Here is a 144,179-nt window from a genome sequence, read left to right on the forward strand (position 1 = left end):
ACTAAAGAGCTTTTAAAAATAATCTCAAATAATTCTAGGTTTTTGCTTGAGACTCTTATTCCATTTTCATTAATGAAAAATCGAACAATTGAGGTTCCAATTCATATAATTCATAATTATGAAAGACAATAATTCTTTTGCTGGCATCATTGTTTTGACAATAACATGGCCTTAGTTATCAGACCAGCAGATAATGGTGGAGGCATCGTATTAATGATTAAGAAATACTATGACAAAGCAATGTATGAATTGTTGCAAGATGCTGATACTTATGTTCCTAATTGATGATTCACATTTCATGGATATTCTTAGACAGGTTCCTGATACCTTATATAATCTTTTGATGTGTAGACAGATAAACTATGGTTTGTATTGTTATCTGCAGATAGAACATCCCCTCATTCCATGCATCAAAGGCTTACCAAATGTGCATAAGTCTATACACCCACCCCCTATGAGACCTATTGTTGCGGGTGATGGGTGGGTAACTGAAACCATGTCTATTTATATAGTACAGAAAATGGGACCAATAGTGAAGCTAATACCAATGATTCTGAAGGATACCACTCAGTTTTTGAATGACTTAGATTTACATACTAAAGAATCCTTTTCCCCTGAATGTATAATGGTTACATTAGACATAAAAAGTCTATTTACTTCTACGCCAAATGAATATGGCTTGGATGACATTACGGAAGTTTTGAACAATATGCATTTGATGGAAAATAATGAGATGATATTAATCTGTACACTGCTGGATATGGTTCTCTCCAATAATGTATTTATATTTGACAACAAAATGTATTTACAGCAATGGGATGTCGCTATGGGCACCCCATGTGCAAAGTCTGTCCACTATTGGGAGAATATGTACCTATTCAACAGTGTCTACTACTCACAGGTCCAACGATATAGACGATTTGTGGATGATATTTTTTTGTTGTGGAATGGTGAGCTTTCTTGCTTACATGATTTTGTTAATTATTTAGAGTCAACGACTGATTTTTTGAGGTTCACTATGACATCATCTATGCATAAAGTTGATTTCTTAGATATCACTTTATATAGGGATGACTCTGGGACCCTTAGTACTGACTTATTTTGTAAGCCTTGTTGGAGAAACAATCTGCTAGAATTTAGCTGTATGCATCCTAGGTTTATGTTCCCAAATATAGTGAAGGGACAGTACCATAGAATGAGGAGGATATGCAAAAAGCAAACTGATTTGAATGTTGAAATTAATACCTTAGAACAGCTGTTTGCAGATAGGGGCTATAAAAGAATGGTGTTGGACAGGGCTACGAATATTGTTTTTAATGATATGACACCCATAGAAGCTGGTTCTGAACATTGATTGACTCAACCCAGGAATACTAAATAACACAAAGGCAGGAAAGTTAGTTTTATAACTATATATGCCAATGATAATGAAGTTATGTCAGAAATCATCAGACGTAATTGGCATGTCCTAACCATTGATCCAACTACAGCCAATATAATAGGACAAGCACTGAGCTTTACATATAAGAATAATCTGAATTTAAAACAGTTATTGTGAAAGACAAAGTCCAGTGTATTAAGCATGATAAGAATTTGAGATTTGGTACTTTTCCTTGCAAGTGATGTAATATGTGTAGAGCTATAGCTGTAACTCAGCCATATTATCATTCTACTCTGAATCTTAAATTTTTGCCTAGATTCCATGCTACCTGCGATGGTAGTAATTTAGTATACCTTGCTAAGTGCAACTGTTGTGAATGTTTTTATGTTGGCAAAACTTCTAGAAGGCTGAAAGATAGGATTTATAACCATTTATATGACATTAGGAATCTTAATATAGAGAATGCCTTGGCCAAACATATCACTGAGTTTAATACACGTAGTTTCAGTTTCAAGGTGCTACAGTTGGTATTTGAGAATCCAAGGGGAGGTAATGATAATAACTACCTGGAATCTGTTGAACTTAAATGGTTATGTGCACATATTTATCCAGGTCTCAATAGCTATGTGAGCATTAAGCCTGTATTATAGGCCCTTTAAATGAGTCTCTTGCAACAACATTGTAATTGTTTAATGATGTGTTTATGAGTTTTAATTGGTATTAATTGGTTTTAATTAGTATTTCGTGATGCTATTCAAAATGAGTGCTTCACTTTGTACTTGAGATCTGATGAAGCGTGGTTACTCCACGTGAAAGCGCTTATCCTTCTGTTTTTACCATTGGAATAAACTGGATTTTAGAGCTTCGGTCCTTGTTCTTTTTGTTTCATGTTTTGACTGTTTAAAAATTAAATCATTTGAATCTCTATGTATAAAATTTAATATAGATATTAGAAATGCATCTCATTTACAAAAGTATTACCATAATTCACAATAATTTTTCAGATATCTCAAATTATATGAGTAAAAGATTCCCATAAGTGTTAAAAATGTTTAATGATATTATTTATAATGATCAAGAAATTGATAATTTGATTTCCACATTACACTTAATATTAGCAGTTGATTATAGCAATTTGATTAATACATTTTGAAACTTTATCAAGCTACTTTTAATTATCTAAATGAAAAACAAATTATTTCTATTTCAAAAACCTCCTGGTCTCTATATTGGAGATTATTTATTTCGAAATTGATTCATAAAACTTTTTGATTCCTGATAGGGTAACAACATTTAATGAAAATTCTGTCGTCGAATGTTGGAGATGTAAAAAACATATCATGCCAACTCTTTACACATATTGTTGATTGTTCTACGTTATCTGAATTTTTGGGAAGAAATCGAAATTTTTTTAAAGCTTTATGGACAGATTCATTTATACTTGCAAAAGACTTAATTCTATTCAATGTTATAAAAATTAAAAATATGAAAAAAGCCTTTTTCTATTTAATTTGGACAATTCTTGCAGTGACTAGAAAGACCATCACAAGGAACTGGAAGAAATCTTCACCACCTCAAGTTGAAGAATTTATTTTATTTCTAAAAGGCACTGCTAATAAAGAAACAGCAACCAAAAAGAGTAGAATCTTTCCTAACAAATTTAAGGATAACCCTTGGCTAAACATTTTTGCCCTCATTGAAACTTTTCTTCATAAAACCATTTATTTTATTAGATATCTAAATGCTTATTGTGTGTATTTTGCAAAATGTATTTACTTATACTGTTACATTCTGTTATTTCAATTTAAATGAAGCAAATAAAAGTCTGAAAAAACAAAGGCCTCAAGGGAGGACTACCAGTGTTATTTTTATATTTGTTAGACCTGAATGTGTAGTTATCAAGTTATCAGACTGTGTAGACTAATATTGTCTAAAAGGTACAATGTGGTGATGAATATCCTAGCTACTAAAAAGAAGCACTTGGGAGAGAGATGTAGGCTAACCATGGTGAAACAGGTGGGACTATCTTCCATCTTAATCCAGGCTGACACACATTAGCCCCCCTCAAAATGACATCAGTAGCCAAGCCAATTATTTAAGGCAGTCATATTTTACTTGTATTGTTGCGTCATTCTCAGAGATGGTAGTTTCTTTCCAATGTTTAAGACGTGAGCTCCATTATGATCTTTGCCATATAGTCTAATTGGATACATTACAAGTCACTCACCCTCTTGAACAAAGACCATGTCATATCTATACTTGGAAGAAGGGACTTGACTGCCCTGGTGATGTGATGGATTCTAACACATGAGCGCCAGCTGATAATTGCCCTGCCTTTGCTCAACTTTGCAAATGGGGCATTGGAGTGCTATTCATGGTGTTTTCTATAGGAAATACATTACAATGGCAGGTGAACTGCTCTTGCAGCCTGAAGGCCTTGACCATTCCACTGTAGTGACTCATGGCTGTCATGGAGGTGGAACAAGCCATATGTGGTATGGAATAGTTGTTAGTTTGTTGATGAGGTTTGACTTCCCCTGCAAGTTAAGAGTGACAAATTAACATAGTTATTGGTGATATGATGGGTAGCCATATGTTTACTCCAGGACTGATCTGCTTTTTCCCTTTTGAGGAAGTGGTTTCTGCATTTGGTTAGGTATTGGTAAAGTGTAAATGGTCTTGTGATTCAATTGTTTTGCATTTCCTATGATTGTAGTGCATGTCTGCAGTGCCACACCAAGGAGGCCTTTGTGGTTTTAGAAGTGATATTTGGAGCATGTCAGTATGGAATAGCTTTGTTTGTTTTGCAGGGTGTATGTGTGGTATTATTATGGGTACTAACAACCATTTTTGGAAGTGTTTTTTTTTTTCCAATTGTAATAAGTATTTGTACATCATACATATGGTCTCATTCTGCTGTGATAGAAAATGGCTGCCAACAAGCATGCAGATATGTACACACTGACTCAGTGGACCTAGTGTTAGAAGACTGGCAAAAGACAGAGCAGAGACACACTGAGGATGCATGGTTGATCTAGAAATGCCAGGTGGCATATGTTATGCAATGTTATGGAATTTGATGACCATTTGTCTGTCTACAAGGAAGGCTGTATTTCATGATGTGCAAAGGGACAGCGAAGTATAGAAACAGTGCACTATTTAATACAATATATACTATAATATAACACAATAAAGTAACTCAGGAGACAATGAAAACAGTTACAAAAGATTCAAGCCCTGGATAATATGACGCAGTACAATATGTTCATGCACTATACAGTAAGACTGAATGCAGCTCAGCAAAATACAGCACAGTGCAGTACAGTATTAAAGATCTACAGAACAGCAGGTGTGGATATTGCAGCATAATAAATCAATAGATGTTCAATAAGCTAATAGTATAAGAATCTATGAGCAGGATGCATAAATATTACACTGCAATGATCAGTGCAGTAACAATTCATTAGTGTATGACTGAGCAGCAGACATGAATAGGTGATCATGGCCAGAGCTGCATTTAGCAGTTTTGATGCTCTCTCTTGTACTTGAGGACCACAAAAAAGGGATCTTCAGAAAATTGTATTGCAGAACCAAAAAACTCTCTCCATTTACTACAAATAACAAATAACTTCCTACAGTTTATACCACACACACACACACACACACACACACACACACACACACACACACACACACACACACACACTCACACACACACACACACACACACACACACACACACACACACACCATGTTGGAGTACTTCAGCCTAGAGTCAAAATGCAGTTCTGAATGCCAGTAATGCAATAAACACCCACTGACATCTGTCAATCATTCCTCCTAACACTTTGCACTGAGGACTGTTGCCCCCTTCTCTCTACCTAGCAATACCTCTAATCAATGCAGTATAATAAGCATAGATGCCCCACATTACTCAAGGCAGCAACAATAGGCTTGGATGCTGCAATAAGTACTGTGAAGAAAGTAGGAGTAATATAGCAAGAAGTGTGATACTATCAGAGCAGTAAACAAAGCAGGTATAGCAAAGATTCAATGTTGCAGGGTAGTAAACTATCAGACATCTAACAATGCTGAATCTACCCATGCTCACTGACAGAATGTGTAACAAACTGCTGCCACAGTGAACCAGGCACAGGCAAGCACTAGTGTGGACAACTCTAGTGAACAGACGATGGGTAAGGTAGGACAGGTAAGAAGCAGAGTATCTGTTGCTGTCATATGCACTTCATTACTGTGTTGTATATTCTGAAAAAATGCTGCATTAACAGCAGCACTTCCCTGATGTTTTCCTCAGATGTTGTGAAACTGTTTATCAAGGCAAGTTTGTTGTGTTATAACCTAGTAGAACAGAGTGACAGCATCCACAAAGGCAGATTATAGGAGCACACAGACAAATAAAGTTAACATAAAAAAAAAAAAAAAACTAATGAATCCAATAGAACCAATAGCAAAAGTATTTATTCTCCTGGCTCCTTGGCCTTTCACCTTCCCTTGATGGAGAAAGGACAGAGTACCAGGAGAATAAATACTTTTCCTATTGGTTCTATTTACTTAATTAATTTTGTTTTTTCTTTTATGTTTATTACTTTTTTACGGTGCTGTTAAATAAAATTAAGACTATTACGCAACCAAGCCAGAAAAAATAGCAGTGGCTCCGTTTATCTCTGAGGATCAAACATCTAGGCCTGATTGAAATTAAAAGTGACCACAACACAAAATAGAGCTTTTAATCACCATTAGCACACACTAATCTATAAAATATCTGATAAGGTTATTTCTCAATTGTTTATGGGAGTGCTTTCCAAGTCAAGCGTGGTAGGAGAGCTCAAGACAAGTTTTCATATCATAGTCCAGCATAACAGAGTGTGATGGTATACACAAATACAAGTTTAATGCTGTCCACTGGAGTAAACAAGTCAAAGTTAAGGCATGATCAATAGTAATTCAATCCGGAAACAACAGTAGTCCTTTCTCTCAGCCAGGGAGGGCGAGGGTCATCTACAACAGTTTCAGATGCAAAATGATCACAGCAGAAAACAGGATTTTAAAATCAGCACTAACACATTCTATTGTACAAATAAAAAAGATCACTTCTGAATGTTGCTATATTATTTTTAAGTCAAACCTACTAGCAGAGTTCAAGACAATTCAGCTGCATTACATGTTCTTTCACTGGCAGGCATTTGGTATCCAGTATAGGTTTTGCATAAGACTTCAGTTTCAGCATCAATGACCAGTTACTACATGAGACTTTGGGTAAGCAATTTCAATTTTCTCTTTTTCCAGATGGTCTTCATGTATGCATCACTCTGCGGCATAACTTCAAAACAACTGGTATCAGAGATCCGCACAGTAAGATTTCTTCAAAAACAGACAATTGATGTTATCCAGTATCAAAATCGGGGGACAGTAAGTTATCACTTATTTTGCCTTCTTTCTACAGTTTGGTCAGACACATTTGACATAACAAGACTTCGAATGGGATACAAGTAAATCTAATCCACAGCTGAGAGTAGATGGCATATCTACTGTTCCTCTCCAGACGAATAACGCAACTGTTGCAGTTTTTTTAGAAAAAAACTGTTTTATTTAGTCAGCTAATTTGAATATGTCAAAATGGTGGTGTATTTTGATTGGCAGAGGAAAACACCTCATTTGAATATGACCAAATGTCTACCAATGGGGTGGGGTATCCACATTGTCTAATCCTCCCCTATCAATATCAGTTAAACATATTCAAGATTAAGTCCAACAGCGACTCAGCCAGTTCAAGGGAGATAATTATTTTTTCCTTGTTTAAACAGAATCATTTTCTTACTTGAAATACAAAGGATTCCTTAACATTTTAACACTTTAAAATGCTTTTGCCATATAGCTTTTTCAGACCCATCCGAGAAGTCAATATAGCAGTGTAAGTGCTTAGGTTTCCACCTTTTTTATCAGACGTTTTGTAGATTTCTAGACCAATTAATTTTGTTTTCAATAAAACAGACTGATTTAGCTTTTTTAGTATTAAAACTCTTTTAGCAGTAGTGCAAGTACTGAGTGCAGGTGGTTTGCAAGCATTTAGTTTGATAACCCAGTGGAGCACCATCCCTAGTTTATCCAGTACAGAAAAACTGAATCTTTCATGTCCAAGGTTTTTGAGGTGATGCTCACCTGTGGATTTTTTAGCCCTTTAAGACTAATTTCTGATAAGCGATGATCCATTGTGACCTTTAATAGTACTGCCCACATAGAAACATCTGCAAGAGCCATGTATATGGCAAACTGACCACTACAAACACCTCTTGTGACTCCAGTAACTCTTGCTGGAGTTGGGGTAATAGAAATGGTCAAGGTTACTCAGATATTCACAAAAGGTACAGTAGTATGGCCCACATTTTAAGGTCCCAGCGTTTTCATTGATGGTTTTGTCACACATACACAAACACTCAGTATCTCACATTACTTGCTCTTCTAAACACAAAAGAGGGCCTGAGTTCAAGTATTTATTTTCCAGCTGTTTAATCTTGGAAATGATGATCCAGTTGTCTGTAATTATGTTTTATGTATTTTTTTGCTGTCAGTAGTTAACGTTAAGGTCATGCTCCTTTCTCTCTTTTCATCAGTTTAGCCAGTATATCTATGTAAAAACTCCCTTGTAGTCCTACCTGGGGCTCATTTAAGCTTGGGTCACTTAGTTGCTTTACAGTTTTAATTGGTTCCAGGATGTTGTGAAGCATTTTTTCCCTGCAGCCCTTGACAAGAATTGCCCTTTGTAAGTAAGATTGGCGGAAAAATCTTTAAATTCTTTCAAAACTCTTGCAATCCTCATTCCCTGGTATTTCACAACATTCTTTTTTTGTGATTTGAAGGTGCATGTTGTTATAGTGTAGCAGCATGTTCATTCAAATGGATTTCCTAAAGAGATTGTTAGTTAGAGGACCCTTCTCCAGATCTCTAGTTAGGGTTAACTGCTGTTTTGCTGGAATCACACAATAATTTTAGGAAGATAGTGGAATGATTAAAGAAGTCACAAAAAGTCTTTCACGGTGGAGTCATCTCCTTCCCATATGATAAAAATGGGCTCTATAAAATTGACAGCATTTGATAGAATCCATGTACCTGGTTTGTAAAACTGCCTCCTCCTTCCATTTCCCAAGTGCTACATTAGCCTTGTTTGTAAAAATGTGATCAGCTGCTTGGTAGAGGGCTGATTTAATGTTGTAAGGTGAGTATAAATCATGTTGCAAGCTATGTATGAGGTAACAGTTACTACTAAATCGTAATGCTTGTAAAACAATTTTAAGAATGTAATCTGTTTAGGGCTAATACAGATAATAACTAAGTGTGGTGGGGGTTCCATCTGCTGGGAGTGAAATGATTCAGGCTGTTTTTCAACTAACAAGATTTGGACAAGTTAAAGATAAGTTAGAAGCCATGGCTTTTCTGACAAGTATAAAAGGATGCATGAAGATAAAGGCCAGTGGTTTCAGACTGCCTTTTTTAAGAAATGTTGGGATATCGCATTGCGACTGTGATGTCCATCCTCTGGGGCAGTAATCAAGGAGCCTCAGTCCTCACCATTGACACCGGTGGGGAACATTCACTTAGAACAAAAGTGGATACACACAGTATATTTAGATGTAGCTCACTGCACCAAGCATGGCTTCCCTTAATAGCACACAGGGAGCACAGGGAGCAGACTCCAGTTCTGGGGCTGGGTTTTTCTGTCCAAGCCCCAAATAAGACTCCATCTTTCCCTCTATAGAAATCAGTGTTCTCTGTCCCTCTTCAAAGTAGCTGACACACACACTGTTTGAGATTTGATTTTCACACACACACATACACACATACACACACACCTGGGAAAGGCTGGCACAGATTTATCAGCTATGCCACCTCCAGCCACATACACCCAGATTATAAGTTAGATTCACTGTCACCAGCCAGCTACCTTATTTTGTTTTTTTGTCATTTCCAATAACAGAGTGCCGAGTGACACTTTCACATCTCTTACTAGTATCTAAATACAATTTCAGTGCTGGGTACAAAATGACATCACATCTGGTCACCTGACTCTGTGGTTCTCACATTACCCCATCACTAGAAACTTAAGCTAGAATATGGTGAAAATGTGTCACAATTCACAGCTAGAGCTTTGCTAAGGTTCATCTGGAGACTGTAAAACAATTCCAACCCTTTCAACCTTCTGCAGAGACTAGCCAGGCATTCTCTGGCATCCCATTGTAGTAATTAGTTCACCACTATAGACAATAAGAGCAGGACACCAGCCCAGGATTTGCATCTCTGGCTGCATTCAGGTATGTGAGATATCTTTATGACCTAAGCCAAGTTATTTAATGTCAGGCTATTTTTCTAAAGTTGGCTGAGCCTAAGCCCATCCCTTCCAGCATCCTCTGTTAACACATATACATTTCATCAGTTACAATACAGTCTGACATACATGTGTATTTCTTTTCTGTCCAGTAGGACCCACTCTTGATACATTTTTAACACAAGCAAGTTTACAAATTCATTTTTAACACAAGTATGTGTAAACAGCAGTTTGATATTCGGATGACATAAAATTCTTTACAAAAATCCAGCTAGTTATGCTAGCATATGTTACACATGCACTGCCATACTCTCTCTGGCATAGCTGGCACTACCTCACATCATCACACTGACTATATCAGCCAGTAACATTTTATAAGCTGTCATTGTTAAAACTGGAAATGAAACAGTTGCAAATCAGAAATATGATCACATTTATTAATTTCCAAGTCAGGAAAGGAAGACAAGTGAAAGGGGGCAAAGGGCCTTTAAAATGGTGTCTAGCGACTTGAAAGCATGGGTGAGGAGCTGCAAGAAGCAAATGAAAGAGTGGGATTAACTGAATGTAGTGGGCCTGTGTTATGGCAGGTAAATTACTTTTTAACTAATCAACAGCTAGAGTCAGTCACTTTCATCCATCCACAGACTGCCTCAAAACCCAGTCAGTATAATCACTTTATTAAAAGTATACACCAGAGATGTTTTATTCCAGTCAAATGAAAAGTACTGCTAGTAATTGTCACAGTAATGCACTTAAGCTTGTTTTATTAAAGCACACATAAGGACTGCCAATACAGCTCAATGACTATTTAACTGTGATTATAGCAGGGGTCAGTTAATTTTGTCCACATATTGCCTCCGTGCTCAACAATCACAACCAATTAATTGACCTTGTATACTTTGTATGTCTGACTGACAAAATGAATGAATAAATACAATAATAATGGCCAAAATATTGTGTTTCAGCTTGTGGCTGTCAGACTCACTTAATGCAGCTCACTGGAGCCCCTCAAACACACACATGCACAGAGACAGTGAGAGAGAGAGATTCAACCACCAATTATTTACTCTATTGATTGTACACACCATAGAGCCCAACATTTGATAAAATGAATGAAAAAATACATAAGTAGCCAAAACAAATATAGTTCATGCAATCCTTTACAACACCTTGCAAATGTATGCATTACTTCATACACAGTGCTCACCAATTAGTCAGTTTGACTGTATATAGCAGATGTCTGAGTTTGATCAAATTAAAATAAATAGCTACAGTAAAAATATTCCAGTGTATTGCTGGATATATATAACCCATTATAATTCTTCCACGCATGCACAAACAAACATACGAACAGAGAAATTAGCCTGCCATTTGCAGCCACTTTGGCTGTACTCCTCAGAGGGTTGAATAAATGAATAAATAAACAAACAGCATAGTAATATATTTAAGCTCATTTCTGTCAGAGACACACAGTGTACTCCTTTACACTACCCACCACACAGATGTCCCTACCATTTACAGCTACATTGACTATAGACAGCTCATATGTCTGACTGATCAAATGATTAAACAAATGTATAAACAGTAATATATTTCATCTTATTGCTGTTAGACATGTACAATGCAACCCATATCACTCCCCACACATACATATGTTTTCACACAAAAACACACAAATATAGCCATACTGGCTGTATACATGTCAGAAGTCTGACTGTGATCAAATGAAGAAATAAAAGATCTATTAAGAGAAGCCCTTGAATGAACAAACAGCCACAGTAATCTACATCAGCTCATTACTGTCAAATGCATACAACAGATTACTGTACCCCACTTATGTGCCCAAAGACAGATATACTGGCAAATGATGTCTTTCATAGATTCATAGGTTCAGAGGTGTGTACTAGGCTAATGGCCCTGGAGCCTTTACAAGCCTAGCCCATAGGATTATCCTGGCATCATGCCACCCAACCTTAGTTCCCAGTGCCTCTGTCGAGTAGAGTCACTGGAGTGATCCCTGGGGTGAATTTTCTATTTCCCATCCACTCATCAAGATTTTTCTTGAAGAGGGCCAGTGAGGTGCTCTGTTTGGCATGAATGGAAAATCTATTCCATAGCATGGGCAATCTCTGGTTATGAATCTGTCCCTTCAGCATGTTCTCTTGATTGTGGTAATGAGGTTGAGGTCTCTGGAGCATGTGGTGTGGAGGGGTTGGGATTTCTTTCGATGTAGAATTTCTAACAGAGCTGGGTCAGACATGGCTTTGTAAGTCAAGCAGAGATCGCCTCTAAGTAGGCGATATGAGACAGAGAATAGTTGGAGGTCCATACAGGACAAGTGTTTAAGGCCTAGGATCATTTTTGTGAGGTATTTTTGTGGCTTCTCCAGTTGTTGCAGGTGTCTAGTGAGGTACATGCCAAATTTGGCATTGTACTCAATGATTAACCTAATGAGGGAAGAGCAGAGGGAGACAATGACCTCTTTCTTCGTGGATGCAAAACCCTTAGTAATGAGATGTGCCACATAGAAGGACTTTCTAACCACAGTGGCAATGTGGTGGTCAAAGGAAAAGTTGCTATCAACCTGTGTTCCCAGATCTGTTATAATGCCTTATGTTTTCAGTGGACTAGCATCAATGTGGTAATTCATGGGAACTGGGTTTTTCCCAAATGGGATGATGACACATTTTTGGCATTGAGCTTAAAGCCATGGTTCTGACACCAGTCATTGGTCTCAGGGAGGCCTTTATGTAGGATGTCAACATCACTTGGAACTTTGTCAGCCAGAGTCCCCTCGTGTTGGACTGAACATCTGAGAAGTAGATACCAAACAGGAGAGGACCCAAGACTGATCCCTGTGGGACTCCACTCATGACTGGTCAGCAGTCTGACTTGGAGTCAACTACTTTCACACTGTGGGTTCTATCTGTGAGCCAGTTTGCAATCCACCTAGTGATATAGGGATTGATGCCTAGCTTAGTGAGTTTTCTATGATTCCTGAGTGGAGAATGGTATCAAAGGCCTTGGCCAGATCAAGGTAGGCTGTATTAACCACCTTGCCTTCATCCACAGCTCTGGTGACTGACTCAAAGAAGTCGACCAAGTTGAGCAGGCATGATCTACCCTTCACAAAACCAAACTGCATGGGATCCAGAGTTTGGAGATTCCTTGTATCCTTGTTTATTAGGTCCATGGTGATGCATTCCATAGCTTTGCATATCAGACTTGTCAGGCTAATGGGGCGATAGATCCCAGGGTCTGTAGTCACTCCTACTTTGTGGAGAGGGATAACTGTAGCAGTGCACCATTCAGTAGGGACAAAGCCTGAGGTGAGGCTGTGACTGAACCAGGCACACAGGTGAGGTGCCAGTTCACTCTGTAGTTCATGTAGAACACAGCCAGGGATATTGTCAGGACCCATAGAAGCTGTATTCTTGGCCTTGGACAGTGCTGTTTTAACCTGTGCAGCAGTAATAATGGGTGCCAGGCAATCTACTGGTATTGTGATTGGTCCTTTTGGGGGGCAGAGTGGTAAAATTGGCACTGAATCTGTTGGCCAGTATATTGGCTATATCTGCTGGCTTGGTATAGGAGGTACCATTGTGCAGAAGCTCAGAGCAAATCTGGGCATTGCCGTGGAGATTCTTTACATAACTATAGAAGGCCTTGTGGTTGTCTTTACTATCTGCTGCAATTATGTTTTCATAGCTAGCTTTAGAGAATTTGATGAGAGATCTCAACTTTTTGTTGAGGTTAATAAGGGTGCTTTTCCAGTCTTGGGACTTCACCTTATTCCACATCAGTTTCCTTCTTCTGTTGTAGAGTTTGTTTATGGCAGGGGATCACCAGATTGTCTTCCTTTTTTTGGAGGAGCGCGTCTTGGTTCTATTGGGTATGGCCAGATCCATGCATTTGTATACGTGTTCGTACAGTGCACTGGTGTACGATTCAGCGGTCATGCAACTATTCTCCATTTGCATGGGTGCCGTGAAGTTAGCCACCCCTGTTTTTAGGAGCCCAAAGTTAGCTTTGGAGAAGTTTTTCATGGTGGTTACCTTTGCGGGAGAAGTGTGGATTTCCAAGGTGATTAGTTTGTGGTCGGATCTAACCAGGGAGGAGTTGACTATTGGTGTAGAGCAATGGTCACTAATGTTAGTAATGACCAGGTCAAGGATGTTGCTACCTCTAGTAGGGGTAAAAATTAGCTGGTCCAGGGCATTAGATTTAATGAATTTCAGGAAACGTCGGGCAAGTGTATTGGTACATGAGTAGTTTTCCCAGTTAATGGAGGGGTAGTTGAAGTCACCCAGTATGAGAATGTTAGGTTGGACCCTAATATTCTCCAGGGTGCTTAGAAACATGGAGTATGAGTCTTGAGACATGGTTGGGGACCTATAGTAGGCTCCGACCTGAATCGCTGTCTTACCCAATGTTAGCTGCACCTGAAGTATCTCTGATGCATTATGTTGGGCTACCAGTCTGGAGGTGTGCACATCCTTTATGAATATGGAAACACCACCACCTTTGGAGCTTCGGTCCAAGTTCTGGGGCCGAATGGTGTGGAATGAGCTATAGCCTGGTAGTGCAGGGGTACTTTTGCTGCATTGAACCAGGTCTTTGTTACAGCACAAATGTCGATGTTCTCCATTTTAAGGAGTGCTTCCAGTGAGTGCATTTTGAGATTTAGACTTCTAGCATTGAGCTGCATGACCCTCAGATTGCATTTATTTGTAGCTGTTATTGTGGTAATTTGGTCTTTGGAACATCGAGGTCTGTCAATCATGTCATCCCAGGCAGACAGATACTTGATCTCTTAAGAATGACACCAGAAACGTAGCCAATTGTTGAAATCATCATTTTCTGCATATACTATAGTATAATTCTGGGTGATGGTAGGATGCTGCTCATGGCTAGGGTCATACCCACCTGGGCTGCATAATCCAAGAGCTCCTCTATGTCTCCTTTCATATAGTCCAAGGAGGTATGTCTCAGGTCATTCACACCCATATGTATATTGACAGAATCATATTTGTACCTGTTGTTGAGGGACCTGAGTGGTGCATTATGTGGTGGATCCTGGCACCTGACAGTTAGCTGACTGCTCCTTTCTCCTTATTCAACCTATTGAGTGGGACATCAGTGTGCCTCACTATCGAGTCACCTGTGACTAGTGTGCTGGGCATGCTGTTTTGCCTTATGGGCTTTGGTTGAGTAGCATACTGTTTAGGAGAGTTATGTGTCTCGTGATTAGTGTTGTATTGTGGTGGTCGAATGCATTTCTGCCTTTCCACACCTCATCTCTGATTGTGATTAAATAAGTGAATATAAACACAGATTCTACTTTAGCTAATTTCTGCTAGACACATGATGTAACACATTGCAATCTCAGTTTAATTTCTGAAAACTATTTTGGGTTTCTAATACCATGACAAGGATGTACCCCATTCCTAAATCAAATTATGATTAAAGTTTGTGAAATTAATATTGTTTCAATGTTTGATGCTAGCTAAAAGTGCTCTTCGCAGCACCCACAATGTGCCCAGAATTTACTTCTTCTGTCATTCATACTGAATTACATGCATCAACAGCATATCTAAATATGACTGTAGATTATTTATAAGACCCATTGCTCTTACTACTATTGGAACTGTCTGGGTATCCTTCTTCCACATTGCCCTCATTTCTGCCTGCAAATTATGGTATTTTGTGACTGTGCATTACTGTATGTACCACACTGTAATCACTGGGTGCAGTAATTTCAGCGATCAATGCTACTTTTGTCTCCTTTTCATGGACTACTATATTTGGATTTCTAGCATCAATTGTTTGAACTATTGGTAATGGGTGATCCCATATAATATGAACTTCATTCTCTGTAGTGTTTTGTGGCTCATTTCCAATGCTTCTCAGCTACTTCAACATTGTAATGTTTGTACAATCCCCAATGCAACAGTCTTGCCATATTATTATGCCTTTCAGTATACAGGCCCTCAGCCATTAGTGTATCACACCCAGCAGCAAAATGTGCAACTGTTTCCAGTTCTGTTTTACAGAACCAGTATTTGGCGGTCTCTCCCACATGTTCAATGGACTTTGTAAACCAATGTGTACATTGTCCACTATCCTGGGCTGCCAATATTAACCTTTTATCTTTGGGTTTAATTCATCTCTTCTTAACCATTCCTGTGTCAGGTCTTGATTGACATGACATTGTGTCAGGAGTTTTCTGTACTCACAACTATATTTATGCCTTTTCCACATTACTTGCCTTCTCATCTGATCCTTCTCCTTATATTGTTTTTGGTTTTTGGCACATTCACTAGCTGCCTGATTTTTGTCTACTTCTGGTTTGATTTCCATTCCTGCTTGACACCAATATGCTTCTGATAAACTATGCAGGGAAGTCATCTTAGACTTGTTCTCATGTTTTAAAACTTTTACTATGTTTGGTTCTGGTGAGGTCAGAAGATTTGTATGCAGTTCTATGATTGCAGATCTATACATGTAATCAATTTGAGGAAGCCAGTACCTCCTTCAGAACAAGAAATCTGTAAACTTGGTATGCACTGATTTTTATAGGTTCATAGGTTGGTACTAGGCTATCGGCTCTAGGGCCTATGCAAGCCTAGCCATAACAATTCCCTGGATATTTCTTCCCACAATATTTACTTCCCTGGACCCCTGTCTAGTAGGGTGACTGACATGATTCCCAGGGTGAATTTCCTATCTCCCATCCAATTGTCAAGGTCCCTTTTGAAGAGGGCCAAGGAGGCGCTCTGCATGACATGTATGGGCAGTCTATTCCAGAGTATGGGGGGTCTCTGGGTCAGAAACCTATCCCTCCAGCATGTTTTGTTCATTGTGATGACAAGGTTTAGATTCCTGGAGCGTGTGGCTCTGAGGGATTGGGATTTCTTTAAGTGGAGCATGTCCAACAGCTCAGGGTTTGACATGGCCTTGTATGTTAAGCAGAGATCACCTCTGAGTAAACGATATGCCATAGAGTATAGCTGGAGTTTTTTTAAACAGTCAGCATATGGCAACTGCTTTAGGCCTGATTATTATAATTATATATTATTGATAAGCATGAAACATTTTTCACTGATCCAATACCTTTTGGGGACAGTCAGTCACCCCAAAACTGTAAGTTAGAACAGGAAGAGCAGATTGGTTTATAGCTTGGACTTTGTTCCCAGATGTCAGGGCTGTTTTCAGTATTAATTTTAGTCTTCTAAAATATTCAATACGAAGTTTTGTTCACATTTGTTAATTTTTAATTATCATTCCTTCATTAATTCCTAAATATTTATACAATCCCTCCTGCTCAAGTTTCTTTATATCACATTCCTCTCCCAGACTAATGTTTTCTTGGTGCTGCAGTCTTCCTGCTTTAAAAATAACGTTTGCACATTTACCAAGACCAAATGACATTTTTATATCATCTGAGAAATTTTTGACAACTTTTAGTTGTGCTTTCAGCTCCTCATTTGATGAGCTATACAGTTTTGAATCATCCACAAAAAAATCTGTTAAGTAGGCAAGTAATGAGTTAAGGGTAAGACAAAAGAGCAGATGTGCCAGAGTCACTCTGGAATATCCCCCTTTGAATTTTCTTCCCTGGGATAATAATTTGTCCTCTTTCATGGGTTAGCTGCAAAGTGTTTAGTGACTGTTTCATGGTCACTTTAATATAATTTGTCAATGTGGGTGCATCATATACATTTGTGAGCACTCATATTCATTGGCTTTCTCCATTAGACAATTATATCTATGGCTTACAAAAACTCTTGGACACCTTGAAAAAGTCAAACCTTTGTTCTGTAAATAATTTATAAAAGTGTGAAATATTTGTAACAGTGTGCTGTATTTCTTGATGTAAAGTTTCTGTTAAAATTTGTTTTTGAATTTGGAAATTTTATAATCAACGTGGATTAATCCTTTATCCATGAATTTGGGATGCAATCAAATGCTTTTTTGTAATCTGTCCATTTCATACTTAGATTCTTCCCCCTTTTACAATTCATTATGACTTTATTTAATAACAAATGATCCTTTGTTCCATATGACTTTCTTTTGCTGCTCTTCTGTTCTATTGCCATGATTGAGTTTTCCTCTAAATGACTATATTCACTGTCGGCATCAGTTCCAGTATATAGTTTATACATCGTTGGAAGGCAAGTTATTTTTCCGTAGTTTTTACAAGATCACTCTTAAGCAGGAATATCGCTTTTCCTGTTGTTAACCAGGATGGTGTCTGTTCAGGGTGCACATATAAGTAGTTCTTACTCAGGGCTAAATCTTTGTGTAAAGATGTTAATATTTTTAGCCAGAAGTTCAGTACTACATCTTAGCCTGGGTTTATAAACTTTTCTTAATTTTGTTTCAATTACTTCATTTCATTCCATATCTTGCACATTTGAATTTCTAAGGAATTTGATGGCATCAAGTTTACAGTCACCTGTTAACCTGGTTAGCCATAAACCCTTAACATTTGCATTGACCTCTGAGAAGAACATATCAAAGAGGAGTGTTGAAGGTCTAAACCCTAAACCCTTGGGTACGCAACTAATGGCAGGTCTTTTGGAGGAGGTAGAGGCACACATCTTTATGTCCTGGTTTATATTTGTGAGCCAATTTGCTATCCAATGGGTTAGACAGGGAAAAAAGTCCTGTTGAGTTATTTCTCCCTTACTATGCACTTAAGGGAGGGACATCACAACAGAAATTTTTACCAAGGAACAATTTAATTTCAGACTAAAAATATTTTTACCTAGAAAAGCTTTTGTATATGCCTATGGCGCTGATTTGACATTTTGTAACCATTTTATCTATGCTTCTAATATAAAATAACATTGTAGGTACATAAAAGTCAATCAATACTAGATACAACTGACATACAAATATGACTTGGACTAGAATTTTCCATTGCCAATACCTTTAATATGATCAGGTAAAATACAGAAGAATAATCCCACGGTTACTGCACATTGAACATAAAATAAATGAAGAGAGTCAGGGATCCAGGGCATAGAGAGGTGAAGCCCTTACTATGACCCAGACAACTCATGTTTAAGTAGCCACACAGGCAACATTGGGGTGCATAATAGGGGAGAAGAGTGGGAGTGAGTGGTCATGTTGGCTCATCCATCCTGATGCAGGAAGAAAATCTAGGCTCGCTGAAATATAGCCGAACCATGAACCTAGCAAACAGTGTTTCACAATCAGGTGTACCACTAAGTCAGAGGTTGCAGATCTGCAGAAGTGTGCATGCATGTACAAATGCAGCAGCATACAGAGCTTGCAGGGTTGCTGAGGGGAGGAGATTAGGACACACCCTGGCAACAGGTATAATGCTGCGCCAGTGTCCTCAAGCTCACTAGCTCTAGATGTAGATCAGGTTGAGTCCAGGAGATGATAAGGCGAACTTAGCAGACACAGTGAAACAGAAGAGGAGTTGGTGGCAGCTGAATGTCAACTGTTGAGTGGGGGGGGGGAACAATAATTATTTGCCAAGTGTGTAAGCCTACCACACTCTTCAGTTAACTAACCTCCTAGTCATCAGAATTTGAAGTGACAACCAGAGAGCTAAACAGCTGCACAACCAAACAGCACAAGAAGCTACTTTAAAATTAGGAATTGAACATCAGGTAACTTAGATTTATATCAAAGGTTGTAGCTATAAAGCAGGAACAGGAACTCAGCTTTCAGACTCCAGATAACAGTGTAAGTCAGGGGTGCATGTGGCAGATGTTTTAAGAATTTAGTCCACAAATTACCCCATTTTATGTTTCTGCTGTAAAGCACCTTAAAAAAGTCCGTATGTGCTATTAGAATGCAATCAAATTAACTCTTGTAACAGTGAAATGAGAAACTTGCACATCTTCTTGCTTGTCTTTGCAAATTAAACCACCCAGAATTAGCACCTGTCAGTTTCTTTCCTGACAGGAATTTAGAGTCTCTTTCAGGACATCTGGTTAGAGTACATGTGAGGTATTTTGAGTCCTTCTAAGTTCCCATGCATTTGTACATTCTCCCAAAACAGTACATCGATTCACTTGGATTTCCTTGTCGCATTTAAACTGTTGAATTGTCTTTTGATTGTTTTATCTCTGACAATCTGGGTCTGAGTGGTATGAAATGTGACCATTAGAAGACAGTCAGTCTAATAAAACTAATCCTAATAATCTCACCTTGCATTCCAACAGAAGTACATAAAGCCAAATAACTCCAGTTAATCATTGTTTTTGTAATAAAACAATAGGTCTTTCTTCCAGTTGTACTTTAATCAAAAATAAACAATTAGGCAAAATGTATCCACTTTTGGATTCCTGTACAATAGTCTTGATATGAATAAGAAATGTATTCAATAAAATTACAAGGTATGCAAAACAATAAACATATAATATTTTTCTTTTTTCTGTCATCATCTCAGTACGAGTTTTAGACTTTTATGTTTATCTGGTACAATAGTTTCAGCAAATACCCAAACTACAACAGAAATCCTATATATGCAGTACGTATTTTATTTATTTATTTTACATTTGTTGTCTGACTGGGCTTAGTGGCCCATTTTCAGTGGAGAGCCGGAGAGAAAAGCTCCACAGTGAGATACAATTTATGAGCAGAGGAAGTTAGATCATTATTATTCGCTACATACATGCAGTGTGAGTATTATTTTACATTAATAGTTGCTTAAGAGGTTGTGCAAGGGGTAAGACATTTTAAACAATACAGACAGAAATACAGAAAGTGATATAGATAGAATATAACAAATTAATAGTTTGTAGACCATATGGATTATCTGGTTACAATATGGGAAGAAATAAAGGACTGCTGAAACCACAGTTGAATAGTCTCTTTAATAACAGGCAAGAATATCCTTCACCAAAAAGGCTCCCTCGGGCATCACATACAAAAAGACTACAAACTGTTTAAATAATCAAACTAATCACATGATAGCATTCAATAAAATACTTTTAACCAGTAAGAAAGTTTATTTAAAACAAGAAATAAATATTCAATAAAATACTAATTAACAATTAAAGTAAAAGCATCTGCTTGAAAAAACTTTTGCTTAAAAAATATTTTATATAAAAATTTAAGCAGCTGTATGTCTACAAAATTTATTAAAACATTAAATTTGTGCATGTATTTTTTTTCAGTAATGGCCTTAAATAAAATGTACCATTTAGATGTGGGGGTGAATAAGCTTTTAGCCTAATTATCCATTTCACCTCCTCATATTCTGTGGACAGTTTTAAATTTCCTCCACGCAGAGGAAAATACATAACCTTCAAAATGGCAAATTTAAAGGCATGAGCTTCACCCTTTTCATCTACGTGTCTAAATAGGGCATTTGTATAATTTGTACACCTAATATCAGAGAGGTGGTTACCTATACATTCTTTAAACTTATGGTTTGTCATGCCTACATAGTAACAGTTACATGAATTACACAATGCTATATAGATTACATTCTGAGTGTTACAATTACCATAGGCATTCAAAATAAATTCAGACTCCAAATAAGGGTGCTTGAATGTTTTTACAATAAATATAATTAGAATAAATACATTCATTGCACTTATATGTACCCATTTGCACACTCTGAAATGTAAAATAATTCTTTGGCTGCTCCTTATAACACAAAATTTGCTTTAGTGAATTACTTTGCTCGTACCCAAACTTTGGCTGTGTGCATGTAATATTTCTGAGTTCTGGTATGTCAGTAACAGGCTGAACTTGTGCATGAGATAAAGTAAAGACATTAGGAGGATTTGTGATGTAATATGAGGGAACTGGGGGATTTTACACAGATGATGCCCTTAAGGAATCTGTAGGTGAAGAACCAAACTTTATTTTTAAGAGGAATAGGAATCTGAAACATTTTATGTGATAAAAATAGGGTAAATGAACAGCATACAGGCAGAACAGGTACTTATCCCTGTCAGCACTGTAAAGTGTGTCAGTATATATCTAGGACACAAGAATTTGTTCATCCCATTGATAACAGGGTATATAAACCAAAACTATTAGCCAGCTCCAACTCAGTGAATATTGTGTATCTGGTTAGGTGCTCATGTTATACAGCATTTTATGTAGGGAAGACCAATTGTAAACTCAAAGATAGGATTCTGAAACATTTATCAGCTATACGCTTGGACAACATACATAATGCCCTCTTTCAACACATTAAAAAACATCCTAGATGTTATTTTACTTTTATGGTCTTGCAACTGGTTAAGGTCAACCCTAGAGGGGGTGATATTACTAGCCAGACTGAGTATTGCGTAGTACAATGTATAATAAGGCTTGGTGCTGACAGAAGCCCAGGACTTAATGGAGTGGTACCTTTTAAACCTGTTCTTAAGAGGCATAAACCTCTTATTTAGTTATTTAATCATTCTGGTTCTCCATTGGTTCATTGAGATTTTAAATATTTCTAAATGTTTAGCTTGTATTATTCTGCATACGTCTGATGAAGGGTGTATCCTGAAAGCGCTAACATTTTGCATTAAAAGATTTTTTACATTTCATAACAGACTGGTTGACCTTGGAGATCTTTTCACTGCTCTTTTCAAGGTTTTGCTTACGTGTATCTTTAGCATCTTTACTTCTTGTTTTTTGCCTTTAGAAAACATAAATTTAGGGAACTGTGCAACCCTCAAACGAATATTACAATGGAAAGGCAAATATTTTGCACAAGAGATCAAAAGCCTGGTGAAATTTTTGCAGAGTATATAACTGACTTAAGAAACAAGGCAAAAGCATGCAGATTTGTTTGGTAATCTGAGAGATGAGTTGATAAAAGACAGGTTTGTGTGTGGAGTTAATAATGATGCAGTGAGAAAGATTTTGCTTTGAGACAGTGATTTAACGTTAAGCAAAGCCATAGAGATTTGTCAAATATATAAACTCAAAGAAAAGCACACAAACATGCTTTTGAACGAGAAAAATGTGCTTGCAGTATCTAGCAGTGCGAATGTTGATAGTGTGCATGAAACTAAGATGAAACAAATATAAATTGAAAAGATTTGTGGCTGCTTCCAACTCTAATACCAACTATAAACCAACAACGTTAGCTGCAGTACCAGACTTTATTGCTAATTGCCGTATTTGTGATGGAAACCACAAACCCAAATGACAGAAGTGTTTAGCTTTTGGTCAGCAGTGCCACAGATGTAAAAAGTGGAATCATTTCAGAAAGCTTTGCAAATCTTAAGAGGCACATTCTTTTATAAAGAGAAAGCATTCAAAGTAGCAAGTTGATTAAACAGAAAGCGGCGACCCTACTTGTTATGTTGATGGTGTGTCTGTGCTTGAGGGGAAGGTTAATGCAGTAGACTTGCTGGCATAGAGAGAAGTATTTTGTACTCTTCTGATTAATGGGAGACCCATAGAGCTCAAAGTTCATACTGGTTCAAAGTGCAATGTTATGTCAGCAGAAATGTTTGCTAAAGTAAAAGCTGGTAAGAAACTTGATTTGGCAAAGTGTACAAAGCTTCTTGCTTATGGCGATGAAGAGATTCAAACTGAAGGCTCAGTAGTGCTTTCATGCCATTCTGCTGGGGACAGCCATGACTTGTAGTTTTACATAGTCAAAATACATGTGCAGTCATTGTTAGGCCTCAAAGACATTTTGAAAATGGGACTGGTTTCATTTCATAAGAAAGTCCACCATGTAAGCACGAGTTACAATGAATGTTTCACACAGAATATTTTTTCTGAATATGCTGATATTTTCAAAGATGAGCTTGGCAAACTCCCATTTGTGTACTCCATGAAGTTAGACCATGGGGTAAGCCCCCATTGTCAGACCAGCATGAAAAGTTCAAGTAGCAATGCAGGACAAAGTGAAAGCAGAGCTGGACAGAATAGTGTATTTAGTAGCAATTTGTCCAGTAGAAGAACCAACTGAATGGGTATCCTCCATGGTAGAAGCTCATAAGAAAAGCTCAGATGACATTTGAATATGATTTGATCCAATAGATTTGAAAAAAGTACTCAAATTACCTAATCATCTGATGCGTGCAGTTGAAGAAGTTGCTGCTCTCATGCCAAATGCCACTATTTTTTTCTGTCTTAGATGCAAAATGTTCATTTTTGGCAAATTTTGCTTGATCGAAAATCTTCTTTGCTAACCACTTTCTGTACACGATTTAGAAGGTACAGATTTTTTGAGAATGCTAATTCTGCCACTGAAGTCTTCCAATGTGTGATGGAGCTAAATTTTCTCCAGCTACCCCTGTGCTGTTATAGTACATGATATTCTTATCGGAGGCAATGGTGGAATCGAACATGATAGAAACCTCAGGAAAGTTCTAGATCGTGCTCGTGAAGTGACTCCAAACTGATTCCTCAGAGATGTAAGTTCAGGCTGAATGAAGTTACTTATGTAGGTCATTTGTTTAACATTTCAGGCTTACAAACAGATCTGTCCAAGCAAAATGCATTTTCTTGAGATGCCCGCTCCAGACAATGCCACATCCTTACAATGTTTCCTTAGCATGGTCAACTATTTAGGCAAGTTCAATCCTGATTTAAGTGATCTATCAGCACTGCTATGAGAGCTGACACACAAAATGGAACTTGGTCCTGGTTGGAACAACACCAATGATGCTTCAAAATATGGTCTTGGTTCTTCAAGAGAGCAGACCAGTAGTCTATGCATCTAGAACCCTAACTCAAACTGAGATGCAGTATGCACAAATCAAAAAAAGAGATTTTGGCAATAGTGTTTCCATGTTCAAAGGTCCATTATTATATTTATGGTTGACCTATCCAAGTAGAGACTGACCACCAACCTCTAGTTACTATTTTGAGAAAACCAATGCACACAGCTCCTGCTAGATTGCAATGCATGATGTTAACATTTCAAAAGTATAATTTCAATATGGTTTACAGAAAAGGCAAACTTCTTTACCTTCCTGATACTTTATACCTATTGCCCAGACAGACCACTGACAGACATGACAAAGAGAAAGCTGATTTTGAAGTCATGGAAGTCAGAAATTTGTCTTCCACACATCTTGATGAGCATAGAAATCACACAACTTCAGATCCAACTCTCCAGAACTGAACCATTTTATCATTCAAGGATGGCCAGCAAAACAATTTTGTTTACCACTAGACATGCAGCAGTATTTTCCTTATAGAGACAAGATTTTGATGGAAGATGGTCTCATCATGAAAGGTCCAAAACTGGTAATTCCAAAATCCTTGCAACAAGAATACATTAAAATCTTGCATCGAGGTCACCTGGGAACTGATGCTACCAAAAGAAGGGTGAGAGCAATAGTATTTTAGCCTCCTATGTCAAAAGATATTGAGAAGGAAATCTCAGCTTGCTCAATTTGTAATAGTACTAAACCACATCAACAAAAAGAACCACTTCCACTAAACCAGATTCCTGAACTACCTTGGTCGACAGTAGCCGCAGATATTTTCAAATGTAATGGTCAACATTATTTGGTATTAGTAGACTCTTATTCAAATTGGTTTGAGATTGACCAACTTCCTAACCTAACTTCCAATACTGTCATTATAAAGTTGAAGAGATTTTTCTGTCCATGGTAGTCCACACAAAGTAATTTCTGACAATGATGCACAGTTTACAAGTCATAGTTCAAGAGATTTGCTGAGACATGGGACTTTGTTCATGTTACTAGTAGTCCTGAGTATCCAAAGTCTAACAGCTTAGCTGAATGTGCATTTCAAAGTGCGAAGTAGTTGTTGGAGAAATCCAAAAGAGACAATAGTGATATTTTTCTCAATTTGCTTAATCTCAGAAACATTCCTCGAGACAATCATCTTGTTTCACCTGCTCGGAGACTTATACCAAGACAAACCAGAACTAGACTACCAATCAGTAAGAATTTGTGGATTCCAAGTGCTAAAAACAACAAAGCAGTAAAATACCAACTCATGAAAAAGTGTTTGTCACAGAAACTCCATTATGACAAAACCAAGAGACCTCTTAAACCATTGAAAGAAGGAGAGAGAGTGAGGATGCAGGTAGCAAAAGGTTTTGATAGAGTAGGACTTGTGAAACATCTATGTGAGAAACTGAGATCCTACATCACTGAGTCACAAGGCGTGGAATTTAGACAAAATTGGAAACATTTATTGCCAGTGTCCAAGCCAGTGTTATAGCATCTTGTCTGTAATGAAGACTTTACTTCTCAGAGTATGCTATTGAATGTTCATGTTCCGGAGAACAATTCATCTTTTATTCCTGTTCCTGAAAATATCCCTGAAGTTCCTAATAAGAGCATTCCCTAATAACTATATCTGTTGCTAAACCCAGTACTGATTATTATATAATGAGGTCAGGTCGTATCTCAAGACCTAGTCCTAGATTCACAGTAACCTGGACATGATTGTTGTTGTTTATATGTGTTTATATAATTTGTATGCATTTTTCATGTGCATGACAAATTTATCAAAGAGGCAGGATGTAGATCATAGTGTGTGTGTTGTACATTTAAAGCCACAGTAATTTGTGGGCACATGCATGTAAATACTGAGCACGTGCAAGCAGAGTGCCATTTTGTGTAAGCAGTCAGAGTGAAAGCATGTATGTGTGTAGCAGTCATTCAGTTAGCTAGTTCATTTAAGTTTTATCTTCCAGTCATGCATCCTGATGTGTTTGTGTGTAATAAACATCTTAAACAAACACTCAAGCCTCACCGTCTTATTTGAGTACACAAGACAAGCAATATCCTCCCCATGAAAGGGCACCAGTAGGTGCTTTATATACAACTTAAATAATACAATCAGCCTCAACTGCTGTTTTGTAATAGTCACTTTCTTCTCCTGGCAAATGTTTTCTAAACCCCCCTTTTCTTCACCATGCCACAAATAATGTGTTCTTGTGCTGCTAATAAATTCCAAAGCAGAGGAGAAATCCACAAAAAGAGACCAAAGATTTCCACTCCTTATTCTTGCATACTTAATCCACTGAGGATCCAAAATGTTTATGGATTAATAACTGAAGCACCAGGACAGAACCAAACTGCAATGGAGCTAGAATGCTCATTTCTTCTTCCAAATCAGCCTACGAGTCCTCCTCTATTAGGAGTTGTCTAATTGGACTATAGACTTGTAACTGGCTGATGTGAGCTTGTCTCCTTTCTTGTATATAAGCATTAACCGCAACCCCAACACACACACACACACACACACACACACACACACACACACACACACACACACACACACACGAAGAGTGTGGAATTCTCAGAACTTACCATCAAAAGTATTAATACAGGACTGGAAAATACCATGCCAAAGTATGCAACCATATTAAAAATCTGTCCTGAGAAACCGAACTGTGGAGTTTTTCTTTGGTTTCAAAATGGTGACTGCATCTTTTTCTTGTCTGTAAACGCCATTCTAGCCAAGAAAAGAAAAATCACTAAACTGCCATCCCCAGCTTCTTTAAGAATATTCACTTCCTTATACAATTTAAGATAAGCCAGCCATTCATCTAGCTTGATATCACTGTTCTCTTAGGATGCAAGTAGCTGACCATGAATAAGGTTTTGAAGTCACCTCTCGAGTGATCAGTTTGTTCCAAACATAACTTAACGGCATCTCTATCTTTGAGTACTTCTCTATACTCACTTCATTTTGGTTTACATTCCAAATCCACCCTCGAGGGAGATTTTTATCTTCTCAAAGCAATCATTCCTCACTCCAAAAGTATTGTCATACTATCTCACATGCTCATGTGATAGCAAGATGGTGCTTAAAATGACAGTCTGTTCAACAATGTGACTTTTAATTGTTTCAAAGCCCTCTGAGATTTGTCTCTAGATGCCCATCTGGAATACCTGTCCCATAGGTAAGTCAGGACGATGGCATTAAATTTCCTTGCTTTGTCAATGGTCTAAAATATATTACTTAATGAAGGTGAGTGCGTATGCAGAATAAGTGATCACATTTTAATTGCTTGTGAGGCTGCACTAGAAAACACTGCAGACAGAAATGACAGCAATGTGGAAGAAGGATATGCAGACAGTTCCAATGGTAGTAGGAGCAATGGGTCTCAGAAAAAAAGAGTTTGCAGCCACATTTAGACATGCAACCAATGCATGCAACACCATATGAATTAGCAGTCAATTCTGAGCACATTGTGGGTGCTGCGGGTGCTGTGAAGAGCACTTTTGGCTAACATCTAAGATTAAAACAATACTAATTTCATGATCTTTAATCATGCCCTGACTTAGGAAGGGGTCCATTCCAGTCATGGTATTAAAAACCCAAAAAGACATGGAGAAATTAAACTAAGACATTGAGCACTGTGACATGACCAAAATCCTGGAAATCCAGGATATACCCTTTACAGTTACAGTTCAGAACTATATCTCATCTGGGTGAGTCTGGATTGACCCAGTGCAATACCATTTAGTCACCTGCCATTTGTATGAGATACAAACATTATTAATGGCTCTGTCTTCGGCAGCAGTGCATTAGTAAAACTCATAGGCCCTAATAAGTTGTATTTTTTTATGCTATTCAGGAGGCATTGTGAATGTTATCAGGACCACTAAGGCCATGTTCTTTTGCTTTAGTGAGTGCACCCAGAAAATGCTTCCAAGTTAGAGTTTGTGGGGTTATCGAGGGATGGTTAGAGTGAGAGGGGGTAAACTTGGAACTGAATTTGTCCACTAACAGGTTCGTTATAATCACCAGCCTCTGTGAATGTGGCACCATTAATCACCACTTCAACACAATGCTGTGTCCTGCCCTTGAGGTTTCTGATATAGCTGTAGAAGGCCTTATGGTTATCCTTCACCTGGGAGGATGTCTTAACCTCAAGGTTGGCTTTGCTTGACCTAATTAGACCTCTTAGTTGTCTATTTACTTTGATGAGAAAGTTTTTATCCATGGGAATTACCCTTCCTGAGTTTTGCCATATTTTTATTCTTTTTGCTGTATATCCTGTTGAATTTGGGATGCCAGCAGGATGGTTTGTTTCTAAAGTTAGCTCTGGGTTTACTTCTCTTAGGTACAGCAGCCTTAGTGCAGCCAATGACATAGTTGTACAGAGTTTGAGAGAAAGTCAGCACAGAATGGTGTGTTCTCAGGGGATTGGAGGGGCATTGAATTTTGACAAACCATCACTTAACAGGTAGTTTGTTTATGAATAGTTCCTGTTACTGGTTTTACTGAGATTATGGAGTTGATTTTGAAGGAGACAGCCTTATGCTCAGACCTTATCAGGGAGGACAAGATATTGGGGGAGGGCAGCGTTCTCCCATATTTGTAAGCACAAGGTCCAGTATGTTGAAGCCTCTAGTGGGTGTATTCACTATTTGGTTAAGAGTGTTTGTATTTACGAAGTCCAGGAACCTCTGTGCCTGTAGAGCTGAGGCTGTGGGATTCCCAATCTATAGAAGGGTAATTATATTCTCCCATGAGTAGGGTGTTAGGTTATATAATAAGTGTCTCCAGTAGGTCTGAGTATGTATTGTGAGCTTCTCGGGACCTGGTGGGTGACTTATAGCTGGATAGGATATGATATGGGATTTTGTTTATGGCAATCTGCATGTGGAGGAACTCCAGCATGACAACCTGCCTGACAACCCTAGAGGTATGCTTGGTATTAATGTATATTGAGACACTTCCACCTTTAGGCCTTGTCTGTACAGCTACTGGTCTAAAACTGTGGAAGGGACTGAAATGTTCCACTGTCGTGGCACTCTCTGCTGCTTTAGATCATGTCTCAGTAACAGCACAGATGTCTATATTCACATATGTGAGGAGGGCTTGGAAGAACACATTCTTTTTTTTAGGTTCCTGGCATTGAGTAGTAACAGCATGAGGTTCTGTTGAGTTGATTTTGCTATGTCAATAGGTTGTTAATTTACCATTGCCTAAAAAAGCACTGTGGGGGCAGACAAAGCCTTAGCCAGTATTCAAAAGCCTAGACAGGAAAAGTGCAAACCTTCCTTGACAAACCAATGCAGTCTGCTGACCATGTCCTCCCACGCTGACAAATATTGGATCCCCTAAGAAGTACATCAGAAAGACAGCCAGTTGTTGAAATCAGTCATCTTTTGCTCATATTGTGGCATCATCCTCACTGATAGTAGTATGCTGCTCAGTGCACTGTGACATCATCCTTAGTGATACATTGTATCATTGCATCATCCTCAGTGATAGTAATATGCTGCTCAGTGCTAGGCTTATACCAAGCTGAGACACAGTCTGAAAACTCCATAATGTCTCTCTTCATATAGTCCAGGTCATTTACACCTACACAGATGAAGAAGGAACCACACTGGTACCTGTGGCATAATGACTTGTTTGTGTGTGTGTGTGTGTGTGTGTGTGTGTGTGTGTGTGTGTGTGTGTGTGTGTGTGTGTGTGTGTGTGTGTGTGTGTGTGTGTGTGTGTGTGATTTGGCAGATCCTGGCTCCAGGTAAGCAACTAAGTTATTTTCCTATTCAGCCTGGTTAGTAGGGCATCAGTATATCTTACAATTTGCTTGACTTATGGACTTAGTGTTTGGGGCTCTACTGACAGTGACAGTATGTGTGGTGTTAGGGTTTTTTGCTGAGTACCTTTGGACTTGCTGAGGCATAGCTTGGACACATGGCACCAGCGAACGCTATGGTTGCTGGGGGCCCCCAACCACAGCAAGATATGTTATCCTGATATTTTGTAACATGTCTATCAAACCAACAAAATCTAGTACATTATCTTGTATACTTAAGAAACCATGTGGATAATAACTCTTATTTGTGTCTCCTTTAAAATTCAACAATATCTCTGATTGTAGTAGCAGTATTTTATCAGGTAACAGGCTTCACAATTCCATTAAATATTTTACCACTGATGTAGTGCCACAAACCCTACTGGTGGACATTATTTCCACTAAAACTAACAACATAGCCAGCATTAGGTACCTGCAATACCCGTGGCTGCAGGGGGTCCTTTAGTCATCCTTGACTGTGTTGGGGCCCCACAAAAGCTGCTGCTTGTTGGGGAAAACTAAGGATTAAAAAATGTATTAATTTTGCGATTATGGTCTTTAACCTAAACATGGCTGTGATATGACCCTTTTAGGATAAAGCTGATAAAGGACACGAGCAAGACAAGCACTAGAGAGATCAATAGCCCAGAGTGACCATTCTCACTGCATTCCTTCCTCAGGGATGGTTTTCTCTTTCAAGGAGTTTTATAAATGCTGGCAGAAAATCCGATACTATAACTCTCAACTTCTTTGCTGAAGAATCCATCTCTGTGCCACAAATAATAGCAGAATAAAGTCTCAAAATCAAGAACACACTTTAAATATTACTCTAATTCAATTAAAATGTTAATAGAATAACAGCTATTGCATCAACATGCATTTTTTGAACAATAAGTATAAAACTCTGATGTCTGGATTTATTGACCGACTGTAATTTTGAATGATTTACCAGCAAATCAAACTTTTTACAAAAGCAAAGTTATGAGCAAAATCAGTGAAAGTCTGTGAAATCAGGGACAGTGACATACATGCATTGCTCCTCGACTTACCCCCGCTGCTGTTTGATGACTGCTAAACAGCAGTCACTGATATGGTGTAGCATTATCAGTGTTGCATAAAATACAGCTAACAAGTAATTATATTTCAAAAATAAGGCATAAAATATATTATAAAATATTCAGACACTTAGATCTAGGATTCTGGTGGCCCATACTCTCTAGACTGTATAAATGGATACAGGACGCTCTCAGTCATCCTTGACTGTGTGGGGGGCCTCACAAAAGCTGTTTCTGGTTGGGGAAAAATGAGGAGAAAAACATATTAATTTTATGATTATGTTCTTTAACCTGAACAGGGCTGTGGTATGATGACCCTGTTAGGATAAAGCTGATAATGGCCACTACTGCTCTCAACTACACCCATTCTAAAACCAGCCATGCTTAGATGTGTGTGTACAGAAAACTACTTTAGCTTACATGTGGGGGAGGGGGGTGCTGGGGATTGTGTGGTTATTACTTCTTTAATTTTCATCACTGTAAAACCTTAGAGGTGTGCTCAGGAGATCAGCATAGCTTATGTTTGGCCTAAGGATGGTGTGGTTAATGTTTGTTTTACTTTTCTGACAGACCTCACAGGTATACAAAAAAGGTTACTACAACTTCTGTAGAGGCAGTGTGCTGTCTAAGAGCAAGGAAGTAGAATATATTGCTATAATCATTATTTTTTTTCACTTTCTTTACAATCATACATCAAGGAATGTATACTGTTGGCTGTCTTTGGTGGCTATGGGTGAGGAGGCATGATATGTATATTTATATGTATGTCAGCAGTTTCTTGAAATACACGACTGTGGCAATTTGTACTTCTGATTTCATCCCAGTCTAGCACCAGTGGGATCCATAGGCAGTGACTGTCTTTTTCTGGGGGAGGTTGGGGATGCAGGCAGTATTCTGGGATAGACCTGTGTATCTTCACAGCAATTGGCTTGTCAGCTTATTATGAGCTACTATTTTGTCATCTTTGACCATTTAGCCTTGGGCAGAACTTAATACCTTCCTTGAAAGACAAAAAATAAAACTAAGACTGAACCATTGGATTAAAAGGTTGGGAAAATGCTTTAAAGTGCATCCCAGAGCATCTATAACCCTATGACTTTGTGGATCCTGTCTTTTTTGTGCTGTTTCCTAAATGATTACTACTGCGCTGTGTTGGTTAGGAAAGGTGTGTTGAAAGGATGCCAGGAAAACTAAAGCTGAAAAGAAACACTGAATTTCTACTTTTGATCATAATCTTTGTTTATGCCATCGCTGGATGAAAAGGTTGGGAAAAAAGGAAAAAAACAATGTACGTCTTAGCATATAGGAAGTTATGGTGTTTTGAAAAAGCTGAAGAATAAGGCAAACTGTGAGAAAAGGAAACAAAAAAGTTATGTGCATCGTATGGGGAGCTCAACATGGGGGAAACAGATGGGAGGACTGGAGGGTATGTGTGTGTGGGGGAGGGTCTGAAACAGTAGGCCCAGGGTGCCATTTCACCCAAGTCCAGACAGTTACATAGAGTTGTTGTGATGTATCATTGTTGCAAATAAATGCCAGTAACTGTGAATGTCCCTTTGTGAGATGGGCCAACATAGTGTGGTACACTGACCTGTTGTAATACAAGAGCATTGTAGCTACAGGTTAGACTGTGTGCACTACTCCTAAAAGCTTGCAGCATAAACTAAAAGGTTGCTTAGGAGGGGTGGCAGTGGCAGAGTGATTTTTACACTGGAAGTGCCTAGGGGGGCCCCAACTTGAAATTTGCTGAGGGCCTCCAAAATGCTAAGATCGCCCCTGCTTGTACAGCCAGTGGTCTAGGTCATCTATGTTAAGGGTGCTTTCTTGGTGCAGACTAATAAGGTTACTTTATTGGGGCAGACTAAGCTAAACAGTACTAAATTCTACAAACTTTAATGTTTACACAGTACTGAACTCTACTAAATCTGTATGTATTGCCACTCAAGTCCCAACTAGCTGCTCTAAGCTAGTCATCACACAAGGTACTTGCATTATATTGCTGCTTAACAGGTTACAGTTTTATGGACTGTTCAACACAAAAAAAAAATGTTTTCTAGATGTTCACTGCTAACCCACACAAACATGCAGCATTTTTAGCAGCACAGAAAACTCAATAATGAGACCTCTGGCCAATAAAATTACTACAACGAGTCCTTTGGTGTATTTCCCAATTCCGGTACATCAGGAAAACACCGCCTGCCATAAGATAAATAAACCCAATCCTCTTGATGTAAAAACAAGTGCAATGCTAACATAAACCACTTAGACCAACTAGCTGGAAATGACTTGCTGAAGATAATTTTCAAGAGAATACCAGTGAGAGGAAGAGCAAATGCGCACATGAAAGCAGAAAATAATAGCAATCACTCAAAATAATGCGCGACTTAGCAAAGCTGCTTAACTTTGCTTGGATGGCACTGGATACAAGAGAAACACTTCTGGAATGCAGGCTAGAACTGCAAGCTTTGCTGAGCTTTAAGAAAATGAGCAGGAGGCAGTATTTCTGGTGGGCACTTAATAGGGTCTATAGAAAACAATGGGTGGGAAGAGTACTTAAATAGCTTATACAACCCAGTTCGGGTTTGAAAAAGGCCGATCATGTCTCCTAAACCTGATAGACTTCTTTGAAGTGGTCACCAAAGCCGTAGATGAGGGTAAGGTGGTTCACACAGCCTATCTGGATATCGCCAAGGCTTTCAACACCATCCCCCACTCTGGAATTATAGATAAACTCACTAAACTAGGTATAAATCCCTATGTCACAAGATGGCTTGCCAACTGGCTCACTGACAGAACCCACACTGTGAAAGTGGCAGACTCCAAATCCAGCTTCAGACCAGTGACAAGTGGAGTACCACAGGGTTCAGTCCTGGCTCCTCTCCTGTTTGGTATCTACTTCTCTGAAGTACAGGCTAACACAGAAGGTCTTTGGCTAATGAATTTCACAGATGACTGCAAACTAGGAGCCATAATCAAAACTCCAAAAGATGTGGACATCCTACAAAAGGGCCTCACTGAGACAGATGTCTGGTGTCAAAGCCATGGCCTCAAGCTCAATGCCAAAAAATGCATTGTCAACCCTTTTGGTAAAAACTCTGCACCCATGAACTACCACATAGACAGTAGTCTACTTAACACTGAAAGTGTGGTAAGAGGCCTTGGGACACAGGTGGACAGTAGTCTCTCCTTTGATAATCACATTGCCATAGTAGTCAGGAAATCCTTCTACGTGGCACACCTCATCACAAAAGGTTTCTCATCCAGAAAAAAAGAGGTCATTGTTCCCCTCTACTTGTCACTCATTAGACCCATTATAGAGTACAACTCCCCTTTTGGTATGTACCTCACAAGACATCTACAACAACTGGAAAGGCATCAGAAATACCTCACAAAGAGGATTACCAGCCTCAAACAGATGCCCTATGCAGACCGTCTCTAAAAAACTGCAGCTTTACTCTGTCGCATATCGCCTACTCAGAGGCAATCTCTGCCTAACATACAAAGCTATGTCAAACCCAGAGCTTTTAGACATGCTCCACTTAAAAGAAATCCCAATCCCTCTGAGCTACACGCTCTAGGGATCTAAACCTTGTCACCACAATAAACAGAACATGCTGGAGGGATAGATTCCTGTCCCAGAGACTTCCCATACTCTGGAACAAACTACCTATCTACATCAAACAAAGCACCTCATTAGCACTCTTCAAGAAAAATCTTGATGATTGGATGAGAGATAGGAAATTCATCCCGGGGATCACTTATGTGGCTCTGCTTGACAGGGGCACAGGAAAATTATTTTCTTGGGTGGCGAAAGCCAGGGTATCTTTTGGCTAGGCTTATATAGGCCCTAGCACCAATAGACTAGTACCTACCTATGAACTTACGAACAACAGCCAATAACAATCCAAGAGGGGAGGGAAGGACTTTGGAAATGAGATTATCATAAGGGGCGGAGGCCAGAGACAAGGCCTTGTAAAAACAGCAGCAGAATGGTTGGAACATTTTCAAGTAACAAGCAGGTTAGCAATCATATAAAGCCAATATTGGCGCTTAATGTGTTAGTGAGATATGGGACAGACAGAATGCAAGCAAGCAAATGATAAGCAGAATATAAAAGTAATGAAGCACAAACTGGAACAGAGACAACTCTCTCACTATTGAACTTCTACTTCAGTTTAAGGCACCAGAATATTCAGAAATTTACCAGTAACACTGTTTATGTAAAATGTAGTAAAAATGATTAAGACACAAATCTTGTAGCAGTACACAAGTCTGCCACAACAGTGAATTAAACTACAAGACTTTGGTCCAGCAGGGTTTAAAGTACAGATAGCTTTTCAAGTGATTCTACTTGTGGAAACAGAAGTGCAGAATAAGGCAAACAAAATTTTCCAACAACTGCAAAGTAATATCACCACATAGGTGACACCTGTTTTCCATCACACCTCAAACATTTGGCATCTACCTGAGGACAAATTCTTTGTAGTCTGCTTAGGGTATAAAAATACCTATGCTAACATTTCCAAGCAAAAATCCTAAACCTTCTAGTCTTTCTTGTGTATTTGGGAGCCATACATATGCCCTACCATTGTTTCCTTGTGAATTGCTTGTCCAGTCTCTTCTGATCTCTTCTGATTGGTTCCTATAGTTATACCGCAATATTTCATATGCCTTAGTAATTATCCTTTTTTAACCAGCAGTTTTTGTTCTAGATTCAGCTAAAGACTATGCCAGAGCAGGTCTTTCACTTAGGATTCCCATATCTCTTTCTGTTCTCCTATACTCTTGGTATCAATCCCTGATAGGGAAGGCAGTCTCTACCATACCTCTCAACCGTACCAAATTCCTCAGTAAATACCAGTTTTGAAGGTCAAATATTGGGGTGCCACAAATTCTAGGGTGGTCCCTTTAATTTCCTGTTTTTTTTTGTTTTTTTTTTTCACTCCTGATGTTATCATGTACAGGGCATGCGTGATGATGTCAGCTTCTGCAGACCGGTCCATGTGTGCACACAGCACAACCTTCTTCCCCCACTCGGCTCCTGTCCCCCCCAGGCGTCCGGCTCTACGTAAAAAATATATGCAGCAAGACATTACTTATGTTATAGGCAGCTTTACTTACTTTACTTATTTAAGAAACAGCTGTTGAAAACGTAAGTCCTTTCTTTTTAGTTTATTTTAACGGATAAGTGAGGAGAAACTGTATATTTTTTACTTTAACGAACAGCAGGCAAGGCAAATATTATGTTTGTTTATGCGCACTATGTGTGTGTGCAGCAGGAGAAGCTGTGTTGTACTTGTAAGAAACGGCTGCACTTTAATTAACTAATGGCTGAGTGAGTACTGAGGAGAAAATGTTTACTTTCTTTTTACTTTAAAAACAGCTGCAGAAACTGTGATGGCAGGCAAGGAAACCGTACAGAGTTCAGATATACTTTCATTTTATTTAATGGCTGCATTTTACTTTACGTATTTAGTGTGTGTGAACTGTTCAGGTATACTTTCATTTAATGGCTGCATTTTACTGTGCAGATATACTTTCATTTTACGTGTGTGTGTGTGTGTGTGTGTGTGTGTGTGTGTGTGTGTGTGTAAATGTTCCATTTAGTTCTAACTGCTGGTTAGAACTCCTCAGACTCAAACCCTGTACCTTAGGTACCAGGGAGCATACCTCTCAACTGTACAGATTTTCACAGAATGTCCAGATATTTGCTTTATATGTTTGGTCTATTCCTAATAAAATTTGTGGTTTTCTGGCAAATCACTAGGATAGGTCTTTGGCTTAAAGTCACTAAATAATAACATACATTTGAGCTTCAGACTTCAAATCTTTCAGAAAATGTATGTTAAAACAAACCCTGTTATTCTAGCAACTTTCTAAGTTTATAAGAGCAATATTTAAAATCTGTCCCTATTTTTGGTCCTTTGTCCCCCCACTTTGTTAGGCTTTGTCCAGATTTCTTGCACTAAGAGGTTGAGAGATATGCCAGGGAGCAAGAGCCTAAATTCTCTACCCATACCACCACCACTTGTGATTTAAGGAGATAATCAAAGTTCTCAAAGTCTAAAGTTTTATGGAATGTTTGGCTCATACTTTTGGTTTGTTCCTCTTAAAATTTGTGGTTTTCTAACAAATCAGTGAGAAGTTGAACTGAATTTGCTAAATAATGATAGCCATTTAAGTTTCGGTCTTCCTATCATTCAGGAAATGCATGGTAACACAAAACATTTTATTCTAGCAACTTTTCTAAGATTATACAAGCAATGTTTAAAATGTGTCCTGGTTATTAGGCTTTTGTTACCCCCCCCCAATAAATTTTGGCTTTTCCAGATTTCTTGTGCTGCATAGTTATTCATGGGCAGAGAAGTTTAGTGGTGGTTATGCCAAATCCATTTGTGTTGTAAGTAGCACAACAGGTAGAATACTTGCTTTTGATGCAGAAGGCTGTGGGTTCTAGTCTCACAGTATATAGATGGATTGCTGATACTGTTTGTACTTTTAAAGGGGGTAGATGCTGCAGTCCTGAGAATGTCCTATTTGGCAGAGATACCTAGTAACTATGAACCTGTTATCAGTTTGCCATCCATTCCCTATTGCAATATTACTAGCTTATCATTTTTTTAATGTAACAAGAGCAATTTGTTCCTCAAAGGCAACAGGCATTTTATTTGTAGATGAAACTATGAATAAGTTGTTTGCTACCAGCAACCTCTTCAATAGTGACAGATCTTACAGCTGTCTTTAATGTGAAATTATTTAGATGACTTTTACTTCTGCTGAGATTGTGCATATTTACTGATACTGGTGGATTGTAGAAGCTGAGTAGACTTTTATGATGGAAATGTTCTGAATTGGGCAGTTTTGTCATTATTGGTACATGCATTTTGTTTCATTGCTTACTGGAAAAAAATTCATAACAATAAATTTAAAACATGCTCTAGCAAGTGTGCTGTATTATACAAGAAATGTAAGTTAATGCAACCAGGAAGGCGTATCAAAAACACATGTATGTTTTGCGTGCAAGGGGCCTATGATTTGAAAACAGCCCAAAGGTGATCTTTATCCATCACTGGCCAGATGCATTTTCTTTGAATGTGGGTTTCAATGCTGTTTTAATGAATGTAACTTTCAAAGGCAGAGAAGTTTTAATGCTAAGTCTATTTTCATTGTGAGATGTGAGACTGTTGCTTTGTTTAGCAATTGTCTGTTAGCATTTGTGCTATAAAATGTAAAAGTTTAAATGAAATCCAAATAATCATCATAGAAGTAAAGTAGTACGCATATTATTGTTTATGGTAAATGGGGAGAAACAGCCAAGTAATGGGACATTGGAATGGCTGTGGGGGGAGGGCTGTGTATGGGAGCCCTATTCGACCATGATTTTGTGAGGGGGGGATGGGTGGCAAACTCAAAGACTGCCCCAGGCAGCACAAACTCAAGGTACGGCACTGATCAGTAGGCCATGGAGAATGATTTTTGGAGGCCCTAGAAAACTATAATATTCTTTTGCTAAGATTAGAATATTGCCTACCATTAAATGACCTACTTTTGGGTGGCCGCTGTGGTGCAGCAGCTAGCATTGCCACCACACAGCAAGAGGTTCTCCAGTTCAATTCTTGGCTGGGGTGCTTTCTGTACGGAGATTGCATGTCCTCCCTGTGGTCACGTGGGTTTCCTCCGGGTGTTCCGGTTTCCTCCCACATCCCAAAGACATGCTGTAGGTGAATTGGACACTCTAAATTGGCCCTAGGCATGAGTGTGTGTGTGTGTGTGTGTGTGTGTGTGTGTGTGTGTGTGTGTGTGTGTGTGTGTGTGTGTGTGTGTGTGTGTGTGTGTGTGTGTGTGTGTGTGTGTGTTTGTGTGTGTGTGCCTTCTGTGGAAGGTTGGGCGCTGGGCTAGCAACTCGATACTGTAAAAATCTACTGCCAATCATGAGCGGACAGGTGATCTGCTGTGGCGACCCCTAACCGGGAAAAGCCAAAAGAACAAGAAGAATTAAATGCCCTACTTTTACCACAAAACCCACATACTGCAAGTCACGAAAAACAAAATCCTAAGGTTCATCATCTTCTCCCTTCCCAGTGAACATCATTGCTATACATTTAAAAAAATGATTACCCTTTATTACAGGGTCTGGGTTAGGGCCATATTTTGGTTGCCTGTTCTTCAGTTTGCATTTGAAAGTTGGTATCCCACAATTCCATTGAAGTGGGTGGGGGTTAAATAATTATGTATGCAAATTTTGTGTTAACCAGCGTACAGATTTGTACCTATTTTTCATGGGCCTTTGTCCAGATTTTTGATGTTTCCAGGCTGAGAGATATGGTCTCTAACCTGAAGTCTAAATGCCTTCTTGTCTCTTCCCTTTCTATTACCTTTCTCTCTCTCTCTCTCTCTCTCTCTCTCTCTAGTTATTTCCTTCATATACCTTGTTTTCTTTTTTAACCAGTTCTCCAGTAATTTCCAGACCCCTTCTTGCTTATTCTGTACCTCTAATTGCAGTCATCTATATCAGGAAATTCTCCTTCATCCATTCTCAGATTGGGATAGTTCTTAAATCATTTTGCAGCTTTATGACCATAATATTCTTTATGGCTGTTATTCTCCTTAAGGATTTAGAGCCAAAATCTCACTCTCATTTCTTGAACCCCCTGCCCCCCCACTTCATCATCTCCCCTTTCCACTTTGAGTTATAGCTTTCAGCTTGTGTTATGTATATCAGCCTTACTGTGTAGTTGTAAAGTATCCCTTCAGATCAGGTAACCCTAACTACTTCAGTGGATTGAATGATCAGACTATCCTACTTTACCATTCAATTCTTCCCCTCCTAGATAAATTCTTTCACCTGTTTATTATTGTCCAGAGCTTCTCTGGCTGATAAAAATATGCCTGACCTTACATAAAACTAAAGGGACTAAAAACATTTTCACTACTTGCATATTGAAATCCACTTCTAGTTTCTCAGTTTTTGTATTATCTTTTGTTTCTTTCCCACATATCCTTAGCTGCCATAACATAATCCTTTTAATCCATACTCCTAAATACTTCATTTTATCATGTCCCCATAGATATGGGTATTGCTGAAACAATTGATGTGAGAGTCGATATTGTACAACTATATATAGCCTTTGTTTCATTTTCATTAATTCTATATCCCAAAAAGATTTGAAACTGTCTCAAACTATTGTGTTCTGAGATGTCCTTTTCTGGTTTTATCAGGTTCAAAATATCTTCTGCAAGCATAGCCAACTTTGTATGCTAACCATACCAATTATATCCTTGAATTTCTGAGTTCCTTATTTTCTTTGCAAATCGCTGTAAATATAAAGCAAACAAATGAGAAGGAGGACATCCTTGCCTGATTCCTCTGTTCAGACTCAGCTTGTCAGAAGAACTTTCCCACTTTATTTTTTGCCTTCCCCGTATATCCTCCTAATTAACCCTATTGTATCAAGGAATGCAAATGCTTCCATCGCCTAACTCAAAATCCTAGCTTCCTCTGCTGAAGGCTTTCTCTGCATCAAGACCTACCAACAGAGGTATTTTTTCACATTCTGCTTCCCCTGGGATCATCATTGTTCTATTAATGTTGTGAAATGTTTGTCTCCCCTTCACATATCCACATTGATCCATATCTATTAATTTTGGCAACACATTTGCCATTCTTTTAGCTATTCTAGACAAATGTTTTATAATTGTGGTTTAAATTGAAATGGGCCTGCATGAAAGCTGGATCTCATGAGTCTGCCATCTTTAGGCATTACAACCACCACAGCTTTCTTCCAGGATGTTGGTGATTCCCCCTTCTTTTAAAATACTGTTAAAACCTCCACAGGAATACTATCTATTCCTGGAGACTTTTCTGCAGATTTATTATGTCACAGTTTTTCTCATCTCCTCCTATCTTAACTATTAATTGTTGAGCCTGATCTACTTCTAACCATGGCATACCTAAGTTTTCCATAAATACTCCCATTTATGCTCTTGTTTCACAATTCTCTGCTTTATACAAAATTTTCTTAAAATTTCTGAAATATCTAATGCATTTACAGGATCTCTGGTTATTTTCTTGTTCTAGGCCAAGTTTGGCAATCTGTAGTTGTGCCTCTTATTCTGTGAAATTCCCCTTATTCTGCAATACTTGTCAACCTATTTTAAATAATTCCTTTTACTTCTTAACATCTCTTATTTCTACCCTGTTTTTTAAACTCCAATTTAATTTTATCCCACCACTAGCTATAACTTCTGAAGATATTTCTATCTTCTGTAATAACTCTTGAATAATTTCTGCTACCCATTTCTTAAATTCCTCTCTTTTTAACAGGCAGGTGGGGAAGTGCCAGTGTCTTATTTTTAATATTATCATGCATTTTTATCCTCCTTGCTATTGGTGCATGATATGAGATAGTTACTGGGTGTGTGTCGAAGCTTTCAATTAAATGCACATGTTCCAGTTATTGTACCTTGGGGAATATGTAAATTATCTCCAGGTTCTTACTACTAATTCATGTCTTCCATACCAAATATTTTCATAGATTTCTTCAGAAATCTACCCTCTTTTGCTATATTTTCTCCTTTAGATCCCCTAGATATATCCTCACTATTGTAAATCAAGTTCCAGTTCCCAGCTATAAGTAATATTCCCTGCTGAAAGCTGATTTCTTCTAAAAAAATTCTTAAGCTCCATAATAGCATTCTAGGTAGAATTCAAATACATGCCAGCATAATCCTCCACCCTTACCAGCAGACCCTCACCACCACAAATCTACTGTTATCTCTTTTTCCCTCTATCACTATTGGAGCTCCTCTAGCAATTAGTGTAAGTACTTCCATCTTCCTTTGTACCTGATATTCTGCTGAATATCCACCCTGAAAATCCTCTTATCAGATGTGCATGCTCAGTTCTTTCTAAATGTGTCTCCTGTAACTTTGCTATTTGCACTTTGTATTTCTTAATATAATTCAATACTTTTATCATTTTGTCTATACGTGTGAGGAAATTCATGTTCCAAAATATGGACACTGTAGCCATAAGAAATTATTCCCAGACATTATATGACAAGTCTTTTTTAAATGTCTATTTCCAGCTTTTGGTTTCATGCCAGGAAAGAGCACTACAGATGTGATGTTTACTCTGAGACTGATGACAGAGAAATATAGGGAAGGTCAGAAGGAGTTGCATTGTGTCTTTGTGGACTTGGAGAAAGCATATGATAGGATGCCTAGAGAGGAGTTGTGGTATTGTATGAGGAAGTCAGGAGTGGCAGAGAAGTATGTAAGAGTGGTACAGGATATGTACGAGGGTAGTGTGACAGTGGTGAAGTCTGCAGTGGGAGTGACAGATCCATTTAAGGTGGAGGTGGGATTACATCAAGGATTAGCTCTGAGCCCTTTATTTGAAATGGTGATGGACAGGTTGACAGACGAGATCAGACAGGATGTCTCATGGACTATGATGTTTGCAGATGACATTGTGATCTGTAGTGAGAGTAGGGACCAAGTTGAGGAGACCCTGGAGAGGTGGAGATATGCTCTAGAGAGGAGCGGAATGAAGGTCAGCAGGACTAAGAGAGAATATGTGTGTGTGAATGAGAGGGAAGATAGAGGAATGGTGAGGATGCAGGGAGTAGAGTTGGCGAAGGTGGATGAGTTTAAGTACTTGGGATCAACAGTTCAGAGTAATGGTGAGTGTGGAAGAGAGGTGAAGAAGAGAGTACAGACAGGGTGGAATGGGTGGAGAGGAGTGTCAGGAGTGATTTGTGACAGACAGGTACCAGTAAGAGTGAGAGGGAAGGTCTGCAAGAGGGTAGTGAGACCAGCTATGTTGTATGGGTTGTAGACAGTAGTATTGACAAAAATGCAGGAGTCAGAGCTGGAAGTGGCAGAGTTAAAGATGTTAAGATTTGCACTGGGTGTGCCAATGATTGTCAGGATTAGGAATCAGTATATTAGAGGGTCAGGTCAGGTTGAACGGTTTGGAGATAAAGTCAGACAAGCGAGATTGCATTGGTTTGGACGTGCTGAGGAGGGATGATGGGTATATTGGGAAAAGGATGCTAAGGATGGAGCTGCCAGGTAAGAGGAAAAGAGGAAGGCCTAAGATAAGGTTTATGGACGTGGTGAGAGAGGACATGCAGGCAGTTGGCATGACAGAGCAATATGCACAGGACAGGAAGAAATGGAAACAGATAATCCGCTGTGGTGACCCCTAATGGGAACAGCCAAAAGAGAAGAGAGAGAGTATCATATGCACCCACTAATGTTTTGCAGGTTGATCTTTTGTACAGTTCTTTGTCAACTTACTTTGAACGTGTCACATATTACAAGACTGTTTTACTGAAAACCATCAAAAAATCTGCAGAACATCCCATAACCTAATAACTTAAAATACACAAAACTATGTACATCTTCAAATAATTAAGTTTAACCCTCCTGCTAGGAACAAATATCCTACATTGGCAGCTGTATCCACAGGCATTACCTAACCTAATATTAAGGTTATCCTTGCTAAGGTGCATGTCATAACCTATACTCCTATTTACACCAATTGCTGTATATTTGTTTAATCTTTATACCCCTCTCAGATATGAAAAACCGCTTATATGTTTTCAGAAAACATCACCTTTTAGCCTTAAAGACTGGCAGTGCACTTTTTCTGAAGTAAAATATAAGTTATACACTGTTCTAGTAAATATATTGAAGTATTGAGGTTCCAGGAAAGCTGTTCTTATTCACTTCCAATTTTTTCAGATTAGATTTTTATTAAGTTTCCTGCCTTTTTTACCTTTTAATTTTATGATTCCATCAGTAAATAATGCCCAGAACTTTCAATTTATTAAGTACACCTGTAGTCAGCTTTATCTCCATGGAAATAGAATGTACAGCTGCCCTCAACTGCAGACTTCTCTCAACATACACCAAATATTTGCTGAAAGAAAACTTTCCCATTACATTCAGAGTGCTCTTATTCTTAAAGCCCACATGCTTACACACACAAAAATATTAGATTAAGCCAAGGGCATTATCCAGACATTCACCTATCCAAAAGGCAAACTATATCCACTCTACATATATTATAATCACTGCACTTTTACACACAATCCCTCACCTCAACATCCCATGATCTCATTATACATGTTATTATTGGGTGAATGAAAAGCAAAGTCCCCTTTTGTTTTATGGCTCACTTTTTGTTGGACAAACTTTTGTACTTCATCCTTAGCCTGTTCTACACAAAAATAACTTGATCCTCCAGGGAAAAAAATATTCTGAAGACAGCTGGATATAACAGCTTGAATCATACCAACTTCTTGACATTCCCTGAATGCTAGGATAAATTACTTTCTGTTCTGCCAGCTATACAGTGAATAACCATTTTCCACAAACACTGTCTCCACTGTAATACTTTGCCCTTCTCCCATAGTTTTGTCAGGATCAATGCTTCCTGCTGGTATGATTGCATTTTTACTAATACAAATCCTGGCTACCTTCTCATGGCCAGGGTTTTGGAGCACATATTATGTGTCTTTTTCATTAACAAGTCCTGCGGAATACCAGTCCAGTTGCTTATTTGTGCATTCATAAATAGCCTGTTCCTGCCAGTTTCTCTGGTAAAGCAGAAAATCACAGGTTCTCTGCATGTTCTGTCCTCTAATTCTACCATTTTTGAAGCCCCTTTTCTTGATCAGTCTCACTTGACCAGCTTTTGCATTTTGACCTCTGATTTTTTAGGTCATCTGAATAGCTGTTTAAAGCTTCTTCCATTTTCCCAACCTTTTATTTGAGTTTATATACTCCTTCAAAGTTTCTTTTAATCAGCTCTAAGCACATTTGATTTTCCCCCCAAAGTTCTGGAAGCCATTTGTGTACCAAAGCTGGAGCATGAACTGCTGCTTCCTCAACAGCTGCACTTACTAGACAGTTGATGAATTTTACTAAAACTGGCAGATGGGCAAGCATTTTTTAGACAGTAGGAGAGCTGAAGTCAAGATGTTTGTCAGTATGTAGCCATCTTGGAAGTCCACACAATGATAGTTTTTGAGAGATTTAGGGTATGCCAAAGCATAATGTCATATACATTATAAGAGTTTATAGTCTTCAGTAAGGTGAGTTGATTTTCAGTATTTTAGATGGGCTGATTGCTATATCTGCCATTATTGAAAGTTATGGATATTGAATAGAGTACATTAATAACCAATAATCTAATGAGACTAAGATGAGAATATATTAAAATAAAGCTTTTGGTACAGTATAAGAAACTTTTGCATTATGGAAGAGTATAACATTAATAAGAAAATTAAGAATGCATTTGTATTATATGTAGAACAACATAAATTAAGAATTTCAGTGACTGGATGGTTAAGCAAAGAAATAGATAAAGAATGGCATGTGTCAGGGATGTCCTGTGAGTAGTATACTTATGTGTGTAGTATATTTGCACTAGTTATACATTTATTAGTCAGACATGTATATTTAAAGAGGAGGTGCTACGTATATTACCAATGAAGGGATAAAAAAATCCATTCATATTTACTTAGGCAAATGATATTATATTGATTACGAGAAGCAAAGTCTGGGTGAAAGAAGTTGAGTTATATATCAATGTTTAAATACAATACGCATGACTTTCACTGAAGAAAAAAGTAAAAGATGGTGTTATATAGTAAAGACTGGAGGAGTACCTTTCTCAGTGAAAGAAATCTCTGTGTTAGGAATAAGATTTGGGGGTAAAAATGTAAGGAACAGTGAAATAGTATATTAGATGAAATAAAGGTGCATCACTGTTTTTGGAAAACATGCAAGCAATTGTTTATTAAAAAGGTTTATTTAATTAATTCAGTTATACTGTGAAAGATTACATATTTAGCTAGTGCCTATATGTTGCCAATAATCTATGAAAAAATACTACAAGTATTGTTTTTTTTTTCTTTTATATGGGGTTCAAAATTGAATCCAGTGAAGAGAGCAGTCTTATACATAGACAAGGAAGGTGGAAGTTTAGGATTAAGAAACCCAATTGTTTATGCTGCTTCTTTGAATTTGTGTAAAGTTTTGTTTTGAATAAAGATACAATGAAAAGTTAGTTGTAAATTTACTGAAGTAAAAATATAAGTGGCATTGGGCATGTTAAAAAATCAAGAGGAAATAATGAGATGTTAAAAAATTCATTTATGGAAAACGAAAATTGATGAAACAGAAAATGAGAGGAAAGTGTGGTATAAAAGTATAATACAATATTATGTTAATCCTTGGGCTGAGCTAGAGAGTGAAAACGTTAAAACTATAAAAGTATGAAAAGCATGGTGTAACAAACATGTAGAATGTCGATATTTTTATGGAGTATTATGTTAATCCTTGGGCTGAGCTAGAGAGTGAAAACGTTAAAACTATAAAATTATGAAAAGCATGGTGTAACAGACATGTAGAATGTTAATATTTTTATGGAGTATTATGTTAATCCTTGGGCTGAGCTAGAGAGTGAAAACGTTAAAACTATAAAAGTATGAAAAGCATGGTGTAACAAACATGTAGAATGTCGATATTTTTATGGAGTATTATGTTAATCCTTGGGCTGAGCTAGAGAGTAAAAATGTTAAAACTATAAAAGCATGAAAAGCATGGTGTAACAAACATGTAGAACATCGATATTTTTATGGAGTATTATGTTGATCCATGGGCTGAGCTAGAGAGTGAAAACGTTAAAACTATAAAAGTATGAAAAGCATGGTGTAACAGACATGTAGAATGTCGATATTTTTATGGAGTATTATGTTAATCCTTGGGCTGAGCTAGAGAGTGAAAACGTTAAAACTATAAAAGCATGAAAAGCATGGTGTAACAAACATGTAGAATGTCGATATTTTTATGGAGTATTATGTTAATTCATGGGCTGAGCTAGAGAGTGAAAACGTTAAATCTATAAAAGTATGAAAAGCATGGTGTAACAAACATGTAGAATGTCGATATTTTTATGGAGTATTATGTTAATCCTTGGGCTGAGCTAGAGAGTGAAAACGTTAAAACTATAAAAGTATGAAAAGCATGGTGGAACAAACATATAGAATGTCGATATTTTTATGGACTATTATGTTAATCCTTGGGCTGAGCTAGAGAGTGAAAACGTTAAAACTATAAAAGTACGAAAAGCATGGTGTAGCAAATATGTAGAATGTCGATATTTTTATGGAGTATTATGTTAATCCTTGGCTTAGCTAGAGAGTGAAAACATTAAAACTATAAAAGTATGAAAAGCATGGTGTAACAAATATGTAGAATGTCGATATTTTTATGGAGTATTATGTTAATCCTTGGCTGAGCTAGAGAGTGAAAACGTTAAAACTATAAAAGTATGAAAAGCATGGTGTAACAAATATGTAGAATGTCGATATTTTTATGGAGTATTATGTTAATCCTTGAGCTGAGCTAGAGAGTGAAAACGTTAAAACTATAAAAGTATGAAAAGCATGGTGTAACAAACATATAGAATGTTGATATTTTTACGGAGTATTATGTTAATCTTTGGGCTGAGATAGAGAGTGAAAACGTTAAAACTATAAAAGTACGAAAAGCATGGTGTAACAAACGTAGAATGTCGATATTTTTATGGAGTATTATGTTAATCCTTGGGCTGAGCTAGAGAGTGAAAACGTTAAAACTATAAAAGTATGAAAAGCATGGTGTAACAAACATGTAGAATGTCAATATTTTTATGGAGTATTATGTTAATCTTTGGGCTGAGATAGAGAGTGAAAACGTTAAAACTATAAAAGTACAAAAAGCATGGTGTAATAAACGTAGAATGTCGATATTTTTATGGAGTATTATGTTAATCCTTGGGCTGAGCTAGACAGTGAGAAAGTTAAAACTATAAAAGTATGAAAAGCATGGTGTAACAAACATGTAGAATGTCGATATTTTTATGGAGATTACTGGTGATTTATTCATTTCTAAAGGGAAATATGCCATATAAAAATCAGTGAAAAAAGGATGTATATATTATGGTAAAGAAACTACAGAATATTTTTCTTAAAATGCTTTGCAAAATTCAGGGAAACATTGGGTAAAGAAAATTTCTTTGAAAATGCAAACGTGTTAAATGAAATATGGATACAATTATATATAGATATTATAGCCATAAAAATGAGGAATATGTTAGTAAAATACTTAAAATTATTTGTTTGCGTACCAAGTCTAAATTAAATTGTGTTTAATGGTAAATGGAGGCTACCACTAATTAAAAAGTAGATGGAGGTTGTAGAAAAAGGAGTGGGGGTAAAATAAAATAATGAAGATAGAAGTTTAACATAATGAAAAGATAGGTTTCTATGATTGTAGGATAGTAATGGAAAGAAATGAAAATGTGTACACTGTATACATTTGTAAATAGTACTGTATATATTTTTTTTTTAATAAAGAATCCCTACTCCTTTTGATAGGTGCCATGGGATCCTTAACATCCATCTGAGCTACCATCAACTTAAACAGATATTAAACTGAGGTGCTAGCCAAAGGACCATAAATGGGGGTATATAACCCCCATTATGCTGCACTGCAGTGTCAGCAAACCAACTACTTGTTGTGAGAACACAACCCACAGCCTTCTGCTTCAAAGGAGAGCATGCTACCTGTTATGCCATTGACACTGGCAAACTAGAAATTTGCCAAACAATAGCTGTAATTGTGAAAAAAAGCATACAAGGTAGATCCAACATATCTGTGGGTGAACTGTCAAGAGCTTTCCAGAATGAGACTAAGTAGCATATTGTCATCTGTAATAGTGTATAACACATTGCTGTTTGTAATACTGCATAATAAATGCAAATTATAGGATCACAAGAACTGCAAGAAGAGTAAGACTGCAGATCATCTCTGCTTTACCAAATACCAAACTCAAGATGTACTCACAGTTCCCAGAGGGTAGAATATTCTAGTCCATGAATGAACTTGAGGGTACCCATCCAGTCTTCAAAGTTAGTCTGAAGGAGGCAAGGATGTCACACTGTTAGCTTAATATACATGTAATGGTTTCACAATATTTCATGACAACAATATTCATTTAGAAAACTATGACCTTTAAATAAAAACAGAGTGGCAACATCATGTCCCATAATGCTGTGTATAAAATGGCAGCTTTTGTCTGCCTCTAGGCCATACAGCTTTTATAGTATTAAAAGATATGAAAATGTTTCTGACGTTCATAACTGTTATACCAAACAGGTATTTATATCTTTGCGGGTCTTCAAATTAGCTGTAATATTTTTTAATCAACAACTACCTGCATATGGCACCCCCAACATATTATCATAGTCCATTTCTGCAGAATTAATGTAACTATTAAAAATTACATATTTTTACTCCTTAAAAGCTCCATCCCTATACATCCCAGACTGACTGTTTCACTGTGCCTACCCAGAAAACCAAGTAATCTTTTAGATGGCACATTGAGATCTCATATGCGCCTTACCATGTGAGATAGGCTCAGAAATACAATGTTGCTGTGTCTTGTTGTGTCTTTCGGCTATTCCCGTTTAGGGGTCGCCACAGCTGAACTCTGGTCCGCTAATGATTGGCAGTAGATTTTTATGTGGCGAGTTGCCGGCCCTGACGCACAACCTTCAATGAAGGTACGCATGTCTCCACACAGAAGATGTTCTAGCTGAGAATCGAACAGGACAACGTCTTACTGTGAGGCAACAACGCTACTGCAGCACTACCACTGCAGTAGGCTCAGGAATACAATATTGCTAACATTAATACAGTGTACCTCAAACAAATGTTTATATCTGTTGCACCTGAGTGCCACAAAAAATATCACAGTATATTTTCTTTATTACTGTAAAAATATCAAGCCCTGTACATGTCATGTGATGTTTTCACTGTGGATACCTAGCATAATCCTCTCAGCATGAAGATGCCACCTTGCTTCCTAACCCATGACAGGTCTATATCAGATGCACGGAAAGACAAAACCGCGAACGCTCACATGAGCGAAAATGCCAGGAATCGAAACTGTGATTGTGGGGTTGTGTTACAGTGAGGAGTGGGATATTTGCCTTTTCCTCACTGTAGTGTGACCTCAGAGTTGGAATATATAGTTAGCGGGGGGTGGGGGGGGCGCATAGCAAGTTCGATTACTGGCATTTTCGCTCATGTGAGCGTTCGCGGTTTAGTCTTTTCGGGCTTATAATATAGACCCACCCATGACCTACTTTTTGTGAAATATCAGTGCCAATTTTAGAATGATACAGGGCCCATTAGAAAGGGACACGTTTGCTGTATTCTTCTTAAACAATGTTTCTTACAATTGGGTAACACCTGTTGTTTACCTTAGTCTCCCAAACATGACAGTATCACATCTCATTTCTGTTTTATTAATCCAGATATGGACAATACTTCATATTTTTATAGCCTTTTGCTAGCAATTTTCAGTAAGCAAGCCCTGTACACCCCACAGTGATATTTTCAGTGTTGATATCTACCATATCCTGTCATATTGCAGGTACCATTTGGCATCCTAATGCACATGGTACTGTTGATGAAATACCAGTCTCAGTGTTTCATTCTATATCTCAAATAATTACATTATTGTGTTTCTTTTACTAAGTATATTCTTATGTTGATCACTTCTTATACAGTACACTCAATAAATATGGACTACAAAGTTACATTAAAGCAAATATAAAAACAATATTGCATACTTTTCATAAGCTTTGAAATTTATTTCAAGAAGTTTTCACAGTGAATATGTGCTATAACTTGTAAGCTTGGAGAAATCACCTTTTACTGTCTAATGCTTGATTTACTGCTGAGATTATTCTGTATTAGAATAATGTTAATACAGTGTAGCTCAAATATATTTCATTGTTTCATTTATCTATGTCTGCATTTAATATTCTCTTTCCTAACATCCACTACTTGTTGAGGCCCTATAACACATCATTCCACTCCATTCTTGCATTAATTTCAAATGGCTACTCATAAAACAGAGATCTAACCTACTGTTAGGATCCCAGCTGTACAAACTACTCCAGCTCCACACACTGACTTCCCTTTAGTTACATACAACCTGAGACACTGCTCACAAGCCACACAAACTCATTACCTGTAGAACCAAACTCTACATCACTGTACATGCTTTCTCCTCTCATACACCTACTCTTTGGCAAACTCTCCCCATTGACATCAAAGAAATCATCACCTATTCCAAATTCCTTGGGAGGAAAGAAGGAATGCACATCTTGACTTGCTCCTGCTAGCCAGGGGAGTACAGTGAACTACATATATAGATGCATTGCATGTTTACTTGTTGGAATAAGGGTGCTCAACTCTATTCACAATAATCCCTTGTCTACTTTTTCTGTAATCCCTAAATGTGAAGTATTTATGCATAACTTACACTTCCTTAGTCTCCCTTCCTCACTCACTTCCTAATTTCAGTTTAATTCCCAGCTCTCTAAATATATCATAACCCTGCTTTTTTTCTGTCACTTCATATTGCAATTCCTGTTTGTATTATACAAACCTACCTCTATTCTTCTGCACTGGCTAAATTTTTTCTAATTAAACATTAAATCGTTGTCACATAGTTGTATTTTAACCACTATTGTCACATTTCTAATTTGGTATAATTTAAACTGTAGATGTTTTTATATTTTTTGAGATTGTACATTGGAACATCTCTCTGGGCCTCTGCTGAAAATGGGCACCTATCCAGTTGGATGTTCCTGGTAATAAAATGTCAAATAAAAATAGTCTCAGAACATGTGCAGTGCTAGTCCTGGTAAACTTCTTCCTGCTCTTTTGACGGCATATATTCCTTTTGTTGTGTTGACATACTCTTATAGATGTGTTCAGTCTGAGTTCAGGCAAAGTAATACATTGCATTCTTTCAGTCGAGAGCTCTGTCCATTTAGTAGCTACTTAAAGTGTAACTGGAATACATTCACGTGCAACATAGTCCTGATTGCTTGTTCCATTTCTGTTGCCATTCTGATTGTGAAAGGCTTAACTGATAAATACTTTAACTTGCCTGGCTTTACTGTAGTACTGCTGCATGCATGGTGGTTCGATTACCAGTGGTACGTCATTGTGGGCTGCATCCCTATAATGTGACGGAGGGGACAAGCTCTGCAATATGTACAAAGATTTATTTAAAAAAGTTCTGAGGATGCAGGCTCTAGATAAATTAGTAGAACTTTCTCTCGGCAAAAAAAGGGTAAAAGTTTTGGAAGAGGACATCAACCAAAACATGCAAAAGTTAATATCTTACACTTCCTTCTGCACAGGGTATATTTTTTCTTTTAATGGGCAACAAATGCATACTACCCTAGCATCTCCAAATTTTTAATGTTAAAAGTGTTGGTGTGAAGATGCAACTTTGGTTTCATTTGCCTCACTACAGTGGGCATTTTTGGCTCTTCTACACCTAAGCAGAAAAAAAATTCAGCCATGACATTATGGTTTTTAAAACTAGTTTAATATTTTAGCCATAACCGGATGGCCCTGATGGTGCTGCTGTCCACAGAAAGGGAAAAGTGTGCATAATGGCTGTAACAGAATTACTACAGCAGTTTCCATTTGAGCCGTTTACATAAGATGTTTAAGACTGGGAGAAGTGGGACTACAGTTTAACACACTGATGGTCCCCAATTGACTGTACTTACAGGATCAGACCACAGAGTTGTGATTAGTCAAGGTGATGCAGTGATGCAGCAATTAACATTGTTGCCTCACAGCAAGAGGTTCTTCAGCTTGATTCTCAGCTGGGGTACCTCCTGTGTGAAGTCTGCATGTCCTCCCTGCATTAGCATGGGTTTCTTCCCACATTCCAAAGACATGCATCTAGAGTATATCTCACTGAGCCTCCACTGAAAATACACTCTGACCTAGTTGGACTTTCCTGGTCAACAAATGTTAAAAAAATAAAAAAATAGAAGAATTTCCTTACCACATCCACAGGAAGAATTAGCATATGAGTCAATTTTGTTCCACTGTGCCAGCATCACTGTAGGTCATTTAATAGTATACTACTAAATACTCTCATTTAGACCTTATACTACTAAATACTCTCACTTAGACCTTATACTACTAAAAACTCTCTCTTAGACCTAGTTTACTACTACACACTCTCACTTAGACATAGTATACTACTAAACACTCTCACATAGACCTAGTATACTACCAAACACTCTTACTTAGACCTAGAATGCTACCAAATACTCTCACTTACACCTAGTATACATTAAACACTCTCACTTAGACCTTATACTACTAACCACTCTCACTTAGACCTAGTATGCTACTAAACACTCTCACTTAGACCTAGTATACTATTAAACACTCTCACTTAGACCTAGAATACTACAAAACACTTTCACTTAGACCTTATACTACTAAACACTCTCACTTAGACCATATACTACTAAACACTTTCACTTAGACCTAGTACACTACTAAACACTCTCACTTAGACCTAGTAAACTATTAAACACTCTCACTTAGACCTTATACTACTAAACATTCTTACTAAGACCTTATACTACCAAACACTCTCACATAGACCTTATACTACTACTCTCACGTAGACCTAGTATACTACTTAACAATCTTACTTAGACCTTATACTACTAAACACTCTCGCTTAGACCTAGTATACCATTAAACATTCTCACTTAGACCTAGTATAATATTAAACACTCTCACTTAGACCTAGTATGCTACCAAACACTCTCACTAAGACCTTATTCTTCTTAACACTGTCACTAAGACCTTATACTATTAAACACTCTCACATAGACCTACTATATAATCTACCCAAACCTCCAAAACTTCCTAAAAGAGTATACTACCAAACACTCTCACTTAGACCTAGTATGCTGCCAAACAATCTCACTTATACATAGAATACATTAAACACTCTCACTTAGACATTATACTACTAAACACTCTCACTTAGATCTAGAATGCTACTATACACTCTCATTTAAAGCTAGTATACTACTAAACACTCTCACTTAGACATAGTATACTATTAAACACTCTCACTTAGACCTAGTATACTACAAAACACTCTCACGTTGACCTAGTATACTACCAAACACTCTCAATTAGACCTAGTATATACTAAACACTCTCACTTAGACCTACTATGCTACTTAACACTCTCACTTAGACCTTATACTACTAAACACCCTCACTTAGACCTAGTATGCTACTAAATACTCTCACTGAGACCTAGTATACTACCAAGCACTCAAACTAAGAACTTATTCTACTTAATACTCTAAAACCTTATACTACTAAACACTCTCATATAGACCTTATACTACTAAACAATCTCACGTAGACCTAGTGTACTACTAAACACTCTCACTTAGACCTGGTATACTACTTAACACTCTCACTTAGACCTTATACTACAAAACACTCTTACTTAGACCTAGTATACTACTAAACACTCTCACTTAGACCTAATATGCTACCAAACACTATCACTAAGACCTTATTCTTCTTAACACTCTCACTAAGACCTTATACTACTAAACACTCTCACAAAGACCTAATATGTAATTTACCCAAACCTCCAAGACCTCCTAAAAGAGTATACTACCAAACACTCTCACTTAGACCTAGTATGCTACCAAACACTCTCATTTACACCGAGTACACACTAAACACTCTCACTTAGACCTAGTATGCCACTAAACACTCTCACTTAGACCTAATATGCTACTAAACACTCTCACTTAGACCTAGTATACTACTAAGCACTCTCACATAGACATAGTATGCTATTAGACACTCTCACTTAGACCTAGTATACTAGGTACTTACGTATTATTGCAACCAGATTTTGCAATACAATATACGTTTTTGACGTTTACTTAAATAACATCAATGAAGTGTATTAGGGAGGGATAAACTGTTACAAAGTGTGCTGGGATATTGGTGGTGCTTTTTGTAATGATTAACACAATTTTAGGATTTGTGAGTATCGTGCTGTAAAGATGTTGAGAGTTGAATTCAGTGAAAACAGTGGTTGCATGTATACGTATGTTGGCCTGAAAGGAGTGTGGCAGTTAGCGTACGATGTTAGGTGCTTTCGCACTGTGGAAAGGATTAGTTTTACTGCAGTCCTGCTAAATTAATCAGGAAGAGGAGATCGTTTACAAGAAGATTCTGATAGCAGTTTGAGGGTGTGTTAGCCCAGTAGAGTAACAGGTTTTAAAAGCATAACCTTGTAACAGGGTGTTGTGAGCAGTAAAAAATATTTTACATATAAATAAATGGTAAACAAAGGAGAAAGTTCCTCCATGTAAATAACACAGAATGCAAAGACCAATGTGAAACCCTGAATGTCCAAACCCTGAAGAAACCAGAAAATGTGCATAACACATCCGTTAATATGAGGAGTGCAACAGATAGTAACAGAGTTGGCCAAACAACACTTTAAAAAGGCATCACTTGCCCTGCATACTCCTTAGGAACTGCACTGAAAGGCTGCCATACCACTGCCATTACAATTGTTAAATACTATCAGGGGTAAAACTCAGAATCAACCAAATACTCACAGTGCCATGAGTACACATCATATCAAGTTGCCCCACAGTCATAAATTCTGGGAATCTGACATTGCATTACAAAGACTGTTATTCATCCCTCAGGTTTATTTGCTGTCACAGTGACTCCCAGCAGAAAAGTATGTCCTGGAGAAAGACAAAATGTGACCATTATTCCTCTTTCTGAGTCACTGAAGTGTGTGATGGTTTTCAGACTTTCAGAAATAAAGTGATTTTATGCATGTGACAGATACCCACAATATGGAAAACCATATTAATCTGTTTGCAATGCCAAGGGGTGTGTTAAACATTAGCGGAACGTCATCCACTTTCGCGTGGCTTGCTTTCTGCAAGAGGAGAGCTTGTATGTGTTGCAGATGTCCTGTCACCAGCTGTTCAGCAATTTTAGTCAACCACTGGGAAACTCAGAAAAGCATCACACACTTCAGTGACACACACACACACACTTCAGAACACAAGCTGCCAACATTTTAATAATAATCGGAAAACAGAATCTCTTTCTGTTAAAAATCTAGTTGCGATAATACGTAAGTACCGTATACTACTTAACAACCTCACTTAGACCTTATCCTACTAAACACTCTCACTTAGACCCAGTATACTGCTAAACACTCTCACTTAGACCTAGTATACTACTATACACTCTCACATAGACCTGGTATACTACCAAGCACTCTCACTTAGACCTAGTATACTATGAAACAATCTCACTTAGACTTAGTATACTACTAAACATTCTCACTTATACCTTATACTACTAAACACTCACTTAAACCTAGTACACTAATAAACACTCTCAATGAGACCTAGCATAATGCTAAACACGCTCACTGAGACCTAGTATACTACTATAAAGTCAAACTAAGACCTAGTATACTACTGTATACTCAAACTAAGACCTTATTCTACTTAATACTCTCACTAAGACATTATAGTACTAAACACTCTCACATAGACCTTATACTACTAAACACTTTCACCTAAACCTAGTATACTACAAAACACTCTCACTTAGACCTAGTATACTACTTAACACTCTCACTTAGATGTTATACTACTAAACACTCACTATGACCTAGTATACTACTAAACATTCTCAGACCTAGTATACCATTAAACACTCTTACTTAGACCTAGTACACTACCAGACACTCTCACTAAGATCTTGTTCTTTTTAAGACTCTCACTAAGACCTTATACTACTAAACACTCTCACATAGACATAGTATACACTAAACACTCTCAGTTAGACATAGCAAACACTAAACAATCTCAGTTATACCTACTTTACTATTAAACAATCTCTATTATACCTAGTATACTACTAAATACTCTCACTTAGACCTTATACTACTAAACACTCTCACTTAGACCATATACTACTAAACACTCTCACTTTCACCTAGTACACTACTAAACAGTCTCACTGAGACCTTGTATACTATTATACACTCTCACTAAGACCTTATACTACTAAACACTCTCACTTAGACCTTATAATACTAAACACTATCACTGAGACCTAGTATACTATGTAACCCTCTTACTTAGACCTTATACTACTAAACAGTCTCACTTAGAACTTGTATACAACTTAAAACTCTTACTTAGACCTAGTATACTACTTTTGACCTTCTACTACTAAACACTCTCACTTAGACCTAGTATACTACTAACCAATCTCACTTAGACCTAGTATACTACTAAAAACTCTCACTTAGACATAGTATACTATTAAACACTCTCACATAGACCTAGTATACTACTAAACACTCTCGCTTAGACCTTGTATACTACGTAACACTCTTGCTTAGACCTTATACTACTAAACAGTCTTACTTAGACCTAGTATACAACTTAACACTCTTACTTAGACCTAGTATACTACTACACAATCTCACTTAGACCTAGTATACTACCAAACACTCTCACATAGACCTAGTATACTACCAAACACTCTAACTTAGACCTAGTATACTACTAAACAATCTCACTTAGACCTAGTATACTACAAAACACTCACACTTAGACCTTGTACTACTAAACACTCTCATTTAGACCATATACTACTAAACACTCTCACTTAGATGTAGTACACCACTAAACACTCACACTGAGACCTACTATACTACTAAACACTTTCACTGAGACCTAGTATACTACTATACACTCAAACTAAGATGTTACTCTACTTAAAATTCTCACTAAGGCCTTATACTACTAAACACTCTCACACAGACATTATACTACTAAACACACTCATGTAGACCTAGTATACTACTAACCACTCTCACTTAGACCTTGTATACTACTACTAAGCACTCTCACTTAGACCTTATACTACTAAACACTCTCACTTAGACCTAGTATACTACTAAACATTCTCACTTAGACTTAGTATACTATTAAACACTCTCACTTAGACCTAGTATGCTACCAAACACTCTCACTAAGACCTTATTCTTCTTACACTCTCACTTAGATGTTATACTACTAAACATGCTCACATAGACCTAGTATACACTAAACACTCTTACTTAGTATACTACTAAACATTCTCAGTTAGACCTAGTATACTACTATACACTCTCACTTAGACCTAGTACACTACAAAACCGTCTCACTGAGACTTTGTATACTACTATACACTCTCACTAAGACCTTATACTACTAAACACTCACACTGAGCCCTAGCATACCACTAAACATTCTCATCTAGACCTAGTATACTGCTAAACACTCTCATGTAGACTTAGTATACTACCAAAAACTCTCACTTAGACCTAGTACATGACTAATCCCTCTCTCTGAGACATTGTATACTACTATACACTCTCACTAAGGCCTTATTCTACTTAACACTGTCACTAAGACTTAATACTACTAAACACTCTCAATTAGACCTTATATTACTAAATACTATCACTGAGACCTAGCATACCACTAAACATTCTCACTTAGATCTAGTACACTACCAACACTCTCATGTAGACCTAGTATACACTAAACACTCTCACTTAGACCTTATACTACTAAACAGTTTCACTTAGACCTAGTATACTAAACACTCTCACATAGACCTTATACTACTAAACACTCTCACGTAGACCTAGTATACTGCTAAATACTCTCACTTAGACCTAGTATACTAAACACTCTCACTTAGACCTTATACTACTAAACACTCTCACATAGACCTAGTATATAATCTACCCAAACCACCAAGACGTCCTAAAACAGTGTACTACCAAACACTCTCACTGACACCTAGTATGCTACTAAACACTCTCACTTAAGCCTAGTATACTACTAAATATTCTCACTTAGACACAGTATACTATTAAACACTCTCAGACCTAGTATACTACAAAACACTCTCAGGTAGACCTAGTATACTACTAAACACTCTCCCTTGGACCTAGTATACTACTAAACACTCTCACTTAGACCTAGTATACTACTAAACACTGTCACATAGGCCTAGTATACTACCACTCTCACTTAGATCTAGTGTACTACTAAACAATCTCACTTAGACCTAGTATACTACTAAACACTCTCACTTAGACCTTATACTACTAAATACTCTCACTTAGACCATACACTACTAAACACTCTCATTTAGACATAGTACACTACTAAACATTTTCACTGAGACCTAGTATACCACTAAACACTCTCACTGAGACCTAGTATACTACTATATTCTCAAACTAAGACCTTATTCTACGTAACACTCTCACTAAGACCTTATACTACTAAACACTGTCATGTAGACCTAGTATACTACTAAACATTCCCACTTTGACCTAGTATACTACTTAACACTCTCACTTAGACCTTATACTGCAAAACACTCTCACGTAGACCTAGCATAGTACTAAACTTTCTCACTTAGACCTAATATGCTATTAAACACTCTCACTTAGACTTTGTATGCTACCAAACACTCTCACTAAGCACTTAAACTACTAAACACTCTCACATAGACCTAGTATACACTAAACACTCTCACGTAGACCTAGTATACTACTAAACATTCTCACTTAGACCTAGTATACTATTAAACACTCTCACTTATACCTAGTATGTTACCAAATACTCTCACTAAGACCTTATTCTTCTTAACACTCTCACTAAGACCTTATACTACTAAACACTCTCACATAGACCTAGTATATACTAAACACTCTCACTTAGACCTAGTATACTACTAAATACTCTCAATTAGACCTTACACTACTAAATACTCTCACTTAGACCATATACTACTAAACACTCTCACTTAGACCTAGTACACTACTAAACCCTTTCACTGAGACTTTGTATACTACTATACACTCTCACTAAGACCTTATTCTACATAACACTCTCACTAAGTCCTTATACTACTAATCACTCACACTTAGACCTTATACTACTAAACACTATCACTGAGACCTAACATACCACTAAACATTCTCACCTAAATCTAGTATACTACTTATCACTCTCACTTAGACCTTATACTACTTAACACAATCACGTAGACATAGTATAATACTAAACACTGTCACATAGACCTAGTATACTACCAATCACTCTCACTTAGTCCTAGTATACTATTAAACAATCTCACTTAGACCTAGTATACTACTAAACACTCTTACCTAGACCTTATACTACTAAACACTCTCACTTAGACCATATACTATTAAACACTCTCACTTAGACCTAATACACTACTAAACACTCTCACTTAAACAAAGTATACTACTAAACACTCGCACTTAGACCTAGTATACTACTAAACACTCTTAGTTAGACCTTATACTACTAAACACTCTCACTTAGACCATATACTATTAAACACTCTCACTTAGATCTAGTACACTACTAAACACTCTCACTGAGACCTAGTATACTACTATACACTCGAACTAAGGCCTTATTCTACTTAACATTCAAAATAAGACCTTATACTTCTAAACACTCTCACATAGACCTTATACTACTAAACACTCTCACGTAGACCTAGTATACTACTAAACACTCTCACTTAGACCTAGTATACTAAACACTCTCACTTAGACCTTATACTACTAAACACTCTCACATAGACCTAGTATATAATCTACCCAAACCACCAAGACGTCCTAAAAAAGTGTACTACCAAACACTCGCACTGAGATCTAGTATGCTACTAAACACTCTCACTTAGGCCTAGTATACTACTAAACATTCCCACTTAGACACAGTATACTATTAAACACTCTCAGACCTAGTATACTACAAAACACTCTCAGGTAGACCTAGTATGCTACTAAACACTCTCCCTTAGACCTAGTATACTACTAAACACTCTGCCTTGGACCTAGTATACTACTAAACACTCTCACTTAGACCTAGTGCACACTAAACACTCTCACGTAGACCTAGTATACTACTAAACATTCTCACTTAGACCTAGTATACTATTAAACACTCTCACTTATACCTAGTATGTTACCAAATACTCTCACTAAGACCTTATTCTTCTTAACACTCTCACTAAGACCTTATACTACTAAACACTCTCACATAGACCTAGTATATACTAAACACTCTCACTTAGACCTAGTATACTACTAAACCCTTTCACTGAGACTTTGTATACTACTATACACTCTCACTAAGACCGTATTCTACATAACACTCTCACTAAGACCTTATACTACTAATCACTCTCACTTAGACCTTATACTACTAAACACTATCACTGAGATCTAACATACCACTAAACATTCTCACCTAGACCTAGTATACTACTAAACACTCTCATGTAGACCTAGTATACTACCAAACACTCTCACTTAGACCTAGTATACCACATAACACTCTTGCTAAGACCTTATACTACTAAACAGTCTCACTTAGACCTAGTATACAACTTAACACTCTTACTTAGACCTAGTATACTACTTTTGACCTTATACTACTAAATGCTCTCACTTAGTCCTAGTATACTACTAAACAATCTCACTTACTCCTAGTACACTACAAAATACTCTCACTTAGACATAGTATACTATTAAACACTCTCAATTAGACCTAGTATGCTACCAAACACTCTCACTTAGACCTAGTACATGCTAAACACTCTCACTTAGACCTAGTATTCTTCTTAACACTCTCACTTAGACCTTATACTACTAAACACTCTCACTTAGACCTAGTATACTACTAAACAATCTCACTTAAACCTAGTATACTACTAAACATTCTCTCTCTGACATAGTATACTACTAAATACTCTCACTTAGACCTTATACTACTTAACACCCTCACTTAGACCATATACTGCTAAACGCTCTTACTTAGACCTAGTACACTACTAAACCCTCTCACTGAGACCTTGTATACTACTCTACACTCTCACTAAGACCTTCATCTACTTAACACTGTCACTAAGACCTAATACTACTAAACACTCTCACTTAGACCTTATACTACTAAACACTCTCACTTAGACCTAGTATACCACCAAACACTCTCACTAAGACCTTATTCTTCTTAACACTGTCACTAAGACCTTATACTACTAAACACTCTCACATAGACCTAGTATACACTAAACACTCTCAATTAGACCAAGTATACCATTAAACAATCTCAGTTAGACCAATTATACTACTAAACAATATCTCTTAGACCTAGTATACTACTAAATACTCTCACTTAGACCTTACACTACTAAACACTTTCACTTAGACCATATATTACTAAACAGTCTCACTCAGACCTAGTACACTACTAAACCCTCTCACTGAGACTTTGTATACTACTATACGCTCTAACTAAGACCTTTTCCTATGTAACTCTCTCACTAAGACCTTATACAACTAAACACTTGCACTTAGACCTTATACTACTAAACACTATCACTGAGACCTAGCATACCTCCAAACATTCTCACCTAGACCTAGACCTGATATACTACTATACACTCTCATGTAACCTAGTATACTACCAAACATTCTCACTTAGACCTAGTATACTAAGTAGCACTCTTGCTTAGACCTTATACAGCTAAACAATCTCACTTAGGCCTAATATACAACTTAACACTCTTACTTGGACCTAGTATACTACGTTTGACCCAATACTACTAAACGCTCTCACTTTGACCTAGTATATTACTACAAAATCTCACTTACACCTAGTATACTACCAAATACTGTCACTTAGACATAGTATACTATTAAACACTCTCACCTAGACCTTATACTACTAAACAATCTCTCTTAGACCTAGTATACTACTAAATACTCTCACTTAGACCTAATACTACAAAGCACTCTCACTTAGACCTAATACTACTAAACACTATCATTGAGACATAGTATACCACTAAACATTCTCAGTTAGATCTAGTATACTACTAAACACTCTCATGTAGACCCAGTATACACTAAACACTCTCACTTAGACCTTATACTACTAACAGTCTCACTTAGACCTAGTATACAACTTAACACTCTTACTTAGACCTAGTATACTACTTTTGACCTTACACAACCAAACGATCTCACTTAGACCTAGTATACTACTAAACAATCGCACTTAGACCTAGTATGCTACTAAAAACTCTCACTTAGACATAGTATACCATTAAACATTCTCACTTAGACCTAGTATGCTACCAAACACTCTCACTAAGACCTAGTATTTAGTAAACACTCTCAAGTCGACCTAGTATACTACTTAATACTCTCACTTAGACCTTATACTACTAAACACTCTCACGTAGACCTAGAATAATGCTAAACACTCTCACATAGACCTAGTATACTACCAAACACTCTCACTTAGACCTAGTATACTACTAAACAATCTCACTTAGACCTAGTATGCTACTAAACAATCTCACTTAGACCTAGTATGCTACTAAACACTCTCACCTAGACCTTATACTACTAAACCATTTCACTTAGACCATATACTATTAAACACTCTCACTTAGATCTAGTGCACTACTAAACACTCTCACTTAGACCTAGTATACTATTAAACACTCTCACTTAGACCTAGTATGCTACCAAAAACTCTCACTAAGACCTTATTCTTCCTAACACTCTCACTAAGACCTTATACTACTAAACGCTCTCACATAGACCAAGTATATACTAAACAATCTCACATATACCTAGTATACTACTAAACAATCTCAGTTAGACCTAGTATACTACTAAACAACCTCTCTTAGACATAGTATACTATTAAATACTTTCACGTAGACCTAGTATACTATTATACACTCAAACTAAGACCTTATTCTACTTAACCCTCTCACTAAGACCTTATACTACTAAACGCTTTCACATAGACCTTATATTATTAAACACTCTCATGTAGACCTAGTACACTACTACATACTCTCACTTAGACCTAGTATATTATTAAACACTCTCACTTAGACCTAGTATACTACCAAAAACTCTCACTAAGACCTTATTCTTTCTAAAACTCTCACTAAGACCTTATACTACTAAATGCTCTCACATAGACCAAGTATATACTAAACAATCTCACATATACCTAGTATACTACTAAACAATCTCAGTTAGACCGAGTATACTACTAAAAACCTCTCTTAGACCTAGCATACTACTAAATACTCTCACTACTAAACACTCTCACTTAGACCATATACTACTAAACACTCTCACTTAGACCATATAATACTAAACACTCTCACTTAGACCTAGTACAAAATTAACACTCTCACTGAGACCTTGTATACTACTATATACGCTCACAAAGACCTTATTCTACTTAACATTCTCCCTAAGACCTTACACTACTTAACACTCTCACTTAGACCTTATACTACTAAACACTATCACTCAGATCTAGTATACCGCTAAACATTCTCACTTAGACCTAGTATACTACTAGACACTCTCACATGGACCTAGTATACTACAAAACACTCTCACTTAGACATAGTATACCATGTAACCCTCTTACATAGACCTTAAAATACTAAACAGTCTCACTGAGACCTAGTATACTACTATACACTCAAACCAAGACCTTATTCTTCTTAACACTCTCACTAAGACCTTATTCTTCTTAACACTCTCACTAAGACCTTATAGTACTAAACACTCTCACATAGACCTAGTATGTAATCTACCCAAACCTCTAAGACCTCCTAAAAGATTATACTACCAAACACTCTCACTTAGACCTAGTATGCTACCAAACACTCTCACTTAGACCTAGTGTATACTAAACACTCTCACTTACACATTATACTACTTAACACTCTCACTTATACCTAGTATACTACTAAACACTCTCACTTAGACCTAGTATACTATTAAACACTCTCACTTAGATCTAGTATGCTACTAAACACTCTCACATATACCTTATTCTACTTAACACTCTCACTAAAACCTTATATTACTAAACACTCTCACTTAGACCTTATACTACTTAACACTATCACTGAGACCTAGCATATCACTAAACATTTTCACTTAGACGTAGTATACTACTAAACACTTTCACGTAGAACTAGTATGCTACTAAACACTCTCACATAGACCTAGTATACTACATAACATGCTTACCTACACCTTATGCTACTAAACAGTCTCACTGAGACCTAGTATACTACTATACACTCAAACTAAGACCTTATTCTACTTAACACTCTCACTAAAACCTTATACTTCTAAACACTCTCACATACAACTTATCCTACTAAACACTCTAACATAGACCGAGTATACTACTAAACACTCTCACTTAGACCTATTATACTACTTAACACTGTCACATAGACCTTATACTACTAAACACTTTCACTTAGACCTAGTATATTACTAAACATTCTCACTTAGACCTAGTATACTATTAAACACTCTCACTTAGACCTAGTATGCTAGCAAACACTCTCACTAAGTCCTTATTCTTCTTAACACTCTCACTAAGACCTTATACTACTAAACACTCTCACATAGACCTAGTATGTAATCTACTCAAATCTCCAAAACCTCCTAAAAGATTATACTACCAAACACTCTCACTTAGACCTAGTATGCTACCAAACACTCTCACTTAGACCTAGTGTATACTAAACACTCTCACTTAGACCTAGTATACTACTTAACACACTCACTTAGACCTTATACTACTAAACACTCTCACTTAGACCTAGTATACTACTAAACAATCTCAATTAGACCTAGTATACTATTAAATACTCTAACTGAGACCTAGTATACTACAAAACACTCTCACTTAGACCTAGGATGCTACCAAACGCTTTCACTTAGACCTAGTATATACTAAACACTCTCGCTTAGACATAGTATACTACTTAACACTCTCACTAAGACCTTATACTACTAAACAATCTCACTTAGACCTAGTATACTACTAAACATTCTCACTTAGACCTAGTATACTGTTAAACACTCTCACTTAGACCTAGTATGCTACCAAGCACTCTTACTAAGACCTTATTCTTCTTAACACCATCACTAACGCCTTATACTGTTAAACACTCTCACGTAGACCTAGTATACCCTAAACACTCTCACGTAGACCTAGTATACACTAAACACTCTCACTTAGAGCTAGTGTACTACTAAACATTCTCAGTTAGACCTAGTATACTACTACATACTCTCACTTAGACCATATACTAACAACTCTCACGTAGACCTTGTACACTATTAAACACTCTCACTGAGACCTTGTATACTTCTATACACTCTCATTAAGACCTTATTCTACTTAACAATCTAACTAAGACCTTACACTACTAAATACTCTTACTTAGGCCTTAGACTACTAAACACTATCACTCAAACCTAGCATACCACTGAACATTCTCACTTAGACCTAGTATACTACTAAACACTCTCACTGAGACCTATTATACTACTATACACTCAAACTAAAACCTTATTCTACTTAACACTCTCACTAAGACCTTATACTACTAAACACTCTCACATAGGCCTTATACTACTAAACACTCTCATATAGACCTTGTATACTACTAAACCCCCTCACTTAGACCTAGCATGCTAACAAACACTCTCACTAAAACCTTATTCTTCTTAACACTCTCACTAAGACCTTACACTACTAAACACTCTCACATAGACCTAGTATACTACCAAAGGCTCACACTTAGACCTAGTATACTACTAAACACTCTCAGTTAGACCGTATACTACTAAACAATCTCACTTAGACCATACACTATTAAACACACTCACTTAGACCTAGTACACTACTAAACACTCTCAGTGACACCTAGTATACTGCTATACACTCAAACTAAGACCTTATTCTACTTAACACTCTCAAGAAGACCTTATACTACTAAACACTGTCACATAGACCTTATAATACTAAACACTCTCACCTAGACCTGGTATGCTACTAAAAACTCTCACTTAGACCTAGTATACTACACACTCTCACTTAGACCGTATACCACTAAACACTCTCACTTAGACCTAGTATACTACTAAGCATTCTGACTTAGACCTAGTATACTATTAAACACTCTCACTTAGACCTAGTATGCTACCAAACACTCTCACTAACACCTTATACTACTAAACACTCTCACATAGACCTAGTATACTACTAAACACTCTCGCTAAGACCTATTATACTACTATACACTCAAACTAAGACCTTAGTCTACTTAACACTCTCACTAAAACCTTATTCTTCTTAACACTCTAAGACCTTACACTACTAACCACTCTCACATAGACCTAGTATACTTTAAACATTTTCACTTAGACCTAGTATATACTAAAAACTCTCACTTAGACCTAGTATACTACTTACCACTCTCACTTAGACCTTATACTAATAAACACTCTCACATAGACCTAGTATACTACCAAACATTCGCACTTAGACCTAGTATACTGCTAAACACTCTCAGTTAGACCTTATACTACTAAACAATCTCACTTAGACCATACACTATTAAACACTCTGACTTAGACATAGTACACTACTAAACACTCTTACTGAGACCAAGTATACTGCTATACACTCAAACTAAGACCTTATTCTACTTAACACTCCCAAGAAGACCTTATACTACTAAACACTCTCACCTAGACCTAGTATACTACTAAAAACTCTCACTTAGACCTAGTATACTAAACACTCTCATTTAGACCTTATACCACTAAATACTCTCACTTAGACCTAGTATACTACTAAACATTCTGACTTAGACCTAGTATACTATTAAACTCTCTCACTTAGACCTAGTATGCTACCAAACACTCTCACTAACACCTTATTCTTTTTAACACTCTCACTAAGACCATATACTACTAAACACTCTCAGGTAAACATAGTATACTACTAAACACTCTCACTGAGACTTATTATACTACTATACACTCAAACTAAGACCTTATTCTACTTAACACTCTCACTAAAACCTTATATTACTAAACACTCTCACTTAGACCTTATACTACTTAAGACTATCACTGAGACCTAGCATACCACTAAACATTTTCACTTAGACGTAGTATACTACTAAACACTCTCACGTAGAACTAGTATGCTACTAAACACTCTCACATAGACCTAGTATACTACGTAACATGCTTACCTACACCTTATGCTACTAAACAGTCTCACTGAGACCTAGTATACTACTATACACTCAAACTAAGACCTTATTCTACTTAACACTCTCACTAAGACCTTATACTACTAAACACTCTCACATACAACTTATCCTACTAAACACTCTCACATAGACAGAGTATACTACTAAACACTCTCACTTAGACCTATTATACTACTTAACACTCTCACATAGACCTTATACTACTAAACACTTTCACTTAGACCTAGTATATTACTAAACATTCTCACTTAGACCTAGTAAACTATTAAACACTCTCACTTAGACCTAGTATGCTAGCAAACACTCTCACTAAGACCTTATTCTTCTTAACACTCTCACTAAGACCTTATACTACTAAACACTCTCACATAGACCTAGTATGTAATCTACTCAAATCTCCAATATCTCCTAAAAGATTATACTACCAAACACTCTCACTTAGACCTAGTATGCTACCAAACACTCTCACTTAGACCTAGTGTATACTAAATACTCTCACTTAGACCTAGTATACTACTTAACACACTCACTTAGACCTTATACTACTAAACACTCTCACTTAGACCTAGTATACTACTAAACAATCTCACTTAGACCTAGTATACTATTAAAAACTCTCACTGAGACCTAGTATACTACAAAACACTCTCACTTAGACCTAGAATGCTACCAAATGCTTTCACTTAGACCTAGTATATACTAAACACTCTCGCTTAGACCTAGTATACTACTTAACACTCTCACTAAGACCGTATTCTTCTTAACACTCTCACTAAGACCTTATACTACTAAACACTCTCACATAGACCTAGTATGTAATCTACTCAAATCTCCAAGACCTCCTAAAAGATTATACTACCAAACACACTCACTTAGACCTAGTATGCTACCAAACACTCTCACTTAGACCTAGTGTATACTAAACACTCTCACTTAGACCTAGTATACTACTTAACACACTCACTAAGACCTTATACTACTAAACAATCTCACTTAGACCTAGTATACTACTAAACATTATCACTTAGACCTATTATACTGTTATACACTCTCACGTAGACCTAGTATGCTACCAAGCACTCTTACTAAGACCTTATTCATCTTAACACCATCACTAAGACCTTAAACTGCTAAACACTCTCAAGTAGACCTAGTATACACTAAACGCTCTCACGTAGACCTATTATACACTAAACACTCTCACTTAGACCTAGTATACTACTAAACATTCTCAGTTAGACCTAGTATACTACTACATACTCTCACTTAGACCATATACTAACAACTCTCACTTAGACCTTGTACACTATTAAACACGCTCACTGAGACCTTGTATACTTCTATACACTCTCATTAAGACCTTATTCTACTTAACAATCTAACTAAGGCCTTACATTACTAAATACTCTTACTTAGGCCTTATACTACTAAACACTATCACTGAAACCTAGCATACCACTGAACATTCTCACTTAGACCTAGTATACTACTAAACACTCTCACTGAGACCTATTATACTACTATACATTCAAACTAAAACCTTATTCTACTTAACACTCTCACTAAGACCCTATACTACTAAACACTCTCACATAGGCCTTATACTACTAAACACTCTCATATAGACCTTGTATGCTACTAAACCCCCTCACTTAGACATAGTATGCTACCAAACACTCTCACTAACACCTTATTCTTAACACTCTCACTAACACCTTATACTACTAAACACTCTCACATAGACCTAGTATACTACTAAACACTCTCACTAAGACCTGTTATACTACTATACACTCAAACTAAGACCTTATTCTACTTAACACTCTCACTAAAACCTTATTCTTCTTAACACTCTAAGACCTTACACTACTAAACACTCTCACATAGACCTAGTATACTACCAAATATTCGCACTTAGACCTAGTATAAACTAAAAACTCTCACTTAGACCTAGTATACTACTTACCACTCTCACTTAGACCTTATACTACTAAACACTCTCACATAGACCTATTATACTACCAAATATTTGCACTTAGACCTAGTATACTGCTAAACACTCTCAGTTAGACCTTATACTACTAAACAATCTCACTTAGACCATACACTATTAAACACTCTCACTTAGACATAGTGCACTACTAAACACTCTTACTGAGACCTAGTATACTGCTATACACTCAAACTAAGACCTTATTCTACTTAACACTCTCAAGAAGACCTTATACTACTAAACACTGTCACATAGACCTTATACTACTAAACACTCTCACCTAGACCTAGTATACTACTAAAAACTCTCACTTAGACCTAGTATACTAAACACTCTCATTTAGACCTTATACCACTAAATACTCTCACTTAGACCTAGTATACTACTAAACATTCTGACTTAGACCTAGTATACTATTAAACACTCTCACTTAGACCTAGTATGCTACCAAACACTCTCACTAACACCTTATTCTTTTTAACACTCTCACTAAGACCATATACTACTAAACACTCTCATGTAGACATAGTATACTACTAAACACTCTCACTGAGACTTATTATACTACTATACGCTCAAACTAAGACCTTATTCTACTTAACACTCTCACTAAGACCTGGTACTAATAAACACTCTCACATATGCCTTATACTACTAAACACTCTCACGTAAACCTTGTATACTACTACACACTCTCACTTAGACATAGTATGCTACCAAACACTCTCACTAAGACTATATTCTTCTTAACACTCTCACTAAGTCCTTACACTACTAAGCACTCTCACATAGACCTAATATACACTAAACACTCTCACTTAGACCTAGTATATTACTAAACATTCTCAGTTAGACCTAGTATACTATTAAACAATCTCTCTTAGACCTAGTATACTACTAACTACTCTCACTTAGACCATATATACTAAACACTCTTAATTAGACCTAGTACACTACTAAACACTCTCACTGAGACCTTGTAAACTACTATACACTCTCACTAAGACTTTATTCTACGTAACACTCTAACTAAGACCTTATACTACTAATCACTCTTACTTGGGCCTTATACTACTAAACACTAACACTGAGACCTAGCATACCACAAAACATTCTCACTTAGACATAGTGTACTACTAAACACTCTCACGTAGACCTAGTATACTACTAAACACTCTCACTTAGACCTAGTATACTATGTAACCCTCTTACTTAGACCTTATACTACTAAACAGTGTCACTGAAACCTCATATACAACTTAACACTCTTACTTAGACCTAGTATACTACTTTTGACCTTATACTACTAAACACTCTCACTTAGACCTAGTATACAACTAAACAATCTCACTTAGACCTTGTATACAACTAAACACTGTCACTTACATATAGTATACTTTTAAACATTCTCACTTAGATCCTATACTACTAAACACTCTCACTTAGACTATATACGACTAAACACTCACTGAGACCTAGTATACTACTAAACACTCTCACATAGACATAGTATACTACTATACACTCTCACTAAGACATTATTCTACTTAACACTCTCACTAAGACCTTATATTACTAAACATTCTCACTTAGACCCTATACTACTAAACACTCTCACTTAGACCATATACTACTAAACACTCTCACTGAGACCTAATATACTACTAAACAGTTTCACTGAGACCTAGTATACCACTAAACACTCTCACATAGACATAGTATGCTACCAAACACTCTCACTAACACCTTATTCTTCTTAACACTCTCACTAAGACCGTATTCTACTAAACACTCTCACGTAGACCTAGTATACTACTAAACACTCTCACTGAGACCTATTATACTACTATACACTTAAACTAAGACCTTATTCTACTTAACACTATCACTAAGACCTTATACTACTAAACACTCTCACATAGACCTTATAATACTAAACACTCTCACGTAGGCCTTGTATACTACTAAACACTCTCAGTTAGACCTAGTATGCTACCAAACACTCTCACTAAGACCTTATTCTTCTTAACACTTAGACCTTATACTACTAAACAGTCTCACTGAGACCTAGTATACTACTATACACTCAAACTAAGACCTTATTCTACTTAACACTCTCACTAAGACTTTATACTGCTAAACACTGTCAGACCTAGTATACTACTAAACAATCTCAGTTAGACCTAGTATACTACTAAACAATCTTTCCTAGACCTAGTATATTACTAAATACTCTCACTTGGACTTTATGCTACTAAACACTCTCACTTAGACCATATACTACTAACCACTCTCACTTTGACCATATACTACTAAACACTCTCCCTGAGACCAAGTACACTACTAAATACTCTCACTGAGACCTAGTATACTACTAAAGACTCTCACATAGACCTAGTATACTACTATACACTCTCACTTTACCTTATTCTTCTTAACACTCTCACTAAGACTTTTTACTACTAAACACTCTCACGTAGTCCTTATACTATTAAACACTATCACTGAGACCTAGCATACCACTAAACATTCTCACTAAGACCTAGTATACTACTAAACACTCTCATGTAGACCTAGTATACTACTAAACACTCTCATTTACACCTAGTATACTAAGTAACACACTTTCTTAGACTTTATACTACTAAACACTCTCACTTAGACCTTGTATACAACTTAACACTCTTACTTAGACCTAGTATACTACTTTTGACCTTATACTACTAAACACTCTCACTTAGACCTAGTATACTATTAAACACTCTCACGTAGACCTAGTACACTACTAAACAGTCTCACTTAGGCCTTATACTACTAAACACTCTCACTTAGACCTAGTATACTACTAAACATTTTCATTCAGACTTATACTACTAAATACTCTCACTTAGACCTTATACTACTAAACACTCTCACTTAGACCTAATATACTACTAAACACTCTCATTTAGACCTAGTATACTACTAAACACTCTCACTTTGACCTTATACTACTAAACACTCTCACTTAGACCTAGTATGCTACTAAACACTTTCACTTCGACCTAGTATACTACTAAGCACTCTCATGTCGACCTAGTATACTACTAAACAATCTCATTTAGACCTAGTATACCACTAAACAATCTCTATCAGACCTAGTATACTACTAAGTACTCCCTCTTAGACCTTATACTACTAAACACTCTCACTTAGACCATATACTACTAAACACTCTCACTTAGACCTAGTACACTACTAAACACTCTCACTGAGACCGTGTATACTACTATATATTCTCACTAAGACCTTACTCTACTTAACATTCTCACTAAGACTTTAAACTACTAAACATTCTCACTTAGACCTTATACTACTAAACACTATCACTGAGACCTAGCATACCACTAAACATTCTCACTTAGACCTAGTATACTACTAAACACTCTCACGTAGACCTAGTATATACTAAGCACTCTCACTTAGACCGACTATACTACTTAACACTCTCACTTAGACGTTATACAACTAAACACTCTCACTTAGACTTAATATACTACTAAACACTCTCACTTAGACATAGTACACTACTAAACACTTTCACTGAGACCTAGTATACTACTAAACACTCTCATTAAGACCTAGTATACTACTATACTCTCAGACTAAGATCTTATTCTACTTAACACTCTCACTAAGACCTTATACTACTAAACACTCTCATTTAGACGTTATACTACTAAACGGTATCACTGAGACCTAGTATACCACTAAACATTCTCACTTAGACCTGGTATACTACTAAACACTCTCATGTAGACCTAGTATACTACTAAACACTTTCTCTTAGACCTATTATACTACATAACACTCTTGCTTATACCTTATACTACTAAACAGTCTCACTTAGACCTAGTATACAACTTAACACTCTTACTTAGACTTAGTATACTACTTTTGACCTTATACGACTAAACGCTCTCACTTAGAACTAGTATAATACTAAACAATCTCACTTAGACCTAGTATACTACTAAATACTCTCACTTAGGCATAGTATACTTTTAAAAACTGTCACTTATACCTAGTATGCTACCAAACACTCTCAGTTAGACCTAGTATATACTAAACACTCTCACTTAGACCTAGTATACTACTTAACACTCTCATTTAGACCTTATATTACTAAACACTCTCACTTAGACCTAATATTCTACTAAACACTCTCACATAGAAGCAGTATACTACTTAACACTCTCACTTAGACCTTAGACTACTAAACACTCTGACTTAGACCATATAGTACTAAACACTCTCACTGAGACCTAGTATAATACTAAACACTTTCACTGAGACCTAGTATACTACTACTATACACTCAAACTAAGGCCTTATTCTACTTAACACTCTCACTAAGACCTTATACTACTAAACACTCTCACATAGACCTAGTATACACTAAACACTCTCACTTAGACCTAGTATACTACTAAACACTATCACTGAGACCTAGTATACTACTTAACACTCTCACTTAACACTCTCACTTACACCTTATACTACTAAACACTCTCACTTAGACCTAGTATACTACTAAACATTCTCACTTAGACCTAGTATACTATTAAACACTCTCACTTACACCTAGTATGCTACCGAACACTCTCACTAAAACCTTATTCTTCCTAACACTCTCACTTAGACCTTATACTACTAAACACTCTCACATAGACCTAGTGTACACTAAACACTCTCACTTAGTCCTAGTATACTACTAAACAATCTCATTTAGACCTAGTATACTACTAAACAATTTCTGTTAGACCTAGTATACTACTAAGTACTCTCTCTTAGACCTTATACTACTAAACACTCTCACTTAGACCATATACTACTAAACACTCTCATTTAGACCTAGTACACTACTAAACACTCTCACTGAGACCGTGTATACTACTATACATTATCACTAAGACCTTACTCTACTTAACATTCTCACTAAGACTTTAAACTAATAAACACTCTCACTTAGACCTTATACTACTAAACACTATCACTGAGACCTAGCATACTACTAAACATTCTCACTTAGACCTAGTATACTACTAAACACTCTCACGTAGATCTAGTGTATACTAAGCACTCTCACTTAGACCGAGTATACTACTTAACACTCTCACTTAGACCTTATACTACTAAACACTATCACTGAGACCTAGCATACTACTAAACATTCTCACTTAGACCTAGTATACTACTAAACACTCTCACGTAGACCTAGTGTATACTAAACACTCTCACTTAGACCTAGTATACTAAGAAACACTCTCAAATAGGGCTAGTATACTACCAAAAACTCTCACTTAGACCTAGTGCACTACTAAACAATCTCACTTGGACCTTATACTACTAAACACTCTCACTTAGACCATATACTACTAAACGCTCTCACTTAGACATAGTACACTACTAAGCACTTTCACTGAGACCTAGTATACTACTAAACACTCTCACTAAGACCTAGTATACCACTATACTCTCAAACTAAGACCTTATTCTACTTAACACTCTCACTAAGACCTTATACTACTAAACATTCTCATTTAGACGTTATGCTACTAAACACTATCACTGAGACCTAGCATACCACTAAAAATTCTCACTTAGACCTGGTATACTACTAAACACTCTCATGTAGACCTAGTATACTACTAAACACTTTCTCTTAGACCTATTGTACTACATAACACTCTTGCTTATACCTTATACTGCTAAACAGTCTCAATTAGACCTAGTATACAACTTGACACTCTTACTTAGACCTAGTATACTACTTTTGACCTTATACTACTAAACGCTCTCACTTAGACCTAGTATAATACTAAACAATCTCACTTAGACCTAGTATACTACTAAACACTCTCACGTAGGCATAGTATAATTTTAAACACTGTCACTTATATCTAGTATGCTACCAAACACTCTCAGTTAGACCTAGTATATACTAAACACTCTCACTTAGACCTAGTATACTACTTAACACTCTCACTTAGACCTTATACTACTAAACACTCTCACTTAGACCTGGTATACTATTAAACACTCTCACTTATACCTAGTATGCTACTAAACACTCTCACATAGATGTAGTATACTACCAAACAATCTCACTTAGACCTAGTATACTACCAAACAATCTCACTTAGACCTAGTATACTAAACACTCTCACTTAGACCTTATACTACTAAACACTCTGACTTAGACTATATAGTACTAAACCCTCTCACTGAGACGTAGTATAATACTAAACACTTTCACTGAGACCTAGTATACTACTACTATACACTCAAACTAAGACCTTATTCTACTTAACACTCTCACTAAGACCTTATACTACTAAACACTCTCACATAGACCTTATACTACTAAGCAATCTCATGTAGACCTAGTATACTGCTAAACACTCTCACTTAGACCTAGTATTCTACCAAACACTCTCACTAAGCCCTTATTCTTAACACTCTCACTAAGACCTTATACTACTAAACACTCTCACATAGACCTAGTATACACTAAACACTCTCACTTAGACCTAGTATACTACTAAATACTACCACTGAGACCTAGTATACTACTTAACACTCTCACTTAGACCTTATACTACTAAACACTCTCACTTAGACCTAGTATACTACTAAACATTCTCACTTAGAACTAATATACTATTACACACTCACTTAGACCTAGTATGCTACCAAACACTCTCAATAAGACCTTATTCTTCCTAACACTCTCACTTAGACCTTATACTACTATACACTCTCACATAGACCTAGTGTACACTAAACACTCTCACTTAGTCCTAGTATACTACCAAACAATCTCATTTATACCTAGATACTACTAAACAATATCTCTTAGACCTAGTATACTACTAAGTACTCTCTCTTAGACCTTATACTGCTAAACACTCTCACTTAGACCATATACTACTAAACACTCTCACTTAGACCTAATACACTACTAAACACTATCACTGAGACCTAGCATACCACTAAACATTCTCACTAAGACCTAGTATACTACTAAACACTCTCATGTTGACCTAGTATACTACTAAACACTCTCATTTACACCTAGTATACTATGTAACACTCTTTCTTAGACTTTATACTACTAAACACTCTCACTTAGACATTGTATACAACTTAACACTTATACTTAGACCTAGTATACTACTTTTGACCTTATACTACTAAACGCTCTCACTTAGACCTAGTATACTATTAAACACTCTCACGTAGACCTAGTACACTACTAAACAGTCTCACTTAGGCCTTATACTACTAAACACTCTCACTTAGACCTAGTATACTACTAAACATTTTCATTCAGACCTTATACTACTAAATACTCTCACTTAGACCTTATACTACTAAACACTCTTACTTAGACCTAGTATACTACTAAACTCTCTCACTTAGACCTTACACTGCTAAACATTCTTACCTAGACTCAGTATGCTACTAAACACTCTCATTTACACCTAGTATACTACTAAACACTCTCACTTAGACCTAGTATGCTACTAACCACTTTCACTTCGACCTAGTATACTACTAAACACTCTCATGTAGACCTAGTATACTACTAAACCATCTCATTTAGATGTAGTATACTATGTAACGCTCTTACTTAGACTTTATACTACTAAACACTCTGACTTAGACCTAGTATATTATAAATATTCTTACTTAGACCTAGTTTACTACTTAATACTCTCACTTAGACCTTATACTACTAAACACTCTCAAGTAGACGTTGAACTGCTAAACAGTCTCCCTTGGACCTTTAAGTGACTCTCCTCTACTCCTTCCCATTTATTATGGATCTGGTATAATGCACAGGCACTTCCCTGAAATCGGGTTCTGGTCTGGTGGATATAGGCATCCTGAGGCAATGTAGTACTGCTTCATGTTCATTGACAACTATTTAATTTTAGAACACACAAGCAGTGTTTGAGAGATGTAGATACACAATGTAATTGCAGGCAAAGCTCTCACATACACACAAAAAATGCAAACCAGGTTGCCACCCAAAACATTCACTACCAACACTAAGAAGCAAACACATAGACTCACATATGTGAAAGTACTCACATGTAATCTTCCCAAACCTGCAGAACCTCCTAAAACCATCTCTCAGTGGCCCTGCACACACAAGGCAGTACCTCTCACAACACAACTCTGAAAATCATAGTAGCCCCACTTCCAAGCCCATAAGGCAACACGCAGCACAGTGAAACCTTCTAGTTATTGGGGATTCCACTGTAAGACATAATGATTTACCCCCTTACAAGGATAAACAAGAAGAACATCACAGTGAGCTGTCTGTCTGGAGCCAGGGTCTGCCAGATCACACCTGCACTTAGTTCTTTTAACGCAGTCATAGTCCATGTGGGCTTAAAAAACCTAAGATGTACCTCATTGGACTACATGAGGAGACATCTGGAGCTCTCTGAATAAGTATCCCAAGCCGATATGAATCTAGCTTTGACTAGCATCATCCATTCACCAAGGATGATGCCACAGTATCAACAGAAAGTTATTTACTTCAACAATTGGTGTCACAAGAAGGGGATCCAATATCTGTGAGCCTGGGCAAACAAGATTGACAAACCATGATGCTTTGCCAGAAATGGTTTGCACTTGCCCATCACTTGGCTTCTGGATACTAGCAACAATTTTAAATATCCCTATAGTGCCTTTTTTAGGTCCTCCCAAGTTGTTAAACTCCACAGTATAACAAAAATCACTCACAATTACCTAAAGGTACTGCTGCTCAGTTATTTTTAAATAAAAAATGCACTCCCTGGAAGCACTCCTCACTCTGGAGAATGCAGAGACATATGTGCAGTCATGGAAACATGGTTCAGAACTATGGTAAGCACCCCAGCTATCAATGGCTACAATGTCTTTCATACATTTTGAGCCCCCGCAACTCAGGATAAAACAGAAGGAGGTGTCTTGGTTCTCATAAAGGACAAGTACACTGCTAGGCTGGTCCAATAAAATGACTTGCTTGAGCTGCTCCATGCCTGAGTACCCAAAGGGTGACCCTTTATCTTATCCTTGCTAGCTACAGATTCCCTAACTTGAGTCTGGAAAACCACACCTCCTACCTAAATCTACTGAAAGCTCTTAACATTCAGCCTAACACCATACTTATGGGTGACTTCAACTACCCCTCTATAAAATGGGAGACATATATGACCCATAATTTACTTTCTCAGAGCTTTTTGGACTTTGTCAATGCAAATACCCTGGAGCAACTAGTTAGCCCCTGAACTAGAAGTACAAATATCTTAGACCTAATACTCATGAACATGGGGCATGCTGCTCCCTCCCATGCATTAACTCTTCCCTGGTAAGATCTGATCACAAAATGATCTCCTTTAGTATTAAAACTAACCTAGAATGCCCATCAAACTTCATAACTGTTAAGAACTTTTCAAAGGCCAATTACTTCAAACTTAGTGACAGCTTATTAAACTTCCAAGCCCCTCTGAACCCAGATGACACTGAGGCCTACTCTGAGCTGTACAGAAACACTGTACGACCACATTCATAGCTGCATAAAGATGGTAGTACCTGTTGAAGTTAAATCTATGATTAGCAGCAAAAATAAATCACCCTGGTGGACCCCTAGCATAAATAGACTATTCATCAAAAGGAAAGAAAATCAGAAACACAAAACACAAATAGAAAAATAACAGTCAGGACCAGCAGATAAAAGCACGTATTTAATCACCTCTAGTGCCTTGGATAAATGCCTTCAAGGAGTAAAAATCCTCTCCAAAGCCAAAAAGGTACAGACAAAAGAGTGCAAAAAAGATACTCACTTGTCTAAATTAGACAGTTGGTCAAATCTGCCAAAGCAAATTATGAGGCAAAGATAGCCTCCCGGGTGAAAGATAACCATAAGTTTTTTTTTTTAATTATGTTCATAACCTAAGGTGAAATGCTCAGTAATGTACCAAGTTAATCATGAACAGCAGCACTTAGACCCAGCCTGAAACTACAGAAAACCTAGTTCAGTTCAAACCCCCCCCCCCCCATCACTTCCTACAATACCGAAATAAATACCTGAAACCATCCCCCTACAAGCCATTATGAGGGAACAAACCTGACAGACTTCTTTGAAGCAGTCACCAAAGCCATAGATGATGGTAAGGAGGTTCACACAGCCTATCTAGATCTTGCCAAGGCTTTCGACACCATCCCCCACTCTGGAATTATAGATAAACTCACTAAACTAGGTATAAATCCCTATGGCACAAGATGGGTTGCCAACTGGTTCATGGACAGAACCCACACTGTGAAAGTAGCAGACACCAAATCCAACTTCAGACCAGTGACAAGTGGAGTACCACAGGGATCATTCCTGGGTCCTCTCCTGTTTGGTATCTACTTTTCTGAAGTACAAGCTAACACAGAAGGTCTTTGGCTAACAAAGTTTGCAGATGACTGCAAACTGGGAGCCATAATCGAAACTCCTAACATCCTACAAAAGGGCCTCATTGAGACAGATGCCTGATGTCAAAGCCATGGCCTGAGACTCAATGCCATAAAGTGCACTGTCATCCCCTTTGGTAAAAATTCTGTACCCATGAACTACCACATAGGCGGTAGTCTACTTAACACCGAAAGTGTGATAAGAGACCTTGGGACATAAGTGGACAGTAGTCTCTCCTTTGATAATCACATTGCCACAGTGGTCAGGAAATCCTTCTACATGGCACAACTCATCACAAAAGGTTTCTCATCCAGAAAAAAAGAGGTCATTGTTCCCCTCTACTCATCACTCATTAGACCCATTATAGAGTACAGTGCCCCTTTTGGTATGTACCTCACAAGACATCTACAACAACTGGAGAGGCCACAGAAATACCTCACAAAGAGGATTACTGGCCTCAAACAGATGCCCTACGCAGGCCGTCTCAAAAACTCCAGCTTTACGCTGTTGCGTATCTATGCCTAACATACAAAGCTATGTCAAACCCAGAGCTGTTGGACATGCTCCACCTAAAGAAATCCCTGTGCCTCCAAGCTACATGCTGTAGGGACCTAAACCTTGTCACCACAATAAACTGAACATGCTGGAGGGATAGATTCCTGTCCCAGAGACTTCCCATACTCTGGAACAGACTACCTATCTATGTAAAACAGAGCTCCTCATTAGCACTCTTCAAGAAAAATCTTGATGATTGGATGGGAAATAGGAAATTCACCCTGGGGATCACTTCTGTGGCTCTGCTCAACAGGGGACAGGAAAATATTTTTCTTGAGTGGTGAAAACCTTTTTGGCTAGGCTTATATAGGCCCTAGGGCCAATAGCCTAGTACATACCTATGAACCTATGAACAGGTCCTTACTGTGCTCACTAAAGCCAAAAACACAACCTACATGGATCCCAACCACAGTCCAGAATGCTTCTTAAATAGCTTAAAACAGAATCTATCAGGCCCACTAGAAACCATCTTTAACCACAGGCTCTGGATGGGCCTTGTCCCAGAGGAATAGAAGACTGCAATAGTTGACCCTCTGCCCATGGGGGGCCCACCAACTCACCCAGGGAACTTCAGGCACATAAGCTTGACCAGTCTAATCCACGAACAGAATTATCATGGATGTGATAAGTAATGACATAGGAACTCATCAAACGCTGGACCAGATCCAATTTGGTTTTGTCAAAGGGAGGTCTTGCCTGCTCAGTTTGGTTGACTTCTTCAAGAAAGTCACCAGGGCCATAGAAGAAGGTAAAACTGTACACACCGCTTATCTAGACCTGGCCAACACTTTGAACATAATCCCCCACTCAGGAATCATATATAAACTTACTGAGTTAGGCATAAACCTCTGCATCATCAGATGGATACCAAACTGGCTCACTGAAAACTAACAGGACACATGTTGTCCAGATAGGTGAATCCACCTGTGATAATAGCAGTGTCCCACAGGGTTCAGTGTTGTTGGGACCCCTAGTGTTTGGTATATACTTCTCTGAAGTGAAAGGCAATTTTGGGGTCCTCTGGCTTACCAAGTTTACTGATTACTATAAGCTAGAAGCAATCATTGAATCCCAAACAATATTGATATCCTACAAACAGGCCTAAAAACGACAAACAACTGGTGCCAAAACCATGGTCTGAGACTAAATGCTAAAAAAATGCATAGTCATACCTTTTGGTAAATCAGATATTCCTGCAAATTATAATACTGATAGCATGCCCTTAAAAGCAGACCCAGTAGTGAGGGACCAAGGAGCATATATAGACAGTAACTTAAAGTTTGACCACCAGGTAGCTACAGTACAGACAAAATCCTTCTGTGCGGCTCAACTTATAAGTAAAGGCATGGCATCAAGATCAAAGGAAGTCATAGTGCCATTGTACTCAGCCCTCATCAGGCCCATAATCGAGTACAATGCACCCTTCTGCAGGTACCTAACCAAGCACTTACACTAATTGGAGCACACTCAGAGGTTTCTTACTAAATAATTACAAAGTGTAACACACATGTCTTATGCAAACCAACTAAAGTGCCTATCCCTTTAGTCTGTCTTTTATCATTTGAGAGGTTACTTATGCCTAACCTACAAGGCATTCTCTGATCCAGCCCTGATGAAAACATTATATAATCACAAGAAAAATTATACAAGTGTTACGTATTCCATGTACCTGAACTTTATTTCTGATTCTAACAGAACATAGAAAGACAGATTCATATCCCAAAGGCAGCCTCATCTATGGAATAAACTTCCCATCTTCGTAAAACAAAGCCCAGCCCATCCCTAATTTGGATAAAAAGATGGGGAACTGTGAATTCACTCCTGGGGTACTACCCATGTCCCTTATGGACAGAGACAGTCTGTAAAATGACTCAGGGCTCTAACACCCAAAGACCCACTAACCTGATACTACCCCATCCCATATCTGGGATATAATATTATCATATAGGATCATAGGAGGTTACTAGGCTAATGGCCCTGTGGCCTTTACAAGCCTAGCCAAGAGTTTATCCACAAAAAAGAAACCTCAGTCAGCACCTGTTGCCCCTGTCAATGAGGGACAAAGGTGGAACCCATGGGACAAATGTATGGTTTCCCACCCACTCATCAAGGTTGTGTTTGAAGAGAGTCAGTGAGGTACTCCGTTATAGGATCATAGGAGGTTACTAGGCTATATCCTGGGTATTCTTGGCTAAGCTTGTAAAAGCTCTTGTGTCATTAGGCTAGTAATCACCTATGAACCTATACACTACAAGTTAACATGGTAGTTAGCTGTTATGCTATGTCCAGAAAGTAAAACAAATGGAAAAATTATTCATTTGCATTTAGTTTTGCAGTTACAAAGTGGAGGGAAGAATGAGAGGGAAAAATAAACTAGTTTCAGAGAGGAGAAACAGACAATAGAGAAGTGTCAATTGTTTACATTAGGAGGGAAGTGAAATTGTATTAAGCTCATCGCCATCATCATCATCATGGGCTCAGTATGTGATCAATGAGGAAGGGTGACACATGGTTATGTCAGAGGTACAGTTAATAAGTTAGTTTAGTAGGTATTAACCAGGTGAAGAGCAGGAGTACAGCCAAGAGTGCTGTAGGTGCTGTTTTAGTTGGCTTTTAAAACATTTGTCATTTTTTGTAACTTATAGCTATAGTGAAATGAAGTTTCATAGTTTTGTAACACAGTAAGACTACAGAGTTTATTGATTTACTTACAGGAGGGATTTGTTATTGGAGTATAGTGTTCTGCTACTATTGTATAGTTGTAGTATTTTTTTAGAGAGGGGCAGCTATCTGGTTTATGGATAAGTTTGTGGGCTGTAGCTGAGATGAGAGTTGGTTTGGGAGTTCCAGCCAGTTTACCTCCTTCAGGGCTGTGCAGTGAAGGATTTTAGTGGATGGATATGTGGAAAATTTTGCTACTTTTTATTTATTTTATTTATTTAACAGTTGTTAACTGGGAAAGTCCAACTTGGAACAAAGCCAATTTTCAGTGGAGGCCCAGGGAGAAACACTCTAAAACCATGTCTTTGAACATAGGAGAAAACCAGAGCACCCAGAGGAAACCCACACGAACACAGAGAGGACATACAGACTCCGCACAGAGGGCACCCCAGCTGAGAATTGAACCAGAGAACCTCTTGCTGTGAGGCAACAACACTACCACTGCACCACTGCACCATCCGTACTTTATAATAACATGTTTCAAGTTTGGCCATGAGGGTACTGTTAGGATTTGTGAAAATGGGGGATACCTGCAAAAATTTTTTTGGAGTAGGCAAGTGAATGCTATGGATCTTATTGTGGATACTGTAAGATATAGCGTTGCTCTATATAAGGACCCTAGTTTGCATAGGTTTTTGTACAGCTTGATGAATGTCTTGATCATATTTGAGTTTGTCAGCTATGATTACTCCAAGTAGTTTGGCTTCTGCCACAGTTTCTATTATTGTATTGTTAGATGAGACAGTGCGGAACTTAATTTTTCTGATAATTATATTGTTTTGGTATAAAAAGCATGAGTTTGGTCTTAGCCAGGATTTGAAACAGAAGGACTCTTAGGTGGTTTCTTGGAAGGTTTTTAGTGTGGGAGCAGAGAAGATTATGATTGCATCATCTGTGTACTGAACTATATTTGCCTGTTTGGTGGTGGTATGGAAGTTATCAAATATGTTTACTACAAATTGAGCCTTGTGGAACTGTGACTGTAAGGAAGGAGGAGAACTCGTGTTTCCATTTTACAGATCGTTTATTTGTGAAACAGCTATGAAACCAGGAGAGATTTATTAAGACCTACAAAAAATAGCTTGGTGAGAAGTTTTTGATGGGATATTGTGTCAAAGGTCTTTGACATATCCATGAAGAATGCAGATAGTAGATTACTATTATTTCTATTTTGGTTGATAATATCGGTGAAGCTAAGAGCAGTTGTGTTATGGGTTGTGGGCAGAAGACTGTTGTCTCTAAGACATACACACAGTATATATATGCATACCACAAACTAAGGCATACATATGCATTAGGTTGAGGTACATATTTGCATCAGTGAGTACTAAACAAAGGTTTGAAGTAAATGAATAGAAACCACGACGACTGCTGGAAGACTCCAAAATAATGGCAAACACTCTTTTAGCGTAAAAAAGTTTTATTACGCTTTTCTCGCTTGACTTCTTCAGAATACAACCTTAATAAAACATCACCTCCTTTATATATTAACATTTAAATAATTAATCAATTAACATAATTAAAGTTAAAACAATACAACCTTATAAAATCAAACCCTATATTGATTAACTTTCACACCTTTAACCTTCTTTGTTTTAAAAAACACTGAATGTTCACATTCTCATTTAACCCAGGGACTTTATTAGAACACAACTTTATTTGCCATCTAGCTTCTACAGTCTCTACTTTTTCTTTAAAATTCCCTCCTCTTAATTCTTGTGGGACCTGTTCAAATACTGCAAATATATTTTTTTATAATTGGAAAACAACTGAATGTTTAAATAAAGCATTATTTTTAACTTTAACTCTTATACTATAAAGATGTTCTTTTTTACATTTTTCTAAACTACGGGTGGTCATCCTTATATAAAAACTAGTACACCCTGAACACAGGGCAATATACACCAACCAATATAGGGTTTGATTTTATAAGGTTGTATTGTTTTAACTTTAATTATGTTAATTGATTAATTAATTAAATGTTAATATTATAAAGGAGGTGATGTTTTATTAAAGTTGTATTCTGAAGAAGTCAAGTGACAAAAGCGTAATAAAACTTATTGATGCTAAAAGAGTGTTTGCCATTATTTTGGAGTCTTCCAGCAGTCGTGGTTTCTATTCATTTAGTCATTTTTTTCCACTTTGGTATATTTTTGGTTTTTGGTCTTTGTTCCTGGACTACAACTAGTCTGAACTTGGAGACGAACTGTTATATTTGACAACACATTCAGTTCCATAAACTCAAGATAATTTGTTAAAAACATTGGTTTCTACCCTAGAAGGTATGCAAAAAACTTTATAAATATTGGTCATGCAAAACAAGGGCACTGTTATAAGAAATACTTTAGTGGGTTATTTTAGTTTAGAAGAAGAAGAAACCCAAACTGTTGTATAAATGCCTATTAGTGGACTAAACTGTGAATTTCAAAATCCAACTAAACATCCCAAAATCTGTACACGCGTTATTGAACCAGAGTTATGACCCATTTGGAGCAAGAAACTCAGATAATATCAACAAAATAAACCTGAGTGAATTTAGAGAACACCTTATAACCCTCGAAAGGTGCCTTAAGAAATTCGGGGCACTAGTGATCGATAAAAAGAAGTTATATCTTACCATAACATTCCATGTCTTACCATAAAGTTCCATCTATGTTGTAAATATTTGTTCATTCATTATAGCTAGGACCTCGGTTCCATCCTCGGAACCAATACGGCCGTTTCCCAGCTTGCACAAGCTAAAAACTCTCAGCTAAGACCTACCCATAATGCCCCTCTCCTAGTTACTCCAGATCGAGTTTGCCCGCCCTAGATAAAAGATGTAGTAATAGAAAAAATAGTAGGAGACTCTGTCTGAGCAAATACCCTAACCAGGAGTTCCTAAAGTGCACCAGGAGTCCAGGTAGGGGGAAGGAGGGCGGGAAGTAATGAATGAACAAAGATCTACAACACAGATGGAATGTTATGGTATGACATAACTTCTTTATATGATGTTGTAAATCTTTGTTCATTCATTACAGATAGTACTGAATCTCCAGCTACTTGAGTCCTGGGTGGCCCTAAGGAAGGATATTCCTGAGCACCATAGAACCAAAAGTTCCTCGTCCCCTGGAGGCCAAATACAATTTGTAATGAGATATAAAGGTATGAGGTCTTGCCCAAATGGCTGCTGCGCATATATCATCCATAGAGGCTCTGGAAAGAAAAGCTACAGAAGTAGCAATAGATCTAGTAGAATGAGCCTTTATTCTGGAAGGTAAGGATAGCTTATTCTGTTGGTAGATAAAGGTAATGACATTTCTAAGCCAAGAGGATAAAGTCACTTTGGAAACAGGTTTACCCAATCTGGGTCCTGCAAAGGCCAGAAACAATTGATCTGTATTCCTGAAAGATTTAGTCCTGTCCAAATAACAATGAAGCTGCCGATGCACATCAAGGGTGTGCAAAAGGTACTCCCCTCTATTAGAATGCTGAGGGAAGAAAAATGGCAGGTCAATAGATTGGTTAATGGAAAAGCCAGAAATTACCTTGAGCAAGAAAGAAGGGTCAGTACGAAGGGACATCCTATCCATGTGGAAAGTCAAGTAAGGACTCTTGACACTCAAGGCCTGCAGCTCAGATACTCTTCTCAGTGAGGTAAGTGCTACTAGAAGTATAGTTTTCCATGGCAAAAATTTCAAATCACATGAATCAAAGGGCTCGAAAGGATGACCTGTGAGAGACTGAAGCACCAGAGTCAAGTTCCAGGGTTCTATGGGAGACTTGACCAGAGGTTTAACATGTAATACTCCCTTCAAAAAGGTCTTGTATAGGCGATGTGACAAGTCAAGTTCCAGGGTTCTATGGGAAACTTGACCGGAGGTTTAACATGTAATACTCCCTTCAAAAAGGTCTTGCATAGGTGATGTGACATAATCAAAGAATTATCAAGACCATTATGAAAACTGGCAATAGCTGCTAAATGTACAGTGATCGTTGAAGCTGAGGTTCCTGCATGTAAAAGAGTAGTCAGGTATTGTAGGATCTTTTGAATAGGCATAGAGAAAGAATCTAAGTTCTGATCTTTGGCCCAAATAGAGAACCTAGTCCATTTACTAGAATAAGCCTTTCTAGTGGAAAGTTTGTGTGAGGCCAGAAGAATTTCACGAACAGGAGATAGGATGTCAGACAGCCTGGCAATCATTGGAAGTGGAGGAACCAAGCTGTGAGCTTGACAGGTTCAGATGAATCAGTCCCTGAGGATGAGATAACAGGTCCTGGGAATGATCCAGGATCCACGGGCTGTGAATCAGATGAGGCCATAGAAACGGGAACCAGACTTGATGTGGCCAGTAGGGGGCAATGAGGATCACTTTGCTTCTCAACCTCTGAGCTTTCTGGAGAAGTTTTGGGATGAGTGGAAACAGGGGAAAGTCATACAGAAGACTCAGGGGCCAATCGTGCATTAGAGCGTCCCTCGGTGGATCCCCCCTGAGGGGGGATCAGGGCAAAATAGCTTCTGCATTTGTAGTTTACAGGGAAAGCAAACAGGTTAGAGCAAGGCTTGCCTCAGTGTTGGAAGATCCGATCTGCTATTACAGGGTTGAGGGACCACTCATGAGGCATCAGGATGTTCCTGCTCAGACTGTCCGCAATAAGGTTGGAACTCCTGGGATGTTGTGTCGAAGACCACTCCAATAAATTCCAGTGTCTTCATTGGGGACATTTATGATTTGTCTTTGTTGATTGTAATTCCCAAGTGGAGAGCGAGAGCATGAGTGTAAGAGAGGCTGTGGACTAGGAGATTTCTGGTCGGAGTGGTAAGAAGCCAATCATCTAGATAGGGAAACATCTGGAATCCTTGTAGTTGAAGATGAGCTACCACAACTGCCATACATTTGGTGAGCACTCGGGGGGCTGTCGAGAGACTGAATGGCAGTGCCCTGAACTGGTACTGATTGGCTCCCAGCCAGAAGCAGAGAAACCTCCGGGAGCGGTGATCCATCTTTATGTGGTAGTATGCATCCTGGATGTCTATAGAGCACATCCAATTGTCCCTCCCTAGGAAGGGAAGAATGGACTGTATTGTAACCATCTGGAATTTTTGAGGTTTGATAAATTTGTTCAATAGGCTGAGATTCAGGATTGGTCTCCAGTCCCCTGTCTTTTTTGGCACTAAAAAGAATCTCGAGTAAAACCCAGATCCTGTCTGGTCTGGTGGGACTGGTTGGATGACTCTTTTTCTTAGCAGCTTTTCTATTTTTAAGGCTGCTAATTCTCTCTGATTGGGTGGTACATCGGGGATTCGTTTGATGGGTCTGGGAGTTAAATCAAATGGCATTTGGTAGCCTCTGGATATTATTCTCTGCATCCAAACATCATTAGTAATAAGATGCCAGGCTGGTAGATGCAGAGAAAAACGACCCCCGACTGCTTCCAGAGGAAAGCAATCGGGCCGCTGCTCAGGAGCGCTAGTAGGGTCTGCCAGAGAAAGAATCTCTAGCGACCTGGTTACACAGACCCCCTCTACCCTGAAAAAGGGCATCTTCCGTATGAGTTGCCCCCTCTGCTCTGGGGGAATTGTTCACCACGAGTGTCATGAAAGGATCCCTGGGATTTCTTGAACCACATCTTTCCTCCCTTCTGGTTCCTGGAGTAGGACCTGTGGAGGTTGGAAAAGCATATGTCCACAGCAGACAAGGTCTTTCTGTCTTTCTCACTACGTGCAAGTGTGTCTCATACCTTTGGTCCAAAAAGTGCTGATTCATCGACAGGTGCATTGATGAAGGAAGATTTAAAGGGGTCTGCAAAGTCACACAACTGCACCCAAGCATTACATCTCATGACATAGCCAGATGCAGCAGCTCGAGCTGCCCCCTCGGTGGTGTGAGATATCAAATGCATCGAGGAGTTTGAGATGGATTCAATGGTAGCTAGCTGCAAGGCAACAGTATCACACACTTCATCAGGCAGTACCCCCACCAAAGAGGAAGACATTTTGGAAATTAGGTCTCTTTGGAGGTGAGTAAAGTGTGTTTGGAGGATGGACAGTAAAACTATCTTCTGCCAGTTCCCTCTTGGTGGCCGCCGCCATGACCATAGAATCAACTGTCAACTGCTTGGACCAGTGGGACTGGTCTTCAGGTGTAGATAAAATTTTGTCTGGCCTCCGGGGGACATGTTCTACATTGTCCGGGGCCTTCCAGGCATGCTGCACAATTAATTTAACAAGGAAAAGGGCTGGAAATAGGCTTAAGTTATAGGCAACAGTGAGAAAAGGCTAACTTGACTAAAAATTAAACAATTTTGAAGAGAAACTGTCTTAAAATTAACAAATTTCTACTTAGCTTTGAGAGAGATGGCTAGCATGTCTGACTAGGAATGTGGCAAACGAGATCTGGAGTAACTAGGAGAGGGGCATTAATGAGTAGGTCTTAGCTGGGAGTTTTTGGCTTGCGTGAGCTGGGAAACTGCCGTATCGGTTCCAAGGATGGAACCGAGGTCCTATCTGTAATGAATGAACAAAGATTTACAACATCAGATCAAGTATTTTGAACAATGTACTGCTTTAAATATAGTGCCCAAAGGACTTTGTTTGTTCGAATATCCGAATGGAATCACTGTACAAGATGCATTCTTTGGGTAACTGGTAGCATTTTTTAACAGTTTTGGTCTACAGTTAATGAAGATGCTGATTAAATGGAATTCATATAGTACGAGTCAATTAAAAACTAAGGTTCATTCACTGGACAGTGTTATCATTGGTGCATTAAAACAGATGCCTCATCTTCAACATGAATATGAGGAAATAATACAAAACATTGAAAAACATGGGAAGCTGTTTAGTGGCTAGAAAAATAAAAAAACGTCAGTGTGATAAAATAGCTTATGCTAACAAAACAGCGTATTCCATTTTTGTTACTTCTTCAACAAGTCAATATAACAGACAAGATAGAGGTGAAAATCTTTCTTTAAAACGTAAAGACAGGTATTCTAATATCACCTATAAAGTGCGAGGAGAGAACATCCTACAAAGTGAGGAACATGATGACATCATTGAAAAGACAACTTCAGAGGAGTATTTGGAAGCTGACAGTAATGAAGCAGCAGTAGAACTAGTGTACCAGCCTAAACAACTAGTAGATCAAGACAATAAAAACTTTAACAAACAATGTTCCTCTTCAAAAAACGGAACAAGGAAGAGGAAGACAAAAGGGCGATAGCCTTCAGAGAATTGCTAAAGACATTTTAACCAACAAGGTACGCTACTAAGATAATTAACTTGTTGGACTTTTGTTTAAGAGATGAACATTATAACATTTTAAATCTCGGTATTAATTTTGTTCCAAGCCACAGGCAAATTTAGCAGAAACACTAATACGGTTAAAAGGCCGCGGCGGTGCAGCGGTTAGCATTGTCACCTCACTGCAAGAGGTTCTCCCGTTCGATTCTTGGCTGGAAAGCCTTCTGTGTGGAGTCTGCATGTCCTCCCCGCGGTCGAGTGATGCTAAAGACATGCAGGTAGGTGCAAGCGTGAATGGGCGTGCCTTCTGTTAAGGTTGGGCATCGGGCTGGCAACTCAGCACCGTAAAAATCCACTGCCAGTCATGAGTGGACTGGAGTTCTGCTGTGGCAACCCCTAACCGGGAAAAGCCGAAAGACTTTTACTAATACAGTTAAAGCTGTTTACATGCAAATTAAATTTGAATTACTTGTTAAAAGATGTTGCAGTTTCGAATACAATTAAAAAACATCTCTTTATAACCCTAGCTTAAATTACAGTATTAAGATATTTGAAGAGACATGTGAAAGTAAAATTAAAAATGTTTTGCAGCACAAAAGTATGTTCAAATATTATAACATGACTCAAAAAGAAATGAAAGGGTTTTGTAAAATGAGAGAGAATAGAAACTTAAGGTTTATGCTAGCTGATAAGGGGAAGGGCTGCTGTTAATAAATGAACACAAATACAAAAATGTTATGCTAAATATGTTGAAAAATGTTGATGAATACTTAGAAGTTGTACTATGGAAAATTTGTAAAAGTTATAGCATGATTCACAGTTTGATATATGAATTGTTAATGGAAGGTTACATTTCTTATGGTGTTTACAATTTTATGTTTATTGAATCACCGAAATTAGGGTTTTTATTCAGAATACCTAAGTTACATTTAGATTGTCATAACCCTCCACTCCGACCTATTGTTTCAGCCCCTAAATAACGTTTGTGATGGTATAGCCTTGTATTTAGACAGCCTATTTAACCCCCTGGTACAAAATTTTACATCCCACTTAAAAGATTCATGGGACTTATTAGAAAAATTAAGATGTTTTAACACAAGTTATGATTACAAGGATAAAAACATAAATTCCATTACTGTAGATAATAATTCTATGTTTATATGTACATCTCATGGTAAAGGTATAGAAGCTTTAAGATGTTATTTAACTAAATATCCCAAATTTTCATCAGACAAGATATATGCTTGTATTTTAATGGAAGTCATTTTGGAAAACAACTATTTTATATTTGACAAATGGTATTTTAAACAAATTCAAGGAGTTGAGTGTGGCACCATCTTACGCAAATTTTGTTATGGCATGGCGGGAACTGGAAATGTTGGTCAGATTTCCTTTTTATGGTCAAATTATATTATATAAATATTTTATAGGTGACCTTATCTTTATAGTAGATTTAGATCAAGAAAAAGCAGATGATTTTGTTAGGGACTTAAATTAAAATTCAGAATTCTTAAAATTTAAACTTAGTGCATTTGGAACACATATTCATTTTTTTGGATGTTGACCTAGACTGGGATTTGTTAAATAAAGAAATTAATAGTAAAATACATAGAAAAGAAACTTTCTCCAGTAATTATTTACATTTTATAAGTGGTCATCCTAATTATATGAAATAAAATATACCTAGAGGACAGTTTATACGTGCATCTAGAATGATTACAAGAGATACCAATTTTTTAAGAGAGGTTTCAACAGTTATAGAGATGTTTAAAGATAGAAGTTATAATGAGAAAAAATATATAAAACAGCTTTAGAAGTGTATAATGAGAGATACATTATTTAAACCCATATTTAAGGGAGGTTACACCATTAAGGTGAATGACAAGAAAGGTAAAAGTTTAAAGCCAGTTTTGAAGGTGGATATGTCAGTAGATTTAGCAGTTATAAAAATATAGTAAAAAATAACTGGAGAATATTGCAAGGTAATCAACATTTATGGGACACACTTGGGCAACATCCACGTTTTGTTTATTACAAGACAAGAAATTTTAAAAATATGTTAGAAAAGGATAAAACAGTGAATATTTTCCCACATACCACTAAGAAGTTGGGTATGTATTCATGTGGTTCCTGTAATGTATATAGATTTATTTATGTTACTACCTATATTTATTTGGGCAGTTTGAAGTCCACTATATATTTAAAAGGAAGATACAACTGTAAAACAGAAGGGTTGGTGTATATTGCCCTGTGTTCAGGATGTACTAGTTTCTATATAGGGATGACCACCTGTAGTTTAGAAAAACGCTTAAAAGAACATCTTTATAGTATAAGGGTTAAAGATAAAAATAATGCCCTATATAAACATTCAGTTGTTTGTTCCAGTTATAAAAAGTTTTTATTTGCAGTACTTGAACAGGTCCCACATGAATTAAGAGGAGGGAATTTTAGAGAAAAAGTAGAGACTGTAGAAGCTAGATGGCAAATGAAGTTGTGTTCTAATAAAGTTTCATAGTTTCATAGTTTAGTACTAGGCTATCTGCCCTGGGGCATTTGTAAGCCTAGCCATAGTGATGTGGCTTTTGCCACCCCATGAAATGGTACAAAAATGTACAGAATAAATTTAGAATACTGTGCCTCTGTCTAGTAGTGACACAATGAAGGTCCCCTTATATAATAGAATTAGTTTACTGTGCCCCTGTCTAGCAGTGACACAGATGTGACCCCTGGGGTCACTGGGTTAAATGAGAATGTAAACATTCAGTGTTTTTTTAAAACAAAGAAGGTTAAAGGAGTGAAAGTTAATCAATATAGGGTTTGATTTTATAAGGTTGTATTGTTTTAACTTTATGTTAATTGATTAATTAATTAAATGTTAATTAAATGTTAATATATAAAGAAGGTGATGTTTTATTAAGGTTGTATTCAAGTCAAGTGACGAAAGTGTAATAAAACTTTTTGACGCTAAGAGTGCCATTATTTTGGAGTCTTCCAGCAGTCATTGTGGTTTCTATTCATAGTCATTTTTTTCCACTTTGGTGTGCTTTTGGTTAAAGGTTTCAAATATTAAGGCACACATATGCATTCGTTTGAGGTACATATTTGCATCAGTGAGTACTAAACCAAGGTTTGAAGTTGAGGGACATACTGCTCACAGGAGTATAGCCAAGTATTGTGAAAGAAGTGGTGAGTCAGGTGTCCTAAGTGTATTTAATAGGAGGCCAAGATTGCCAAATGGAGGTGGAGGGAATCAAACCCTGTAGCTTTGTCTACAGAAAGCAGCTTATTAAGAACTCAGAGTCTTAATCCTCATGCTGCCTGCCATTCGGCAATGGCTGCTTGTTAATCAGTTAAGCTCACCACAGCAGTTTAATCCACTTTGCTGCTTCAATTTGTTATCCCTTAGAGGGTTAGACAAGTTCATTAAGGTATGCAGTTTAGGTCTAATTATGGATAAACTGGTTGACAATACTGTCTGGCTCCACAGGTCAGATTATTTGCATCTGCTAAATGTTTCCAGGCTCAATAATTTAATAATGGAGACCTTATTTCATCCACTCATATCATCTCACCTTGTTTAGTTTAATGTCTTGCTATCCTGATATGCTCATTACCAGTACATTATGACTCTGTGGCAGTTTATGAAGTCACTTCCAGTTTATTAATGCTCTTTTTAAATTATTGGTGTTTATTTTAATTGTCCCTACATAGCTTTGATGCCTGTTGCATGGACCATCTTATTGTGCTATGTTGCCTTCTACACCCAGTTGCATTTATGGTCATCTGGTTATTGCTCAAGTAGCAATATGGCTGTGTAACTCCTCAGTGGTGGGGAACTTAGGGGCCCCCTGCCTGAACATGTAGGGGACTTTTGTGAAAGACTAGTTGGTGTATCAGCAGTCTGAGAAAGGTAGGGAGACCCCTCACTTATTTGTCCCAGATCCTAATCGGGGAAGTTTTGCATAAGACCACATAAGCTGTGACACTAGCAGTTACCCCTGCAAGTCTGCACTGCAACTGAAATAGTAACTAAAATCAAGCCCATATGATGATACTTAATTGCCATGGTAGCACTGGATGTGAGAGTGCGTGTTTAATGTAGCCATGTCACATGGCAAAGTTAGAATGGCTGGTTCATACACAGCAAAAGCTACAGCTTTAAAATCTTCTGGCTGATTTAGAGCTAAATCAATCAAGTCACTTGTAATGGCAGATCAAACCGCCTTCAAGATACCTACAAAATGCACTGCAAAACTCCTGTATCAAAGAAGTTGATAACAAAAGCAATAGTTATTGCATTTCACAATGACATGAAATCTGGAGGTTGGACAAAGTCTTCAGACTGTGATTGGTAAATGAGGTGAGTTTAACATGACATTGCTTTAATACAGGGCTTTAGGATGGATTTCTGTTAAAGATGATCACTAAAGAAACAAGATACATTTGACAACACAAATCAGACCAAGATAGTATAGTTGTAATATCCTTCCACAAGCAGTTTGCATTAAGGCACATCATAAAAGCCACTCTGTACACTGACCAATTCCATGTCACTTATTCTGCCATTCCCACCCAACGTAAACTGCTACCACAGGAACATGTCATAATATGTCCCATATCAGACTTTTACTTTGACTTAATTAAGTTGATTGCTTAAGTAAATTGATTGAAGTTGATTTACTTAATTAATTAATGCTGACATTACAAGCTAATATTATACATGCTGATATTGTTATAAACAAATATCAAACACTGTAAATATTTTACAATGAAAATAACTGACACTGGTGCTGTTTTCTGATACTCTTGAGTGCACTTTTACTCATTCATCTAAGTACTTTGCTAGTTAAATGCCATACTTGAACAGATCTCCAGGGCCTTAATGCTTTATTTTAAACATTTTTCAATATATTTCCATCTTAGCAATTATAGCTATGGTTTTCAGCCTACTTAGATGTTCACTTGTAGATTTATACATGTGTAGATTAATATTATGATGTGGTTTTTACATACAAACCTGATGAAATATTTATCTGGTACAAAAGTGATCTTTGTTAAAAGTGTTTCAGTTTATAAGTATTAATATTTATTCTGATAGATGTCTAGTGGTAGATCTTTTTGTTAGTTAATTAGTTAATCATTTTGTTAGTGAGTTAGTTTCTTAATTAATTAAGGTTGGGTTAGTAGGTTATCTTTAATATGCTGTTCTTACATATTTTAATTATTCTGTAGCTTTTTAGTTTCAGTTCTAAGGTAGCACAGTCTCAATTTACACTATGGTGTTTAGGGGGAAGGGGGACTTGGTTAAAGTAATAACTTACATGCTTTTATTGCTTTTAATACAACCACCATCTGTAACCACTCCTTTGCTCCAAATAACCTTATTAAATATAAATAATGAATGTTTTTAAAGTTAGAGAACAGTAAGCAACATCTCCAATTCCAAGAATTAAAAATACCACTGGCCTTAAAAAGAAAAACTTCAAAAAGAGCAGTAATACACTTCAGATGATTACCATAAAATGAGTCTTAATACCTAGGAACAACAAGGCTAATCGGGGATAAAAAGTCATAGTACTTTGCTTGACTTACTGCGACTGAGGTATAGCAAGGAAATCACTTTTTTTTATTTTTTTGCACTGGTAATATAAGATTAGCAACTGAGGGACAGAAAGATGGAATGGACCCAAAAGAGGCCAACAAAGATTTAGAGTGGAGGAATGCACACAATTGTGGAAGGATTAAGGAATCAGATACGTTCACTGATCTAGGGCCAGAGACCTTGAATATAGTACATGATCCCTAAAGTCTTGTCAGCAATGCTGCAGAAGTGATTGAGATCCAGCTAAATAGATATATATATATATATATATATATATATATATATATATATATATATATATATTTTTTTTTTTTTGCTAGTGTTGCTTGGAGTTTCAACAGATTTAGAAACAGTGGCCATAGAAGTCTAGTTTGCCAGCAGTTTTGGGAAGATAGTGGAATAGATACATTTTCGGTCAATAAGTAAAAAGATTTGAGCACGCTCAAACTGCACTTTATGATGGTAAAATAATGCAAGCCAGACTGCAGCAATACGGACAGAAACTGCCATATGTATAAGTTGATTTAATCAATGGGCACTTAATGTCTACTGGATAACAGAAAGCAAGGGTGTTCCTAAGATATCCATTCTAGCCGTTATAAAGCCTTGTATTGAATTAACCATAAAATACTAGTAAAGAGAACTTCGGGAGAGGCTCACTTTATATGCCTCCAAAGGATCATCAGTAGGTAGAATAAGCAGAAAAAACTATGGAATAACTGAGCAACATCTTTGTACATATACCTCTCAACTATTCAGTGTTCCAGAATGGCAAGATGCTTCCTTCTCTTTTTGATTTGTTCCATTTTAAAATTTGTGGAATTCCAGCAAACTGAGGACTGCAGTCAATGAGTTTCAGAACTCACATCCTACTATTTTAGCAACTTTTTATTCCTATGTTTGAGCATTTGTCTCCATGCCACACCCCACCTCAGTTTTTGATATTTTCCCCAGTTCTAGTACTGAAAGGTTTAAGTGCATGTTTATACAGCTTCTCTAATTTCTCCAAATATTTTTGGCTTCTAATACCATGACAGGAATGGACCCCATTTTAAATTCAGAAATTCAGACTAGAATTAGAGTTCATGAGTTTAACATTACTTCAGTCCATTAGCCAAAAATGCTCTCAGTACACACACACACACACACACACACACACACACACACACACACACACACACACACACACACACACACAGAACGATTGTAACAGTCTGGGTGTCTATTTCTCTAGTTTTTTGCAAATGCTGGTAGTGAGACCATCTCAATACATATAACACAAGCCACAGATTTCAAAGATTAATGCTACTTTTGTCATTTCTTGGATTATCCACTTCTGTTTTAACTGTTGATATTGGATGGTGTTATGTTCATAGGAGAGCCTTTCGAATCTTAACAGTGCAACTCAACCCAATTGTGTCCACATGTACCTTGGGTGTCTAATAGGATGGGGTATACTATTTTGGAGGTGGTTACAGGTTTGAGGGGTGGGATGTTAAGTTAAAGCAGAAGCAGAGCCTTTATGAGATTTGAACTCATGACCCCTGGTTCATTAGACCAGTGATGTAACCCAAAAGCTACAAGGCCACTTTTTCAACATTAGGCTCTCAGTCTACAGGCTATTACAAGCCTAGCCAATAACCAGACATCAAAATCAAACCCTGTACTTTGTATCTGTGAGGTTAAGACATTAAACACAATGCCAGTCCTCCTTGACCTGAACTTCCCTGTCAGTGCTTTGTGGTTTCAGGTTCCAAATGCTACTTGAATATTGCAGTGCTTGCATAGTCCCTAATGCAACAATCTCTCCACGTTATTGTGCAGACCTTCAACAATGATATGTGCAACTCTTTCCAACTCTGCACTACATAAACCTAATATCATGTAGGTGGTGGGCTAGTTAGTCAGATGCTGGAGTCAAACTGCCAGGAAAAATAAACTACAGATACACAGGTGATACCAATCTAATTACTGCAAATAAAAGCCAAATAACCTTTTGATAAAGGCAAAAAGTAAAAGTTCCCCATCTATCCATACTGTTTCCAAACCCCAACCATGTTTATCATCCTCTTCCAGCTTCTTCATACCACAATCTGCCATGTCACATTAATACCACATCCTATATCCCCCATTTCTAGCCTCAAGTTCAGCCACAACTTCTCATAGTTACCATGAAATCTCCCCAGCTTTTACAACTCAAATCCCTACCTCTATTTCAGGCATAAATTTTATTTTACATTTTATTACCAGAGCGGTACACTGATCACAACTGACCATTTGCAGATACCACCTGGGTGAAATAATTAAAAGGGGAAAAATGAGACTCAGTAAGATGTACATATCAAAACCAGAACTGAAAGCAACCATCTATAACAAAAACTGTACAGTAGCAATTAATAGATGTAAGATTTGTATTTCACTGAAAATGTTAGTACAATTCCCATGACTATATTGTAAGTTATCATGGTAGAAATGCTGTGGAGTAGAGACAATCGGGGAGGAGAAGACAGGGTTGTTAGCTAAAAGTAATGCTAGATGTTGAGCGACCCTTATGTGATATTGCCTCCTCTGTGGCAAGTACAGTTTGATTTGGTGTGGAGGAATTTCTTTATGTTTAGGACTGAAGGTAGAGAAGGTCTGTATTCCTCTTAGGTGGTTGGGGGATGGATTTCCGTATTATAGGGGCAAGGATGGAGAAAGAGTGGTCAATGCAGTGTAGTCTCGTTTGTGGGGCTTGGAGTAGAGTGTGTGTGTGTGTGTGTGTGTGTGTGTGTGTGTGTGTGTGTGTGTGTGTGTGTGTGTGTGTGTGTGTGTGTGTGTGTTTGTGTGCGTGCTAGAGGTAAAGTTGTATTGTCCTCATCCCTACATGTATCATAAAAACTCCTACTACAGCTGTCCATAGTGGGTATCTCACACTCATCTCTTCAGTAGTTTAATTACTTATTAGAATGCTCCCAGGCAGTCAAATGGAATTCTACCCATCATTACAGGTGTACCACAAAGCTCTATCCTTGGTCTTCTATTTAAATATCTGTATAAACATTTATACTTCTGTACAACAACCATCCCTTGTACAGTATGCAGATGATTCCACCATTATCTGCCTGTCAAGGCAATCTAGAAAATTTAAAAAAGACTACCCAACATGCCTTTAACTCTCTTGAAAGCTGGCTTTGTAACTATCAAAAGAAACCAAACTCCTTTTATTTTCCCCAAATCCCTTACAGGTGAGAAAAATAACCAAAATCACATCCCTAAACTACGTCCATTTTAGTGCCCCATACAAAACTGCTGGGGATTACAATAGACAAGAACCTCAAATATGACCTCCACATGCAAATCAATATTAAAACTCCCTACAGGAATGCTATACAGGGTCAAATAATTTCATACTGCGTCCACCAGAGTCACTCTTGCCACTTCATATGTAGTCCCGCACTCTATTATATGGTTCTCCCATCTTGACAAAACTCCAGGTCACCCTAAAATCTAAACTAGAATACTGTTACAAGGTAACTAGATTTACAGCTCATACAAGGCACAGAATACTTCATTGCTATGCTGTAAACTGGCTAGAATTATCTCACCAACTAAATAATACCCAACTTCTCTTAACACACAGAAATATATTTAATCCCACTTTCTGCCCAGCTACAAGTACAATTCTCCACCACTACCTCCCTAATTGTCTCCTTTGATCTTCTGACAAAGATCTTCTTGACATCTAATCATTTGCCTGCCCTCTGATCCCTGCAGCAGTTGACAATACATAGCATTCATTTAAGTTCCATTTAAGAGAATTCCCCTGACTCCTGGCTAAAATGTCAGCACCTTCTCCTCTAATGCCTGTATGCATAGTCTCTCCTTTTCATTGTTTTTTGTTTCTCTTGCTTTCTCATTTTTTTCCTCCTACCTCCCATATCTACTCCACTTATTACCTCAAATAATTCTTCTCACTTTCCCCACTCTTCCTGTCTTCCTTTCAATAGGCGGTTTGGATCTGTACTCTGCCATTTGCTTTATGAGCAATAAACTCTTACGCTTGTAACACATATTAATGCTACATATTGTATTTATCTTGATTTATGATGGTATGTGTGCACTATTCTACATATGAAAAAATATGTATTAATCTATATATTTATAATACATTATAATATGCCAGTTCTGACATTTATTTATTTTATTTTATATTTGTGTAGCGTTTCCCTGGGCCTCCGCTATAAATGGATAAAATTATCCAGTCAGACTTTTCCAGTAAACAAATGTCAATAAATAAATGGGTAAGTTAGTGACAAAGCAACATATTTTGTTTGATAGTCTGCAGTGTGCTGGAGTTTCTTAGAGGCTGTGGCTATTATAGGTGGTTCATATTTAAGTTGGGCCAGAAGCACTTCTGTGCCTATTCCTGCCCGGGCTGGTTTGGATAGGTAGGGACAGTATTGATTTTTCTATATGGGTATAGAATATTAGTGATTGGTGGAGCTAAATAGAGGTATTTTGAGAAGGTTGTGGCACACCAAGAGAAACAACCAAGTGTGGTGGTAGAGTTACTTTGTTGATTTTAAGGTTTGGGGTGGTGCCAAATGATGTACTTTGTTTTTCTAAGATTAAGTGCTAGTTTGCAGTTAATGCGTCAGGAATTGAGGGAGTTAAGGTCTTTTTTATAGTTGTGCTTCGACTGTAGTGTGGTTGCTGCTGGACCTAAAGAACGATGTCATCTGTGTAAAGGAAGAATTAGAGTAGGAAGGTGATGAGGTAGGTAATGAAAAAGAGATGAGCGAGGATAGAATCTTATGGTGTTCCCATTAAAAGAGGTGTGGGCTTAGAAGGAAGAGCCTATTCTGACTGAAACATCTGTTTAACAAGAAGTCTTGGAACCAGCTGATGGATGTGTTACTAATACCGATGTTCTGAACACAGAGGTGGAGGAATTGGTGGTTGCCAAGGTCAAAGGCTTGTAAGGTCAATGACTATTAACCCTGTCAAGTTACCTTTGTCCATGTTGAGGAGAATGTAGTCAGTTAGGCACCAAAGTGCTGCCATTGTACTATGACCTACCCAGAATCCATGCTGTTTTAAGGAAAGCAGATAATATGGTTGAATGTAGCTTGAGTTGTATGTAGTCATGTGTGAGTGTATTGGTCGATCCAGCTTTGAGTTTTTCTAATCATGTCAACCAATTGGTTAATGATAGCTGTAGAACTATAGGTTGTATAAAAACATTTAAAGTCTAGGAAATCAGAAATGATGAGGTCATTGTTTGTTAGTTACATTAGACCCAAAATGGAGCATGGAATAACAGTATGGAAACTTTATAGGAAAACAAGCATGAGTAAACTGGAAAGAGTACAGTGGAAATATACAAACAGCATCCATAGATGGGAAAATTTAAGTTATTATGAAAGACTAAAATATCTGAACTTGTACAGTGTCTCATCCATATTTAAGAAGAGACTGTATTCAGTTATATAGGGCATTTAGAGACAACTACCTCTGGAAATGTTTGAAGTTATCAAAAAGTAGAGAATTATTAGACAGCCTATGTAAAAGATTCTATAGGAATGTGAAGTGTACTACTTGGTTCTCTGAAAGAGCAGCTGATGAATGGAACAGGCTACCAAATTATATTAAAGCAAGCACTAGTTTAGATATTTGTAAGAACAGCCTGGACACATCATGGGAACTGTTGTGGTATATTGGCAGCCTAGAAGGGCATTAATGCCCATGCTTGAAATATTTGTAGGTATCTATTTGTGATTTTTCTAGCACCTTGCCAAGAGTGGGTAGAATAGAAATAGGATGAAAGTGTGAGGTGTTTGGAGATTTAAGTTGTTTTGGCAGGGGTGAGTGCCATTTTCCAGATGCTAGACATTACATTTTGTGTCAGACAAATGTCAAAGATGTGACGAACAGGCTGGATCAGAAATTCCATGTAGTGGTAGATAAACCAGGAGAAGAGTCTGTGGGCAGGTCTTCAGATTGGTTACAGATTTGTATAAGTGAGGTTTTTTTAAGTAGAAAGGAGGATGAAGGGAGGGGGCTCTGTAAGAAATGACAAGTGTAGATGTTTTGTGAATAAACGCTATTAAGACTATAGCAATATTGTCAGTAAGTATTCTTTACAGTGATGAGTGCATTCATCGTGTTTTCCATAAATGCTGTAATATTATATTACAGCATTTATGGAAAACACGATGAATGCACTCATCACTGTAAAGAATACTTACTGATAATGCACACAAACTATGTAGTAATATGTAGTATGTATTATTATGCACATAAACTATGTATTTTTTAAGCTTTCACAAATTTTCATAACTTGAACTGAACAATATATTTATAGCTTAACTAAATATATGCTTTCACATGACAAGAAATTCCTCGTAAGTGCATGTTTGAATTATTTACAGAAATATGAAAACATGTTTAATTGTATAATTAAACATTTGAAATGTTTATAGAAATATGAAAACGTCTAATTGTATAATTAAAGCAAAACCTGGATACCTCTCAGGCTGTGTAAGCTTACAGAATGAATATCAAAGACAGTGTTCCTCAACATCTAAAGTTTCACCTAATGTAACACAACAGTTTGTAAGTCACTTGGTTTTTGAATTACATATGGAAATATTTATTTCCATAGTTGCTAACAAAGTAGCAATATTTCCAGTACTATTGATATAAACCAGCATTGGCAGCGAAGTTGTCCTATCTCTCACATTGGTGTTTCACACCATACCCCTCGATAAAATGTAGGTCAGTTATGAAAAATATGACCATATCTATGATAATATGGATATGTGGCAAAGACTGTGCCACTGCAGGACAGCCTAGGCTAACAATCTTAGTGTCATGTTGACAATAACTCCTTGCCCTTTCTAATACTGCCTAATAGAAGCTAGTAAGTCATTTAGTTAAAGCCAGAGCCCAGATAGGAATCACACCGTGAAAACTCTTGCTTGCCTAGGTTTTTCTTGTTTTTTTTCATTTGGATTGGCTGTGTGTCCTATTTACTTTTATTTAGCTGTTAGATGAGATATTTTGCAGGCACTTTAATGGTTAGAGACAACTGCTGGGAACAACAACCCTGTGTTTCTAAAGACTGGCCAAACAGTCCACTTATGCTGTGTTAATGATGCTGTGCTGATGATGTCATAAGAAGACTGAAACATGCATGTCCACAGCTAGTGGAGTTTGGCTTTATTGGCCTGAATTTGTTTATTAATCAACTTAAAAAGAAATAAGTCATGGGCATTCAGAATTGCCATATAGCTGAAACACCAGATGTCGTTAAAGTGGTCATTTGCAATTATCCCATAATCCTCTTTAACGAGGTTTTAAGAACTCACACAGTGAAAACTCTAGCTTGGCTAGGTTTTTCTTGTTGTTTTTTCCAATTAAAGAAGAAACAAAAAAAAATAAACATGTTTCTTCTGCTCCTAGGGATCCACAAAGTGAGTGGAAGGCCTTCACTCAGGGGCTATTTGGAAACCTATTCTAGACTTCTGTTATTTAAACATTTTTAGTGCCTTCCTTTTGGATGCTGTCCCTTCAGATTCTGTTTCCTGTCTTGCTCCCTCTATATGGTGTCTCTAGATCTCAAGGATGCTTATCTCCATATTCTGATCCATCCCCTTTTCAGGAAGATTTTGCAGTTCACTGTTGCTTCCTGGCATTTTCAGTTCTTTGCTTTGCCCTTTGGCCTTTCTACCACCCCATGAGCGTTTACCAAATGCCTTGATACTGTGATTGCTATTTACAGGCTTCAACGGACCCCAATTTTTCCTTACTGTAGATAACCTGTTGATTCAGGCATCCTCTCCAGAAACCCTTTTGTAAAATCTTCATTTTATCATTTCCCTTCTTCAGAGCCTCAGTTTCACTATAAATTTCAAAATGTCTTCTCTGACTTCTTCTCAGGATCATATTTTTCTGGGTTGCAGGATTCAGACAGTGTTGCATCCCTGCCCCCTCCAAAGGCCTTAACTCTCATTTTTGTATTTCAAACTCTTCTTCCTCTGGCTTCCATTACCACCTGGGAGTTTCTGAGAGCTCTGTGTTTCATGGCATCCACCATTCTGATGCTCCATCTGGCCAAACTCCACATGAGGAAGTTCCAGTGGTTTCTGAAGTTGGTGTGGCTTCAACATACACATTGTCTAGCCTTTGTAGTTCCTTTTCTTTCTTGTCTCAGACAGGAACCTCATGGCGGATTCAGCAGTTGTCTCTGAAGCCAGGAATCCCTTTTCATCCCTCTCTTCACTCTCAGGAAATGTTCACAGATGCTTCAGACATTGAATGGGGGGCAGCATTTGGCTCCCTAAAAATACAGGGGGTGTGGTCACCTGGTTTACCTTTATAAAGGCGATTCACAGTGGTGCAAATGCTCATATGAGTGAATCGTAACCACGAAAGTAAAAGCATGAACCAGTCCGTAATGTTCGAAAAGCAGATTCGCTGTTTTTCAAACATTAATATCAAACACAAAAAAAGGAAGTGTAAAGCAGGAGGGCAAGGCCCCCTCCACCCCCCATGTGGGGGGCTGCACCCCCCCACACCCTACTTTACTATTCTAACTCCGAGATCAGTCTACAATGGGGAAAGGGACCAGTTTCCGATCCCCACTATAGTACAATCCACCCCACAATGTTGAATGTGCAATGAGCGAATGCCACTGTGCATTCGCACATTGCACATTCAAACCTTTTTTCTTCGGCATTTTGCAAAATTTACAGCCTTTCGAACACTTGCTGTTCGCCCGACTGTGTATCGCCTTTATAAAGGTAAACTGGTCACCTCATCAGCAGAAGGAACGCATCAATGTCAAAGAGATGAGAGCTCTTCTGCTGGCTCTTCAGGCCTTTTATCCTGGTTTCTGTTGAGAGCCTCTCAGCATTTTCACAAACAATATGACAGTGATGTGGTATATCAACAAGCAGGGAGGAACGAGATCTTCTGGTTTGCACTTCTGGTATGGGATCTTGCTGTCAAGTATCAGAAGTGACACTAAAGGCAGTTTATATCCCTTCCAGCCAGAACATTGTGGCAGACAATCTGTGCAGGTCTTTAACTGAGTCCCACAAATGGATGCTTCACATTTATGTGTTCCCGGATGTTATCTACCAGTGGGGTACTCCTCAAGTTGTCCTTTTTGCCTCCGCTCTGAACAACTTCCTCTGCTTTGCATACCTCTCAACTGTACATATTTTACAGAATGTCCAGATTTTGCCTCATATTTTTGGTCCTTTTTTCCAAAAATTGTGGTTTTATGGTGAATTAGTGGCAAATCATTAAAGATTAAAGTTAAAAATATTATTGACAGACATTTGCGTTTCAGACTTCATAACATTTGGAAAATCCAAGCTGATGTTATTCTATTAACTCTAAGTTTGAAAGAGCAATATTTAAAATTGTCTCTATTTTGGGCCTTTGTCCCACTTCTGTTAATGGCTTTGTCCAGATTTCTTGCTCTAAGAGGTTGAGAGTTATGCTGTTTTGTGCCCGAGTCCCATGTCCTCTCGTATGGAAGGTGGATGCTCTCTCATTTCTTGGAAGGGATGTTTCTTTGGCATTTCCTCTCCTTCCTCTCATTCTAAAAGTCCTGTTTAAGATTCAACAGGATGCTCCCAAAATCTTGTTGGTGACTCCCTTTTGGTCATGACAGCACTGGTTCCCTCTTCTTCTGCATCTAGCCAGGGGCAATCATTTCAAGTTACCTCACAGGGTCGATCTAATCACACAAAACAGGGGATCTCTCAACCATCCCCACATGTCCACACTTCAACTGACACTATGGGAGATAGGATTTTGATTCCTCACAGCCACCTTGTTTCTGAGAATGTGCTGCAAGTCCTGCAAGAGGCCAAGAAAACTTACTACTAGGAAATCCTACTTATCCAAATGGAAGAGGTTTTCTATTTGGTGTCTGTCTCATAATCTGGACCCACTTACTGTGGATGTTCCTTTGGTTCTCTCTTATTTGTGTGAATTGCTCAATGCTGGCTTGGCCCATTCTTCTATTAAGGCCCACTTATCAACTATCTCTGCTTGCCTTCATTTTCTTCCATCTTTAGCTTCCAGATTTGAAGTTAAACAATTTCTTAAAGGCATCCTTAATATTAAACCTCCCAGGAAGCCTGTTCCTCTTCCCTGGGATCTTAACTTTGTTTTGGAAAAGTCGACTCAGGCTCCTTTTGAGCCTGCTGCTTTAGTTTCCTTGCTTCATTGATCCTGAAAGTCTGTTCTTTTGTTAGCTCTTACTTCGGACAGACAGGTGTCTCAGTTGCAAGCCCTTATGGCTTGTCCTCCTTTTCTGGTCTTTCATGAGGACAGAGTGTCCTTGTGCAGTAACCCTTCTTTTATGCCTAAAGTGGTCAATGAGCTATCACTGACTCAGTTTATTAATCTGCCTATTTTTTCCCCTGTCCGCAGTTGACAGTGATTGGGTCCTGCATACTTAGGACGTGCCTAGGCAACTAAGGGTTTTTTTGGATAACATGAAGGCTATTATAAAATCTAATCATTTATTTGTTTCTTTTCATCCTAGATCTTTAGGGCCTACTATAAGCAAGCAAACAATTTCTTCTTGGATTTCTAAGGCTATTTCTCTTTGTTACACTTTTCATGGCAAGAGCCTTCCTTCTTCAGTTAAGGCTTATTCTACTAGAGCTGTGGCTTCTTCAGGTGCTTTTTTCAAGGCATAGATATTAATTCTGTTCTTGAGGTGAAGCTACCTGGACTTTTTGTGCATGCAACCTTTACTAAGCACTACAAGTTGAATGGTATTGCTAGAGCTAAGGCTGGTTTTGCTAGTGCTGCTCTTCATGGCTTTTTACGGGGCTCTTCTATGCCTTCCCCCTCCCAAGTTTCCTCTTGAGCTTTGGCACTTTCGATCCGTTAAGAATACTGCAGCAGTGAATGTAAGGACATAGTATGGGTGTTAGCAAAATCTTTACCATAATGATGATGTCCTTGCCTTTACTGCTGCAGTGCATTCCTACTCCCTCCCTCCATCTCCCTAGTCTTTGCATTCCTGGATGTACAGGGTTACCTCTTGGATTTCTTGTACTGTGTTCCTACTAGTATTCTAGTTCTGATTATGTGAGTGGGACTAAATGTCACTGCATTAGGCCCTAAGCTATGCAAGGACTGTTTGGGTGACATTTGGCATTCCTTTTAAAAGCAACAAGTAGTAGTCTTTGAGTAGACTCTTTGTCGGATGTTCGGGCTTCCAGTGGTATTGAATCCCCACCTGTTAAGAATACTGAAAAGCAGCAGTAAAAGCAAGGACATCTACCCTTATGGTAAGATTTTACACAACGCTGTACTTTCATCTTCAATTTCCCCTGCCCAAGCTGACATCACTGGAAGCCACCAAGCAGGTGATCCCTTTTTTATCCTAGGGAGAGTCTCTCTACTACCATTATAAAAATGGTTACTCAAAACCTTCTCTTTTGTTGATATTTGCTAGTTTAAGGTATTCTGAGGTGGGAGGCTAAGGCTACAGCCTACCCAGTTAGTATCATAAACAGAGCTATAGTAAAATGTTATGTCTCCTCCATTTGAAAAAAAATTAATCATCCCTCTGCACAAAGGCTGGGACTGAACGGAAAGTATCTTAATTTTGACTCATTACTTTAATGTCCTCTATGCCAAAACTTAAAAAATACATCCACAACCACCTTTCTCCATTACCTCCCTTCAGGAATCAGCTCTGACTGCTATACTCAGCATGGCTTTAGGCCTCCCCTGTACCACAACATCCACTTTTACTGTCCTTCATGGACACCATAGAGCAAGAGACTCTGGCAAATGTGTGAGCTGTTTAAAGGCTTTTTGAGTGTTGCACCATGTGGGCATTTTGGGGGTGGTAAATCTCCCAAGATGAACTAGTTTGTTAAATTTAGCTGCCATATCTGGTACTAACTTTGCTACCCATTACAAAAATAGCACATAAAATGTATTTCATCTGTTTGTCTCTAAGAAGTAGACTTTATTTGCAAATATGCAACATCTGTCACTTTTTTGAAGTGTATTTTTGGCATTTTCTGTACACTTCATCCATCTTCTGTACATTTCTTGTATCCATTTGTTGCAGCAAAATTCTGAATATGATCTGAAAATGTAATAGTTATGTATAGTCTGCATAACCGCTTTTATTCTGATATGTTGCAAACTGCACAAGTCAGCTTGAGTTTTGCTAAGTTAAAGTCATGTGCTTCTAGCCATCCCCACCAAACACTGGATATTTGCACTACCCATCATCCAGGGTACCTCATTTTTAGCACAAGGTGTTTGCATCCCAGTCCAGTGCTAATGCCACTGCCTTTGAACTGCCTAGTAAATCATCAAGGGAACTCCTAGGACTGTACATTACCACTCCATTCTTATGGCCCCATAAGATTTAAGCCTAAAGCCAAGCTTTTACAAGTGGATTTATATATATCCTCTCAGTGCATCTGAAGGCACCTGAAGTTAAGCCCAGTTTTGTAACACTAGATACAAGCCATGTTTACTACTGTCTTTGGGTGCAATTCAGCCCACAATGGTGGATCAGTACAGTAGTGGACTAGGATAGGAAGTTAGGACCTAGTATGTGTCTTTGTTTGCTCAGTATACAGGGAACAGCTCACTATGGGTGAAATGAATATTCCCAAGCAATGAGCACCCTCTATGCCACCTGGTTACCAAACCAGTGCTCACTGCTATTCATCCCTCTCTTACAGACATTGGGGGGGACTGAAGACAGTCCCTCACACACCCTCACTCAAGACTTCCAACTCAAAATTACCAACTATAACCTTCCCAGCTTCCAGGGGAATACCAGCATTAAACTGGTTTATTCTACTGCACTGGTCTTTTTCAGGAGAAAAATCAGCACCATCAATAACCATCAACTTAATGAGAAGCTTGGTTGAAATTATTACAATTTCTATCCAAGAACAGTTCAACTATTCCTTAAAAAAATCTTGCCAGTCACCCTTTATGGTGACATACAGGTTAGTTACATTCCCAAAATTACATCCAGTTCTTGCTTTGAACCCATACTGCTCTTTAGCTTCACAAAACATTGATCCAGATTCTCAAACCTCTTTTCCAACATAAGAGTGTTAAATGAATATTCTAATAAGGACAGTTTCTGTTCTTAAATAATGAAGCTGCCTCACAAACCTTCACACCAACACACAGAGAATGAATTATTGTCAGTAATCCATCTTTCTGAATTAAAAAAATATATCATCTTAAATCCGCATCTTTTACTACAAGATCATGCTTCTCAAGAGACAACTAACTCAGGAGCTTCAATAGATTTCACTATCTCAAATCTTTGTGCAGATCTGTCCTCAAACGTTAACATTCTTTGGGAAAATATAAAAGACTAGCCAGTATTTGCATCTTACATTGAGACTCCTCTTAGCAAATTTACATGTATAATTTAGTACCACTTCCTTTTTGGGATCTTATTGAAACCCTTCATAAGTAGCTCATCTGCTCAAGATCACTTGAAGTTCAAGACCTGATCTGCTTGCCATGCAGGCAGCTATACTATTGTTAATAGTGCACTGATCATCAGGATATACCTCTACATCTAAGAGAATTCCCCTGACTTCTGGCTAAAATATCAGCACCTTCTCCTCTAATGCCTGTATGCATAGCCTCTCCTTTTCATTGTTTTTTGTTTCTCTTGCTTTCTCATTTTTTTTCCTCCTACCTCCCATATCTACTCCACTTATTACCTCAAATAATTCTTCTCACTCTCCCCACTCTTCCTGTCTTCCTTTCAATAGGCGGTTTGAATCTGTACTCTGCCATTTGCTTTATGAGCAATAAACTCATGCTTGTAACACATATTAATGCTACATATTGTATTTATCTTGATATATGATGGTATGTGTGCACAATTCTACATATGAAAAAATATGTATTAATCTATATATTTATAATACATTATAATATGCCAGTTCTGACATATATGTATCTTCTGTTTTTATTTGTGTAGCGTTTCCCTGGGCCTCCGCTATAAATGGATAAAATTATCCAGTCAGACTTTTCCAGTAAACAAATGTCAATAAATAAATGGGTAAGTTAGTGACAAAGCAACATATTTTGTTTGATAGTCTGCAGTGTGCTGGAGTTTCTTAGAGGCTGTGGCTATTATAGGTGGTTCATATTTAAGTTGGGCCAGAAGCACTTCTGTGCCTATTCCTGCCCGGGCTGGTTTGGATAGGTAGGGACAGTATTGATTTTTCTATATGGGTATAGAATATTAGTGATTGGTGGAGCTAAATAGAGGTATTTCGAGCAGGTTGTGGCACACCAAGAGAAACAACCAAGTGTGGTGGTAGAGTTACTTTGTTGATTTTAAGGTTTGGGGTGGTGCCAAATGATGTACTTTGTTTTTCTAAGATTAAGTGCTAGTTTGCAGTTAATGCGTCAGGAATTGAGGGAGTTAAGGTCTTTTTATAGTTGTGCTTGACTGTAGTGTGGTTGCTGCTGGACCTAAAGAGCGATGTCATCTGTGTAAAGGAAGAATTAGAGTAGGAAGGTGATGAGGTAGGTAATGAAAAAGAGATGAGCGAGGATAGAATCTTATGGTGTTCCCATTAAAAGAGGTGTGGGCTTAGAAGGAAGAGCCTATTCTGACTGAAACATCTGTTTAACAAGAAGTCTTGGAACCAGCTGATGGATGTGTTACTAATACCCGATGTTCTGAACACAGAGGTGGAGGTGGTGGTTGCCAAGGTCAAAGGCTTGTAAGGTCAATGACTATTAACCCTGTCAAGTTACCTTTGTCCATGTTGAGGAGAATGTAGTCAGTTAGGCACCAAAGTGCTGCCATTGTACTATGACCTACCCAGAATCCATGCTGTTTTAAGGAAAGCAGATAATATGGTTGAATGTAGCTTGAGTTGTATGTAGTCATGTGTGAGTGTATTGGTCGATCCAGCTTTGAGTTTTTCTAATCATGTCAACCAATTGGTTAATGATAGCTGTAGAACTATAGGTTGTATAAAACATTTAAAGTCTAGGAAATCAGAAATGATGAGGTCATTGTTTGTTAGTTACATTAGACCCAAACTTGAGTATGGAATAACAATATGGAAACTTTATAAGAAAACAAGCATGAGTAAACTGGAAAGAGCACAGTGGAAATATACAAACAGCATCCATGGATGTGAAAATTTAAGTTATTATGAAAAACAAAAATATCTGAATTTGTATAGTGTCTCATCCATATTTAAGAAGAGACTGTATTCAGGTACATAGGGCATTTAGAGACAACTACCTCTGGAAATGTTTGAAGTTATCAAAAAGTAGAGAATTATTAGACAGCCTATGTAAAAGATTCTATAGGAATGTGAAGTGTACTACTTGGTTCTCTGAAAAGAGCAGCTGATGAATGGAACAGGCTACCAAATTATATTAAAGCAAGCACTAGTTTAGATATTTGTAAGAACAGCCTGGACACATCATGGGAACTGTTGTGGTATATTGGCAGCCTAGAAGGGCATTAATGCCCATGCTTGAAATATTTGTAGGTATCTATTTGTGATTTTTCTAGCACCTTGCCAAGGTGGGTAGAATAGAAATAGGATGAAAGTGTGAGGTGTTTGGAGATTTAAGTTGTTTTGGCAGGGGTGAGTGCCATTTTCCAGATGCTAGACATTACATTTTGTGTCAGACAAATGTCAAAGATGTGACGAACAGGCTGGATCAGAAATTCCATGTAGTGGTAGATAAACCAGGAGAAGAGTCTGTGGGCAGGTCTTCAGATTGGTTACAGATTTGTATAAGTGAGGTTTTTTTAAGTAGAAAGGAGGATGAAGGGAGGGCTCTGTAAGAAATGACAAGTGTAGATGTTTTGTGAATAAACGCTATTAAGACTATAGCAATATTGTCAGTAAGTATTCTTTACAGTGATGAGTGCATTCATCGTGTTTTCCATAAATGCTGTAATATTATATTACCGCATTTATGAAAAACGCGATGAATGCACTCATCACTGTAAAGAATACTTACTGATAATGCACCTAAACTATGTAGTAATATGTAGTATGTATTATTATGCACATAAACTATGTATTTTTTAAGCTTTCACAAATTTTCATAACTTGAACTGAACAATATATTTATAGCTTAACTAAATATATGCTTTCACATGACAAGAAATTCCTCGTAAGTGCATGTTTGAATTATTTACAGAAATATGAAAACATGTTTAATTGTATAATTAAACATTTGAAATGTTTATAGAAATATGAAAACGTCTAATTGTATAATTAAAGCAAAACCTGGATACCTCTCAGGCTGTGTAAGCTTACAGAATGAATATCAAAGACAGTGTTCCTCAACATCTAAAGTTTCACCTAATGTAACACAACAGTTTGTAAGTCACTTGGTTTTTGAATTACATATGGAAATATTTATTTCCATAGTTGCTAACAAAGTAGCAATATTTCCAGTACTATTGATATAAACCAGCATTGGCAGCGAGTTGTCCTATCTCTCACATTGGTGTTTCACACCATACCCCTCGATAAAATGTAGGTCAGTTATGAAAATATGACCATATCTATGATAATATGGATATGTGGCAAAGACTGTGCCACTGCAGGACAGCCTAGGCTAACAATCTTAGTGTCATTTTGTTAATTCCTTGCCCTTTCTAATACTGCCTAATAGAAGCTAGTAAGTCATTTAGTTAAAGCCAGAGCCCAGATAGGAATCACACCGTGAAAACTCTTGCTTGCCTAGGTTTTTCTTGTTTTTTTTCATTTGGATTGGCTGTGTGTCCTATTTACTTTTATTTAGCTGTTAGATGAGATATTTTGCAGGCACTTTAATGGTTAGAGACAACTGCTGGGAACAACAACCCTGTGTTTCTAAAGACTGGCCAAACAGTCCACTTATGCTGTGTTAATGATGCTGTGCTGATGATGTCATAAGAAGACTGAAACATGCATGTCCACAGCTAGTGGAGTTTGGCTTTATTGGCCTGAATTTGTTTATTAATCAACTTAAAAAGAAATAAGTCATGGGCATTCAGAATTGCCATATAGCTGAAACACCAGATGTCGTTAAAGTGGTCATTTGCAATTATCCCATAATCCTCTTTAACGAGAGGTTTTAAGAACTCACACAGTGAAAACTCTAGCTTGGCTAGGTTTTTCTTGTTGTTTTTTCCAATTAAAGAAGAAACAAAAAAAAATAAACATGTTTCTTCTGCTCCTAGGGATCCACAAAGTGAGTGGAAGGCCTTCACTCAGGGGCTATTTGGAAACCTATTCTAGACTTCTGTTATTTAAACATTTTTAGTGCCTTCCTTTTGGATGCTGTCCTTCAGATTCTGTTTCCTGTCTTGCTCCCTCTATATGGTGTCTCTAGATCTCAAGGATGCTTATCTCCATATTCTGATCCATCCCCTTTTCAGGAAGATTTTGCAGTTCACTGTTGCTTCCTGGCATTTTCAGTTCTTTGCTTTGCCCTTTGGCCTTTCTACCACCCCATGAGCGTTTACCAAATGCCTTGATACTGTGATTGCTATTTACAGGCTTCAACGGACCCCAATTTTTCCTTACTGTAGATAACCTGTTGATTCAGGCATCCTCTCCAGAAACCCTTTTGTAAAATCTTCATTTTATCATTTCCCTTCTTCAGAGCCTCAGTTTCACTATAAATTTCAAAATGTCTTCTCTGACTTCTTCTCAGGATCATATTTTTCTGGGTTGCAGGATTCAGACAGTGTTGCATCCCTGCCCCTCCAAAGGCCTTAACTCTCATTTTGTATTTCAAACTCTTCTTCCTCTGGCTTCCATTACCACCTGGGAGTTTCTGAGAGCTCTGTGTTTCATGGCATCCACCATTCTGATGCTCCATCTGGCCAAACTCCACATGAGGAAGTTCCAGTGGTTTCTGAAGTTGGTGTGGCTTCAACATACACATTGTCTAGCCTTTGTAGTTCCTTTTTCTTTCTTGTCTCAGACAGGAACCTCATGGCCGGATTCAGCAGTTGTCTCTGAAGCCAGGAATCCCTTTTCATCCCTCTCTTCACTCTCAGGAAATGTTCACAGATGCTTCAGACATTGAATGGGGGGCAGCATTTGGCTCCCTAAAAATACAGGGGGTGTGGTCACCTGGTTTACCTTTATAAAGGCGATTCACAGTGGTGCAAATGCTCATATGAGTGAATCGTAACCACGAAAGTAAAACGAGACAGTCCGTAATGTTCGAAAAGCAGATTCGCTGTTTTTCAAACATTAATATCAAACACAAAAAAAAAGGAAGTGTAAAGCAGGAGGGCAAGGCCCCCTCCACCCCCCATGTGGGGGGCTGCACCCCCCCACACCCTACTTTACTATTCTAACTCCGAGATCAGTCTACAATGGGGAAAGGGACCATTTTCCAATCCCCACTATAGTGCAATCCACCCCACAATGTTGAATGTGCAATGAGCGAATGTCACTGTGCATTCGCTCATTGCACATTCGAACCTTTTATCTTTCGGCATTTTGCAAAATTTACAGCCTTTCGAACACTTGCTGTTCGCCCGACTGTGTATCGCCTTTATAAAGGTAAACTGGTCACCTCATCAGCAGAAGGAACGCATCAATGTCAAAGAGATGAGAGCTCTTCTGCTGGCTCTTCAGGCCTTTTATCCTGGTTTCTGTTGAGAGCCTCTCAGCATTTTCACAAACAATATGACAGTGATGTGGTATATCAACAAGCAGGGAGGAACGAGATCTTCTGGTTTGCACTTCTGGTATGGGATCTTGCTGTCAAGTATCAAGTGACTCTAAAGGCAGTTTATATCCCTTCCAGCCAGAACATTGTGGCAGACAATCTGTGCAGGTCTTTAACTGAGTCCCACAAATGGATGCTTCACATTTATGTGTTCCCGGATGTTATCTACCAGTGGGGTACTCCTCAAGTTGTCCTTTTTGCCTCCGCTCTGAACAACTTCCTCTGCTTTGCATACCTCTCAACTGTACATATTTTTACAGAATGTCCAGATTTTTGCCTCATATTTTTGGTCCTTTTTCCAAAAAATTGTGGTTTTATGGTGAATTAGTGGCAAATCATTAAAGATTAAAGTTAAAAAATAATGACAGACATTTGCGTTTCAGACTTCATAACATTTGGAAAATCCAAGCTGATGTTATTCTATTAACTTTCTAAGTTTGAAAGAGCAATATTTAAAATTGTCTCTATTTTTGGGCCTTTGTCCCACTTCTGTTAATGGCTTTGTCCAGATTTCTTGCTCTAAGAGGTTGAGAGTTATGCTGTTTTGTGCCCGAGTCCCATGTCCTCTCGTATGGAAGGTGGATGCTCTCTCATTTTCTTGGAAGGGGATGTTTCTTTGGCATTTCCTCTCCTTCCTCTCATTCTAAAAGTCCTGTTTAAGATTCAACAGGATGCTCCCAAAATCTTGTTGGTGACTCCCTTTTGGTCATGACAGCACTGGTTCCCTCTTCTTCTGCATCTAGCCAGGGGCAATCATTTCAAGTTACCTCACAGGGTCGATCTAATCACACAAAACAGGGGATCTCTCAACCATCCCCACATGTCCACACTTCAACTGACACTATGGGAGATAGGATTTTGATTCCTCACAGCCACCTTGTTTCTGAGAATGTGCTGCAAGTCCTGCAAGAGGCCAAGAAAACTTACTACTAGGAAATCCTACTTATCCAAATGGAAGAGGTTTTCTATTTGGTGTCTGTCTCATAATCTGGACCCACTTACTGTGGATGTTCCTTTGGTTCTCTCTTATTTGTGTGAATTGCTCAATGCTGGCTTGGCCCATTCTTCTATTAAGGCCCACTTATCAACTATCTCTGCTTGCCTTCATTTTCTTCCATCTTTAGCTTCCAGATTTGAAGTTAAACAATTTCTTAAAGGCATCCTTAATATTAAACCTCCCAGGAAGCCTGTTCCTCTTCCTGGGATCTTAACTTTGTTTTGGAAAGTCGACTCAGGCTCCTTTTGAGCCTGCTGCTTTAGTTTCCTTGCTTCATTGATCCTGAAAGTCTGTTCTTTTGTTAGCTCTTACTTCGGACAGACAGGTGTCTCAGTTGCAAGCCCTTATGGCTTGTCCTCCTTTTCTGGTCTTTCATGAGGACAGAGTGTCCTTGTGCAGTAACCCTTCTTTATGCCTAAAGTGGTCAATGAGCTATCACTGACTCAGTTTATTAATCTGCCTATTTTTTCCCCTGTCCGCAGTTGACAGTGATTGGGTCCTGCATACTTAGGACGTGCCTAGGCAACTAAGGGTTTTTTTGGATAACATGAAGGCTATTATAAAATCTAATCATTTATTTGTTTCTTTTCATCCTAGATCTTTAGGGCCTACTATAAGCAAGCAAACAATTTCTTCTTGGATTTCTAAGGCTATTTCTCTTTGTTACACTTTTCATGGCAAGAGCCTTCCTTCTTCAGTTAAGGCTTATTCTACTAGAGCTGTGGCTTCTTCAGGTGCTTTTTTCAAGGCATAGATATTAATTCTGTTCTTGAGGCAGCTACCTGGACTTTTGTGCATACCTTTACTAAGCACTACAAGTTGAATGGTATTGCTAGAGCTAAGGCTGGTTTTGCTAGTGCTGCTCTTCATGGCTTTTTACGGGGCTCTTCTATGCCTTCCCCCTCCCAAGTTTCCTCTTGAGCTTTGGCACTTTCCCGTCCGTTAAGAATACTGCAGCAGTGAATGTAAGGACATAGTATGGGTGTGTAAAATCTTACCATAATGATAGATGTCCTTGCCTTTACTGCTGCAGTATTCACTCCCTCCCTCCATCTCCCTAGTCTTTTGCATTCCTGGATGTACAGGTTACCTCTTGGATTTCTTGTACTGTGTTCCTACTGGGGTATTCAGTTCTGATTATGGTAGGACTAAATGTCACCTTTAGGCCCTAAGCTATGCAAGGACTGTTTGGGTGACATTTGGCATTCCTTTTAAAAGCAACAAGTAGTCTTTGGTAGACTTGCCGGATGTTCGGGCTTCCATGGTATTGAATCCCACCTGTTAAGAATACTGCAGCAGTAAAAGCAAGGACATCTACCCTTATGGTAAGATTTTACACAACTGTACTTTCATCTTCAATTTCTGCCCAAGCTGACATCACACAAACCACCAAAGGTGATCCCTTTTTTATCCTAGGGAGAGTCTCTACTACCATTATAAAAAATGGTTACTCAAAACCTTCTCTTTTGTTGATATTTGCTAGTTTAAGGTATTCTGGTGGGAGGCTAAGGCTACAGCCTACCCAGTTAGTATCATAAACAGAGCTATAGTAAAATGTTATGTTCACTCCATTTGAAAAAAAAATTAATCATCCCTCTGCACAAAGGCTGGGACTGAACGGAAGTATCTAATTTTGACTCATTACTTTAATGTCCTCTATGCCAAAACTTAAAAAAATACATCCACAACCACCTTCTCCATTACCTCCTTCAGAATCAGCTCTTGACTGCTACTCAGCATGGCTTTAGGCCTCCCTGTACCACAACATCCACTTTACTGTCCTTCATGGACACCATAGAGCAAGAGACTCTGGCAAATGTGTGAGCTGTTTAAGGCTTTTGAGAGTGTTGCACCATGGCATTTTGGGGGTAAATCTCCCAAGATGAACTAGTTTGTTAAATTTAGCTGCCATATCTGGTACACTTTGCACCCATTACAAAATAGCACATAAATGTATTTCATCTGTTTGTCTCAAGAAGTAGACTTTATTTGCAAATATGCAACATCTGTCACTTTTTTGAAGTGTATTTTGGCATTTTCTGTACACTTCATCCATCTTCTGTACATTTCATCCATTTGTTGCAGCAAAATTCTGAATATGATCTGAAAATGTAATAGTTATGTATAGTCTGCATAACCGCTTTATTCTGATATGTTGCAAACTGACAAGTCCTTGAGTTTTACAAGTTAAAGTCATGTGCTTCTAGCCATCCCCCACCAAACACTGATATTTGCACTACCCATCATCCAGGGTACTCATTTTTAGCACAAGGTGTTGCATCCCAGTCAGTGCTAATGCCACTGCCTTTGAACTGCCCAGAAATCATCAAGGGAACCCTAGGACTGTACATTACCACTCCATTCTTATGGCCCCATAAGATTTAAGCCTAAAGCCAAGCCAAGTGATTTATATATATCCTCTCAGTGCATCTGAAGGCACCTGAAGTTAAGCCCAGTTTTTGTAACACTAGATACAAGCTATTTTACTACTGTCTTTGCACCAGACCACACTTGGATCAGTACAGTAGTGGACTAGGATAGGAAGTTAGACCTTAGTGTCTTTGTTTGCTCAGTATACAGGGAACAGCTCACTATGGGTGAAATGAATATTCTAAACAATGAGCACCCCTATGCCACCTGGTTACCGAGCTAGTGCTCCTGCTATTCATCCTCCTTACAGACATTGGGGGGACTGAAGACAGTCCTTCACACCCTCAATCAAGACTTCCAACTCAAAATTACCAACTATAACCTTCCCCAGCTTCAGGGGAATACCAGCATTAAACTGTTTTATTCTACTGCACTGGTCTTTCAGAGAAAATCAGCACCATCAATACCATCAACTTAATGAGAAGCTTGGTTGAAATTATTACAATTTTTATCCAAGAACAGTTCAACTATTCCTTAAAAAATCTTGCCAGTCACCCTTTTATGGCATACAGGTTGTTACATTCCCAAAATTACATCCAGTTCTTGCTTTGAACCCCTACTGCCTTTAGCTTCACAAAACATTGATCAGATTCTAAACCCTTTCCAACATAAGAGTGTTAAATGAATATTCTAATAAGGACAGTTTCTGTTCTAAATAATGGCTGTCACAAACCTTCACCAACACAGAGAATGAATTATTGTCAGTAATCATTTTCTGAATTTAAAAATATATCATCTTAAATCCCAATCTTTACTACAAGATCATGCTTCTCAAGAGACAACTAACTCAGGAGCTTCAATAGATTTCACTATCTCAAATCTTTGTGCAGATCTGTCCTCAAACGTTAACAATCTTTGGGAAAATATAAAAAAGACTAGCCAGTATTTGTATCTTACATTGAGACTCCTCCAGCAAATTTACATGTATAATTTAGTACCACTTCCTTTTTGGGATCTTATTGAAAACCCTTCATAAGTAGCTCATCTGCTCAAGATCACTTGAAGTTCAAGACCTGACATCTGCTTGCCATGCAGACAGCTATACTATTGTTAATAGTGCACTGATCATCAGGATATGTCTTCTCTACATCTGCCCTCTGTTTCGTCACAATACTACACAATTACAAAGCACAAAGAAGCTTTGGCTACTCACATAAAACATCTCATCTTTAAGACTCCTGGGAGGACAGTAATTTGGTTTACTGTACACAAATCCTAATATACACTAAGAAGTAATGGCATGAAGCTTAACAGGTCACCAAAAAGTAGCTACTTCTGGAAAACAGCATATCCAGTTTTGTTTTATTATATTTGTTCTGTTTTGTGACTTCTGTACTGCTGGCAGAATGATTTGAAACTTGTACGTCCTATTGTTTCACTTCCATTGCAATACCAAAGGGGTTAACAGATGGTATTGTAAAAGTAGAGGAAATTAACTTGTTAGTGGGGGGAGGGCAAGGCTCACGCAGCTTGTTTTCCAAAGCTAAAAACAAGTGTCTGCCACCCTAACTTTGTGGAGAGGTCACCTATGTACCCAAGGTTGGGCCGCAACAATAAACTTACAGATGTTTTAACTGTAAAGAAATATAGTGTATTACCAGTCCTTGCTTAAGCTAGATAAACCTTTGCACAGGTGAGAACAACTGAAGTACTATAACCACACCACCTCAGTCTCCATAAAGAAAGGAACACACCTGCCCCCATGGGTGATTAGGAAACTAATGAAGTGGCCACAGTGATTGGCCTTCACAGCAAAAAGGAAGCCTTACTGAAACCTGTGTACCATTCCAGACCACAATTCGATACCCAAACCATAACATTCCCTTGCCTTGACAGACCTTCAAAATAAGCTTTTCATCAATTGCTGCAGTCACATATACTTGCATGGATGTAAGAAGATCCTGTGCCACAGAGTAGGAGGTTCCTCACTGCTTTGGGAAATTTCCCGTAAGCAGTATGAATACTCCCTCTGGTCTCTACCTGAAGAGGATGGTCTAGTGGTACTACCCTGATAAAAACAGTAAGCACTGGTGATGGGACCATAGTTGCTTTGAAGAGAGGCACAAATTTCACAGGCAGCTTTTCACATAGGTGTCTACATAGCTCCTTAAGTTCCAGGTCAGCTATGTATTCCTTTCGCTAGTGATAGTAAAGTCTCCAGCAATCTGTGCTTATCAACTAGTATGCATATACAGTCCTGTGAGAATACAAAGTCAAGCAGTTCCCATTTGTAGAGGCACATAACCACTTGAGTTGTGCCTTATACATTTAGCAGCAATTCCCTGACCTGGTGTCTGTAGCATCTATCTTTCAAAAGCATACCCTGAAGAGTGTACTAGATTCCTAGGATTTCTATGAGATAGCAGCCATTAAACTGTTTCCTGATGACCAGTGGTTAGGGCTTGCTTCCCTCAGACTCTATAGCTTGTCTGACCGAGCAAGTCACTTCACCATGCCCAAGGACCTGCGAGTCTGAAGAAGGTCCATGGAGATGAGGGCTCTACCCTGGTAAATAAATAAAATAGATCTACAAGTAACTTCTAATAGGAACCAGCTACCCAAAGAACTACTCAGAGTTGTAGAACCTTATAAAACTGTTCATCAATCATTTCCCCAGCAACCTCCCCAAGTACTCAAAGCTTTGGTCACAAGAGTAGTGCATCACAATTTAAATATGCATTTGTGATTAACCCTAGGGAGGTGAAGACAGACATGACTATCCTTATAACTCCCCCTAACCTACCTAAAATCTATAGTAGTTCACAATTTCTCAAACTAAGCCACATAGTCCCACATTTGCTGTAGTTAAGTAATTGCAAGGTGTCTTTCCAAGAAAATGATGAAGTGTCAGTGTTTATATTTTGCATCAGTTTTCCCAAGCCAACACTTTTAATGATGCAGTCTTCATGCTGGAATGTATGAGAAGCAAAATGCTTGAGACAGATGTTAACAAATTATGTTTTGGCAATGGGATTGTGGCTGAAGAGGGTCCTAGAATGACCTGGTAGGCAAATAAGATAGCCTTCCAACACAGGCACAGCATTAATGTGGTACTTCATTCTCAGCTAAGGATTTTCAGCATGCAAGAGAGCTTTATCAATGATATAGTCTCCATGCCTGGTTTCTTACACCTCTGTGCCTAACAAATAAAGTGCAATAAGAATAAAGCATTGCTGTCAATTTAAAGTCTTGCAGTAAGGCAGGCATAAACTCTCCTGTTTAGTTTCACCTTCAGTCATTCTTATTTTAGTCCAGCTAAGGAGGTTGATGTTAGACCAGCCCAGTCATATCAGATGACCACAAGCTTTCTGATTCACAGCAGTACCAACAAATTTGTCTCATTTGTCGATGACATTTTGTGAAGATGGCAAAGAGTAATCATAGCCATTACCATACCTCTCAACTGTACAGATTTTCACAGAATGTCCAGAGTTTTGCCTCATATTTGTGGTCCATTTTTATTGTGCTTTTCTGGCAAATTAGTTCATATGTTTATAGGTTCATAGGTAGGTACTAGGCTATTGGCCCTAGGGCCTATACAAGCCTAGCCAAAACTGTACCCTGGCTTTCGCCACCCAAGAAAATTTTTTCCTGTGCCCCTGTCAAGCAGAACCACAGAAGTGATCCCCGGGGTGAATTTCCTATTACCCATCCAATCATCAAGATTTTTCTTGAAGAGTGCTAATGAGGAGCTCTGTTTGACATAGATAGGTAGTCTGTTCCAGAGTATGGGAAGTCTCTGGGACAGGAATTTATCCCTCCAGCATGTTCTGTTTATTGTGGTGACAAGGTTTAGGTCCCTAGAGCATGTAGCTCGGAGGGATTGGGATTTCTTTAAGTGGAGCATGTCCAGCAGCACTGGGTTTGACATAGCCTTGTATGTCAGGCAGAGATCGCCTCTGAGTAGGTGATATGCGACGGAGTAAAGCTGGAGTTTTTTGAGACGGTCTGCGTAAGGCATCTGTTTCAGGCCAGTAATCCTCTTTGTGAGGTATTTTTGCGGCCTTTCCAGTTGTTGTAGATGTCTTGTGAGGTACATACCAAAAGGGGCGTTATACTCTATAATGGGTCTAATGAGTGATGAATAGAGGGGAACAATTACCTCTTTTTTTCTGGATAAGAAACCTTTTGTGATGAGGTGTGCCACGTAGAAGGATTTCCTGACCACTTTGGCGATGTGATTATCAAAGGAGAGACTACTGTCCAACTGTGTCCCAAGGTCTCTTATCACACTTTCGGTGTTAAGTAGACTACCGCCTATGTGGTAGTTCATGGGTACAGAATTTTTACCAAAGGGGATGACAATGCACTTTTTGGCATTGAGCATGAGACCATGTCTTTGACACCAGGCATCTGTCTCAGTGAGGCCCTTTTGTAGGATGTCCGCATCGTTAGGAGTTTCAATTATGGCTCCTAGTTTGCAGTCATCTGCAAATTTAGTTAGCCAAAGACCTTCTGTGTTAGCCTGTACTTCAGAGAAGTAGATACCAAACAGGAGAGGACCCAGGACTGAACCCTGTGGTACTCCACTTGTCACTAGTCTGAAGTCTGATTTGGAGTCTGCTACTTTCACAGTGTGGGTTCTTTCAGTAAGCCAGTTGGCAACCCATCTTGTGACATAGGGATTTATACCTAGTTTAGTGAGTTTATCTATAATTCCAGTGTGGGGGATGGTGTCGAACGCCTTGGCGAGATCTAGATAGGCTGTGTGAACCACCTTACCCTCATCCATGGCCTTGGTGACTACTTCAAAGAAGTCTGTCAGGTTTAGGAGACATGGTCTGCCTTTTACAAACCGAAACTGTGTGGGGTCCAGGGTTTGGAGATCTCCAATGTCTTTGTTTATGAGTTCCATGATGATACGTTCCATGGTCTTGCAGACGAGGCTCATCAGGCTAATGGGGCGGTAGTTCCCGGGGTCTATTGTGGCCCCCCCTTTGTGGAGTGGGATAACTGTCGCGGTGCACCATTCAATGGGCACAAAGCCAGAGGTGAGGCTATGACTGAACATGGTACTTAAGTGGGGTACCAGTTCATTCTGTAGTTCATGTAGAGGCAGCCTGGGATGTTGTCAGGTCCCATGGATGCTGTGTTCTTGGCTTTGGAGAGTGAAGTTTTTACCTGTGCAGCCGTGATTACAGGAACTTTGCATTCTTCCGGTATAAAGATGGGCCCTTTAGGGGGTGAGAGGGGGGTAAAGTTAGCACTGAACCTATCTGCCAGGATGTTGGCAATATCAGCTGGTTCTGTATATTTAGTGTCATTGTGCTGTAACTCAGAGCAAATCTGACAAAATGCTCCACACCGGAAGTATACCCCTCACTAGTGAGATCTGACCACAAACTAATCACCCTGGATATACATATCCCACCTCCACCTCCAGCACAAAAGACCACAGTGAAAAACTTCTCAAAAGAAGACTTCACTCTTCTTAAGACTGAGATGGTATCCTTTAAGCCCACTGTGCCAGTGGATACCACATCCCACAATGCCGAATCCTTCACAAATGCTTTCTATGGACATCTCCAAGAATGCATGGATCATGCAATCCCAAATAAATCCAAGTCCCTCTCCACCAAAGGCAAGCGTCCTGTCTGGTGGACCTCAGCCATTAACAAATTGTATAACAAAAGAAGGAAGCTACTGCACGTCAGAGCAAAATCCCATGAAGGGAAGACATCTCTGATCAACATTAGCAGAAAACTACGTTCTCTCATAAAAACATCCAAGGCCAACTTTGAGAGAAAAATCGCTAAGGACACTAAAGATAACCACAAAGCCTTCTTCAGCTATGTTAGAAACCTGGGTGGAAACCCTCAGATATGCTCAGAGTTGGTTCACAACAACAAAAAATACAATGAACCCACAGATATTGCCAACATTCTGGCTGACAGGTTCAGTGCAAATTTCTCCCCTCCCTCACCCCCAAAAGAAGAAATACTTATCCCAGCTGAATGTAATCTCCCTGTCATCTCAGATGTCCAAGTGAGAACCGCCCTAAACAAAGCTAAAAACACAGCATCAATGGGACCTGATGGTATCCCGGGTTGCGTGTTACGTGAACTCCAAGAGGAGCTAAACCCACACATAAAAATGCTATTTAATCTTAGCCTTACTTCAGGATATGTACCTGAACACTGGCGTACAGCAACAGTGGTCCCACTCCACAAAGGGGGTGCCTCTACAGACCCTGGAAACTACCGCCCCATAAGCTTAACCAGCCTGGTCTGCAAAGCTATGGAAAGAATCATTATGGAACTCATAAACAGAGACATAGGGGACCTACAGACACTTGACCCCACCCAGTTCGGCTTTGTAAAGGGCAGATCCTGCCTTTTGAACCTGGTTGACTTTTTCGAAACAGTCACTAGAGCCATTGATGAGGGCAAAGCAGTCCATGCAGCCTACCTGGACTTGGCTAAGGCCTTCGACACAATACCTCACTCAGGCATCATAGATAAGTTCAACAGCTTAAACGTAAACCCTAATGTCACTAGATGGGTTGCAAACTGGCTAAAGGACAGAACCCATAAAGTTAAAATTGCTGGAGCGATGTCAGACTCAAAGCCAGTCACAAGTGGTGTCCCACAGGGATCTGTCCTGGGACCCCTCTTGTTCGGCATTTATTTCTCAGATGTTAAAGCAAACATGGGAGGGCTGTGGCTGACAAAGTTCGCAGATGACTGCAAACTAGGTGCCATAGTCGATACACCAGTGGACACATACATCCTACAAAAAGGCCTCACAGAAACGGACAACTGGTGCCGGAGTCACGGCCTTAAACTAAATGCCAAAAATGTATAGTCATCCCCTTTGGGAAAAACAAAGTACCCACAAATTATCACATAGACAGCAACCCACTGAGTACAGAAAAAGTAATCAGAGACCTAGGGACCCAAGTCGACAGTGACCTCTCATTTGGCACCCACGTTGCCAAAGTGGTTAGAAAAACATTCTACCTTGCACACCTCATCATGAAGGGATTCACATCCAGATTCAAGAATGTCATTGTACCCCTATACTCCTCCCTCATCAGACCCATGATTGAGTACAATGCCCCATTTGGTATGTACCTCACCCGGCATTTGCAACAGCTGGAGAGACCACAAAAGTACCTCACCAAGAGGATCAAGGGTCTCCAACATATGTCTTATTCTGCCAGACTAAAGAAACTTCAGCTCTATTCAGTAGCATAACACCTGCTCAGAGGTGATCTCTGCCTGACGTACAAGGCCATGTTCAATCAGGATCTGATGGACATGCTCCACCTCAAAAAATCCAAATCCATCAGGACCATGAGAGCTAAAGACTTAAACCTCGGCACAAGTATGAATAGGACATGCTGGAGGGATAGATTCATAACCCAGAGGCTTCCCATGCTTTGGAACAAGATCCCAGTTCATATTAGGCAGAGCCCCTCACTGACTCTCTTCAAGAGAAATCTTGATGAGTGGATGGGAGATCGTAAGTTTACCCCAGGGGTCACATCTGTGTCACTGCTAGACAAGGGCACAGTAAACTAATTATATTATATAAGGGGACCTTCATTGTGTCACTACTAGACAGAGGCACAGTATTCTAAATTTATTCTGTACATTTTTTGTACCATTTCATGGGGTGGCAAAAGCCACATTACTATGGCTAGGCTTACAAATGCCCCAGGGCAGATAGCCTAGTACTATACTATGAAACTATGAAACTATGAGTGTTGCCATTGAGATTTTTAACATAGCTATAGAATGCTTTGTGGTTGTCTTTAGAATCAGTGACAATTTTGTTTTCATAACTAGCTTTGGAGGATTTTATGAGGGATCTCAGCTTCTTACTGAGGCTGACCAGGGAGTTCCTCCAATCGTGGGATTTTACTCTTTTTTGCAACAGTTTCTTTCTTCTGTTGTAGAGTTTGTTTATGGCAGAAGACCACCAGATTGGCTTCCTTTTTTTGGAGGATAGCATCTTGGTTCTGTTAGGGATAGCACGATCCATACACTCCTGTAAGTGCTTATAAAGTGCATTTGTGTAGGATTTAGCAGTCGTACCTCTACTGTCCATCTGCATGGGTGTCATGAAGTTTGCCACTTCTGTCTTAAGAAGCGTGAAGTTGGCTTTGGAGAAATTTTTTACGGTTGTTTTCCTAATGGGGGGTGGGAGTGGGATGTGGATGTCTAGGGTGATTAGCTTGTGGTCGGATCTGACCAACGAGGAGCTGACCTCTGGTGTGGAACACCGGTCACCCATGTTGGTGATGACCAGGTCTAAGATATTGCTGGCTCTGGTGGGGGTGTGGATAAGTTGATCTAAAGCGTTGGAATTGATGATTTCCAGAAATCAAATCATTAAAGAATGAAGTTAGAAAATAATGACAGACATTTGAGTTTCTGCCTTCACATTTTTCAGAAAATTCATGCTAATGCAAAACCTGTTATTCTACCAACTTTCTGTGTTTGTATGAGCAATATTTAAAAATGTTGCCTATTTTTGGGCCTCTGTCCCTCTTTTATTTATGACTTTGTCCAGACTTCTTGGTCTAAGAGGTTGAGAGCTATCCATTACCCACAAGAGGTAATGGTGACAGCAACTCAGAAGTAGCTATCTGGTGATCAGTTGTGATCTCGGATTTTTTATGGGACAGGGGATGATGAGGTTAATTGATGGGGAAAGGAGCAGTGGTGCAGCGGTAGTGTTGTTGCCTCACAGCAAGAGGTTTTCTGGTTCAATTCTCAGCTGGAGTGCCTTCTGTGTGGAGTCTGTATGTCCTCCCTGCATTTGTGTGGGTTTCTTCCGGGTACTCCACCTTCTTCCCACATTACAAAGACATGCGTCTGGAGAGCTTCTCCCTGGGCTTCTGCTGAAAATTGGCTCATTCCAAGTTGGACTTTCCCAGTTAACAAATAATAAATAAATAAATAAAGGGTGTAGGAGACAGAATCCACAATATACCATCTTTTATTCAGAGCTTCCCTATGCCTGGGTAAAAGTCTTTCATCCTGCTGGTATAAAAGCTTTGCATTTGCATGATGTGCAAATGCAATTATCCATGCCTTGTATATAAGCAAACATTCCCAGTTTAAAATCCTCTATATGAAACCCTCTCCTTAGTCTTCCACTGTTCATAACTGCTTGAAGAGCCTGCAGTTTGTGCAGAGGGCAGCACCACTGTAGATCATCAAACAGTATACTATTAAACACACTCTCACTTAAACCTTAAACTACTAAACACTCTCACTTAGACCTTTAACTGATTCTCCCCTACTCCTTCCTTTCTGCTAAAGATATGGTATAATGGCTAGGCATGTCCCTGTTATCTCTGTTTCTGGTCTGGTGGATATGGGTATCCTGAGGCAGTGTAGTAACTGCCTCATATTCACTGGCAACCATTCAGTTTTTGAACAAACAAACAGTATGTGAGAGATATAGATGCACAATGTAATAGCAGGCAAAACTCTCACATACACACACGAAAAATGTAAACCAGGCAGTCAGTGTTACACCCGAAACACTCATTACCAACACTAAGGAACAAACACATAGACCCACATATGTGGAGGTACTCACATGTAATCTACAAAAACATCCAAGATCTCCTAAAAGAACTCAGTGTCCCTGTGCACACTCAAAAAAGGCAGCACCTCACACAACTCATAACTTTGAATATCATACAAGCCCTGCTTTCAAGCCCATAACACAACACACCAGACAGCCAAACATTCTAGGTATTGGGGATACCATTGTAACACATACCGATGCCCCTCTTACCGGGCTAAACAAGGAGAAGCTCACAGTGAGCTGTCTGTCTGGAACCAGGATCCACCAGATCACACATGCACTTGGGTCTTTAAACCACAAGTACCAGTATGACACAGTCATAGTCCATCTGAGTGTAAACAACCTTAGACATACCTCACTGGACTATATGAAGGCAGAGAGACATGATAGAGCTCTCTGAATATGTACCCAGGTGCGTATGAATCTAGCCTTGAGTAGCATCCTACCTGCACCAATGATGATGCCACAGTACCAGCAATAATTATTGATTTCAGCAATTGGCCCATCTTCTGGTGTCAAAAGAAGAGGATCCAGTATCTGTCAGTCTGGTGAGACATGATCAACAAATCACAATGCTTTGCCAGAGATAGTTTGCATTTGTCATCACTTGGCTTCCGGATACTGCCAAAAACTTTATCTATCCCCATAGTGCCTTTTATTTTTAGGCTGTACCAAGTTGTTAAACCATCCAGTATAACAAAAATCACTCACACCTACTAAAAGGTACTGCCGTTCAATGCTAGGAGTTTAAATAAAAAACTGCCCTCCATGGAAGCACTCTTCACCATGGAGAAAGCAGACATATGTGCAGCCATGGAAACATGGTTCAGAGCCATGGAGAACACCACGGCTATCAGAGACACTTATGCCTTGCATACATTTTGATCCCCCTCAGCTCAGGATAAAACAAAGGGAGGAGGTGTCTTAGTGTTCATAAGGGACTAGTACACTGCTAGACTGGTCTAACATCATGATTCGCTTGAGCAGCCCCATGCCCAACTAACCATAGGTGTGACCCCCTATCATATCCTTGCTAGCTACAGATGCCCAAACATGAGTCTGGACATAAAGTGGGAGACTTACATGACCCATGATTCACTTGCTCAGAGGTTTTTGGACTTTGTCAATGTAAGCACCCTAGTGCAACTAGTTAGCTCCACAATGAGCGGTACAAATATCCTGGACCTAGTACTCATAAGCATCGGGGGGGGGTTGCTGCTCATTCTCATGTATCAACTCCTCCCTGATAAGATTTGACCACAGAATGCTCTCCTTTAGTATTAAAAATAGCCTAGCCCCCCCCCCCCCTTCAAACTCCAAACATGTTAAGAACTTTGCTAAGGCCAATTACCTCAAAACTAAGTGGCAGTTTATTAACTAGTTCAGAAAAAAAAACAAATCCCAAGGAGGAAAGACATCCCTGATCAGTATCAGTAAGAAACTAAGGTCCCTCATAAAATCATCCAAGGCTAACTTCGAAATAAAAATAGCCAAGGATTCAAAAGATAACCACAAAGCCTTCTTTAGCTATGTCAAGAAACTAAGTGGCAACTCACAGATATGCTCTGAGCTAGTGCAAAATAGCACAAAATATACTGAACCTGCTGATATTGCCAACATCCTGGCAGATAGATTCAGTGCAAACTTCACCCCACTCTCACTCCCAAAAGTTCCCACAACAATACTGGAAAAGTGTAGTGTGCCGGAAATCACAGACGCACAGGGGAAAACAGCCCTTTCAAAAGCCAAAAGCACAGCGTCAATGGGGACAGATGGCGCCCCAGGCTGCATCTTGCATGAACTACAGAACAAACTAACCCCCCACCTAAACACACTGTTCAACCTCAGCCTCTCCACAGGCTACGTGCCCATAGAATGGCACACAGCAACGGTTATTCCACTCCACAAAGGAGGGGCCACAAATTGCCCTGGTAACTATCGCCCTATAAGCCTGACTAGCCTGGTCTGCAAAGCTATGGAGCGCATCATCATGGAACTCATTAACAAAGACATTGGGAACCTCCAAACACTTGACTCAACCTAGTTCGGCTTTGTTAAGGGCAGATCATGCCTACTAAACCTGGTTGACTTCTTCAAGACAGTCACCAAGGCCATAGATGAGGGGAAGATGGTTCACACAGCCTACCTTGACCTTGCCAAGGCTTTCCACACCATTCCCCACTCGGGAATTATAGAAAAACTCACCAGCCTGAACATAAATCCCTACGTCACGAGATGGGTTGTCAGCTGGCTTACAGACAGAACTTGCACGGTAAGAACAGCGGGCGCCAGGTCCGACTCTAAACCAGTTACAAGTGGTGTCCCACAAGGCTCGGTCCTGGGACCCCTACTGTTTGGCATATACTTCTCAGAAGTACAGCCAAACACAGGAGGAATATGGCTAACCAGTTTCCCTGATAACTGCAAACTGGGAGCCATAACTGACTCTCTGGCTGGCACGGACATTCTCCGAAAGGGCCTTACTGAAACAGACACCTGGTGTCAAAGTCATGGTGTCAAGCTAAATGCCAAAAAATGCATAGTCATCCCGTTTGGGAAAAACAAAACACCCATGAATTACCACATAGGTGGCAGCCCCCTTAATACAGAAGAGGTAATAAGAGATATGGGGACCCAGGTAGATAGTAATCTCTCCTTTGACAATCATATTGCCAAAGTAGTTAGGAAATCCTTCTATGCAGCCCATCTAATTACTAAAGGGTTTGCATCTAGAAATAAAGAGGTTATAGTGCCCTTCTACTCATTACTCATCAGACCCATAATAGAGTACAATGCCCCATTTGGGATGTACCTCACAAGACACTTCCAACAGCTGGAAAGACCACAAAAGTACCTCGCCAAGAGTATTACTGGCCTCAAACATATGTCCTATGCAGCCCAACTGGAAAAACTCTGTCTGTACTCAGTGGCCTATCGCTTACTCAGAGGTGATCTCTGCCTGACTTACAAAGCCATGTCCTACTCAGAATTGATGGACATGCTCCACCTAAAGAAATCCAAGTCACTGAGAGCCAATCGCTCTAGTGAGCTAAACATCACCACAACAATAAATAGAACATGCTGGAGGGATAGATCTCTGTCACAGAGACTCCCCATGCTTTGGAACAAAATTCCTAACTACATTAGGCAGAGCCCCTCACTAACACTCTTCAAGAGAAACCTTGACGAGTGGATGGGTAACAGAAAATACACCCCTGGGATCACTTCATTGGCTCTTCTTGACAGAGGCTCAGTTAATTAATCAATGGGGCAAAAGCTGACACACACTGGCTAGGCTCATAAATACCCTCGGGCAGATAGCCTAGTACCTACCTATGAACCTATAAAGTTCCAAGCCACTCAGAACCCAGATGACACTGAGGCCTACTCTGAGCTGTACACAAAAAGCTCTATACAACCACATTCATAGCTGCATAGAGAAGGCAGTACCTATCCAAGTCAAACCTATGATTACTGACAAAAATAAACCACCCTGGTGGACCCCTAGTGTTAATAGGCTATTCAACAAAAGGAAAAAAAATTCTCTCCAAAGCCAAAAAGAAACAGACTAAACAAATCAGAGAGCTGGTCAAATCTGCCAAAGCAAACTATGAGTCAAAGATAGCCTCCTAGATGAAAGCTAACCATAAGTTTTTTTTTTTAATTATGTTTGCAACCTCGGGGAAATGCTCAGCAATGTGCCAAGTTAAGCATGAACAGCAACGCTTACACCCAGCCCAAAATTATAGCAAACCTGCTGGCTGACGAGTTCAGATCTAACTTCTCCCTTCATCACCTCCTACCACACCCAAAGAAATACCCACAACTGCCCCCTACACGTCATTATGTGTGAACAGATCCTTACTGCACTCGCTAAACCCAAAAATACAGCCTTCATGGGTCCTGATAACATCCCAGGATGCTTCTTAAGTAGCTTAAAACAGAATTTGTCAGGGCTACTATAAACACTCTTTAACCACAGCCTCCAGGCGGGCTTTGTACCAGAGGAATGGAGGACTGCAACAGTCTTCTGTCTGCACAAGGGGTGGCCCATCAACTGACCCAAGGAACTACAGACTCATAAATTTGACCATTCTTATCTGCAAGTCCTTGGAGAGAATTATCATGGATCAGATCAATAACAACATAGGAAATCTCCAAACACTGGACTAGACCCAATTTGACTTTGCTAAAGGAAGGTCTTGCCTGCTCACTCCAGTGGACTGCTTTGAGAAAGTCACCAGGGCCATGGATGAAGGCAAAACAGTACACACTGCTTATCTAGACCTGGCCAAAGATTTCAACACAACATCCCACTAGGGGATCATAGATAAATTTACTGAGTTAAGCATAAACCACTGCATCATCAGATGGATAGCAAACTGGCTTACTGACAGGACATGTTGTCCTGATACGTGAATCCACTTCCGATAAAATACCTGTTGCTAGAAGTGTCCCACAGGGCTCAGTTTTGGGACCTCTCCTGTTTGGTATATACTTCTCTGAAGTAAAGGCCAATGTTGGGGGGCGTTTGGCTCACCAAGTTCACTGACAACTATAAGCTTGGAGAAATCAATGAATCCCAAACAATGTGTACATTCCAACAAAAAGGCATAAAAATGACAAACAACTAGTACCAAAACCATGGCCAGAGACTAAATGCTAAAAAGTGAATAATTATACACTTCAGTAAATCATACATCCCGGCCACTTATAATATTGATATCATAACCCTAAAAGTAGACCCATTGGTGAGGGACCTAGGAAGACAGATAGATAGCAACCTAAACTTTGACCTCCAGGTAGCAATGGTAGTGAGGAAATCCTTCTATGTGCCTCAACTTATAAGCAAAGGCATTGTATCAAGACCAAAGAAAGTCATAGTGCCTTTGTACTTTGCCCTCATCAGGCCCATAATTGAGTGCAGTGACCCCTTCTGCAGGTACCTGACCAGGCACTTACATTAATTGGAGTGGCCCCAGAGGTTTCTCACTAAAAAAATAAAATGCATAAGACATGTCTTAGGCAGACTGACTAAAGGCCCTATCCCTTTTTACCCCATCTCATATTGTTTATTGAGAGTTGGCTTATGCCTGACCCACAAGGCATCCTCTGATCCAGCCCTGATGAAAATATTACATATTCCCAAGAAAAAGTATACATGGGTTACATGTTCCATGGACTTGAACCTTATTTGCAACTCTAACAGAACTTACTGGAGAGACATATTCATATCTCAAAGGCTACCTTGTTTATGGAATAAACTTTCCATCTTTGAAAAGCAAAACCTGCCCCTCACTCTCTTCAAAAAGAAGTTGTGTAAATGGATAGGACCCCATAAATTCACTCTCAGGATACTGCCCGTGTCCCTTATGGACAGAGGCAGTGTGTAAAATGACTCAGGGCTCCAACACCCAAAGACCCTCTACCCTGATACTACCTCATCCCATATCTGCGGAATTAAGATATAATATTGTTGTATCCTGGGTATTATTGGCTAGGCTTGTAAAGGCTCCTGTGCCATTAGCCTAGTAATCACCTATAAACCTATGAACCTATCTTCCTCCAGCACACAAAACAGATTGTTAACATTACCCTAAAATGTTGAAGACAATTACAGAAGTCTTCACATCCCACCCAGGAAGAGCACCAACACTCAGTTCAACCCGTGTAATGAACATCTCAGTGTCAGTTCATTATGATCGATAATGTGCCCTATCCTTAGTGAAGGCTGCCCAGAGATAAGCCAAAGTTAGCCTTCATTGCCAGTAAACTGCTACTGGCAGTACTGTCCAGCCTCTGAAAACATAAGTTCATAGGTGTATACTAGGCCAGTGACCACTAGGGCCCTTGTAAGCCTAGCTGTGCAACTCAAATGTGACCCACAAATTTGATTTATATGTGGGTGATTTACTAACTGCCTGTCCATCAGAGCACAGTAGCTACAACAGGGGTGAACTGTTGATTACCCATCTATTGGTCCAAGCTGTGCCTAAATAGGGTTAGGGAGGAACTGCTTTACATGGATGGAGAGCCTGTTCCAGAGAATGGGAATTTTGAGAAATATCTGCCTCTCCAACATCTCCTATTTATGTTGCAAGCAAAATTTAGTTTTTTTGATAGATTGGTTCTGATGCTGTTTTGTGGATGTTCAAAAGGTTCATCAAAATAGAGTCCAGGGATGCCCTGTACACCAGGCAAAGATTACATCTCAGTAGTCTATATAATACAGAGTAAAGAGAGAGGGCTGAGAGGCAATCAACGTAGGACATAATACAAGGAGTAAATATTGTGGATGTTCCAGTTGCTGCATATGTCTGGTCAGGTACCTACCAATGGGAACATTATACTCTATGGTGGGTCTGATAAGGGCTGAATACAGTGGTATGATTACCTCTCTGGATGTAGATGTCATGCCCTTATTTATAAAATGAGCAACTCAGAATTTTCTTACTACCTTGGACACATGGTCAAAGGCTAGCTTACCATCTACAGGAGTTCCCAGCTCCCAACTAGTGAATCAACATTTAGGGTGTTTCATTTATAATGTAGTTACCCAGAGCAGCTGACTATCCAAAAGGTACTATAATGTATTTCTTGATATAGAGTTTTAAGTCATGGCTTTAGCACCAAGTGTTTGTCAGACATTCCTGAAGGGTGTTCTCATCTTGGAGGGATTCAGTGACTGCTCTAAGACTAGAGCCTTTTGACATTGGTTTTATCCTCAGACACATAAATGCCAAAGAGTAGTGAGCCCAGTACACTGGCTTGAGGAACTCCACTGGTGACCAGCCTCTTTGTGGAGGTGGCATCACCAATCCCAACCTCTTGAGTCCTATGAGCCAGCAAGATATCCAGTGTGTTATAAAGGGTGTGACAATAGGAGGTACTGCCAGCCATGCCAGGAAAAGTAGGACAGTGGATGTATGACATATGCCAGCACAGCTAGCCAGAATTTGGTATATAATTATATGTCATTTATATATCAAACTGATTTGTACAGATGCTTGTGCTGAAAATGTATCTGTGAGATTTGCTTGTGGTAAAATGTATCCACAGTATACCTTGCTGTTAGGAAAAGAAATGTACATATATTATTGTAACTTAATTAAATGTATGTTTTAATTACAGCCGAGTGCTCCTCCAGGCGTCTTCTGCAGTTAACCCCTACTGCTCCTCTAGGCGTCAAATATGGATTGTTCATATTTGCATTAATAATTCCAAAACCATGTTACTTACAAGGTACCAGGATATTTTGTCTTGAGCCATATGTAATGGCAAACACAACTCTATTGATATTTGACCTCTTTCAATGAGAGTTTTCTAGAACTCTAAGGTGATAACTTAGTTTTTAAAGGCTTAAGCCACGCCCACTAGGGGTTAAAGGTGCACACTCAAAAGAGCTGCTCTGGAGTGAATGAGAACTGGAAGTGAATAGGTTAATCTTAAAACATCAAACTATATCTGAAATTAAATTACTTTATGGGTTAGGCCATAAGGATGTTATCCCACAGTTTTGAATGGAGCCAGAGATGCAATGTTTGTGCTAGAGAATAGTTAGGAGCTCTGTATTCACCAAGGATATTTACACCTCCAGGCTAGTTGCCCAACACAATGCATCTGAAATTCTCCAGGTGCAACTAACACTAGGTAAGACTGCAATCCAAATTGTAGCTTACTACAGATCCCCCACCATGCCCCAAGATTCTCACTACACCTTTCTAAACATACTGGAAAATATTAAGATACAACCAAACACCCTAATACTGGGTGATTTCAACTACCCTGCCATTAACTGGGAAAACTACTCAGGTACCAACATCTTTTCTCAACGGTTCTTGAAAATTCCAATGCCCTGGAGCAACTAATCCATTGTCCCTCCAGGGGCTCCGATATCCTAGACCTGGTCATTACCAACATGGGAGATAGATGCTCCACACCATTGGTCACCCCCTCATTGGTCAGGTCTGACTATAAGCAACTCACCCTTGACATCCACATCCTACCCCCACCCTCTAGTAAGGAAACCTCTGTAAAAAACTTCTCCAAAGCCATCTTCATGCTACTTAAGTCAGAAGTGACAAATGTCATGGCACCCATGCAGACAGGAGCTGAAAGTTGGGGTTCCTATGAGTTCAACAAAAACACATTATGTCGAATGCATTTTCATCGACACATGTAGAGTGAACAGGCAAAACAGCGAAGCAGCTGTTCAGTGAAATTTTTCCCTGGGAAAGAAGCCGCTTGACCACTTCATTGTTTTGCCGTGTTCTGAAGTGTAGTGTGGTCCCTTGTCTGGTATAGCTCCCGAGCGTGATTGTGCAACAGTTACTGAACTTAGAGTTAGGGTGCGGGTTAAGGTACGTGCATATGTTTGAAAGTGTTTACTGTTGTATATTTTATGTTAAATGTATGGCTGAGTTCCGTGTGTATGTGTTTTCAGTTGTTTATTTTTGTTTTGGGGGGGGTAGAGTTAGGGTTAAGGTAAGTGTGTATGTGTTTGGAGCTGTTTATGTGAATGTGCGAGAGTTACTGACCTTAGGGTTAGGGTGTGGGTTTAGGTAAGTGCATATGGTTTAAAATGTTTTTTTTTTTTTTAGTTAAGTGTATGTTTGGGTTATGTGCATATGTGTATTTAGTTGTTTACTGGTTTTTGGTGGGTATAATTAGGATTGGGTATGTGTATGTGTTTGGAAGTGTGTAATGTGTTTTTTTATTTCTTTCCCTAGGAAAGAAACCGGTGTTCTTCATATTTAAAATTTTCAGCTTTCGCTGAAAATGTGTTGATGCAACATCATTAGCTTTTTTAAGTGTTTGATGTTGCAATATAGACCCGAAATTTCGACTGCTGAATCCTACACTAAGGCACTGTATGAGCACATCCACTCGTGCATGAATTGTGTCATTCCAAATAGAACTAAGATGCTCTCCTCCAAAAAAAGGAAGCCAATCTGGTGGTCACCTGCCATAAACAAACTATACAGCAAAAGGAAAATCTGTTGCAGAAAAGAGGAAAATTCCAGGATGCAAAAAACTCCCTTACCATCCTCAGTAAGAAGCTGAGATCCCTCATAAAATCCCCCAAAGCTAGTTATGAAAATAAAATTACCAAAGATTCCAAAGACAACCACAAGACATTCTATAGTTATGTCAAGAATCTAAATGGCAATGCTCAGATCTGCTCTGACCTACAACAGAATGACATTAAGTATACTGATCCCAAGGATATTGCCAATATCCTGGCAGATTGATTTAGTGCCAACTTTTCCCTCCCACCCCCTAAAGGGCCCATCTCAATACCAAATGATTGTCAAATTCCGGTAATCATGGCCACACAGGTAGAAATCACACTTTCCAAAGCTAAGAATACAGCATCCATGGGACTAGATGACATCCCAGGCTGTGTACTGGCACCTCACCTAAGTGTCATGTTTAATCATAGCCTCACCTCAGGCTTCGTGCCCACTGTGTGGTGCACAACTACAGTTATCCCACTCCACAAGGGGGGATCCACCTTGGATCCCAGGAACTACCGTCCCATCAGTCTGATATGCTTGATCTGCAAGGGCATGGAATGCATTATCATTGAACTTATAAACAAAGACATTGGCAACCTTCAAACACTGGAACTCACCCAGTTTGGCTTCATGAAAGGCCAATCTTGTCTCCTGAACCTGATTGACGTCTTTGAATCAGTCTCTAGAGCTGTGGACAAGGGTAAGGCGGTCCACACAGCCTATTTGCACCTCACCAAGGCCTACAACACTGCCCCCCACTCTGGAATCATAGACAAATGTACTAAGCTGGGCATAAATCTCTACATCACTTGATGGGTTGCCAACTGGCTTACTGACAGAACCCAGATGGTAAAAGTAGCTGACTCCAAATCCAGCTCCAGACAAGTGACAAGTGGAGTACCTGAGGGTTCAATCCTGGGACCGCTCTTGTTTGGCATCTACTTCTGTAAAGTACAGGCCAACACTAAGGGACTCTGGCTTACAAAGTTTGCAGATGACTGCAAACTGGGAGCCAAATGATGTGGATATTCTACAGAAGGGCCTTACAGAAATAGATGCCTGGTGCCAGAGCCATGGGCTCAAGCTTAATGCCAAGAAATGTATAGTTATCCCCTTTGGGAAAAAACATGTACCCATGAATTACCACATAGGTGGCAGTACACTAAACACTGAAAGTGTGATGAGAGACTTAGGGACACAAGTGGACAGTGGTCTCACCTTCGATAACCACATCACCACAACAGTCAGGAAATCCTTCTATGTGGCACACCTCATCACTAAGGGCTTTTCATCCAGAAAAAAGGAGGTCATTGTCCCACTGTACTCATCCTTCATTAGACCCATTATAGAGTACAACGCCTTATTTGGTATGTACCTCACAAGACATCTGCAACAGCTGGAAAGGCCCCAGAAATACCTCACTAAAAGAATCACAGGCTAAAGCAGATGCCCTATGCTGACCATCTAAAAAAACTCCAGCTATACTCTATGGCATATCGTCTACTCAGAGGTGATCTCTGCTTAACATACAAGGCCATGTCAACCCCAAAGCTGTTGGGCATGCTACACTTAAAGAAATCCCAATCCCTCAGAGGCACACACTCCAGGGATCTAAACCTTGTCATCACAATGAACAAAACATGCTTACATGCTAGAGAGATAGGTTCCTGACCCAGACTCCCCAGACTCTGGAATAGAATGCCCATACATGTCAAGCAGAGTGCCACCTTGGCGCTATTCAAAATGAACCTTGACGATTGGATGGGAGATAAGAAATTCACCCCAAGGTCATGTCAGTTGCCCTATTAGACAGGGGTCCAGGAAGTAAAAATTGTGGGAAGAAATATCCGTGGAATTGTTTGGCTAGGCGTGTATAGGCCCTAGGGCTGATAGCCTAGTACCAACCTATGAACCTATGTAGCAGGAGTAGACAGGTAAAATGTTTTTTTGATGTCCAAGTGAAGGTTTCTTTTCTATGTATCTTACTCTGGAACTTCCTCAAATGAACATCCCACCATAAATTCACATCCAAGAAGTTAATAGATGTACCAAAACTGTTAAGGGTAAATTGTAAGAACCCTCCAGTGTTGTTTAACTTCTGTAAAAATTGATGCACTTTGTTGACGTCTCCTTCAATAATAAAAAGGAGATCGTCAACAAAGCAACAATAGAACAAAATACCAAAGTCCTTGGTAACTGTACTTAAAACACTGTCCTCCCACCATGACATCACCAAATTTGCATAAGTAGGGGCCGCAGATGACCCCATAGCTACACCCCTTTTCTGTCTATAGAACATATTTCCAAAAAGAAAAAAGTTGTTCTCTAATAATATTTCAATAAATCTACAAATAGTAGAAATCTGTCCATTCTTTATACACTCATTTTTTCCAAGAATGTAGCGAATAGCCTCCACTCCTTCATCGTGAGGAATACACGTGAAAAGTGAAATTACATCAAGTGTGAAAATGATGTGTTGATTTTGATCAAAATTCTCAAACATAGAACTCATCTTGATTTTCCTTAGAAAATGCCAAGAATCTTTTAAAAATGAGTCAGTAACAGCTACCAGGGGGGATAAAATAGCATCAATGACCTTCGCTATCCCTTCAGTCACTGAGTTAGGAGCAGAAACAATGGGTCGAAAAGGTGGGTCTACTGGATTTTTATGAGTTTTGGGAATTCCAAATAGAACACCTATTCTGGGTTTATCAATCAAGCAGTAATCATAAACTTCTAAGGAAATTTCACCTGACATTAATGCATCATATAGGAAGGAATGAATGAACCTTTCCCTTTTCTTAATATCAAATAATTTAATGATTTCATACTCATCTTCATTTTCTAACAGTTTCAACATCTTAACATTATATACCTCCTGAGACATAATCACAATATTCCCACCTTTATCACTTCGCATAAAGCGGGTATTATGACTCATCTGTTTTAAATTATTAAAAGCCCTTCTTTCTTCTTTGCTTAAATTGTGTTTCTGTCTCGTATTGTTACTAAAAAGAGAATGTATTTCTTGTAAACAGATATCTTCAAAAACTTTTAAAGTGTGTACTAGTGGGGGGTTAAAGTTGGAAGATTTAGTTAACTTTTTTTCTTTACATGGGACACCCTGTAAAATGTAAGCTAAATTTAATCTTCGTGTGTACTTTTTAATATCAATTATAGTTTTACACAAATCAGCTTTCTTGGTAGGTATAAAATTAAGCCCCAAATTGAGAATTTTCAACTCATTAGGTTCCAATACATAGTCAGTCAAATTAATAATGTCAAAATTACTTAATTCAGCCCTGTTGTAATTCATATCTCTTCCCCCGAAGAGTTTGAATTCAAAAATGTCCTGCTTCTTGTAAACACAGTTTTCTTGATAGCTGCTGGTTTTTTGGCTAAAAAAACTTTATTACCTAAATTAGTTGCATTTACATCATTTACTACATTATCAGCAGCAACATCATTGTCGGTCTCAGAGTCCAGGTCCACACTGTCAATTAACACACTTGGAACTTTTTCCAGTAATTGCTTGTTGCCACCAAAAGAGGTCACATTGTCAGATGGAATAGTGGCCCTTAGTTGATTAACTGTAGCCTCACTTGTCAAAAGCATAGTGTTAGTCCGTTTTCCTACTGGAGCCTGTTTAGAAAAAACAGGTCTTCCAGACACATGAAAAGAGCCAACATTTTTTTCTTTGTTATGATTAGTGTTAATACCCGTTGGTTCTCTAATATTGGGCATGAACATAGAGTAGGCTAAGTTGTTTTTGTAAGCTAAAATGTCTCGCTCAAGTTTAACTATTTTCCTGTTGGTTACTTCACTTGAATGCCTCTCAACAGAATCAAAGAGAGGTATAAAAAAATCCACATTCTCAACGGCCGATAACTCGTGCTCTAAGCGTGCTATTTCAGCTCTTAATTCAGTTATTTTTGAAATGTTATTTTTCATCAATAACTTTAAAAAAGACATGCCACATTCATTAAAAAAAGAAACCAAAGATTCGAAGAAAGCGTCTCCGATAAACACCCCATTTGGGCATTTAAAAAACCGGAGACCTTTAGGCATTATTTTTAATTCAAGACATCTTTCAAAATACTGGTTTTCAATAATCAATGAACGGTATCGTTTAACCAACCTGGTCAAGCTATCCCGTTTTTTCAAAGTATCCCCTTCACAATTAAAGTCATGATATACATACTTCGCGAATGGGTTGCCAGATACATCCAAAAGATTTTTCACGTCTCGGCGATTTTGTTTAGAACCAAGTTGCTGCTTGAAACAAAAGTCAGGCTGCGCATTGCCGTCACCGGCTGGATACCGTCTTGCTGTTTCCTTTAAAGGCTCCACCTCCACGACTGTATCTAGTTCCTTAAAGGAACCTAACGGACTAGAGGTTGCATTAGCCTCCCCTTTCGAATCTTCTGCTTTTGACAACAGAACCTTGAGCGATTTCTGAATATCCACCAAAGTGGAAAGAAACAGTGAATTAATGTCTTTTTTAGTGTCCCCTTCAGGAAAAGAGTAAGTGCTGAGATTTAACAAGGCCTCATCGGTTTCAGCCGCCATGGTAGAAACAAAGTCACTAAATAAAAAACCAAATTCACACGAAGCCACAAATAAAACAACTGGCAGAGAAACCAAAAAAGTAAAATGAGCAAAACTTCAAAAAAATCACAGTAACTGATTGGTTAAACAATTAAACAGTTAAAAACCTTGTTAATGAAAAGTATTAAACAACTAATGTGAAAAATTAAAAACACTAGTAAAGATTTTATGTAAAAAAAGCAGAAATGGATGTTTTATCCTTGTCAATATTAAACAAATCTTTACTAGTGTTTTTAATTTTTCACATTAGTTGTTTAATACTTGTCATTAACAAGGTTTTTAACTGTTTAATTGTTTAACCAATCAGTTACTGTGATTTTTTTGAAGTTTTGCTCATTTTACTTTTTTGGTTTCTCTGCCAGTTGTTTTATTTGTGGCTATGTGTGTATGTGTTTGGAAGTGTGTAATGTGTTTTTTTTTTTTTGGGGGGGGGGGGGTTGGAGCAGCGATTTCTTTCCCTAGGAAAGAAATCGCTGTTCTTCATATTTAAAATTTTCAGCTTTCGCTGAAAATGTGTTGATGCAACATCATTAGCTTTTTTAAGTGTTTGATGTTGCAATATAGACCCGAAAGTTTGACTGCTGAATCCTACACTAATTCACTGTACGAGCACATCCACTCATGCATGAATTTTGCCATTCCAAATAGAACTAAGATGCTCTCCTCCAAAAAAAGGAAGCCAATCTGGTGGTCACCTGCCATAAACAAACTATACAACAAAGGGAAAAACTGTTGCAGAAAAGAGGAAGGAAAATTCCAGGATGCAAAAAACTTCCTTACCATCCTCAGTAAGAAGCTGAGATCCCTCATAAAATCCCCCAAAGCTAGTTATGAAAATAAAGTTGCCAAAGATTCCAAAGACAACCACAAGACATTCTATAGTTATGTCAAGAATCTAAATGGCAATGCTCAGATCTGCTCTGACCTACAACAGAATGACATTAAGTATACTGATCCCAAGGATATTGCCAATATCCTGGCAGATCGATTTAGTGCCAACTTCTCCCTCCCGCCCCCTAAAGGGCCCATCTCAGTACCAAAAGATTGTCAAATTCCGGTTATCATGGCCACACAGGTAGAAATCACACTTTCCAAAGCTAAGAATACAGCATCCATGGGACTAGATGACATCCCAGGCTGTGTACTGGCACCTCACCTAAGTGTCATGTTTAATCATAGCCTCACCTCAGGCTTCGTGCCCACTGTGTGGTGCACAACTACAGTTATCCCACACCACAAGGGGGGATCCACCTTGGATCCCAGGAACTACCGTCCAATCAGTCTGATGAGCTTGATCTGCAAGGGCATGGAATGCATTATCATTGAACTTATAAACAAAGACATTGGCAACCTTCAAACACTGGAACTCACCCAGTTTGGCTTCATGAAAGGCCAATCTTGTCTCCTGAACCTGAGTGACATCTTTGAATCAGTCTCTAGAGCTGTGGACAAGGGTAAGGCGGTCCACACAGCCTATTTGGACCTCACCAAGGCATACAACACTGCCTCCCACTCTGGAATCATAGACAAATGTACTAAGCTGGACATAAATCTCTACATCACTTGATGGGTTGCCAACTGGCTTACTGACAGAACCCAGATGGTAAAAGTAGCTGACTCCAAATCCAGCTCCAGACAAGTGACAAGTGGAGTACCTGAGGGTTCAGTCCTGGGACCGCTCTTGTTTGGCATCTACATCTGTAAAGTACAGGCCAACACCAAGGGACTCTGGCTAACAAAGTTCGCAGATACTG

Source organism: Protopterus annectens, chromosome 1.part1 (assembly GCF_019279795.1).
Source record: "Protopterus annectens isolate FY-2018-M chromosome 1.part1, PAN1.0, whole genome shotgun sequence".
Lineage (NCBI taxonomy): Eukaryota > Metazoa > Chordata > Ceratodontiformes > Protopteridae > Protopterus > Protopterus annectens.